The sequence below is a fragment of the Fundulus heteroclitus genome, unplaced genomic scaffold (assembly GCF_011125445.2).
Source record: "Fundulus heteroclitus isolate FHET01 unplaced genomic scaffold, MU-UCD_Fhet_4.1 scaffold_122, whole genome shotgun sequence".
NCBI lineage: Eukaryota > Metazoa > Chordata > Actinopteri > Cyprinodontiformes > Fundulidae > Fundulus > Fundulus heteroclitus.
The window spans coordinates 21-144,199 of NW_023396534.1; the positions used below are offsets into that span (position 1 = coordinate 21).

The 144,179-nt window shown below is 42.6% G+C and overlaps 3 protein-coding genes and 4 long non-coding RNA genes across 20 annotated transcripts; 2 read left to right on the top strand and 5 right to left on the bottom strand.

Annotated features, from left to right (window-relative positions):
• Positions 1–913: 913 nt before the first annotated feature.
• On the bottom strand, positions 914–18,073 carry LOC118558312. 2 transcript variants are annotated; one of them, XR_004928290.1, is made up of 4 exons: positions 18,033–18,072; positions 14,422–14,550; positions 1,113–1,191; positions 914–953 (listed from the first exon to the last, which is right to left on the bottom strand). It is a non-coding gene; the product is annotated as an uncharacterized LOC118558312 (long non-coding RNA). The 2 variants fall into 2 exon arrangements; XR_004928291.1 differs by lacking the exon at positions 14,422–14,550 and having other exon boundaries at positions 18,033–18,073.
• Positions 18,074–18,118: 45 nt separating this feature from the next.
• On the bottom strand, positions 18,119–21,394 carry LOC118558317. Its single transcript, XR_004928305.1, has 4 exons — positions 21,370–21,394; positions 21,060–21,269; positions 19,054–19,117; positions 18,119–18,170 (listed from the first exon to the last, which is right to left on the bottom strand). It is a non-coding gene; the product is annotated as an uncharacterized LOC118558317 (long non-coding RNA).
• A 2,871-nt stretch (positions 21,395–24,265) lies between these two features.
• LOC118558322 (kinesin-like protein KIF20B) lies at positions 24,266–43,480 on the top strand. Its single transcript, XM_036128837.1, has 6 exons — positions 24,266–24,854; positions 41,030–41,217; positions 41,292–41,447; positions 41,526–41,755; positions 41,853–41,937; positions 42,789–43,480. Exons 1-5 carry the CDS (start codon positions 24,266–24,268, stop codon positions 41,908–41,910), a joined length of 1,221 nt encoding a protein of 406 aa, XP_035984730.1. The 3' UTR covers positions 41,911–41,937; positions 42,789–43,480.
• A 129-nt stretch (positions 43,481–43,609) lies between these two features.
• LOC118558313 lies at positions 43,610–45,270 on the top strand. Of its 10 annotated transcripts, none has more exons than XR_004928296.1 (5): positions 43,612–43,786; positions 43,869–43,931; positions 44,000–44,092; positions 44,181–44,244; positions 44,640–44,676. It is a non-coding gene; the product is annotated as an uncharacterized LOC118558313 (long non-coding RNA). The 10 variants fall into 10 exon arrangements; XR_004928297.1 differs by having other exon boundaries at positions 44,181–44,234; positions 44,640–44,658; XR_004928298.1 differs by lacking the exon at positions 44,640–44,676 and adding an exon at positions 44,340–44,627 and having other exon boundaries at positions 44,181–44,234.
• Positions 45,271–75,052: 29,782 nt separating this feature from the next.
• On the bottom strand, positions 75,053–96,394 carry LOC118558321. Its single transcript, XR_004928309.1, has 3 exons — positions 96,355–96,394; positions 95,198–95,326; positions 75,053–75,093 (listed from the first exon to the last, which is right to left on the bottom strand). It is a non-coding gene; the product is annotated as an uncharacterized LOC118558321 (long non-coding RNA).
• A 16,436-nt stretch (positions 96,395–112,830) lies between these two features.
• LOC118558323 (stonustoxin subunit alpha-like) lies at positions 112,831–120,611 on the bottom strand (the record flags this gene model as incomplete). Its single annotated transcript, XM_036128838.1, has 3 exons — positions 112,831–112,948; positions 114,441–114,565; positions 120,144–120,611. Coding segments are annotated over 3 exons (711 nt in total), but the record flags the coding sequence as incomplete, so codon positions are not given.
• Positions 120,612–134,112: 13,501 nt separating this feature from the next.
• LOC118558301 lies at positions 134,113–140,875 on the bottom strand. Of its 4 annotated transcripts, XM_036128819.1 has the most exons (14): positions 140,480–140,875; positions 140,009–140,112; positions 139,865–139,912; positions 139,253–139,469; positions 138,658–138,733; positions 137,791–138,096; positions 137,621–137,702; positions 137,463–137,542; positions 136,832–137,197; positions 136,322–136,575; positions 136,091–136,219; positions 135,422–135,559; positions 135,178–135,295; positions 134,113–134,881 (listed from the first exon to the last, which is right to left on the bottom strand). In XM_036128819.1, the coding sequence occupies exons 1-14, from the start codon at positions 140,501–140,503 to the stop codon at positions 134,664–134,666; spliced, it is 2,160 nt and encodes a 719-aa protein (XP_035984712.1). In that variant the 5' UTR covers positions 140,504–140,875; the 3' UTR covers positions 134,113–134,663. The 4 variants fall into 4 exon arrangements, with proteins under 4 accessions (XP_035984712.1, XP_035984711.1, XP_035984714.1 ...); XM_036128818.1 differs by having other exon boundaries at positions 136,091–136,575; positions 139,865–139,906; XM_036128821.1 differs by lacking the exon at positions 140,009–140,112 and having other exon boundaries at positions 136,091–136,575; positions 139,865–139,906.
• Between the last annotated feature and the right edge of the window lie 3,304 nt (positions 140,876–144,179).

Below are 144,179 nucleotides of genomic sequence, written 5' to 3' on the forward strand. Positions count from 1 at the left end.
ACTTGTAGCAATAGTCAGGATCTCCTGGTTCTGGAAGTCCAGAGGAAGTCGACTCTCATCCAGACCATCAAAGATGAACAGAACCTGAAAGTGTTCAAAGCTGCAGATTCCTTTGGTTTCAGTAAAGAAGTGATGAACTAGGTCCACCAAGCTGAACTTTTTCTCTTTCATCACATTCAGCTCTCTGAAGGTGAATGGAAATATGAAGTGGATGTTCTGGTGGGCATTGTCTTCAGCCCAGTCCAGAGTGAACTTCTGGGTAAAGACTGTTTTCCCAATGCCAGCCACTCCCTTTGTCATCACTGTTCTGATTGGTTGATCTCTTCCAGGTGGGACTTTAAAGATGTCTTCTTGTCTGATGGTTGTTTCTGGTCTGTGTGGTTTCCTGGATGCTGTTTCAATCTGTCTGACCTCATGTTCATCATTGACCTCTCCAGTCCCTCCCTCTGTGATGTAGAGCTCTGTGTAGATCTGGTTCAGAAGGGTTGGACTTCCTGCTTTAGCGATCCCCTCAAACACACACTGGAACTTCTCCTTCAGACCAGATTTAAGTTGATGTTGACAAACTGCAGCAAGATGTTCTAAATTAACACAAAAAGGTAATTTAGGAAGGAAACCAAATGATCTTCTGAAGATGATGTGAATAAATGTGATTCCATCTCTTCAGACATCAGTAAATGTGTGATTTATCCATCAGGTTAAATCTTTGTAGAAATCCTCTTACTGCTCTGCAGACAGTCAGCCAGCTCCTTCTGCTTCATTCTCCTCAGGAAGATTAGGGTAATCTTCATCAGTGCCTCTCTGCTGCTCCTCCTCTGCTCTTCATCCTCACCTTCCAACACCTCCTCATCATCTCTCTGACTCTCTGAGCAGTCTGGGTCATCTGGATTCAGAACCTTCTGGATCTTCTTCAGCTCCTTCTTCACAAAAGTGACAATGTTGTCCTCCAGCAGCTGGAACAGAATAATAAATGAAGGACAAATCAGACTGAGATCATGGATCCAAACATCAGAACCATGTTGGACAGACTGACGGTCCACTGGTCCACTAAGTCCAGCATGGAGACGACTGAACAGAACCGATGGAAAAGTAGTTGTTGTACATGTACAGACCATAAATATGGAGTCCAGGTGGATTTGATGCTGCCGGGCAGACGGACCTCTGGGAACCTCTGAGTTCTGCTGGTCCACTCTGTGGAGGAACCAGAACAATTAGGAAGGAAGGAAATATTCATCCAGCAGTTTTCAAAGATGAAATCACCAAGAGCTTCACAGTAAAAGTCCGTAAAACAGAAAAACTGAGCATCAAATGAACATGATACAAATAAGTTAAAAAGAGGAAGATGTTTGCGGTATGTGGCAAGGCGTATTGTGTCACTTCCTATTGTCACAGTGTGAATTGCGGACTGTTGCTCCAGACTCTCTCACTTTTATCTTTAATGTCTTTGCTGTAACATCTGTTTTTAACACATAAGCACTTTTAAAACATTTTCTGTTGCTGCACATCACGCTTGGGAACTCCTCGTGTTTCACACGGTTTGCTTTTTTGGCGTGTTAAGAGTGCACTAGCCTAACTTTAGCCTAGCCTAGCTTTAGCTCAACAATGGCTCCTTCTCTATTATAGCTGAAGTAATATTACTATTACTTCAGCTTCTCCGTCTCTGTCTATCCACCTATCTCCTACTCTCTGTGTCAGATGCTTAGTTATTCCTCTGCCTCCTTTAGTAATAATGGTACTTGTAATAAATGTAGTGTTTTTGTAGCTTTGGAGGCGAGGGTGTCAGAATTGGAGACCCGGCTTTGTGCTGTTGAAAAACCAGCTGATAGCCGCCCCTTTGCTAGTGCGGAGCCACATAGAGTAACTTCACGTAGCGGTCCTCCAGTGACGATTCGTAGGAAGCATAGCTCTAGATTTCAGCCCCAAGGTCACCACCAACCCGTCTGCGTTTCTAACAAATTTTCCCCACCCAGCGACACACTCGCTGAGAAGCCGACCCTGGTTATTGGCAGCTCAATAGTCAGAAACGTGGCACTAGAGACACCAGGGACCATAGTCAAATGCCTGCCAGGGGCCAGAACGGGCGACATAGAATCTTACCTGAAACTGCTGGCTAAGGATAAGCGTAAATACACGCTGGCGGTGATGATGGTCACGCCGATCGGAGGTCACTAAAGTTGGTGTTGCTTCGGTGTGTAAGTTTGCTAAAACAATGTCGGACTCTGTAATTTTCTCTGGTCCCCTGCCTGATCTGACCAGTGATGACATGTTTAGCCGCATGTTTCAGTCTGATTTATTAATTAGTCCCAGGCCAATAAATAACTACAGTTCTTTTGAACATTTAACCCTCAGTTTCCCTCATCCAAATTGCAATGCAATAAAACCTCTTCTGTTTGTTGTTATGTATCGTCCACCAGGTCCTTACACTCAGTTTCTTAGATCAGTTGTCAGACTTCTTATCTGATTTGGTGTTAAACACTGACATGGTTATTATAGTGGGTGATTTTAACATTCATGTTGACACAGAACATGATAACCTTAGCGTAGCCTTTAAAACTATCCTAGATTCAATTGGTTTTGCTCAAAATGTGCATAAACCGACACACTCTTGGCTCCATACTTTAGACCTTGTGCTGACATATGGCATTAATTGTGAAGAAGTAACAGTATTTCCTCACAACCCTGTCCTATCTGATAATTTTTTATTAACATTTGAGTTTAATCTAACTGAGTTCTCCACCCCCAAAAGAGGGTTCCATTATAGTAGATCTTTATCGGACAATGCTGCATCAAACTTTAAAGAGTCTGTCCCCCTTTTAATATCCTCAGTATCACAGAAATGCCCTGCAGATGGCAGTAATAGTTTTCTTCCCATTCACAAATAGATGTCTTTGTTAATGGTGTGACTTCCTCATTGCGTTCTGCATTAGACGATATAGTTCCCTTGAAAAAGAAGGTGATTATTCACAGGAAGCTGGCTCCCTGGTTTAATTCAGAGCTGCGTTCCTTGAAGCACAATGTTAGGAAATTGGAGAGAAAATGGCGCTCTACACACCAAGAAAATGGCGCTCTACACACCAAGATGAATCCTACTTAATCTGGAGGGACAGTCTAATGTTGTATAGAAAGACCCTTCGCAGAGTTAGAGCAGCATATCTTTCATCATTAATTGAGGAGAATAAAAATAATCCTAGATTTCTCTTCAGTACAGTTGCCAAACTTACACAGAGTCATAGCTCTGTTGATCCATCCATTCCCTTAGCTCTTAGCAGTACTGACTTTATGGGATTCTTCATAAATAAAACTGATTCCATAAAAACTAAATTAATTGGCATCCTCCCAAACATGATTGCCTTGTCCTCAGTAAGTGAGGCAGTGTTGGAGAAATCTTTAGAACCTGCACAGTGTCTGAACTGTTTAAAAGCAGTAGAGCTTTCTGAGCTATCTAAAATTTTAGCTTTATCTAAACCTTCTACCTGTATGTTAGACCCAATCCCAACCAAGTTGTTTAAAGAGATATTCCCTTTGATCAGTGGCGCTATTTTAGACATGATTAATCTATCCTTAGTAAATGGATATGTACCACAGGTTTTTAAAGTAGCTGTTATTAAACCTTTACTTAAGAAACCATCTCTTGATCAAGATGAGTTAATAAATTACAGACCTATATCTAATCTTCTTTTCTTATCTAAAATTCTTGAGAAAGTAGTTGCTAATCAACTATGTGAACATTTACAAAGTAATGACCTACTTGAGGAGTTTCAGTCAGGCTTCAGAGCTCATCATAGCACTGAAACAGCTCTGGTGAAGGTCACTAATGATATTCTCATGGCCTCAGATAATGGACTTGTGTCTGTACATGTCCTGTTAGATCTCAGTGCTGCATTTGATACAGTTGATCACAATATTCTCCTACAAAGACTTGAGCATACTGTAGGGATTAAGGGGAAAGCATTAGGCTGGTTTAAATCTTATCTGTCGGACAGATTCCAGTTTGTTCATGTTAATTCAATTCAATTTTATTTATATAGCGCTAATTCATGAAACATGTTATATCGAGGCACTTTACAAAGTCAAAATCAATCGTATTATACAGATTGGTCAAAAATGTCCTATATAAGGGAACCAGTTGATTGCTTCAAAGTCCTGACACGCAGCATTCACTCCTGGAGAAGCATAGAGCTACAGGGAGAGTCGTCTGCGTTGTCCATGGCTTTGCAGCAATCCCTCATACTGAGCAAGCATGAAGCCTCAGTGGAAAGAAAAACTCCCCATTAACGGGAAGGAAAAACCTCCAGCAGAACCGGGCTCAGTATGAACGGTCATCTGCCTCGACCGACTGGGGGTTACAGAAGACAGAGCAGAGACACAACAAGAGAGACAAAAAAGCACAGAAGCTCACATTGATCCAGTAATCTGTTCTACATTAGATGGTAATAGCGGGTGATCTGTCTTCCCTGGATGATGTCACAGTTAAGAAAACGTCAGACCAGGTGTACCTACTATGAAGAAAAAAGAGAGAGAGCAAAAAGTTAAAAGCTGAAATGACAACAGTCATTTCAATGTAATGCAATGCAAAACTGGAGAACAGTAGACTGGAGAACAGTAGAACTCAGTAGAGCGAGAAAAATAGGCCCTGATGTCCTCCAGTAGCCTAAGCCTATAGCAACATAACTATAAAGGTAGCTCAGGGTAACATGAGCCACTCTAACTATAAGCTTTGTCAAAAAGGAAAGTTTTAAGATTAGTCTTAAAAGTAGACGGGGTGTCTGCCTCACGGACCAAAACTGGGAGTTGGTGAGGAGCCTGATAGCTAAAGGATCTGCCTCCCATTCTACTTTTAGAGACTCTAGGAACCACCAGCAGACCTGCAGTCTGAGAGCGAAGTGCTCTGTTAGGAACATACGGGGTAATCAGAGCTGTGATATATGATGGAGCTTGATTATTAAGGGCTTTATACGTTAGAAGAAGAATTTTAAATTCTATTCTTGATTTAACAGGAAGCCAATGAAGGGAAGCTAAAATTGCACAGAATGTTTCTAATTTTGCCGATATTCCTGAGATGAAAAAATGAAACTCTGGAAACTCAGACTCAGTCATACTTTAATGATCCCAGGGGGAAATTACTTTTGTTACATGCTCCAGAATACACACATTGTTATATATATATTTACAACATTCCATACAAGGTAATACCATATCACAATACTTGTATCACTTCCCTTGGGAATCCCAGTGAAGTGATGGTGACTTGTGCAAGAACAGTTTAGAGAATGCATAAATGACAGTTACAGAGGGGGGGGGGGGGTTAGGATAGCTGAGGGAGGCGTTATAGAGATTGATAGCCACAGGCAGGAATGATTTCCTGTGGCGCTCTGTGGTGCATCTGGGTAAGAGGAGCCTTCTGCTAAAAGAGCTCATCTGCTGGGTCAGTGTGTCATGGAGAGGGTGTGAGACATTGTCTAAGATGGACTGAAGCCTGGACAGCATCCTCCTCTCTGCCACTGCCGTCAGATTGTCCAGCTCCTCCCCCACAACATCCCCCGGCCTCCTGATCAGTTTGTTCAGTCTGTTGTTGTCGGCAGCCCACAGCCCACTGCCCCAGCATGTGACAGCGAAGAAGAGCGTGCCAGCAACAACAGACTCATAAAACATCCTCAACAGAGCCCCACAGATGTTAAAGGACCTCAGCCTCCTCAGGAAGAAGAGTCGGCTTTGACCCTTTTTGTAGACCACCTCGGTGTTCCTGGTAAGGCAAGGCAAGGCAAGGCAAGGCAAGGCAAATTTATTTATATAGCACAATTCAGTACAGAGACAATGCAAAGTGCTTTACATGATTAAAATATAGGAATAAAGGAAGTAGGGATAGAATGTAGAAGCAAAAAAGAACATTAAAAACAGTAAAACAGTTTAACTAGAACATCCAAAGGCAAATTTAAACAAATGTGTTTTTAATCTTGATTTAAAAGAACTCAGGCTTTCAGCACTTTTACAGTTTTCTGGAAGTTTGTTCCAGATCAGTGGAGCATAGGAACTAAATGCTGCTTCTCCGTGTTTGGTTTGTGTTCTGCAGAGTAGACTGGAGCCAGAAGACCTTAGTGGTCTGGAGGGTTGATACACTGATAACAAGTCTCTGATGTATTTAGGTGCTAAGCTATTTAGGGATTTATAGACTAACAGAAGTATTTTAAAGTCTATTCTCTGAGATACAGGGAGCCAGTCAAGCTTATTGTTAAAGTACACTCCCAGGTACTTATACTCCTCCACAGTGTCTACAGGGACCCCCTGGATGGAAACAGGGGTCACGGGTGTTTTTGTCCTCCTCAGATCCACTATTAGCTCCTTAGTCTTTGTCACGTTGAGCTGCAGATGGTTCAGCTCACTCCAAGTGACAAAGTTGCCCACCAATGACCTATATTCACTCTCATCACCCCCTTCAATGCAGCCAACTATTGCTGAGTCATCAGAAAACTTCTGAAGGTGACAGGACTCAGTGCAGTAGTGGAAGTCTGAGGTGAAGAGGGTGAAGAGGAAGGGAGAGAGGACAGTCCCCTGAGGGGCCCCAGTGTTGCTGACCACCCTGCTGACCACACAGTTCTGTAGGTGTACATACTGTGGTCTGCCCGTCAGGTAATCAACAATCCAGGACACGATGGGTGCCTCCACCTGCATCGCCGTCATCTTCTCACCCAGTAGAGCCGGACGGATGGTGTTGAAGGCACTGGAGAAATCAAAGAACATGATTCTCACAGTGCTCGCCGGCTTGTCCAGATGAGTGTAGACTCTGTTCAGCAGGAAGATGATGCTGTCCTCAACTCCTAGGTGGGGCTGGTAGGTGAACTGTAGTGGATCAGTGAAGGGTCTGACCATGGGCCCTAGCTTCTCCAGGACTAGCCTCTCAAAGGTCTTCGTGACATGGGACAGCTTTTCCGGAATGCAGTCTGGTAAGCTGTCTTCTCACCATGTCAGGTGTGAAGGATATTGTAGTAGCAGCAGCAGGGGGAGGGGTGAGGACCTCAGATCATGGGGGACGTGAGCAGGGGGGCGGGGTGGAGTCGGTGGATGTGGATTGATGTGGTGAGGAGCGGACAGGGGGTCTGTCAGGAGGAGGAGGAGTGGGGGGTGGATCTGGCCTTGTAGGCAAAACAGCAGCGGGGTGACGTGGGGGGTGGGCCGCAGTATCAAACCTATTAAAAAATAAGTTCAGTTCATTGGCCCGGTCCACGCTACTTTTCCAACCCCATCTCTGCTCTGTCTTCTGTAACCCCCAGTCGGTCGAGGCAGATGACCGTTCACTGCTGAAGCCACTAAATGGACTATGAACTGCTGAAACCCAAAATGGACACTGCACCATACTCGCATAACTGCACATTTACACATTTGCACATATGCTTCATGCTGCTGAACTGATGAAGCTACAAAATGGACTCTGAAATGCTGAAGCCACAAATAGACTCTGTACCACATTCGTATATTAAACGGTTCTAATAATACTCTCCTGAATACCGTGAATAGCACACTGTCTATTTCCCATGCATTGTTTACATTGTTACATTGTTTTACATTTCAATTGTTTACATAAATCACTGCTGCACCTTATCCTGAAATTTACTGCAATTTACTGTGATTTTTCAAGCTGTATGCAAACGAAATTTCGTTCTGTACGCACTTTGTGCATACAAAATGACAAATAAAGTTGTCTATCTCTAATCTATCTCTATACTGAGCCCGGTTCTGCTGAAGGTTTTCCTTCCCGTTAATGGGGAGTTTTTCTTTCCACTGTCGCTTCATGCTTGCTCAGTATGAGGGATTGCTGCAAAGCCATGGACAATGCAGACGACTCTCCCTGTGGCTCTACGCTTCTCCAGGAGTGAATGCTGCTTGTCGGGACATTGAAGCAATCAACTGGTTCCCTTATATAGGAATTTTTTTTTTTGACCAATCTGTATAATATGATTGATTTTGACTTTGTAAAGTGCCTCAAGATGACATGTTTCATGAATTAGCGCTATATAAATAAAATTGAATTGAATTGAATGAACTAAAAGGATGAAGACCAGGACCACCCAGTAGACATTTTAAAAAGTGGGCCTTGAACTGGGACTTCAAACTGTCCACACTGTCAGCAGATCTGATGCTGGTGGGGACAGTGACCCAGAGCTTGGAGACAGTGGAGGTGAAGGTTCTGTCCACACAGGTCTTCAGGACAGTGTGTGGGACATCCAGCAGGTTCTGATGACTAGATCTGAGGTGGTGTGGACCTGGAGGAGGTCTGAGATATGTGGCTGTGTGTCCATGTAAGGTTCTGTCCTGGATGTGATGGTGAGTATTTTAAAATGGATCCTGTAGGTCCCTGGAAGCCAGTGAGCTCACATTATATCTGTCCACACAGAGACAATCAGAAGGTAAAGGTCCATGAAGGACATCTGGATGTGAGCAGAGAACCAGAGGATCCAGGTAGTTGGAGATGTTTAATGTTCCTGCTGATCCACTAAGAACCAGCAGAACCTCTGATGGTCCACTTCAGCTCAGCTTGGTTCCACCAACCACATGATGAAGCTTTCCTTCCCTGCTGAACTGCTCTCACAACGCACACAGGAACCAAGTCTTGATGGGTCAGACTGGCTCTACCAGCTATTTCCCAGCGGGTCGTGGAAATGTGATCCACTGTTAGTCTGACATGGAGCCAGGAAGCAGCAGAACCTCCTGATCAGCATCAACACTCCACACATGAAGACATGAAGGTGTTTTCATCAGAACAGGGCAGCTGATTTCTGGAGATAACGGATCAAACCTCTGTCTGCAAATAGAACTGGAACATCTGAGAGCTCACTGGGAGGAACTGGGTTTCTGTTCTTGGCTCTTAAAGAAATGTAACGGGTCATTTCCAGAACCTCAGACCCCGACTGAGGAGACCGGTCCATACTAGGGCTGGTGATTGGCTAAAATATCACAACATGATTCCTTGCAGTGAAATCATGGATTTTATTAGTTTCCCAAAGTAACAATAAAGCTGTTGAAGAAAAATCTAGAGAAGCATTTAGACCAGAGCATTTCTGGACCCATTTTAATGAGTTGCTGCAGTTCTGCTAACTTGTCTGAAGCTCAACTGAAATGTAATAAATCCATTGAGATATTTAAGAGCTGAAGAACAGCTGCAGCTCTAAACTCCTGTGAGGGAACAACACCAAGTCTCTGGTTCTGATCCCAGTGATTGTTCCAGCTCCAGCTGAGAAGAACTGAAACTCTTCAGTCACTATAACTGAGGAAGACTTCCAGATACGATGACAAAATGGTTCAGGAACAAAGAAAGAAAGTCCAGTTGGTTCCATGTTGGATTTGATTCAATCACTATGAATATGGGAGAGGGACTAAAGAGTCCAGTTAGCTCATTAACATGGAACAGAACCAATCAGAGTGAGCTCCAGTCCAAACTAAATCTTTGACTTTAAGCAGAGAAAAGTGTTTAATGATGGCGACTAATCAATGAGGCCCAAAAGCAAACAGATCAGAGCTGTTAAACATGATGTAGCAGCATCCAGGACGCCTCCAACAACATCCATTCTTTCCACTTTCACTGCTGTGGTTCTGGAGAACATCCAACACACACCGCTTCACATATGAACATAGAAATGTGGGAAAAAGAGCTGAGCTCACGTTAAACACATGTTGGAATAAAAACATTTCAGACTGACTCAGTTTCCACAGTTACAGCAGTTAGATACAGCTCACCTCTCTGAGGATGAAGGTCCTGAAGATTTGAAGTTAACAGGTTTACCCATTGACCAGTCGCTCTTAAAGGACACACAGCTGGGTTCTGGTTCTGGTGGATGTTTACGTGGCCATCTCTTAGGAATCCTGTCAGAAAAAACTTATTACAACACATTTAGTAGAATTTTACTTAAATACATTTTAAATATGACTGATTATTAAACAACGAGCTGTGAGAAACAATAGAACCAGATCCTAACTTGATATTCTAAATGGTTCCCATCAGAACCGATCCAATCCCCCATCATGTTCCTGATCATTGATCCTCCATTTTGATGACACCTCTAGGGAAAAGTATGCATGATAATTATAATCTTCATTCAGCGAAGGTACACAATCTTTATTCTGTCGAAGGTTTCAGTGTCACATGTTCTACTGTGTGTCGGCTGCTCAAAGCAGTCAAATAAGTCTGATTAGCTCCACCCCAGAAATCAACTCCAGTTTCCCATCCATCCGTCCGTCCGTCCATCCATCCATCCATCCATCCATCCATCCATCCATCCATCCTCTTATCCGGGGTCGGGTCGCGGGGTAGCAGCTTCAGTAGGGAGGCCCAGCAGAGAGACATAGTCCCTCCAGCGTGTCCTGGGTCTCACACAGCAGGATTTTAAAATAGTCTGCTGATTAGAAACCACACGTAACGATAAAAATCCTACATAAAACATGTTTGGTCACACAGTGTGAGGTGTCCGGTCAGACGACAAGCTGTTATAGTTATTTTTATTATTCGCTACATGTTTTACGTTTATTGCATTTATCATGTATTTACTCATTACTACTGAGGTTTTAAGGTCTGGGTTTATTCAGACATCAGAGTGTTTTTCAGAGGACTGATATCTCTCCTATGTTACAGAGGGAGGTCTGGGGCAAGAAACAGCCTCACCATAAATTTGTGAGCACCGTCTTACCTGTGGCTTACACCCAGCCATCTGTGGTTACTCCTTTTCCTGAGGACTGAATGATTAACTGTTAAGGTGGTTCTGCATACCTGAAACTGCTAGTTTACAATGTCAAAGGTCACACTAAAGTATGTTTCCCCCTTCCTTAAGTTCTGCAATGAAACTAGGGCCCCTCGCTTTTTGAGATGATAAAAAGTACAGCAGCAGCAGCAGCAGAGTGGATCTCAGAACAGGAAAGAGATGTAAAGGAATTCATCTCTCTGCTGGTCTCCTTCCAAGATTTAACCCTGTTTTCTCTCTTCTATGTATTATTTAATGAATGTTTTAAAGGTTTAGCTGAAGATCATTCAGATGTCAGACGGGAAATCTTGAGGTCTGAGCGGTCCTGATGTCCTGCTGAGCGGACTGATCGCTCTGAACACACCACACATGGCAGGATATTCTCTTAAGATTATTTTAAGAGACACGTTGATAATCAGCGTCTCTCTGAAGGGACTAGCAGGTCATAAATCAGGCTAAAATTCCTGCAGTGTGAACCGGCCTTTATCCCCAACAGAATCTCTGTCCCCCGTGTCGGGAGCATGCAGCAGGGAGAGCCAACCCAGTCCACTCCGTCTCATTTCCAAATATTTACACGTGAAAATAGAGATGTTTTATTTTTGTTAGCTGAGAAAAGAAGAGGGTCGTTACATTATCATTAAGTTAGTGGTTAAAACTGAAGATTTAACACATCAGTACAGGGTTGTTTGAACAGACCGAGGATGTTTGGCTAATGGATAATCTCCTCTTTTTAAACTTGATGATCTCACAATAACCTCTTCTCAGAAAGTAAACGGCTCTGTGGTCATTTGCAGATGTTTCACAAAAACAATATTTGCTTTGTGTTATTAGATTGTTGCGTGTCTCTCTGCTGAAACCATGAATCCTCCTTCCTGTGTCCATCACAGCTTTCTGGTTGTTCCTGTATTTTTATTGCTAGATAAACCAACATGAATGGATCATATAAACAGTGACGTGCGGTAGGGTTTATAGCTGGTGAAGCACTGACGTCATCAGTCAGATTTACTAATATATAAACTCTACAGAGTAGACTCGTTGCAAAGTGCTGAAGGAGACTAATTGAGCCAAATCAATTCACCAAGAAACATGGAAAAATATTGATTCTTTGATGAAAAAATAAATAAAACTAAATTATTTGCGACAGACTGGCGACCTGTCAAGGGTGTACCCTGCCTCTCGCCCAGTGAACGCTGGAGATAGGCACCAGCACCCCCCGCGACCCCATGAGGGATAAAGCGGTTCGGAAAATGGATGGATGGATGGATATTTGTCTTTTGATTGAAAACAGTTTATGAGTTATGATGGATTTCTGCATTTGTAACACATTTAAAAACTATAACACACATTACGCACATTTCATTACAAAGACAAAACATGAATAATTATCGCTGCCTTACTTCTACTTATAAATTAAGTCCATGCGCCGCTCTTTCTGAACAAAAATATCTTCATTTTCCGGTAAAAGTTCTCTTTATCTTCTTCAGTTTTAAAAGTCTCTCAGTCTCAGTGGAGCTCACTGCCAGGGAGGAAAGCCTTCCTTCATCAGTCCTGTTCCAGCTGTATGTTTGGAGTCTTTTTAGTGCTTTACTTGTTTAACAAAACTCGCTAATAATACATCCATAACTTGCTGTCACTCTACAGTTTTGGGATCAGGAGCGGTGCTCCTTGAGCGCCCCCTGCCTAGTGGCCAAGGAACTGCCGGCCTCACCTACAACCAGCTATTTGCTGTTTATGATCGCCCAGCAGCACGAAAACATGTTATCTGCACACAGTTTGATGACCAAAACAAAATTCGTAATCCGCATACATTAAATTGTGGAAAATCAGTTCATAACTGTTTGAACAATTAAATTTATGATCTAGAGACAGGAAGATGCATTCACAGAATGGAAGCCAGCGCAGATAACATGGGATGGAGGGATTACCGGCTTCACTATCAAGCGCCACCAAGGATTTACATGAAAATAGCGAAAAGTCTGCGATTTTAAAGAGAATATGATAAAAAATAAGGAAATTAGATAAAAAAAGAACTTTTATTACAAATGACTGAGTGAATCACAATATATATTATGTTATCATTATTATATATTTTTTTTCTTTCCATGATGACAGGTGAGGCCTGGCCTCACTTGCCTCCCCTGACTGCACATCACCGCATATAAAACATCCTTTGTGATCAAATAAACACTGAACAAAGTTACAGCTGAACTGTAAAGCCCCCCCAGTTTACATATTATTATCCAACAATACCATTTCTCTGCGTTCTTTCAGGGTTTAGTAAAGGGAATGAAACAAACTCCTGTCATATGGTCACCATGGTAACATGGAGAGTCACTCCAGCAGACAGCAAAGCAGCAGAGTTTCATTGTTACATTTATATTTGCTGATGCAATATTCAGGACAGAGCTGTCTGCTTCACCTCTACACAGCTTGTCTGACCACAACATGGCCGTGAATCAGACACACTGCCTGTTCTACATTTAGTAAGTTGACGTCATTTGAGGAATGCCCCATCAACCCATCCTCCGTACTTATAAAGGGAAATGCAACATTTAAAGACACTTCATTACACTTTGATGACATTTGTAGCAGAACAATACTTCATATTTTCATATTATCCTTTCAGAAAGTGTATATAATATTTCTTTACTGGTTTTCCTAACCCATTTACTGCTTCAATGGAGGCTGCCATATTTTTTGTCTTTAAAACTTTTACTGAAAATCATAAGAAGAAGCTTGTAGAAACAGTCTGCATACCTGATGTTTGAATTTATACACCTGTGGTCATGAATATGGTTAGAACATCTGATTTCTATTTAGATGGGTGGAGAAGCCTTTGTCTAGTGGAGAGTGTGTCTAGTTTTTCAATCTGGCCAAATTACATGAGAGACACCTAGACTTTGCCCCTTTGACTTCTAATGTGGTTTTAAACAGTTTTTAGTAATGTGCAGGCAGATATATCCTAAAATCATCCTTTATCCATACTAGGTCTGGATCTATTTAGTTACGTCTAATTTAACATTCATTTATAAATATAGTGGTAGTGGCTCTCATTGGTGTTTGTGTGAAGGCTTCCCAGCTACCACTGGGAGTCTGGAGGAGAATCTGTGCTTTTGTCTTAGGCTGATGAATGTCTGAGAATAATAACCAGCTTTACATGCTAAATGTGTAAAGTTAGATTCTAATGTGTAAAATAGCTGGAGGTATAACTTTATTATCAGGATTATGCTTTAATGTTAACTTCAAACCAGCAAACAGCAGAAACTGTAACATGTAGAATTACTGTCAGCTTCACAGCTTCTACAAATAAATCTGTGCTTGACACGTTTAATGGGACATTTCAGATTAAGGATTAATTTTTAATCACTTATTGTGTGAAAATAACAATCACTGTAATGTATGTTTACTGCTTACATTTATTTATAACTTTTAATGAAAATACATTCTTAATTCCAAAGGAAATATAAATGCTGGTATAACTGGAGCTTCTTCCATGAGGTGATTGGCTGCATGCAGGAAGGATCTCATGTGAATCTGAGCTCCAACAAGGCCTCACCAGCAGGTCTATAAAACATGGAACTCAACACTAGTCCAGACTTTTAGATAAAGTTTAAATAAACTGTTAAAGCTTCCTGGATGGGAACATCTACAGATTCAGAAGAAGCAGCAGTTACAGCAGTTAGATACAGCTCACCTCTCTGAGGACGCAGGTCCAGAAGATCTGAAGTCAATATAACGATTATTTGACCTGTCGCTCTTAAAGGACACACAGCTGGGTTCTGGTTCTGGGTGTTGTTGAAATTTACGTATCAGTGTCTTAACACTGCAGTGAGAAAAAAAAGTATGTTAACACATTTGGAGATTTAAATGTTTTTTTTTTTCAAATACGACTGATCATTAAATAAAGAGCTGTGAGACACAACAGAACCAGATCATAAACTTGATGTTCTAAATGGTTCCCATCAGAACCAATCCAATCCTCCATCATGTTCCTGATCATTGATCCTCCTGAATAAAGTCCAGCCTTGTTTCTAGAGCAGAAAGAGCTGTTTCTGAGACAAACATGTTGGTTAGAAATGACTGAGAGGACAGTTTGGTGATATTAGTGTTGAGCTCTGACATGGAGAAGAATCCTGAGTCCTTTTCACTGGGACCATCAAGGAGGTTCTGATGGAGCTTCATTAAGTCTTGGTGTTGTGTTTGTAACGTACTGAGGTGGAACCAAAGCTGATCCACTGCTGAGTCCAGAATAGAGGTTGTTCTAGACGCCTGATCAATAATGAAGTGAAGCAGCTGATGCCCACTAGTCAGAACTGACAGTTTTCTCCATTTTAACCAGAATCACTGATTAAAATCATGATGTGATGAGTTGTCAGCTTCATATATTCATATAATAGAAATTCATCCTGATTTGAGTGAAAAACTGGACTGTTGAAAGAGAGTCAATCAGTAGATGGACCATCAGGTTCTGTTGATCTGGGTCGTGTTTAGAAAATAAATGTAAAGATTCTTCCATAAATGTCTGATCAGCCGTCCTTCTTTCTAGGATAAATAATGTTGAACACATGTTGGTCATCAAGATCCAGGAAATGTTCTGGAAGTTGGTGAGTTTTTCCAGATGTGTCCTGCTGGAACCCAGAGCTCTAAGCAACAGGCTGGTGTCACTCAGCTGGTTGTGCAACACTGACTTGCTGTTTGTCAGAACCCACTGGTACCATGCTGAGCTGCTCTGTTCAGTCTGGATGAAGCAGCAAAGAGGAACAGCAGCAGCTTCAGGACCACTTGGTCTCTTCTGGCCTGATATAGTGAGAACAGTGTCCGAAATTAACTTTGTTATTCACCGGCCAAGTTGGCCGGTAGATGTAAAAATCAACCGGCCAGGCATATTTTTTACCGGCCAAAATATTAATCCTGACCAGACCTCAACTTTTATAAAAATTAAGAGTGAGATTATGTTAATTATGGGGGGTGTGGTTGGGGTCGTGGCTGACTGGACCCTGGAAGAGAAACCTTTGTTTCCTGACTTAAAAAAAAGAAAATATTGTAGTTGATTATAAAAGACACAATATGAATTATCAGATTCACATCCAGGCGATTAAAAAACACTACAGATTATCATTATTCTATCCATGTTGGTCTTATTAGTGAATGAGGCAGAGTTTCATCAAGCCTGTACGGTCAGTGGGGGTTCTAGGCCAAATTTAGCAGGGGGGGGGGGGGGGGGGGGGGGCAGGGGGGGGCCAGTATTTTTCACAGGGGCACAGAACAAAAGATTGGGGGGGGGGGGGGGGAACTTAACAGGTCAACATTTCATTGTTTAAAATAATAAGTAAGCCAAAGAGCCAATTGTGGCTCTGGAACTGCAGGTTGCAGACCCCTGATCTTTTCTCAATACAGCGGGATCTTAACGTGAAACAGCTTAATTTTAATTGTTATTTTTTTTATATTTTTTTAATTATTTTGTTATTTTATTATTGGGTAAAAACATAAACAAAAAAAAAAAAATACAACTGATCCAAATGACCAGTCAGTCACGTTATCTTTGTCAGCATTTTATCATCCTAAGAAATTTAACATCATGTTTTTAGTACAGGGGCCATAACAGGGGCCAGGAACAGTTCTACATGGGCATAGGCCCCTGTTGGCCCCTGTTCAGAACCGCCCCTGTGTATGGTTCAAAATTTTCCCCTCAGCTGCAACACTTAAAGCACTCAGGGTTCACGCTGCGTCTTTACGCTGATCTCGCTGCTGGATTTTACCATAGACATCATATACGTAGACGCGTCATAGGGCGCAGGTTCGCACGTCAACGTCACCGCCATATTGTATGTGGCAGAAAAAAGTTGAGTTCTGTTATTGTGAACGTGGATCAGAGAAGATGCCTCATTCCTGTGCTGCAATAAATATATATACACACACACACACACACACACACATATATATATATATATATATATATATATATATATATATATATATATATATATATATATATATATATATATATATATATATATATATATATGTGTGTGTGTGTGTGCGCGTGTGTGTGAATGTGTTATGAATATGATCAATTTGTTAAATCTAAACATTGTGGTCTTAATTATTTCATAAAACCGTGTCACACGTGAACCTTTAGGAACAGACTTTTTGGGTGGGTATTAAAGAGGTAAAAATAATAATATGAGGAAAAAAAAGTCCTAGGTCAAGAAAGTAAAAATAAACAAACAAACACAAAAGTGATAATGTTATGATAAAAACATCATATTGTGAGAATTAAGGGGGAACATTTCCAGAATAATCACAGTTTGCAGAATTATTTCACTCCTGGAGTAATAGGGCCAGGTTAGATTATTTTAAATATTTTTATTCTTTAGGAGAATAAATTCAGGAGAATGAAGCTAAAGGGATACGAAAATAAACTTGTAATATTACAAAAAAAATACTACGAATACAAAGTATATTCAGAGATTAAAGTCCCTCTGATACTGTTTAAGTGACTGAGTAACTGCAGATTTGCCACATTTAAGATGGCGGACGCTCTGACGCATCGCAGCACAGGCAGAACCCGCCCAATGACGCGTCTACTCTTATATTATGTCTATGGATTTTACCCTCGTGCGCTGCGCCCCCGATGTTACAGGTTACATGTAACGTAATTTTGCGCACCTGAATTCAAGCGCAACGCACCACGCCCACTGAAGCACCGCTGGTTCTGTGTCGTTAAAAACAAAAGAGCATGAAAAACAGTTATCGACTCTGACTTTAATTGGGACATTTTGGTACGAGTGGAAGGACATTAAACGTAGCGATTCACGTTTTGAAGGCTGGCTGCTGATAAAAGCACCTTGCTCCGAGAGGGGGCGGGGGAGGCGCAGTAAGAGCGGTGAAGAGCCGCAGCGCAGGTAGTTAAAAAAAAAACAGAATAAATAAGAACGAAATTTATAAACAGACTAATTGACGTTTTAGACTGTATCTGGTTAGCAGATCTGTTTTCTGATCCAGCGTTCAGCCATGACTGGTTCTGAATGTGAAAGAAGCTGAACCAGCACCGCAGAAGGCGGGTCTAGACTGAGCTCTGGATGGACAGAGCTGTGAACGGATCATATGGGTTTCGTTATTTTTATGTTATTTTTATTTTATTTGGTACAAACATTTACTCGCCATGTGGCAGCTAGCCCTCTGAAATTCACTCGCCAAACGGGAAATTTACTCGCATTTGGCGACTGGCGAGTGTTAATTTCGGACCCTGGTTGAGAACGCTGTGTGAAAAGGGCTCTGGACACTTAGAGATGCTGATCTCACCTCTGAGCGTGGCTCTGGCTCTCAGCTTCCCCACACAGAGTGGTTTTAGAGGGAGGGACTCCCTCCTCTCTGTCCTCACACTGATCCATGCTGCTGAATTCACATCCACATCAGCTCACACACACTTTCTACCTTCACCTGCAGAGGAAACACAAATCATTCATCTGCACATCAACTCTGATCATCCTTTACATCATTAGTGCTGGAAAAAGATCAGCTGCTCCTCCTCTGATTGGCTCTTCTTCTCTGCTTCATATCAGTGTCAGTTGAATGCAGTCAGACAGCAGTGAGAGGCAGAGGAAGCTGCCATCAGCTGCTGTACTTCTACTATCAGTCCACTAGATGGAGCCATGGAGCAACATTTCATCCACTGACACTGATTCACTCTGACTGAACATCAGCAACTATTTTATTTCACAATCATCAAACTCTACAAGTGGATTATCTGCTGCATCAAAGCTGAACTATTTAATAATCTGACTGAATCAAACACATTTTAACACTGATGTCATTTTATTTTGAAAGGACTCACAGGAAGCAGCAGGAAGCTGTTGTGTCTGACTTTAATGGGAGACCAGAGTTTGATTCCTGCTCCAAATCTCTAGAAAAGCTTAGATCTCCATATCTGCTCCACTCAGACGTAGAAACATTCAGATCTCTGATAAACATTTAAGTTTTTTCTTGATCAGATTATGTTGACACATCTGACATGTTCATGTGTTTTTATTTATAAATTTATTCCTATTTATTTTAATTTATTCAGTGGAATATTTGGTTCCCTTGCTTGGTTAAACTCTAGAGGACTCAGACCCACTTTTACTGGTTTTAATGTGACTATTAATAAACCGGACCTTTGACTGTTGGACCTCCTGAGTGATCTAAGGAGCTGTAATCTGTCGAGTCAGCAGCAAACTGATTGGTTGTTAGAACCAGATGGACTCTGACCCGGCACACCCCCCATATAAAATACATTCACAGTGTAAACATCAGCTGCTGGTGCTGAAGAAGAAGATTTGCTCACATTTACCAAAATGGAGCCAGAGCCAGAGAAGTGGAGCCACAGTGAAGTCCGGGCTTTATTGGACCTGTGAGCAGCAGGAGAAAAACAACATGAGGTTGAAACAATGGAGGCAAAAAGTGAGACACCTGAAGCAGGATCATAAAGGTCAAAGGTCACAATAACCAGAGTGGATCAGATAGGAAGAGCAGTAAATGGTTTATTTCACTGAACTCGGTTCTGAGGCGTCAGCAGCTTTTAATCCCAAAGTCCAACAGAGATAAAGTGGAACCAGATGATTGGACCTGGATCCGTCTCTGATGTTCAGACTAGAAACTAGCTGCACATGAGGATGAAAACAGACTAAATCAGGGTTTACCACAGATGGTAGATGGACTTCTGTCAGCCTTTGTTAAAGGTCCAAACATCCAGAACCACAGCAGGTTCTAGTAGCTATGATCCAGTACAGTGAACTAACTGGTTCTGATGCTCTGCTGCTGTTCACTCATTTCTACATTCAGCCATTCATCACTGGTCAACATTCACTTCTAGATGAACTGCTTCATTTCTTGGGTTCTGGTCCAAACTTTAGTCATTTAATCAGGATGTTTTATCCAGATAGTTCTAGAGCAGCATCCCGGACTCCTGGAAGGACTTCTGGGTTTAAAATAAGCTGCAACATTCAGCCAGGAGACCCGGTTCCTCCAGAATCATTGATTTTAGCCACAGTTTCTCTCTCTGCTCATTAAAATGATCAGAACTCAGTAATATCACAGTTTTTCTAACAGCAGATTAAACTCAGTCCCAAAGCTGATGATGCTTCTGTGTTAATAAACAGCAGCTCCATGGTCCACATGACTGGTACCGTTGGGTCCAAAGCATCAGGAAGATCTCTCAGCACCAAGAAAAGGGAACTACTTCCTGTTGACACCAGCTCAGACTCCTCTGCTTCATCAGCTGGAGCTGAAGTTCAGAACTTTGGATCAACAGGTTCTCAGAGTTCTGCTAGAAGGAGGACCAGAACATGTTGAGCTGTAGAGCAGATATGAGACCATGCCTCAGCCTCTGCTTCAGAACCGACCCACTAGATCTGGTCGGGTAGTTCAGTGTGAAGCAGCAGGCCTCTCCAGGTCCATTTCTCCATGCTGATCCCTTCCTGTGTCACTAACAGCATTAAAAAGCAAACTCACTTCTTTTAGTTTTTATGCAGAAATCAAAGCATCAGAAGATCCCAGCTGGTGACAGAGTTTAAGAAGGTGGACATCAGAGCCTTGGACCTGAAACTGGACCAGAACCATTAATATTAACTGGATCAGAACCAGTTTGAGCTCCAGATTCTCTGTGGTTTCATGAACAAAGATCTTTGTTTAATGAAACTTTAGTTTGAAACATGAATTTAAGGAAAACAATGTTCCCAACAAGTTCTTAAACTCCTCAGACTCTTCATTTAGGAAATAAAATACTAACTAATAATTGTCCCTCATGGGTCAAACACTGTGGAACAACAGACTGATCACTTTTAGCAGCAAATCAACCTTTAAGTCTGATTACTGCAAATATTATTGTTTTATTGATAGATTTATTAGATCAATGTTAAACTTTTGGATCATCTGACTTTTAATGAATTCAAATCTAAAATATTGATGATGAAAACTTTAAAGCTGTTAACATTTCCTGGTCTGATTGGACCCACCTTCAGGTCTTCAGCTGTTCTTCAATCTGCTCTCTGAACAGCAGATATTTTACAGCTGCCATAAACAACAGGCTGGAGAAATATCAGAACCAGAACCTCAGAAGTTCTGCTTCAGTCACTCTGAATTTATCAAACCAACCATCGTTCTTAAAGGGACAGAAACACATTTTAAGACGATCCACAAAGTTTAACGAGCTGCAGAACCTCTAAAGAGACGGTTCAGGTTTCAAGTGGACCTTTGTAACTTTAGCAGAACAGCAGCAGAACCTTTAGATCACATGTTTTTCTCAGAGTCCAGAGTTTCTGGTTGGAGGTTAAAAGGTGGTTTTAACTCAACATGAAGGACGTTCCTGTCTTTAAGCTCCCAGATATTTAGATTTTAGACGGATCATCTGGAGCCGTGAAGCTCTGATTGGGTCGACAGAGTTCTGCTCATCTAAACATCACATCTGAACATCAGCTGTTCATCATGTTGTTTGGTTCCAGTTCATCAATAATCTAATAATCCTGTAGATTAGTCTTCAGACAGCAGAGATGAAACTTTGTGCTGAAATCAGAAGTGAACATGTTCTCCAGACATCAGAGAGCAGAAACAAAGAGGAAAGTTCCTCAAGACAAAGTTCTGGTAGGAAACAAAGCAAACTTACAGTTTGTTCAGACGGTCCAAAGTGCTGAAGAACAAGATGTGAACCACTGAGACACAGGTGAGCTGCTACCTGGAAGGAGGCGGAGCTTCAGCTGTGATGGAGGTGGGACAGGTAGGAGGGCGGGGCAGCAGCAGGAGCAGCAGTGGAGTTCCTGGAAGCTTCAAGGTTCAAAGTTTCTTTCTTCTCTTCAAGGAGCAGTTTGGTTTGCAGCTGCCAGGAAGACATCAGGACAGAAAACAACAGTCACTAAACACCAGCTTCATCTGCTGGTTCTCCTGCAGAACGCTGAGAGCTGCTGGAAGCGGCTGCTTCTCCATGGTGGCAGTGTGTAGCTGCGTCCTGAATGATCCAGTAGTTTAGCTGCACATCTTCAGCCTGCAGCTGGTTCTGGTGTTTAACAGGAAGTGAGCCGTGCCGGCAGCTCAGAGAAAACCTTCCAGCAGATTCATTCAGATCAGGTCCACATTAAAACAAGGCAGCTCCCAGTCAGAGTGCTGCAGCTTCTGCTTGATGCTTTGTGTGCACGCTGCTTTCTGCACACAGCACCAATGTGGGCTTCAGAGGTTCTGTCCGTCTGGGTCCAGAGGTGTTTCTCCAGCTTCACTCCTTCAACAGACGCATTCTTCCTGAAAACAGAGGAGGACAGTCGGCTTCTTCCTCACATCACTCACAGCTCTTTAGTTTTCACCACATTGATGTTTAAAAAGGAGGAACTGCTCCATCTGACACCTTCCTCCACCAGGAGACCCGGTTCTGATGGATCACTGCTGGGAACGGACACAAGGACAGAACCTCCTGCAGGTCCAATAATGTAGCAGCCTCTGCCATGGCTTTGACCATCATTAGTGTAGAAAACAAAGAACAGAGGAGAAACCACTGTTAAAAAGTCTCAGAGTTAAAAAGTCCATCAGCCACCAGATCAGAACAGAGTCCAAGTTCTAGAGGTTCTGGAAGCTGTCTGCTAAAATGTGGAGCTGGATGGGATTAAAAGCAGAAGAGAAGTCCATAAAAAGGGAACCAACAAGGTCCTCTGCTTCCTCCAGATGTTTCAGAGCAGCTTTCAAAGTGTCCCTGTCTCACCATCCAGTCCTCGACCCGTCCTGGAAGCAAACTGCAGGAGGTCCAAACTGTCCTGACCCGGTTCCATCAGGTCCTCCTTCAGCAGCTTTTCTAATGCCTTCAGAACCAGAGAGGTGAGAGGTTCTGGACTGAAGACAGCGAGTGTCTCTGAGCTTTAGATCTTAGCTCAGGGAACAATTACTGAGGGGGAGTGGTGGCCCAGTAGTTAGAGCAGAACTCTTGGTTCTGATAAGGCTGCTAGAACCTGGAGCAAACCTGAGCAATACCCTTAACCCCCGATTGTTCCCTGGGTTCTGGAGAAGCTGCCCGCTGCTCCCTAAGGGATGGTTAAATGCAGAAGACAGATTTCATTGTGATGTAAAATTGTAACTTCAAATAAAGATTTCTTCTTCTTCTGAACTGGACCAGGTTCTGCTGCAAAGCCGACTGAAAGGTCCAACTAAAAATGTCTGCTAGCTACAAAGAACCATTTTCCACACATTTCCTCGGGTCCCATCTGGACCAGGACTTTTCCTTTCTTTGACTCCTTGGAAAGGTTCCAACTCTATACACTTATTAATGGACCGGTTCTGTTCAGGGTCCAAATCAAAGTTTAGGAAAACAAACATCTCCTCATCAGAATAATGAACATTAAAATGATTCATTGAACATTGAAGACGTTAGAAAGGTCCAGATTGATTCTCCCATTCAAGGAGTGGTTCTGGTTCTTTGGCTGCATCTCCATCATGTTCTTCACACCATCCCATCCAGAACCGGACCTGTTGGTGTTCAGCAAACACTCAGCTTTGTCCTCATATCTGGACTTTGGAAGGTGAAGCTCCTTTTGGCCCATTTCCACAGTTCCCTGTAGAGCGTCATGTCCTCCTGGATGAAACAGAGATTTCTCTGGTCATTGTGGTTCTGACCCGTTTGGTGAGCCAAACTTCATTATCTGGAGAAGTGAGGATGGATTCCTGGAGGAAGACCATCTCCTCACAGAACCAGACGTCTGCAGATCCGGTTTCTGTCCCTTCACCAAGATCCACAGTGAGATGTTTAAAACCATCCCAGTCAGTGGAAGAGAAGCGGTTCTGGAGACACGGAGTGGACTCCTCCATGAGGTCCAGAACTGTTCTTCAGGTCAGCAAGAACCCAAAAAGATTAGAGAGGCAGTCTGTGCTCCCAGAACAAGTTTAGAACCAAAGGTGTCTCCAACTAGAACTGGTTTTGACTAAATGTCCCAATTCTGCCAAAAAAAACCACAAAAGCTGAGAAGAAATTGTGAAAGAAAGAAGAAATAATTGATGTCTTGATATAATCAATCAAAAATGAACTATTTAAAGATCCAGATTTAAAGAATCTATATAAACTGAGCCGTTGACATCTGGCCAAACTGTCTCAGTTGTTCCTGCAGCAGCGTCCAGACACTCCCGTCTCCTCCCTGCAGCTGAACACCTGACCCAGATAATGAGCTGCTGGAAGTCTGAAAGTCTGCTAACAGAGACAGAGACAAGATGGCCGCCTGGACAGAAGGGTTTGTTAGAGCTGCTGTGGAATGTGCCTCTAGTTAATGTCGTCTGACTTTCTTCACCTCTGCTAAACCTAAGTTTTACTAACCTGATCATGACTTAGGTACAAAGAAAGCAAGAAAAGAGCCAAAGCCCAGAAGAAGACACAAAGAAAGAGAAAAGCTCAGCTACAAGGACCATGACTATGCATCAGACATGGAGACTGGAAGAGGCGGAGGAGGGAATCGTGTTCTCCACCATACGGCACAATTGATTCAAACTCCTTCCAAGGAGCTCATGCTCACAAAATAACGAGACAAAACACAACAATGGAGAATCTACTGGAAGCCATTCAAGCTTTCCACCTGAGATTTGACCCTCAGGATGAAAAGATGGCCGACATGAAGACAAAGCTGAGCCAAAACACGGTCATGATCAGTAGTCTGGCCAAGGCTCTAGAGTTTAATGCTGCTGAAGTGAAAGATTGTAAGGAGAAGATGGCTGTTATGGAGTCGGAGGTGTCAGTTCTACCAAAGGAAGTCAATGAGCTCCAAGTTAACTGGAGAGAACTGGATGGTTCTGAACCAAGATGGAAGCTGAGGATCAGAGGGATGAAGGAGACGATGGGGGAAAACATTCAGCAGGACGTGGTTCACCTCCTGGGGAAGATTGTTGCAGAATGGGCTGAGAGGATGGATGAATACGTTGATACGGTTCATGGGCTGGGGAAGAAGGAGGAGAAGCCAACCCGCCAGATTATTCTACAGTTTACCAAACGGCAGCATAGAGACGGCAAAAGGAAAATGACTAAAACGTCTCCGCTTTGGGAGTCCACTGGTGTCCGTTTTCCAGAAGATCTGATGAAGGAGGAGCGGCTGGAGAGAGAAACTGTGGCCCCAGATTCTTCAGGCGAGGAAGGCAGGGGACCGGGCCTTCTACCACGGCCCGTTAGGATCCATAAACGGGCGACCCATTTATGCCAAGGACTAAAAGATTTAAAGGTGTTTTCTAAACATGCTGCTGAAGATAGTTTTACAATAAGGCTGTCATTTGTTTTTGTTTAGAAACTAGAGGGATATACACCCTATTCCTTTTCTACCTAAAATAGGAAAAAAGTTATTAGCTTTACTTTTTCCAAACAGCTGTTTTTTGGTGTGTTCTGATATTTTCTTAAGCTGTTATTGTTCAAACAGCGTTGCTGATGCTTAAAACAAATCTGTCTTTTATTTCTCTGAATGCAAGAGGACTCAGGGACAATGTGAAAAGGAAAGCATTATTTTTATTTTGTAAAGGACAAGGAGCAAACTGCACTTTTCTGCAGGAAACTCACTGATGTGACACAGACGCCACCTAGTGGTCAAAGCAGAGGGAGAAAGGATGTTGTTGAGCCTCGGTTCTAAAGGTTCTAAAGGTTCTGAAGGTTCTGGAGGTGGAGCGTCTGTTTAATAGATGTCCTGGAAAGGTTGTTGCCTCCAGAGTTGATGAGCTCAGTCACTGGATGGTAGTTCTGTTAAATGTTGAAGGATATTTTGTTATATTGGGGGAGTGGTGGCCTAGTGGTTAGAGCATTGTGTTCCAGAGGTTCTGGGTTCAACTCCCACAGACTGCCACTCTGGGTCCATGAGCAAGACCCTTAACCCCAGATTTCTCCCTGGATGCTGTGATAGCTGCTCACTGCTCCCTAAGGGATGGATTAAATGCAGAGAACTAAATTCACTGGAATGTATGTTACAATAAAAATAACTATTATTATTAAATATTTATGGATATGCCAACACTAATCAGAATAAGTTGCTAATGTTAAAGCTAACTGATGTTATTTCTGAATATAAGGAAATTTACTCTTCAGATTTAATTGTGGTAGGTGGTGATTATAACCTGACAGCAGATGACTGGATAGACAGATGTCCTTCTAGATGCTCTAAGAAAAGGTTGAATCCTACTTTATGTGAAATTAGCAACTCCAATAATCTCATAGATTTATGGAGAGACAAAAATCCTGGTGCTCTGGTAACATAAATGATTTATTCAGGAAATCTGAAATGACTGAAGACGACAGATGTAAAATCAATGAGATGTTCTATATGGTAAAAAGGCACAAGGTGCTGACATCAGATCTGGAGCTAAATGGAAAGAGGAAGGTGAAAAAAATTCATCTTATTTTAGTGACCTAGAAAAAAATAGGCCAGAAAGAAAGAACATAAATTCATTAATTATAGACAACAAAGAATTCACAGATCATAAAGTTATTGTAGAGGAAATTCACAGTTTTTACTCAACTTTATATTAATCTTACTAATAATAATCTAATATTACTAGTAAGATCAGAAGCTGCAAGGAGCTGCTGATCACATGACAATCTGCACTTTAACCATTTTTAGCCCTTTAACACTAAACAACAATTAGTTGATGCTTTGGTGGAATTATGGCATCAGAACAGAAACAGAAAAACAAGATAAAAACCAAGAATCCACTAAAAATACAAACTAACACCAAATAATGATAAAAATCCATCAAAGTAACAAAGTAAACTGTAGTCCTTAATATCAGCACACTGCTGCTGCTAAAATGAGCCGTTGTTCTAATGCAGATTATTACTAGAGCTCCTAGAGAATTATTTCTCCTTATTTTAGTGCTGCTGAGCAGACTGTCGACAGTCTCTGGTTAAAATCAGCATCAGCTGAGGATGTTCTGAAGATCCAGGTTGAAACCCTGATTTCATTTCAAACCATCAAAGTGAATTTAAAGTCAGAGTCAGAGAAAAGAGCAGAGAGGAGGCAGCTTGGTCCAAACTCCTTCTTTCCACCTGCAGCTGTTTTCCAGCTGTTCTCCACAGGTGGAGGCTGGATGTTTGGGAGGAGAGAAGCGGCACATTAAAGCTCCAGATGTTCACAGCTGGATTCTTCCCACAGCAGCTGGAACAACTGCACAGATGAAATGATTGAGTCCTGAAAAATGGGATGTTTGGATGTGATCAGGTCTGCAGATGCCACTGACTGGGATTTGTGAAGAAAATGTCTCTCAGAGCTGTGAAGAGCTGTGCTTCTTTAGAGGGAAAGCTCTGAAATCTTCACTCCTCCCATCCAGTGGTGTTCAGGTGGGCTCAATGGAGCGCACCCAGCAGGACTTGATCTGAATCAACTCCATTTGATTTCTAAGCACAAAGAAAAAGCCTCTAACAGTTCTGTGTGTATTGATGGAAAATGGCTTTTAGTAAAAAGCTCCAAGTGTGGATCAGATTTCTGAGCTTCAGCAGCAACCAGAACTGTTGCTTAAAGCTGAAGTTAGAAGTCAGAGAAAAGCTGCAAAAGAAAATCAAAGCAGCGACTCAGACGTTCTTTCCTTCCATGAAGCTCATTGATTGTTGGCAACACATCACACACAGCACAGTAGAAACATGAAGCTTCTGCTTTTAAAAGCAACTCATGGCTTTCATCTTTTCAGCTTTTAGTGCAACACAAACATCTGGACTAAAACTGATGTGAGAGCAGCTTCTGGTTCCTGAACAACGGCTCTGGAACGTTGATTTCTGCACTTTTCCAGCATCTGGAACATTCCAGCTCCACAGTTCACATGTTAGCTTGCTGTCAATGTTGCTAGTAAACCTTTAGTACGTGTTCAGTGGACAATTTGGATTCAGCTTGACAGGAGAACACCTCCAGATGTTACTCAACACATTTCATTAAGATATGATGTGGAATTTCACATTTAAAGCTCATCAACATGTGACTTTACAATTCTATTGATCTAAACTGCTGAGGTTTACATCGCCACACTATGTACATACTAATTACACAGAAAATAAAACAAGGTCCAGAAAAAGCTGAACTAGAAACAGGTAAGTATAAAATGTTGAAATGATGAAGAACATTTCCATAGTTTGCTGCCACAGAACTTTGGTTCCAACAACACAATAGACGGTTCCAGCTGGATTCCCTCAGAGCTTTCAGGACATCTTCTTGTCAGCCTAGGCACGGCTCATGGAACCATCTGCCACACGTGTCCCTGGATCTGCACAACAACTTACACAATATACACATTAGGGGACAAGGAGGTGGCTTTTGCTGGCTTCATACTATCTTTTCATCGTCACATTTGGTTATTGAACAACTACAGAACGGGTCAAGCTATGTTCCAGAAAATGAGTTTTTTTCAAATCAATAAATGATTAAAATCTGGGAGTCAGCCCCAGGTAAGATGGCCGCCACATCAGCTCAACTACTGGGAAGCTTAATGAAATGAACTCAAAGAATTTCACATGTATTGTTTTCTAGATTTCTGTGGAGGTAAATGTTCTTCATCCAAACACTGACTTCTACAGCCAATCACTTTACTACCTTTGGAACACAGAGAAATGACTTTTAAAAGTCACAGCTGCTTCTTTGATGAAGTTATCTCAGTAATATGTTCATAGGAAACTCTCCTGAAGTAATCCCTGGGGATTTTCCCTCACCACATCATCATTATCATCATTATCTTTTTTACAGTGTATTCTAAATACTGATATATATATAACAATGGCACATAAAACATGTGAACACAAATCGCTTCATTTCACATATTCCACTAAAACAGTACATCCAATAACATCCAATTAAAGGTAATATTATTATTTTTTCATGTTAAACCCCTTGATGATCTGCTTTCCCTCAATGACTGTTAGACCTGTATTTTTACTTTATGCTCTAAAACTAAGTCAGTTCACAGATTCACAACGTTCTGAATAAGCATTGTTACTGAGGTACAGGTATACAAATGACTAAATAATTACAAATGCTAATGCGAGTGAGCAATCAGGCCTTCATCTGACTTAGTAGCTGACTAAGCTGGCATTTAGTTACCTGCAGACAATCTGAAAGCCGTCTACTGTTTTCATGTTGCAGATCCTGCTGAGGATTAGCTGAATATAGCATGATCACACGTCCATTATGACACCATGAAATGCTCCACATGCTGAGGATTCAGTTACTAAACGGCAGAAAATCAGCAGCAAACAATACATTTACTCAGCCAGTTTGTAACTGGAGGCTCTGGCTGCTTTTACCATAGAACACAAGGAGCAGTTGTTCCATGAATCAAAGTCTACAATGGCAGAAAATAGGTAACATCACCTTTATGGTTCCATGTGTTCCATCCACTAAGATCAGCTCCATGTTCAGAGGTCACACTACCACATCTTCATAGAAAACAAGCTTCCATCCTTTTCTGTTGCTGCTATGTGTTAAACTACAGGATCATTGTTATCTGTCAACATCCAGATCATATTTATAATGAAGCAATGCAGTTTGCAGACAATCCCAATGAAGTGTGACAGACTTTGTGAAAACCAAATGATCTGCTGAAGCTAGATGTGGCCAGCAAGGCAACAGGGATGCAGCTACGCTGTTTTTCTCTGCCCACATCATCCAACCTATTGCTGGGACATTTACAGTAAAGCTTAACACTTCAGGGCCAACCTAAAAACCTGCCTTTGTTACACATGCAGAGAATCTTTATTACTACATATAGACCAACATTTTAAGCTCTGCTCATTTTGAAGAAGATTCTTGACATTCTTTGGAAGAGTTAAATGTGACAGTGATGTGTGTTTGAAATGTGAAATAAATGCAGTTTATGTAAATAGTAAATGGTTTCATATTTATGAAGGTGTGCTGTGAATCCTTGAATAAATAGCTTTTTACCTCTTGGTGCACCTTTTTTTTTTTTTTTTTTTTTTTTTTTTTTTTTTTTTACCAGTGTCCTGTCTAGCATTATGGCAATAGGAATTGATATCTCAATGCCAGATGGAGCTCGACAGATTTTGCTTTTACAAGTGGAGCAAACAGCTTTCGCCATAGTGCTCCACTTGATTTATGCTTGTAAATAGCTTTATTATGATTCCTGCAAGGAGAATTTCAAATTATATGGACATGACAATGGGAGAGTAAAGGAAGAACAAAAAGTGAAAGAAAAGAAAAAAAAAAGAGTAGAGGTGAAAGAAAGAGGAGATAAAAGGAAGAGAATGATAAAAAGTCCTCTGTCTGCTCCACCACCTGGAAAGAGACACAAAAAGAACAGCACAACCAACAGACATTAAGCAACAGATACACTCTTATTACACCTAGATGCCATTGCTTAATCATATATATTAATATGTAAGCTGACATGTGTAATGTGATATTTGAAAAAATAAAGTGACACAACATAAATAAATAAATAAATAAATTATAAGATTACTGTATATAAGTGAACACTTAATACCTGGGACCCAGCACCAGTGGGAGATGTGAAAGTGCACTAGTTTAGGTGAAGATTATCCAGAAATAGCTTGATAGTGATTGTGGAGAACCAAAGACCCACCTTCCCCGAGCACAGAGGCAGGCGTCAGGGGACCCGTAACCCCAGACTCCCAAAGGGGTCCCTAAAGCAGGTCGCCCAGGAGGGGCCGACACAGGATATCTGCAACCCCCCCCCCAAGGAAGGAGCAGAGACGACCCCGAGGAAATCCCCCAGCCACCGCAATGTCGACGCCCTCAAGAGCCGCGGAGACGAGCCCGTGGGCTCCGCCGGCAGCCAGCCCCGCTGAAGTGGTCCCGGCCATGGGCCCTGAGGGCCAGAGGCCCCAGGGGCGCCCCGCACCCGCGACGAGGGCCCCGGCCGCCCCCCGGGGGGCCAGGCCCCGCGAAGAGGCCGCCAGGAGCGGGCCGGCGCACGCCCGGGAACCCGCCCCAAACCCGAAGCCAACTAATGCGCCAGGGGGCCAAGGCGCCCGCCAACGAAGTGGAGGAGGGCAGGACGTGGGGGGATGGGCTCCGCACCTAGCGGAGACTGGAGATGTTCTTGGGAGAGGGAGCGGACCACACCCATACCTGAAAAAAAAAAAAAAAAAAAAAAAAAAAAAAAAAAAAAAAAAAACTCATTCACCCCATCCCTCCCTTGTGCCCCACTCGCCACACACAGAAAAAAAAAAAAAAAAAAAAAAAAAGACGCTGTACACACATTCCCACATAACACTCACATCCAACACTGACCAAAGGGGGGGGGGGGGACCCCAAATCGACTATACGACTGCTTGTGCCCGACCCCCGGCCCCGGCCCCCGACCAGACGTCCCCCGGACCGGGCCCCCCCAAGAGGGCGGGCCAACACGACCCGCACGAGCCACCCGGCCAGAGCCCCCCCCCTCCCCCTAAATACCTAATAAACCCACTCCCTCCCCCCACCTTACCCTTGCCATCCCTGCCCCCCGCCCCCTGGGGGGAGCGGAGGCATCAGCCCCAGACCTGGTAGGCCGCTGACTGCACACCGCAGCCCCCCGCCAAGACCCCGGACACAGTGGCCCGCACCTCCTCCAGGCCCCAGACTCCTTGCCTCCATCGGAGAACGGGGGTGTGCAGAAGACCCCGACCCTCCCTACGCCTGCTCAAATGTTGTGTTGTTGCATGTTGTTCTCAAGTGCGTTTAAAAACTGGGAGCGCCGAAGGGGATGCACGGCACAGCCCACCCCCCTTTCGGAAGGTAGCTGTTGCCAGCGCACCCCCTCCGTGTGACTGCCCAGAACCCTCAATGTCTAAGTGGGAGAGGAGGTGAAGGGAGCCGTCCGAGGTGAGGCCCACACAACATAAGCCCCCTCCCAGACGTCTTCCCCCCACCCCCCCCCCTACCATGGCCTATATAAGTGTGTGATGTGAAAAATGTTTGAAGTGAAAGTGTCTAAGATGCAAAATAAAATTGGGGAGAGGGGCGTCACCAGAAAGTGGCAACCTCCAGTAACGCCCCCTCCCTCATGACCTGCATGTGTGGCGGCGTGATGGAGCAGGCAGAGGGAGGAGTCCGGGGATGGGGAGCAAATGGCTGGGAAGCCAACCCAGGGAGCCAGCTCCCCTACTGACTCCAATAGGCACCCCCGCTCCCCGAAAGCCCCACCTAGAGAAGGGGGCCTCGCCAGCGGCACCACCGTAGCCCGGGGGCCAGGGAGAGGCCGCAGGGCCCGCCAGCCAACCACCCACCAGGACCAACACCTAAGCCCCCCCAGCCCACCCACCAAGCCTACTTAAACTAAATAAATAAATAAATAAATAAATAAATAAATAGATAATAATAATAATAATAATAATAATAATAATAATAATAATAATAATAGGGGGGGACCCTGGCCAGCCGGCCCGCACGAGCCACCCCAACCCCCCCCCCCAGGTGAAACCCGCACCGGAAGACGACACAGACCAGGACCGGGACAGGGGGCCGGACACAAGCCCACCAGAATGTCAACCCCCCCCAATCCCCCCCCCCCACCCGTGGATTTAATCCCTCCCCAACACTAACGTTCAAACAACTCACCATACATTCGACAGTAGACATCCAGGCTGGGCAGATCCCTACTCCCCCTCCTTTCCCCCTCCCCCCACTGGCAGAGTGCCTTTCCAATAAAGGAGAAGAGCATCTGCCCAGAGGTGTTAATGACCATGCCCCCCTACCAGCTCAACGGGCCCCGAGACCCCCCAGCGCACCAGAGGCCCCGTGCAGGGGCGGACACCCGGGCGCGCGCCGGCCCACACCAAAAGCGGCACACCCCCCGGAACCGGAACCCCCGAGGCCCCGCCGGGGCCCGCGCCCGAGGGCGGCGCGCCCCAGGGACCCCAGACCCCCAGACCCACCCCGGCCCCACCCAGCGGCAGCACAGCTACCAGGTCAGTAACCCACGTCCGTCAACACGCAGCTCCCAAAGAGCGCCGCAAGCGGCTGCTGTAGGCCACCCGTAGGCCTCCCAAACTCCTCCCAGATGGGGGCAACAGACCCCGGAGCCGGATCCACCAGGCGCCCTACTCCAAGTGCCCCCAGGGCCCCAGGAACCCCTTCATCCAGCCACTGCGCCCTGCAGGAAGCAACCCACCGCCCCCTATTCCACTAAGTGATGGTGTTGATCAGAGGAGCCCAAAAAGACCAATCAGATGTGGAAGCAAATGCTGTCTCTAGATTAATATGATCCAACAAAAGATCTCTATACTGATTGATACTGAGATTTTGTTTACTTTTCCAATTCATGAGGATAGTTTTCTTTGCGATGCATAAAGCAGTAAAAACCATGTAAACTATTTCTTTTTTCAGAGGACTTTCCTCAAAATTACCGAGCAGGCAAACTGATGGGGATGGTGTAATCTTACAGCTCAAGCACCTTGATAAGTCCTTACATATCTGTGTCCAGAACCTCTGGACTGGTGTGCATAACCATAACGCATGAAAATAATTATCAGGATGATTGCCTATGCAGTGTGGGCAGATATTAGATTGTGCCAGACCCATCTTGAATAATCTTTGTCCTGTATAATGTACTCTGTGAAGGATTTTGTATTGTATTAGTTGTAAGTTGGTGTTTCTAGTCAATTTGAAAGTTCTTAGACATGTCTGAGCCCAGAAATTTTGTTCATAGGTGCCTGATAAATCTTTTTCCCACTTCATTATAGGAAGAGATATCGAATCATCTATTTTAGTCAGTGTCCTGTATGATTTAGACAGTAGTTTGGGGGGGGTTAAATCTAAGAACTCTATTATATTAGTTGGGACTTGTAAACCACCATTAATATGCTTATATTTATTTTTAATTATAGATTTAAGTTGTTCATATTCCAAGAATTTATTTTTACTAATGCCATATTGCATATTTAGTTTAGCAAAATTGATGAACTCGGTTCCGTCAAGTAGATGTTCCAGATATTTAATACCTTTATTCTTCCAGTATGTAAAGTTTATCATTTTATTATTTTGTAGGATATCAGGGTTATTCCAGATAGGTGTACGACTGCATGGGATAAGGGATGACTTTGTCATTTTGAGGAACTCCCACCATGCTGTCAGAGTAGAACTAATGTTGATATATTTGAAGCATGTATGCCGTTTTATATTTGAGCTTATAAACGGCAGATCTGAAATCATGATATTATTGCACATTTCCTGTTCTATATCTAACCAAGGCTCATCTAAAAGACTATTTTTTATCCATTTAGAGATGTATTGTAGCCTATTTGCTAAGTAATAGTTATGGAAGTTAGGCAGATCTAATCCTCCCCTGTCTTTAGTCTTCTGTATTGTCTTTAAGCTAATACGTGGGGGTTTATCTTTCCAAAGAAATCTAGAAATGGCAGAGTCTAGAGATTTAAACCAGTCAGATGATGGTTTATTGGGGACCATTGAAAATAAATAATTAATTCTAGGTAGGACCATCATTTTTATTGAAGCTACCCTACCCATAAGTGTGATTGGAAGCGATTTCCATCTTTCAAGGTCCTCTTCTATCCTGTTTAAAAGTGGGGCATGGTTAAGTTTAAGTAAATCTGTTAATTTATTCGACACAGTAATACCTAAATATTTAATATTTCCTGATTGCATTTGTAAATTTAGGGAGTTTTCGAGAGAGCAATTAATTGACAGTACCGTAGATTTAGACCAGTTTAACGAGTAATCTGATACTTTGGAGAAAGATTCTAGTATTCTAATTACTTGTAAAAGAGAATTATTTGAATGCTGGAGATAAAGTAATACATCATCCGCGTACAGACTAATCTTGTGCTCTATTTTCATGCATTTTATACCTTTTACAGCTTTTGTTTGTCTGATAGTTGCTGCTAGAGGTTCTATAAAGATGGCAAAAAGTGATGGAGAAAGAGGGCATCCTTGCCTGGTGCCCCTCTGTAGACAAAAACTGGAAGATATTTGATTATTTGTCCTGACACAGGCTGTTGGAGAATTGTATAGAATTTTTAACCAGTTTATGAATAAATCGCCAAAACCGAATTTATGAAGAGTAGCGAATAAAAATTTCCAATTTACTCTATCAAATGCTTTTTCTGCGTCTAAAGACAATATATTGGTTTTAATGTTTTTACTGTAGGAATAATCAATTAAATTAAGTAATCGGCGTGTATTTGTGGATGACTGCCTTCCTCTGATGAAACCAGTTTGATCTGGATGTATTATGAGGGGAGTTACTTTGTCTAATCTTTTTGCTAAAGCTTTACAGATTATCTTAATATCCACATTAATTAAGGATATGGGACGATAACTAGTGGGCAACACAGGATCTTTGTCTGGCTTGAGCAGAAGGCTGATGGTGGCAGAGTTCATATTAGCTGGAAATCTACCTTTTTCCTGTATTTCCTGCAACATTCTGTGGAACGTTGGGGCTAGAATATTCCAGAACTCTTTATAAAACTCAGTGGGGAATCCATCTGGACCTGGAGCCTTTTTATTAGGCATGCTTTTAAGAGCTTCCTGGGTTTCAGCTGTTGTCAGCGGGGAATCCAGTGTCATTCTTTGGTTATCTGATAATTTAGGAAGTGTAATTTTATCCAGAAATTGCTTAATATCCTTCTCTGATGGATTTTTCTGTGGTGTGTATAAAGATTTGTAGAAATCGCGGAAGGTATTATTTATACACTCTGGTTCACTTACTGTATTACCAGTTGAATCTGTAACTGCAAATATAGTAGTTTTCTCCTTATTTATTTTAAGCTGATTAGCTAGAAAGCTTCCTGACTTATTGCCATGTTCAAAATTTTCTATTCGGAGCCTTTGTATTAGAAATCTATTTTGCTTTTCAATATAGTGGTTTAATTCTAATTTTACTTCACGGATTTTACCTAACTTCCCTTCTTCTTGAGATAAATCTAGTAACTTAAGTTTTTCTTCTAATTCCTGAATCTTTTTGTTTTCTTTATTCTTTTTATGAGATGAGAAAGAAATTATTTTACCTCTCATCACTGCTTTTCCAGCTTCCCACAATATCGATGCAGATGTACCTGGTTGATCATTGTATTCTAAGTATGAAGCCCACTGTTCTTTAATGAATTTTATAAATTCTTCATCTTTAAGCAGTGATGTATTAAATCTCCAGCTTTTGTTTTGTGTGGTTATTTTTTTATTAATTAAGGTGAGAGTAACAGGAGCGTGATCACTGATAGCAATAGGATGAATTACCGTCTCTGAAACGACCGACAGCAGTGAGCTACTTATAAGAAAGTAGTCCAGACGAGAGTACGAATGGTGAACATTTGAGAAAAAAGTGTATTCTTTACTAATAGGATGAAGAGAACGCCATGCATCGCAAAGACCAAAATCACTCATGTATTGTTTGACTACATTTACTGACTGCCAACTACGCTGAATCCCTGTTTTATTCAACCTGTCTATATCGTTATTTAAACCAAAGTTGAAGTCACCTCCTATAATTAGTGAACAATCCCCGTGTTTTGAAAGTGCAAGGAAGAATTGGTGGAAAAAAGAGGGGTCATCAACATTTGGACCATATATACTGACAATACATAGCTTCTGGTTATGGATAGCTATTTTAATTATTATGTATCTACCTTCAGGATCTATAGTTTTATCTAATATTTTAAAACTAACGCTTTTGTGGATTAAGATTGCTACACCTCTCTGTCTAGAGTTATAGCAGGCCGCAAACACATCAGGGAACTCAGGTGAATTAAGCTCACTTGCATTTGTAGCTGATTTGTGGGTTTCTTGCAATAATACAACATCTGCCTTTAATCTAGTAAGCTGGTTAATGATCTTCATTTTTTTCTCTCTGGTGCCAGCCCCATGCACATTCCATGTCACAAACTTTACATTCGCCATAGATGTGAGTGAGAAGTTAGAAGGTGCATGCCCTTGAGAAAATAGTCATACATAGACCCAGGTAGCATCATATGATGTGCTTGTGATTGACTGATGTTCAGGAAAGAAGCAGACAGATAAGATAGAAATACACAAAAAAATAAAAAAGTGCAAAGAGTAAGAGAGTGTGTAAAGGGATAAACCATAGCCCGTGCCTTCTGTACCCAACCGTGAACACCAACCATACCAACGTGCTCTTTAGCTGTGCGTGTATTTAATTTATCACCGTGTACCGATCTGTGCGTCTTATTTATTTATTTATTTTATTTATTTATTTTAAATCATTGAAACATGCTTTTAAGTCCACCTGTGGTGTAACTAATAAAGCCAAGGGGTGATCTTCTGATCCCTGAACAACTGTCCATTAATATAAAGTCTGTCAACCGATATGGTGGCTTTAACGCCGTCCATCATGTATTTCTTCCTGATTGGGAACAGCACTCGCCTGCGATCTAGGATTTCCTTAGGAAACTGATCATTAACACTAAAGTCTGTCCCTCTCAGTTCCCTGCCGCAACTTCTAACGAATTCTTTTTGTTTATAATGCTCAAATTTAGCTATGATCGGGCGAGGACGGGTTTTGTCGGGTTTCTTACCTCCGAGCCGGTGGACTCGATGAAAAGTGATGTTTTTTACCTGATCCGCCGGGATTTTTAGCTTCTGCTGGAGAAAGTTCCGGACCGTTCCTTCGGCTATCTCTCCCTGCTGCTCCTGAATGCCTGCAAAGACGAGATTATCTCTCATACTTCGCGACTGTATGTCCAGAATGGATTCCTTCATTTTCTTATTTTCGCCGGAAAGCTGGATAATCCCTTCGGTCAGCTCCGTAAGATTCTTGACATTCTTTGGAAGAGTTAAATGTGACAGTGATGTGTGTTTGAAATGTGAAATAAATGCAGTTTATGTAAATAGTAAATGGTTTCATATTTATGAAGGTGTGCTGTGAATCCTTGAATAAATAGCTTTTTACCTCTTGGTGCACCTTTTAAATTCTTTTTTGTCTGGGCCATCTTTTCAACTACCTTAGTGATTTCAACCAGATGTTGACAGTGAACACCTCATGCGTATACGGAGCTCTAGAATGATTCCAGTTGCTTTATGTCGTTGCCGTTGCTCTCTCTAGCCGCCCTTTTGTCTTCTAATGCTCCAGTTTAGTTCAACTCTGGCTAGATTTCACCGTGTTAACTCCAAACTTGTTGCAGTCCGCCCTCATCATTCTTCCTTCAGCCAAGATGCGGCTGACACTCATGTTTGTGTGGAAGCAGAATAATAATCAAATAATAAGAAGAAGCTGCTGCATATGTCTCTATGCTTGCATCCAAAGCCTTGAGTGAAGGCGTATCATGAAGGGGAGAAGTTGCCAGGTTCCATATTTCATAAACTGTTTCTGTTGGGACTCAACTGGATGGCGTAATGCCCAAAGCTTCTGACCACAGATGTGCTTAATGCCACAATTTCTGCCATGCAGTGAGAGGCGTTTTAGTACCAAATGTTTCCCTCCTACATGCACTCTGGACTGGAAACACTGAGAGCTACTTTTTAGGATCTGATTGAATGTGACTTTGTAAAGAGCCTTGAGATGACGTGTTGTGAACTGGCGCTATAGAAATAAAATCTAATGGAAGTGAAAACATTTTAGTGTGGTTATTGTGGAGCATTACCTGATCACTGCTTGTTCCACAGGCTAAAAAACATTCTTTGGGGATTTAACAGGACATGAAGTTTCTTTTTCTTTGTCTCTATGTAACTATAAATGTCATCAAATAGTCGGCTTTTATAACTTCCATGGGTTTCATATTCCACATGACATAAATGTCTTAATGTGGGCGTGGCCAGCAGATTTTGTAGCATCTCCCTAAACAGAGCTTAGACACTGAAACAAGGTTTACCACTTTGCAATATACTCTAGTTGCATATTCTATATATTAGCTCTACATGGTAATATTTAGCCCTAAAATCCCTGCCTGGTCCTACCTGATGCCGTCAGTATTTGTTCACCCAGAGCAACTCTTTCCTTTTCCATGTTCTTTTTGATGTAGAAAAGCTGATGGCTGGAATATTTGGAAAAGCTTTCCTCTCTTCCCTTGTGATCTAAAAAAAAGGCAGAATATTAAATTTGTATTATTTGTAATATTAAATAGTTTGTTTCTGTTGTAGTTGCATATTTCTGCCAGCAGGGAGCGTATTCACAACTACAAGCTCTACGCGCTTCTTCTTTTGTCTTTTTTCTCTTTGCGCTGATGCCGTTACTGCAGTTTAGAGAGAGTTAGAACAGGAGGCGTCAATATAACTAGTTACTAAGTAAATACTGATTAAAACTGTGTTATATCTTGAGTTATTGATCCTAGGAGATTATCTGCACCTGCCAGGAGGGTTTCTGGTTGCGGGACATCACCGTGTTGTTGTGTTTTGTCGAGTGAAAACTGCAGTGAGTAATGATGATTAGCGCTTAGCATAGCATGCTAACTACTGCTGATTCTGGCTGATTGCTCACTGATTTCATGGAGAAAGTATCTTTGTTATATTGTTATGCTTGGAGACAATGTTTAAAACCAGCTGGAGACAGATGAAGGTATATGAGTGAATTGAGGATGTAAAAAATTGTGTTTTGTGTAAATTATCTGTGTTAATTGAGCTATTGCTGCATGTGGTTTGTACTGTTACTATATGCCAACTAATGCTATATAGTTAAGCGAGCTGGTTTTATGAGCTAAAACAAGCAACAGTGTGCTTTTGAGTTATTGAGAGACAGTAATTTAATGAATGATTAACAAATGTGATTTAAAATAATTCATATACACCATTTTGTGTGTGTGGGCTGTTTAAAAATTAATTTTATAGCTCTATGTGATACTTTGTCAATTTGAATGGTTCATGTTCATTGATTTAAGATTAAAAAGAGGATAAATACTGAACAGTTGATTTGGGTAAATGTATAAAAATAGAAAGAGATTAATGTAAAAGCTGCTGCTCTATGCAGGTTGTTTTTTCTGTATGAGTCGGTTTTGATCACTGATCTCTATTATACACTGGAGTGCTAATAGCCGCTGTTAGAACGAGTCGCTGTGAAGCCACCAGCCGCCATATTGGTACTCCCTATTTTCCTCCAGTAACTAGGGAATATGTGCGATACAGTATCGAATGAGGATTTTCTCATGTTCAGGGGGGCTTAAAACTTTTAAAATGTCAAATGCCATATACTTTTATGTTATGTTCTAAAACTATCAAGTACTGAGAAAGTCGTGTGCTGAAATACTTTGAATTTTATTGATTTAAATATATATATAACATTTATAAATCTATAAATAACAATACACAAAAACATATTTACATATATGTATACATATATACATATATATATTAAATATGAGTAACATGTAAAATGATTGTACGCTAAAGTTATGAAAATGTTTTTATTTTAGCTTGCAGCAAGAGTGACTGATTTGTAATGTTTGTTGCTAATCCAAAGCCTGGTATGTTACAGTTTACGATGGCTAAAGCGATGGCAGAGGTCAGAGGTCACTCTTCAATAAACTAAAGAGAGAAAGAAGTTTGGTTATTGGAGCGTCGTTATCTGGCTGTCTAGCTGCTGAATAAATAAATAAATTAATTAATAATAATTAAGTTCTTGCAGGAAGTTCTAATTATGGTTGAAACGTTACTGAGTAAAGCAACGTTTTTTAGCTCTTTTATTGTGTCGAACAGGAAGGTTGCATCGAAACCTCACCATCGCAGAAATACGTCACTTTTACGTCGGGTCCACTCTGGTCAGTCTGCCTCATCCAGACTAACTTGATCCTGACAAGTTTATGTGAACGTTGATCGGATTATCAGTCTGAATAAACCACCAGATTACAATTTCATTCTGATTGAGGCAAATCCGATCATAATATTACGATTGGCTGTTTGTTCTGTTTGTTCTGATTACTTTTGTCCATTTAAACGTAGCTACTGTCAACAAGGAGGTCTGATCCTTTTCTGCAATGAGGGACTCAGACCTTCATCTTCATCAGCTTCATCGGCTGTTCAGCCAAACATGACAGTCATAAAAATACACATAAAAGCTTACTCTGACTATAAATACTCATAAATCTTCTTTATTTTTGTAATGCTGAATTTTTTAGCATCATTTAAAGATGCTAACCTAAATGCTGCTCTGGTCCGATTTAAAGTTCAGTTTAACTAGTTTAACCAGATTTTTGAGACACGTCGTAAAACCACGACTAAAATGTTTTTCTGCATCCATCCCCGTTTCTGCTGCCAAGCAGCGCATCAGGAGTCACGCCTGTAGACGTTGTCTGCTTCAGATTCAAGACGTTTCCTTTTGAACCAGAGGAAACCTCTGCTCCATAAATTCCAACAATTTACAGTTTGTCAGCAAACACACCCGACCTCGAGATTTTACCGCGGTCAGAGCTGAAAAGTCGATAAGATAGTTTAAAGGTGTGGAAAACTGGAGAACAGTCAGTGAGAGCGGCAGGAGGTCTGAGGAGTTAAAGCGGTTCTGTGTCGTTCCAGAGGTAAACAGGCTGAAGGAGAAGGTGCTGCAGCAGAACCAGGGAGCCGGCGGGCCCTCAGAGGACCTGGACCTGGCCAAGGATGAAGCTTCACCAGCTCAGGAGAGCTTAAAGGTAGAACCAGATGTTTTCTGATGTGGACCAGATCAGTTCAGTCAAATCATGAAACTGAAGATGTTTTCCTGCAGATCCTGACAGAGAGGAGCCAGGCTGAACGCAGGAGGTGGCAGGAGGAGAAGCTGTCTCTGATTGGTCAAGCCAAAGAGGCAGAAGACAAGAGGAACCAGGAAATGAGGAAGTTTGCAGAAGACCGAGAGCGCTACTGCCGCCAGCAGAGCCTCTTAGTAAGAGGAGCAGGAGACCAGGAGCTGGCCCAACAGCCGAGGGGCCCAACAGTAACCCGTTTGCTCCTGCCTCCTCAGGAGTCCAAGCTGCTGGAGAAGGAGGCGGCCATGGAGAGCTGGAGGAAGGAGAGGGACGCCCTGGTTGCTGCCCTGGAGGTGCAGCTGCAGAAGCTGCTGTCCAGCCAAGCAGAGAAAGACAAAGTCATCAAGGAGCTGAGTGAGCAGAGCTCAAAGCAGCCAGCAGAGGTCAGTGTGGCGCCACCGCTTCCTTCCTCCTACGTCCTGCTGTCTCCCGATCTACGAGCAAAGTAAGCCCACTCCAGCCAATCGCTGCGCGCCCTCTGCCGGCGCTCGGCCAATCACCTGCCCCGCTGGTGGGCTTACATTTGACCAATCGCCTTCCAGCACCCGGATCCCTCATAAGCGCTCGGAGGAAGACGCTCCGCAGTCATCTTTACGTTGACAACTGTCTGGACTACTTTGGCGAGCGGTAAGTTTAAAATATATATGAATATTCTCTCTTTGTTTATTACAAATACCGAGCATGCTGCAAAGACGGCAGATTGATACGAACTCTTTCTGTTACCGTCTCGGTTTTAGCCGTTGTGTCTGTCGCTAGCTTGTACAGCGACCGTCACGCTTTTTTCATACAGTAATAATGATATTTTACATGAATGTGATCAAGTTTGCATCTTGATCACACTTGATCGCGCTGTGCTGCTGCTGTAATAATGCGCGCTTCACGGAGGTTGTGCGCGCCGGCCGCCCCGCTTTAGCGCTATTCAGATTACAGTTATGATCATCACTTTATGAATGATCATAAATGCGGGCTCCTTTGATTTTTGTCTACCTCCCGCCAAGAAAATAAATAGAAATTACACTTGGTATTATAGCAACAACATTATACGAACAAGTAACACGATTATATTAACAAGTGTTGATTCATTTTTGATGGAATTATTATTAATATATCCCAATTTAATTAATTTTACTTAATTCTCGCCTAAAATAGCGCGGTTTTAAATATAATATTGTTACTACAACACCAACAAGTCTTATTTTTGTCTTTAATACATTTATTGCAAAAAAGTTTATTATAAAATATTTTTTTTTTAATTCCCGCCTAAAACAATGCACTTTATTTGCAGTATAGTACAATATTTGATACCTGGTGATGCTTTATAGCATCAGTAAATGGTAAATAAATGCTGCTGCTCATTTGTAAGTTCTTTAAATGCTGATTGTAAAAATTGACATAAAAATCCAGAGTAATGATGATCGTGCAATATTTCAAATGATATTTCTACCAGTCACATTGTGCTTATGCTGCTCTCCTTTTAGATCATGTATGCGTATCCCGTGTTGCGTAAAACTCCTCAGGGTCGACTCCTGATGGGGCCGACTGAGGAGGCAAATAGGAGTACGGTGGTGGTGGCCGGGAGGGCCCGGCGTAAGGAGGAGGTTCTGGCCGAGGCCGCTGCCTTTGTGAGGCAGAACGGAGGGGATCCTGGTGACCAGTTCCTGGTTCTGGCTCATTGTAAGATCCAGTTTGGAAAACACCAGAACCAGAGGTTCCGCTGGCTGCTGGAGAACTCCCTGGGTTACGCGGTGTAGCTGGTCAGCAGCATCACGGGGGAGGAGGAGAGGGAGGAGCCGCTGTCGGCCAGCAAACACCTGTTCCTCAGGTACACCTCCCAGATCAGGGAGATAGGGGAGGCTGTGGAGGTGTATGGGAAGAAACAGGCCTTGCTCCAGGAGGCCCAGAGGAGCGGTGACTCTGGGTGTTTGATGGTGGAGTTTGGCGACTTCAAGGGCAGGTCCATGAAGGAGGTCCATGAAGGAGGTGTATGAGGAGCCAGGCAAGGAGGCCCAGGCTCTGGTCACCTACCTGAAGACAGCAAAGGCCAGGCCAAACACCAACATGGCCCTTTTCAAGGACTATGTGCTGAAGAGGCAGGCTTCAGCTGTAGCCCACCTGCCCACTGTGACCGCTCCTTCCTCCTCCTCCTCCTCCGCTGCCACTCCACCTGCTGCCACTCCACCTGCTGCCTCTCCACCTGCTGCCGCTCCACCTGCTGCCACTCCTCCTGCTGCCACTCCACCTGCTGCCACTCCACCTGCTGCCACTCCACCTGCTGCCACTCCACCTGCTGCCACTCCACCTGCTGCCACTCCACCCGCTGCCACTCCACCCGCTGCCACTCCACCCGCTGCCACTCCACCTGCTGCCACTCAGAGCAGGCCCCTGACGGCTGCCGGCGTTAACGCTCTGCTGGCACGTGGGAAGCATTTGTCTCCCTCACAGTTGGCACGAAAAATTGTTTCTCCAGCCAAACCCTGTAAGTACTGTGGTGATTTTCATGTTGTATACGTCATATTAAAAAAATATATAAAAAAAAAAAATTAAAATACTTGTGACAGCTCCAGTGCCACGTGTCCCCTCTCCGTCTACATCCGCTGCCCGCAGACAGCTCTTTAACTGTGGTGAGCATCATTATCACACATGCAGATACTGGATGTTGGCGACGTGTGCTCACTTTATTATTTTACAGACGCTGTTGCTGCTGCTGGGGATTTTTTTAAGGAGCAAGACGACCAGGAGACGGTGACTGTGGCCTCGCAAGCTGAGGAAAAACTTCCTCAAGGTATGTGAATCACAAACGTTTCACAAAGTAATGTGTGTTTATAAGTATTTTTAAATGACCCAACATGTTCTTTTATTTTATTGCACAGAGAATTAGCTCTGATCCCAGTGTCAGTCTACACTCACTCTTCAAAGCAAAAAGGGTATTTAAAGGTGTATGTTTATTTCATTTTATCCCGATCAGCGACTAAAGCTCCTTGTTGTCGTCTCACATGTCCCCTGCCCCCCCCCCCCCCCCCCCCCCCCAGTGGCTGCACAATGTTGGAGTTAGAGGAGCTCCTAGTGTTGCTGTTGCTTTGTTTCACACTTGGCTCATCCCAGCTCACTTTTCTTCTTGTATCTGACCTAATGGTGCATGGGTGAAAATCAGAATGCTTTTCACTGACTCCTTCCATAACTTCACCCTCTCCTCATCATGTTGTCTCTCTCCTACCCATCATGCTTTGCACTAAACGTTGTAGCTTTGTAGCTGTCTGGTAGTGCTGAAAAAGAAAGGCTGCGACAGTCTGTGCTTAACAACAAACTAATTGGAACTTTTTCCACTCCAGCCTCAAGAGGCCCTCCTCCTCCTCCTCCTCCTCCTGCTCCTGCTCCTCCTCCTGCTCCTCCTCCTCCTGCTGCTCCTCCTCCTCCTGCTGCTCCTCCTCCTCCTCCTCCTGCTCCTCCTCCTCCTGCTCCTCCTGCTGCTCCTCCAGCGCTGTGGACTCCTGGCCCCGTGTTCCAGCCCCCTGCAGAGCTTCCTGGACACTGGAAGGAGCATCTTCCATCTTTCCAGCAGGACTGGATCCTGAAGGCTTTATTCAGGGCTAACCCTAAAACAGGGAAGCCAGAGCTGGTGCCACAGCTCACCTCCTGGTGGTCTCCTCCCCAGCCTCCGACCACCTTCACCCAGCCTCCTGCCTCTCCTGATCTCTTCTTCTGCCGCCCTTTGTTTCTCTGGATGCCTCTGAAGATGTTGTCCATCATCTGTGTCCAGCCAGCTTGCAATAGTCACAGGCTGACAGCAGCTGGCCTGTACAGCACTGTGGTCAAGGTGCTGGACATAGATGGTGGTATGATATGACCTCAGAGTATCTAGAATGCAAAGGGTGCAAGAAGAAGTATCCGGCCTGGTCAGAGGACATCCTGGGTCAGAGGACATCCTGGGACAGAGGACATCCTGGGTCAGAGGACATCCTGGGTCAGAGGACATCCTGGGACAGCTGGACATCCTGGGTCAGAGGACATCCTGGGACAGCTGGACATCCTGGGTCAGAGGACATCCTGGGACAGCTGGACATCCTGGGTCAGAGGACATCCTGGGACAGCTGGACATCCTGGGTCAGAGGACATCCTGGGTCAGAGACATCCTGGGACAGCTGGACATCCTGGGACAGCTGGACATCCTGGGTCAGAGGACATCCTGGGTCAGCTGGACATCCTGGGTCAGCTGGACATCCTGGGACAGCTGGACATCCTGGGTCAGAGGACATCCTGGGTCAGAGGACATCCTGGGACAGCTGGACATCCTGGGTCAGAGGACATCCTGGGACAGAGGACATCCTGGGTCAGAGGACATCCTGGTCAGAGGACATCCTGGGTCAGAGGACATCCTGGTCAGAGGACATCCTGGGACAGCTGGACATCCTGGGACAGCTGGACATCCTGGGTCAGAGGACATCCTGGGACAGCTGGACATCCTGGGACAGCTGGACATCCTGGGTCAGAGGACATCCTGGGACAGCTGGACATCCTGGGTCAGAGGACATCCTGGGACAGCTGGACATCCTGGGTCAGAGGACATCCTGGGACAGCTGGACATCCTGGGTCAGAGGACATCCTGGGACAGCTGGACATCCTGGGACAGCTGGACATCTGGGACAGCTGGACATCCTGGGTCAGAGGACATCCTGGGACAGCTGGACATCCTGGGACAGCTGGACATCCTGGGTCAGAGGACATCCTGGGACAGCTGGACATCCTGGGTCAGAGGACATCCTGGGACAGCTGGACATCCTGGGACAGCTGGACATCCTGGGACAGCTGGACATCCTGGGTCAGAGGACATCCTGGGACAGCTGGACATCCTGGGTCAGCTGGACATCCTGAGACAGCTGGACATCCTGGGACAGAGGACATCCTGGGTCAGAGGACATCCTGGTCAGAGGACATCCTGGGTCAGAGGACATCCTGGTCAGAGGACATCCTGGGAACAGCTGGACATCCTGGGACAGTCTGGACAATCCTGGGTCAGAGGACATCCTGGGACAGCTGGACATCCTGGGAACAGCTGGACATCCTGGGTCAGAGGACATCCTGGGACAGCTGGACATCCTGGGTCAGAGGACATCCTGGGACAGCTGGACATCCTGGGACAGCTGGACATCCTGGGTCAGAGGACATCCTGGGACAGCTGGACATCCTGGGTCAGAGGACATCCTGGGACAGCTGGACATCCTGGGACAGCTGGACATCCTGGGTCAGAGGACATCCTGGGTCAGAGGACATCCTGGGACAGCTGGAACATCCTGGGACAGCTGGACATCCTGGGTCAGAGGAACATCCTGGGACAGCTGGACATCCTGGGACAGCTGGACATCCTGGGTCAGAGGACATCCTGGGACAGCTGGACATCCTGGGTCAGAGGACATCCTGGGACAGCTGGACATCCTGGGACAGCTGGACATCCTGGGTCAGAGGACATCCTGGGACAGCTGGACATCCTGGGACAGCTGGACATCCTGGGACAGCTGGACATCCTGGGTCAGAGGACATCCTGGGACAGCTGGACATCCTGGGTCAGAGGACATCCTGGGACAGCTGGACATCCTGGGTCAGAGGACATCCTGGGACAGCTGGACATCCTGGGTCAGAGGACATCCTGGGACAGAGGACATCCTGGGTCAGAGGACATCCTGGTCAGAGGACATCCTGGGTCAGAGGACATCCTGGTCAGAGGACATCCTGGGACAGCTGGACATCCTGGGACAGCTGGACATCCTGGGTCAGAGGACATCCTGGGACAGCTGGACATCCTGGGACAGCTGGACATCCTGGGTCAGAGGACATCCTGGGACAGCTGGACATCCTGGGTCAGAGGACATCCTGGGACAGCTGGACATCCTGGGTCAGAGGACATCCTGGGACAGCTGGACATCCTGGGTCAGAGGACATCCTGGGACAGCTGGACATCCTGGGACAGCTGGACATCCTGGGACAGCTGGACATCCTGGGTCAGAGGACATCCTGGGACAGCTGGACATCCTGGGACAGCTGGACATCCTGGGTCAGAGGACATCCTGGGACAGCTGGACATCCTGGGTCAGAGGACATCCTGGGACAGCTGGACATCCTGGGACAGCTGGACATCCTGGGTCAGAGGACATCCTGGGTCAGAGGACATCCTGGGACAGCTGGACATCCTGGGTCAGCTGGACATCCTGAGACAGCTGGACATCCTGGGACAGAGGACATCCTGGGTCAGAGGACATCCTGGTCAGAGGACATCCTGGGTCAGAGGACATCCTGGTCAGAGGACATCCTGGGACAGCTGGACATCCTGGGACAGCTGGACATCCTGGGTCAGAGGACATCCTGGGACAGCTGGACATCCTGGGACAGCTGGACATCCTGGGTCAGAGGACATCCTGGGACAGCTGGACATCCTGGGTCAGAGGACATCCTGGGACAGCTGGACATCCTGGGACAGCTGGACATCCTGGGTCAGAGGACATCCTGGGTCAGAGGACATCCTGGGACAGCTGGACATCCTGGGTCAGAGGACATCCTGGGACAGCTGGACATCCTGGGTCAGAGGACATCCTGGGACAGCTGGACATCCTGGGACAGCTGGACATCCTGGGTCAGAGGACATCCTGGGACAGCTGGACATCCTGGGACAGCTGGACATCCTGGGACAGCTGGACATCCTGGGTCAGAGGACATCCTGGGACAGCTGGACATCCTGGGTCAGAGGACATCCTGGGACAGCTGGACATCCTGGGTCAGAGGACATCCTGGGACAGCTGGACATCCTGGGTCAGAGGACATCCTGGGACAGAGGACATCCTGGGTCAGAGGACTCCTGGGACAGCTGGACATCCTGGGTCAGCTGGACATCCTGAGACAGCTGGACATCCTGGGACAGAGGACATCCTGGGTCAGAGGACATCCTGGTCAGAGGACATCCTGGGACAGCTGGACATCCTGGGACAGCTGGACATCCTGGGTCAGAGGACATCCTGGGACGCTGGACATCCTGGGACAGCTGGACATCCTGGTCAGAGGACATCTGGGACAGCTGGACAATCCTGGGTCAGAGGACAATCCTGGGACAGCTGGACATCCTGGGACAGCTGGACATCCTGGGTCAGAGGACATCCTGGGTCAGAGGACATCCTGGGACAGCTGGACATCCTGGGACAGCTGGACATCCTGGGTCAGAGGGAACTCCTGGGACAGCTGGACATCCTGGACAGCTGGACATCCTGGGTCAGAGGACAGCCTGGGACAGCTGGACATCCTGGGTCAGAGGACATCCTGGGACAGCTGGACATCCTGGGTCAGAGGACATCCTGGGACAGCTGGACATCCTGGGACAGCTGGACATCCTGGGTCAGAGGACATCCTGGGACAGCTGGACATCCTGGGACAGCTGGACATCCTGGGACAGCTGGACATCCTGGGTCAGAGGACATCCTGGGACAGCTGGACATCCTGGGACAGCTGGACATCCTGGGACAGCTGGACATCCTGGGTCAGAGGACATCCTGGGTCAGAGGACATCCTGGGACAGCTGGACATCCTGGGACAGCTGGACATCCTGGGACAGCTGGACATCCTGGGTCAGAGGACATCCTGGGTCAGAGGACATCCTGGGACAGCTGGACATCCTGGGACAGCTGGACATCCTGGGTCAGAGGACATCCTGGGTCAGAGGACATCCTGGGTCAGAGGACATCCTGGGACAGCTGGACATCCTGGGACAGCTGGACATCCTGGGTCAGAGGACATCCTGGGACAGTTGGACATGGGACACAGCAGGAAATTCCCCGCCCTTCTGACATACAGGCATGACACATTAATGATAACAGCAATGTTCTATAATATGCTTGTGCTGCACTAAACTAAATGGTGGAAAATGTCCTGCATCGCTTTAATAAACACTGAGCAGAGCTCTTTTCCTGTCTGTAGCGTAGCGACTCATGTGACTACAGAGTGGTCATCCTGATGCGGGAGAGAACTCAGGGCAACAGCGTCACGCAGCTTCACAAGAAGCTGCAAGAGGAGCACAGCGCAGCGTGGACCCGCCGCACGCTGGACTACTTTGCTGCCTGTGAGCCCTTCACTGACTCCTGTCTGGTCGAGCCGCCAGTGTTCTCTGCCCCCCCGCCCCTCCCGGCCCTCCCTAAACCCAAGTGGCTTCTGGCTGTGTACGCCAGGGACGTCCTGTCACGGCTGCCTGAGGTAAAGGCCAGAATAACCTCTGTGTTTGGCTCCGTGCTCAAGATGGACTCCACCAAAAAGGTAAAAACAATCAAATGTGAATGATTGTAATTGCTTTTATTCATTCATACATACATACATATATATATATATATATATATATATATATATATATATATATATATATATATGACCTGGTATTCATGGAGGCTGATGTCCGTTCAAGCTAAAACTAGTCCGACGTTCACGCTGCTGGATTCTGACTGCATCAATCGGCTCTACGAGACCTCAGAGCGCTCTGATGCTGCGGCTCCAGGGAAAGCCTTCAGTCATGCAGCGGCGACTTATGGAAGGTAGGCTGATGAATTATCTGATTCAGAAACATACTGGCCGTTGGCTCGTTGTGATTAGATTGCTGGTCAGTTAATTTTGTAATGTTTGGGATTTAACTGATGTTATGAGAGGATATCAAAACATTAGCTTACCTGTCTCCTCTCCTCTTGACGTCTCCTGGTTTTGTTTTTTTATGGAACTTCGCAGCCCAGACACTTTTCTGGCGTCATGTGGTCTTATGTTGGTCTTTTGTCCACAAAATGAAAAAAACATACGGTCGCTTCTGTGGTTTCTTCAGATTTTAAGCTTTTAACCACAGGCGAAGGGATTCCTCATTCTTCGGCTGAGGGTGAATGAAGTAGGGCGCCTCGTATCCATAGCTTTTGTACACGGTCGATGATTAAAACACTCCTGCCCCACGTAAACCTTTCTTTTACACCCGTTACTATGACAACCTCTAACCACACAAACGATCCCGGTCTTCCTCGAAGTCATAATGACGAGTAATTTGAGACGAAGTAGCCGCATGAGCCGCTTCTCAGATAGCTAAACACTGACAGGAAGTGAGCGGGCGGAAGTCTCGCCCAAACAAACGTCAACTCGCTGCCTCCATGTTTCCGTCAAAAATAAGGTGGATATGCACGCGAGAAAGCAACAACAAAAAAACGCGTGTCAACGTCAAATAAACGCAAGCAACGCAAGCATATCGAGTTAGCAAGCATTTCAGTTTAAAGTTCTTCCAGCATCGAATATGACAGAAACAAGTTAGTTGTAACCACTGCCAAGTTAAACTTTGGTATTGAACATAAAATGGTAATGCTGCTCCCTGCTGTTACCTCAGAAATTTCCTGTTTTTGGTAGATTTTTTCCCCATAAAGAGAATTCCCTGTCAGTGGCAATAAGCTTTAATTTATTATTATTGCTATTTTTTGTTTTACATGTTTAAGTTGAGCTTTACACTAAATATGTGTTACTGATAAGTGCTACAAATGTTACAACACTTTTGTTCATATGGCAGCAGAACATTAAAATAAAAGTGCTCTTTACACTACTTTTGAATTCATTCTTGGAGTTTGTAAATACAATGTAATTAATCGTGATTAATCAGGGCGATTAATCACGATTAATCAGGGCGATTAATCGCGATTAAATATTTTAATCGTTGCCCAGCCCTAAAAATAAATGAAGGTTACTACTTCATATAACCAGTTCTTTTAGGAACGTAACCCCCGTGAGAAACCAGGGTTCACTGTAACCGTATAAGTCTAATAAAAGCTTCCTGAAGGGTCCCGGCCCAGACGGGCTCTGAAAGACAACAAGAGTCTCAGTTTCCAGTCATTCTGCAGAATAAAAACTGTTTTAATGGTCTGAAGGAAAATGCAGCTGAAAGCAACAAAGTCCATTAATGGAGGAAATGAGGAGCTTTTCTGTGCAGTGAGGTTTGATGTGCTGAAGGCAGCAGTGATGGAGCTCCCAGTGAGGACCGTCCTCCAGGAGGAAACCTCAGAGATGTGAGGAACCTGGAGATGAGCTGAGTCCACCATGAAGACATCAGCAGCTTACATCTTTAAGTTGCAGTGTGAGAGTTAAATTTCACCTTTTAAAACAAATCTGAATAAACAGTACACCCAGGTTAAAACCTTGTTGCCAGTCCTTGCCTGTCCTGTATCTTGTCTGACTTCATGCAACCACTTCCCTCCCTTCAGCCAGGCTGAGGAAAAGACTCCACCGTCAAAGCTTCAGTGCAGTTCAGCTGTCCTCGTTTCAGCTGGTTGGGCCTCAATGGATAAATAGCTGTCATTTCTTATTTCATGCTAATCTTTGATGTGAAACCAACATCTTTTTTGTCATTAAGAAAAGTTCTTTTGGAGTTTCATCAGTTTTTAGGAAAACGGTTTATAATTAAAGGACTTTGTGCTGAAAGCTTGAAAAAAAGCATGACTTTAACGTCCTGAAGACTCACTGCTGCAGAGAGCAAAGGTGAAGAGAAGACGAAGAGTTTGATTTAATATGAGGTCAATGTTGCAAAGGTGTCTTTTTAAAAATAAAATCTGAGATCTCTTTTAACTAGGCGGTTACCTATGCTTCCTAAATGTCTTCAGAGTCCAGACCAAATGTGAAATAAAGAAATGAGACCTTGATATCCCAGAGCAACGATGGCACAGTGCCCGCTTGAAAGCATTTTTTACCTCCGTCAGTCAACAGAACATTGAAATAGTTGATTTTTAGTTTCACTTTGCAGGACTGTAACATAAATTGCAACCTGAATTGTTGAGAAATGTTCCTAACCGGGCACTGAAGTGTCAAAGCAACTGGAAATAAAAATCTGCCAAATGTCAAAAAGCCTTTAAAAGCATTTTCAGCAGAGTTGGTCAGAAAATTTTTGCTAAAAAAAAAGAAGCTTAAATTTAGAAAAGATCTCTGTAATCCAGTCCAGATAAAATGTTTAAGGTGATTTTTACATTAAAGAATGAAAACTTGATACAACAAAAATATTTTTAGCCTATGTCCAGTTTCTCCACCTGGGGGTTAAAGGTCATCAAAGTATTTATTCCTGCTGTCAGAGCTCAACAGTAAAAACCTCATCAGCATAAAGATGCAAATTAGCATCAACATGTTCAGACCCACATAGACAATAAAAGGAACCAAGGACTGAACCCTGTGGCGCCCCCTGGTGGACGAGAAATCGATCAGAAGCGCCGTGAAAACCCGCCTGTCTGGCTGCAATGCGCGCTCCCGACACAGGGGAACAGAATTTAGCACAACACCGGTGTCCTGCAACTTTTCGATGTGTCCCTGGTCCGACACGCCTGAGTCAAATAATCCGGTAATTATCAGGACTCTGGAGAACCTGACTGCAGACTGAGGAGCTGATTGTTCCATTTGATTCAGGCGTGATGGACCAGAGAACCTCTAAAAGTTTCAGGACACCGGCCCTCCAGGACTGGAGCTGGACACCGTTGGAACAGGAACCTGAAGCTGAAAATGTGGGACTGTCCCTTTAAGAGGAGCAGCAGGACGCCGTGCACGCTGCGGCTCTGTGTGCGCGTTCACACGTTTCCTGTGTAAAACTAAAAGTCCAGAATAGGAAGAAGTTGTGATGTGGAAATGTTCCATGTGGTTCTGTTGTTGGTGTTGGTTCAGCTTCTGGTTTGGTGCCGCAGGAGTTTAGCTAGAAAAGTAAAAACTGGTCTTCAGTCTGTCCAAGTCAGCAGTTTGGAAGTAAAGAAGCTGATTTTAGTCCCAGACTGTCAGCGTCGGCTCTTCTTTCATTCTCAACGTGTTTTCAAGGTTTGGAAAGATGGAGCAGAAATATCATTTCATCATTGCTTTGAGTTTCTGCTGCTGATTTATTCAACTAAAGAACAAAATCTGTCATTTAAAAACATTTCAGAAAGAAGATGGAAACGTTTTACTGTAAATTTGGACTTTTTGAAAGTCAGTGTTGATAGAAAAAATCTGTTTTATTGAAACAAGCATCAGAGTTTTATTGAAATATTGAAAATTGATCAGAACAGAAGAGAATGAGCAGCAAATGAATCAAACACAGAAGAAGAAAATCAGTTTATTTCTCAATAAAACACATGAAGTAGAACTGCAGCAAATATACAAAAGGAAGATTTAACATGTGAATGTAAAAAGTGTTTAGAAAAATAGGAGCCGACAGAAACAGATAAATGTCCAGAGATTGAGAAAAACTGGCCAACATTTCAATGAAATCTGACTGATGAATGAAAGTAAAAAACCAAGAGAGAAAGTCAACATGCTGATATTCAGAGTGAAGCTTTGACTGGAAACAGGCAGGAAAAACAACATGTGGATCCTGGAATAATCCCAGCTTCCATCTTTAAAGGACTGGAAGAGGAAGAAGTTTCCAAGGAATCATTTAGAAGAGTTTCACAAAGAAACAGATTGAATCCATGAATGTGAAAACGTGTTTCTGAGTGAAAGAGACAGACATGAACAGACTGAACTATCTGTTCAACAGGGAGAGGCTTTCTCTGACAGGAGGAGACTCTTTAGACTCAATCAGCACAGAAACACTGAGGAACCAGAACTGGACCCAAAGCCAGGAAGCAGAGGTTCAGTGAATGTGGTGTTGAAGGTGTGGAGGTGGATCAGTGAGTCAGAGGAGACGCTGTAGAAGGACAGAATACCAGCAGGACAGTCCACATACACTGCTGCTCTGTGGGAGACGGAGGAGGAGGAGATAGATGTTCCTCTTTTATTGTGACGGACAGAGTAACCACGATCAGAGCAGCTCAGACTCCAGGACTGATCATTCCATCCAAACCAACAGTCTCTACTGTTTCCTTTCCTCCTGATTCTTCTGTAACTCACTGATATCTCAACTCTTCCTCTCCACTCGACCTCCCAGTAACAGCGACCAGTCAGACCAGTTCTACACAGCAGCTGATGATGATCAAATCTCTCTGGATGATCATGATATGACTGAAGCTTCTTCACAAATGTCCCCTTCCTGTTGTCTTCAGACAGTTTGAGTTTTCTGTTCACTGTGTTTGTGTCGATTGTGAGTTGACAGGAATCTGATGGAGAGAACAAAGACAATCCAGCTGCAGTTATTGATTATTTATTGACACTTTGATGATGACTCCTGAATGAGTGATGGACAGTTTGAAGATGGTTGAATGTGAGCTGCTTTGTTGTCATGAATCAAATGAAAAACACACTTACACTTCCTCAGACCTGGTGTCAACCATCGGACTCCAGCAGGCTCCACCCTGAAAGGAGGAGGGGGGTCAGACCATCAGTCTCTTTCAGCAGCAAACATGGACATTACATGTCTCTCAGACACACATTGTCCTCCACTGAGAAAGGACCAGTCCAACATTTGGACACGTTCACTTGTTGTAAAAATCCAGAGAAAGAAAGAAGAGCTGAGAGCAGACATACACCTGGGCTCTGATGATGATGATGATGAAACATTCCAACCTGCAGTTTATGTAGTGAGGACAGTTGGTGGCGCTGTAGCACAACTCATTTGTCCAAACACAGGAAAAGCTCCAACAGAGAGGAGAAAGGAAATCCCTCAGTAACAACCTGAAGAAACAGCCTGAAGCCTAAAAGGACATCAGGAAACTAAGTCAACATTTCTGGAAGCTCCACCTGATTTAATAATCAGCATTAAAATACAATCAATCTAAACACTGACACCAACTCTGGATCCCTCTTCCATCCACACTCCCACACACAGATGGAGGAATGAAAGACTAAAGAGCCCTGTGGAAATCTGCTGTGGCCACACTGGAAGATCCAAAAATACAAACATTAAAAAGGAGAAGCTGCATCACATTCAACAAAGAGTTCAACAAGAATCAAAGATCTGATCTCTGAGCTCAGACTCACAAACCAGGGAGAGGCTTCCATCATCACAGACCTCTGACAAACACCTCCAACCTTTCAGCTCTTCCTCTACCAATCAGCACCACCAGGTGGCGCTGCACACATTTACAATGAGACCAAGAACAACATGCAGCTTCCTGGTGATTTCATAAAGCAGAGCCTCATCAAAGTCACAGAAATAATGTGGCCAGAAAAAGTGGCGGATTTCAACAATGTGAGCGTATCCAGAAATACAGGTGTGTGGAGAATCCAGGACTTATCCGCTAACTCCAAACTTCAGCTGAGAGACGAGGCTTGTGTTTCTGATTTTTACTCCAGAGCAGTGATGAGAGCACAGATGACACAGACACCGAGCTACTGTTCATTTATTTGAGGGGAGTAGATGATAATTTTAGCTGTAGGGAGGAGCTGCTTGATATGAGCCTAAAAGGCAGAGCGACAGGAAAAGCTATTTTTGAAGCTGTGTCAGAGGCAGCTGAAAAGATGGAGCTTAAATGGGACAAGCTCTGTGGAGCAACAACGGATGGAGCTCCGGCCATGATGGGCGAGCCCAAAGGAACGGCATGGTTGGTGTGGGCCAAGGTAAAAGAGAGCGGAGGTGAGGCTGTTAGGATGTATAATCCACCAAGAAGCACTGTGTGCCAAGACTGTCCAGCTGGACCATGTGATGAACACTGATGGAAAAACTGTCACCATAACTGGAGCTAGAGGACTGTAGCACGGAGAATTTCAGGATTTCCTGTCTGATGTGGATGCTGAATACGGGGATGTACTCTACCGCTCTGAGTAGATGCTGAATACGGGAATGTACTCTACCGCTCTGATGTGGATGCTGAATACGGGATGTACTCTACCACTCTGATGTGGATGCTGAATACGGGGATGTACTCTACCACTCTGATGTGGATGCTAAATACGGGGATGTACTCTACCACTCTGATGTGGATGCTAAATACGGGGATGTACTCTACCGCTCTGATGTGGATGCTGAATACAGTGATGTACTCTACCACTCTGATGTGGGTGCTGAATACGGGGATGTACTCTACCACTCTGATGTGGATGCTAAATACGGGGATGTACTCTACCGCTCTGATGTGGATGCTGAATACAGTGATGTACTCTACCACTCTGATGTGGATGCTGAATACGGGGATGTACTCTACCACTCTGATGTGGATGCTGAATACGGGGATGTACTCTACCACTCTGATGTGGATGCTGAATACAGGGATGTACTCTACCACTCTGATGTGCGCTGGCTCAGCCGCGGCTCTGTGCTGCAGCGTTTTGATTGGCTGAGATCAGAAATGGAGCAGGTTTTAAAAGAGAAGGGCCGACCTCTTCATGAACTAAGTGACCCTCTCTGGCTGGCAGACCTGGCATTTTTAGATGATCTCACGCATTGTCTGAATACACTGAACAAGAAGCTACAAGGCAAAGAACAGCTGCTTCCACACCTGTATGCACACCTGAAAGCCTTCTGGGTAAAGCTCCGCCTCTTTGAGACACAACTACGAGGCTTTAATGCTGCACACTTCCCTGCTCTGTCTGAAATCACGTCTGCTTTTCCAAAGGCCGAACTTTCTGCTAAAAAGGAGAAATATGTGTCTGTGATTGCATCTGTGGTGACAGAATTCAATCAGCATCTCCAAGACTTTTCTGTCATTGAAAAACAAATCCAGCTGTTCTCCACCTCCTTCCTGGTGGATGCAGAAGAAGTGGAAGAGAGTCTGTAGTTAGAACTGATAGAAATGCAATGTGATGATTCTCTGCAGGGTCAACATCAGCTTCTCTCCCTCCCTGAATTCTTTCAGAGTTTGGATAATGCCAAGTTTCCTCTGATGAGACGCCACGCAGAAACAATGATGAGCCTGTTGGGCTCAACATCCAGATGTGAACAAAGATTTTCTCTGTTAAATCAGAACAAAAGCAGACTGAGAAGCAGAATGACTGACAGCATCTCTGTGAAGTCCTTCGTGTCTCAACCACCAAACTTTCTGCTGACACGTCAGCCATCCTTCAATCAAAGGACAGCATCACTGCTCCCACTGACTGCAATGTTCTTCACATTATAGCTGACTCAGAAATACACACAGTATTCATGTGGCAATATGGCACCTCTAGTGTTGCCCTTTATTTAGTTTGAACAACTTCAAACTGAGCCTTCAGCTTGGTAATTACGAACCAGAGCGCCCCGAGGAGAGCAATAGAGGAGATTTGTCTGGTCAGTGCAGAGACTGAGATGAGAAACTGTGAAAGGTGATGATGGTTATAAACTGTAACAAGCTAGAAGTTCATGGAGCTGAAAAGAGGGAAACATCAGCAGCTGGATCAGCATAAAGACGCAGCGTGAACCCCTGAGTGCTTTAAGTGTTCCTGCTGAGGGGAAAATGTCAGACCATACAGGCTTGATGAAACTCAGCCTGATTCACCAATGAGATCTACACTGATAAACAAACCCATAGATTAATGTAGTACAGTGTAATAATACGGTCAAAAAATTTAAACTGCTTTATTTTATTCAGTATTATTTGAACAGTTGTGGGTTTTTTCTGTTTTAACCCACTAACTGGACAATAACATGTTAACACTTCTCCTTCACTTTTTAACAAAAGTAATACATGTTTACTTCCATGTCTGGTAGGATAAAAATGAGACGGATTTGACTGGACCGGCTCTTCCAGGTTTCAGTAACGATACTCTACAACAGTGGTCCTCAATCCCGGTCCTCAAGGGCCAGTGTCCCTGCAGCTTTTACATGTGTCCCTGATCCAACACACCTGACTTACCTCCCCAGTGTGCAGTCAAGTCCCCCTAATTACCTCTTTATTTGGCTTAGGTGTGTTGAAGCAGAGTAAGAAATAAAAGTTGCAGAACACCGGCCCTCAAGGACCAGGATTGGGGACCACTGCTCTACAAGCTCCTAGGTCCAGCTGAGTTAGCCTAGAGACCATTAGCTAGCTTGTTAGCATTGGCTAGTTGTTAAGCTAAGCTAGCGGCTAAAAACAGTCCAAAAAGCTTTGAGTAGAAACTTCAGTGTCTTCTACCTTGGACTTAAGCACATTAACTCACTGTGGATCATTGTGGGGACAAACCATGGCACAAATTACTGTTTATAGTCCAAAGACAAGCATCTTAACATGGAGATGTTCACTTATGGCCGCCGAACCGGATCTCTCGGCTTCTCTGCTGCGCTCTCTCACCCAAACTTACGATGCATTCACTGACTGCCTCAGCGTAGGAAAATACACTTGTAACATTGAGCACCTTTAAGGACAACAGCTGCGTTCAACAGCTGCGTTCTGGTTTACGGAACGCCCAGGTTCCGTAAACCAGATGTTTTTTCATAGTGGACAATTTAGATTCTTATACATAAACAAGTCATCCTTGTTTTAATTATTGATGATCACATTAGAGTTATTCATTTATCCTTCATAAAAATTTTTTTAATGTTAAATCACCATGACAACGTTACACACTTCTTACATGTACCTTTATTAAAATGTACTACAACTATGCAAATAGATATTTAAACACATTGTAAACACATTGTAAAGATGAACACTTTTAATAAAGCAAGAATAAATTAATTAACCATGTTTAAATTATTTCTTGCTTATTAGTGTTTACTTCATAGACTTTTTACTACATCTCTTATTTAACTAGGCCAGGGGTTTTCCAATTCATTGAACGTGAACCTCCCCTTGGAATAGGTAAAGATAACTTGCAAATTCATAAACAATTGTTTGCAACAGCAGACAAACTGATTTAAACAGACGCCAATATCAAACTAAACTCAGGTCATCAGCAGACGTCAAATGAAATAATTATAATAAAAAGGATAACCTGAATCTAACAGACGTCAGCATATTCCATATTCTGATTTAGTTTTAGGCTAATTATACACAATTTAAACTTATTGCTATTTTAACAACCTGTCATGATGTGAGTTATTTTTAGTTTGTGTTTCTATCTTAGGTTTGGTCTTTGTGGTTATTTATGTTCTGATTGGTTTAGTTTCTGTCTCCTTCCGCTTATTTTCTGTCTGCTTGTTTTCCTCCTTGAGCCACTTACCTTCCCCTGATGATCTCCACCTGTTCTGTCTAATTAGCTACCTCTGCTCACCTTTGTTCTCCTGTCTATTTAAACCTGCCTTAGTTCTCTGTTCCCTGTCGGTTCATCACACTTACATGCCCATGCGTCTGTTCCTCCTGGTCTGTTTTGGTAAGAGCCCCAGCACCTTGATCCTGTTTTGGTTAACCTGTTTCTGTTTATTCTGCCCAGTTCTGTTCCTGTCAAGTGTTTTGGATGTCTGCCTTACCCCCTTTTGGATTGGGTTTTCGTTCATGGTCCTTAATAAAGTCCAGCAAAAGGAAAACATTGTTTTGGCTGAATTCCGGGTTCTGCTCCACACCATTCATTACACAACCATGTTCTCAAGCATTCTCAATGCGAACAATGACGACGTGCCTTTGATGTGCAAAGCTGTTCTATGTTGGGTTGTAGAGAAGAAAGAAACAGCAGCAAGTCATCTTGCACTTATAGCCTTGATCGGTATTCGCTTTTGATCAGGGTGAGAGTGGAAAACCCACATTCACACAGGTAAATGGAGGTGAAGGGCATCAGGACTCATGGCTTTGGCGGACACATGGGGAAACTCACTCTTGACACTCAACCAGAATTGCGTAATCAGCATTTCTACCAGTCTCTGTTTTAAGTCCACATTTGAGCTGAGCTCAACAAGAGCCTCCTCCTCTTGGATGCTCAGTTCATCACGGACTGTGTGTGGGAAAGAGAAGGAGTTCCTGACCCACTGGTTTCCCAGTGGCTCCTCTCCAAAATACTCTCAGAACTGATCATGCAGCCCGTTCAGATGCTGATGACCGGTTTCACAGAGTTGAGCGGCAGCGCTGTCTTATATTTCTTCTCGCCTCACTGCGACTCTTTGGCGCCCCCAGGGGAGGCACGCCTCACCTATTGAAAACCACTGATCTAGGCTACATGGTCCTGATCCAAGCTGGATGAGTTCTGAATGGATGGATCTGAGGCTTCAAAGCAGCTTTTAAAGCCAACATGTCACCAGAACCCAGTTCTGCATTGTTGGGTCTCACCTCAGACGGTCAGAGGGATCAACAAAGTTCTACCTCTTCAATCTGCTGCTCACTGCAGCCTTGAAATGCAGAACAACTGATTGATTGAAAGCAGAACCTCCATCCTACAACTGATGGTGCTGAAAGTTTGGGCCAGGTACCAAATGGAGAGAAGAACCAACTTGGCCAGACTTTAAATGAATGTGTTCGATAGGCGTTGGGAACCTGCAGTAATGTTACTGATGCAATAAAACTAAAGGTAGTAATTAGTAATTGGATCATTGTTAGATGGAGGATCTGAGACTTTGTGACAACACAGCTCTGACCCAAGACTCCTTGAGATCTGGCTGATCTTTTTCTCTTTTTGTTGTTTATAAAAGGAAAAACTCCATAAAATAAAGTTTAAAGTGTGTTTAAAGTGTTTCATCATGTGAATCTAACTGGTACACTTCTCTTTCACAAATATATTCAGAGTTCCTATAGGGTAGTTCACGCGTGACGTCAGCGCTACATCCGGGTCCCGCGGGTAGGCAAAAAACAGTACTGTTATTGTCTACTACATGACTAAACGGGTGATTTAGAGCGTACTTTTGGGTCGTTCGACTTGTTGTGCTTCCGGTTGCACAGAGAGGCATTCCAAATCGTTGGATGTACGTTTCTGTCGTTTACCGAAGGAGGAAGGACGAAGAAATGGATATTTTCAATGAAAAGAGTGCAGGCAGACACTCCCAATGGACTGGGGGAGCCATCATACTACGACAGAATTTGAAGTCTACACTTCATCTCCTATAAATACAACTTAATTCTGCTCTAGTCATTGTTCTACTTAAATAGCGGCGGAGGGGAGGTGGCGATCGCTACACGGGCCAGCCGCTTCTCCGGCCCGCTTCTCCGGGCCGCTTCTCCAGAGAAGCGGCTGCTCCAGACAGCGGCTCCATTACGCCCCCGTTCACGGGCGCTAGTACTTCTGTGTCGGCGACGCTGCAATGTCGCCGACACCCCCACCCATTTTAACAAGACAAAAACACCAAAATAATCCGTAGGTTTTTTTTAACCTACCGGGCGGGTCTTCCTCTCTGCTGAGACGCGGTCTGTGTTCGATGCCGCTTTGTGCTGTTGCACAAACATGTCTGAACATCCATCCATCCATTTTCTGACCCGCTTAAACCCTCATGGCGCCGCGGGCGTTGCTGAAGCCTTTTTCCCGATATAAAATAATTGTAGCCGTCCAGTGGTTTCATGCTTCCATGCTCTCTCGTCTGTACTGGCCTGCCGTGTTTATAAGGCAGCTGTTTATGTCGCCGTACGGAACACTTGGCCAGGATTTCACAGACTCGCTCTGTCCCTTCAGGCTTTTGCTGTGTGGATCTGGCAACCTGATACCATCAACCATCAACTTACTCTTAAAAAGATCTTGTGATACGTTATCTAAAGAAGAAAAATACGTCAAGAACTCGTCAGTTTCTCTGTTTGCGTCCGCCTTTGTGTTCGCCTTTTGCCTACCAGTCCGGCACGCATGCGCGAAAAACCCGCATCATACAATAACAATGAACTACCCTATTCAGCGCCATTAAAGACCCTCTGCCCTTTAATTTTCTCTGTGAGACGTTCTTAGTGAGGAGAATGTTACACAAAACTGGGTAATGATCTGCAGACGAGTCGTCTATTAAATCCCATTTCACAACCAGCTGAAATATTCCTGGACACTAGTGTTAAATCAAGGACGGATCCATTTCCTGGATGAACATTTGTTCTGGTCCATCTTCCATCATTGAACAGAATAAATGATTACCCTCTAATTTCTCCATTTCCATCTGTTCTGTTTACTCCCTATAATATTCCATGTGCATTAAAGTCACCACATATTACTGATTATCTCCACCTTTAATCTGCATTAACTGATTCAGATCTAACTTTTTACAAGGATTATAATAGTTAACTATAATGAATTAGACTGATTTATTATTCTCTCTATTACTACATATTCTAGATCAGTTCCTCTACTTATTTCTCTGCTTGTTAGATGTTTTTTTTTCTAAATGTTGAACATCCTCCTCCTGTTTCTTCCTTCCTGTCACTGAAACATCTCCACTTATTCAGAAAACTAGTTACACTTTTATTTTGGCTTTTACACATTTTATCCATCTGTGCTTTTTTCAACACATTTAACATGTTTTCACCTTTCATCACAACAACCTCCTGCCATCTTGGAGGAAAAGTCACCATGAATGATGTGACATTTTCTCCATAATCACACATAAACTCTGAGCTGCTGGTTTCAGCTCCGTACCTGGATCATCTAGTCTGTAGTCAAAGGGAAAGAAGGGAACCAAATCTCAGCCACTCCAGATTTTGCTCCACAATGTGATAAAATAAAAACTGAATAAAGTTACGACCAACATGATTCTTAACTCTGGCAGATCTAGATTTAAAGAGATTTTCATTCAACCAAGAAGTAGGAAGTAAATGACGCAGGTAGCTTTCAAAGTATAACGATGTAAAAGGAGTTAAGGATCTATTTATTTACATTTTATCAGAATGGGATCTTGAAAATTATTTGTAGACTTTTTAATAATGAATGTTAAAAGTTTTACTGGATTTAAAGCACTGGAACCCATTTAATTAGTGTTGAGCAGCTTTTTACATCTTTCTAATGTTATTTTGACTTTTGTCTTTGGAGCTCAGAGCCCTGCAGGCTGGAAGTCTTCTTACCATCACCATCATTTCCACCTCAGTGTCTGTTCTAACATCAGGTTTCTTAGTTCATTTTTACACTGTCAGAATCTGGATCATCTACTCCACTTGTAATGATGATTTCTAAAATCAATGTCCAACTCACTATGGTGGTGATCGCAGGGAGGGCTCTGGTTAAATGCCTGGATGACCCCAGATCCAATGACCAAGCCAAGTGATGCTTCTGGTTTCTTTAATAAGCAGATTTAGGTCTGTCTAACCGTTTGGTTCTACAAACTATAATAAACTAATGAAAACAAATTATAATCTGATGCAATCACAACCTCTCATATTAGCAGATCACACAAATCATTACAGCCACATGCTGTCTAGTAAACTTAACAGGCCTTTATTTGGAGCCCAAACCAGATCAGCTAAATGAGCTGACAGAAAAGATCCAGAACAGTAAACCTGCTTAACAAATTATTCTGATTGGACAATAAACAAAAATCCAAAACTTAGCTTGTAAAGATCTTCACTGTTTCCAGAAACACCATTTTTAAATCTCCTCTGACATGACTCATGAACATGGAAACTGCACCACAGTCCTGCCTTCAGCATCTATAGCAGCTATTTTAATTTACAGATCCTCCAGATTACGAGTAGTGATCTTTGTATTTTTAAGTCTTTTTGCTCCAGTCTTGCAAAAAGTCAGCCCACAGCTTTGCACTTTCTCTGGGGGAACAGAGTGTTGTGGAAAATGTTATTGATGTATGTAATTCTGATCATATCTGGTCAGGATGCACCTGCATAACTTTCCTGTGATAAAGAAGCTCACATGCTTACAGATTTACTGTGTTTCCACATCCAAGGACACAGAGAGGAGTTCAGTTAGATAGGAACTGGATCGTACCAGTGGCTGCTCTCCTGTGAAGATTACTCTCACTTTCTTTGTTAACCCAGAATGTATAAAAGTTTAGTGTGTTCTTTTTCTCTTGGCTGTTTCCTGACTGTGTTAATCAAATTCAATCCAACTTTATTTATATAGCGCCAATTCATGAAACATGTCATCTCAACGCACTTTCCAAAGTCAAATTCAATCAGATTAAACAGACTCTTTAAAGTTTGATACAGCATTATCTGATAAATATTTACTATATTGGAACCCTCTTTTGGGGGTGGATAACTCAGTTAAATTGAACTCAAAGGTTATTAAAAATGGTCAGATAGAACAGGGTTGTGTGGAAATACTGTTAATTCTTCACAATCAATGCCATATATCAGCACAAGGTCTAAAGTATGAAGCCAAGAGTGCGTCGGTTTATGCACATTTTGAGCAAAACCAATTGAATCTAGGATAGTTTTAAAGGCTACACTAAGGTTATCACATTCAGTGTCAACATGAATGTTAGAATCCCCCACTATAATAACCTTGTCAGTGTTTACCCCAAATCAGATAACAAGTCTGACAACTGATCCAAAAACTGAGAGTAAGGGCCTAGTGGACGATACAAAACAACAAACAGAAGAGGTTTCATTGCTTTGCAGTTTGGATGAGGGAAACTGAGGGTTAAATGTTCAAAAGAACTGTAGTTATTAATTGGCCTGGGACTAATTAATAAATCAGACTGAAAGATGGTTGCCACTCCTCCTCCTCTTCCCACAGATCTGGGAATGTGGAAATTTGAATAATTGGAGGGAGTTGACTCATTTATACTAACGTAGTCCTCTTGTAGCTAGTTTTCTGTGAGACAAAATAAATCTGATTATCAGAAATAAATTCATTAACTAACAAAGTATTTTGAGGGAGAGACCTTATATTTAACAGACCACATTTAATTGTTTTGTTTTTTGGTCATATTGATGTTCATTAGATTCTTATGATTTGCTCCTTTTAGATCCGCCTTTGATCTGTTCAGTTTTGGCCGTGGGAAAGACACTGTCTCAATAGGGTAATGGGTGGGTAACAGTACAGAAGCTGCATAGAGGTGTGGTAAACTACAGCTCAGCTTCCTGGTCTGGACCCTGGGTTGTCAGCATTTAGGAGACATTAGGGGACAGAGACATTCCAACTCTTCTCACCTTTGAATTAAAAACCTTACAAAGACAAATATGCATCTTTTCTTTTCTCTTGATTAAAAATTAGTGGTGTGCTTACTTAATTGATAATTATTAATATCCACGAGAGCATCATGCTGAGCCTGCCAGGATTTGCATCATCATGTTGAATCTTCCCACTGTGGGACGCTGCATTAAACTATTCCTAATTAACCTTTAGACTTATTTAAATAAACTGCAATTATTCTAACTGCAAGTGATAAGAGGAGTAGGAGAGGGATAGGTGGGATTTAATTGAAGAGGTTTGATTTATGATCTGTAAAATCAGTTCAAACTTTGTCATAAAGTACCTCTATACCGTTATTCCTCCATACCTGAGAGTTTCCAGTCTCCATTGTCGATCCTTCAGTCGAGCCGACAGCTGCCTCACTCCTGAGTCTCCTGGATGATTGTAGCTCAGGTCCAACTCTTTCAGATGGGAGGGGTCGGAGCTCAGAGCAGAGATCATTGAAGCACAGCCTTCCTCTGAGACCAGACAGCCTGACAAGCTGCAGACACACAATTCAACACATGACGTTAACATGAGAAAGTAGTTCTCAAGAAGGTGCTGCTTATCTGGTTTTAATAAAAAATAAACTAGAAATCAAACTGTATTTTGTTCTGTAGGTAATAAAGAGTAACGTCTGACACATTTAAACAGATGAATCCTGACTAGTGCTCCACTGGGATGGAAACTGCAAAATGACACAAACTCTGCAGAAGGTTCTGGCTTTAAGCGAACTTTAAACTGTACCTAAAATACCAACGATAAACTGATGGTCCCAGTAGAACCATTGTTCTGGTGTCTAGATTGCCTAAATATCATTGATGGAGTCAAGAATTGAAGCTGAGCTAAAGAATAAAGCAGTGGTTTGGATCAGTGGCATTAGCAGCGTATGGTGAGCACATATTTCACACTTGCAGAATCAGCAGAATGTCTTTGATAAATCTCCCATCTGAGGTCAGATCCAGTCTTTCTGTGCGCTCTCTTTCTTTAACTGTTTATTAAACTTTTCCCCATATTTTTCCCACTTACTGCATCTCATTCTCTTGCTGTCTCATCACTAGTTTCCCTGTCACTCTGGGCTTTGGCATGCATGTTTTTGGGATGTCATGAGTCAACTCCGGAGTGCGTGATGACCAGGAAATTGGAACATTGAAAGGACAAACTATCTACCACTCATGTTCTGCTTTATGGTGGGAAACTGGGAGATAATTAAATGATTTCTCTCAGAAATAAAGTCAAGCCCAAATAATTAACTTCACCTTCAAAAACACTGGGTCCCGGTTGTGGGAGTGGTTGAGCAGTAGTGGTGTTGCCTGTGCACAAATAATCTTTTCTGTCTTCTTTTTCTTTTGACTCTTTGTCAGGTTATAGTGGAGCAGGTAATGTAACTATCTGTGATACAATAAAAACTAATCTGTGTTTAAATTAAATACTTAATTTTGTCATTTTGGGGCTTAATGCATATTTTTAACACACAACAATGTCTTCCTTAACGTATAACGTATATACTTCTGGCGGCGCCCTGTCGGCTGTGGTTGCTACGGCTTCCGACAACCTGCGAGCATTTCTACAAAAATATGCCGCCTAGAAGGCTACAAACTATACAACTACTCTCGATTGTTTACGTGGCTTCGGAGTGCTTCAGGCACAAGTCCCACAATGAAGCAGACTCGCCGAGCAGGACACGCCGGAGGAGGAGCGAGCGAAGGCGGTGTGACCGGTGGTGGAAGCGTGGCTGTCGAGGTGGGCTAACAGCTAAGCTAAAAGCTAACCCCTACAAACCGCCACTTCCATTCATCTTGCTCTCCAACGTCCGCTCACTGAACAACAAAATAGATCATTTACAACTTGAACTCTCTGCAAAGAGGTAGTATAATAACTGCTGCACTTTCATCCTGACGAAGACATGGCTTACTTCATCGATACCGGAACGTGGCGTTAGCATGGAGGGGCTAGCTACATTTCGCTCCGACAGAAACAGTAAACTCAGCAGTAAGACCCGAAGGGGCGGACTGTGTGTTTACATCAACAACAACTGGTGTAAAAATGCCAGATCTGTCACTAGCATTTGCTCTCCGGAGCTTTTGACTGTTAACTGCAGACCTTTCTACCTGCCCAGGGAGTTTACTGTTGTTAGCATCACTGTTATTTATGTGCCTCCCAGCGCTAATACTAAAGAGGCTATGATTGTTCTTTATCAGACTATGACTGAGCTGCAATATGCACACATGGAGGGTGCTTTCATCATTGCTGGGGATTTTAACAAGGCCAATATGAACACTGTTCTCCCCAGTGTTGTATAAAGTACTGAAATCTCGGAGTCAAGTAAAAGTACCTCTCCAAAATATGACTTTGGTAAAAGTCCAAGTCACTGACTGAAATGTTACTTGAGTAAAAGTCTTAAAGTATCTGAAATGTCTTGTACTTAAGTATGAAATATACTGTAAAAATAGATTTACTTAAGTAATATAATGAAAAGTATAAGTAATAAGTTAAACAAAGCAAATGCAGTTTGAATTACATTTTTTTTTTGATTTTGGTAAACTTTGAAAGTCAAATTCACTTAAAATAATATAAACAACCAAGTGCAGGAGAAATTTAGACCAAGTTTAGACAGAAAATACAACCTTTTTGTAAGCTTTCAGTTTTCCTCTGTCAAGTAAGGTCAGTGTTCTACACTTTAAAAATTATGTTGGGGTGGGGGGAGTTCATTTTACTGATCAATTTATTTTTTAAATAAGTCGAATCTGACATCATCAATGAATAATAGTTATAATGAATAATATTGATTGTTATAATAAAACAAGAAAAGAATAATGGTTAATCAAGTGTTTGGTCAATGTAAACGCCCAAGAGGGGTTGAGTTCTACCAATCAACTTAAAAATCAAAGAAATGTTTGATTGAGCTATATTCTGTAAGATAAATTAATTTTATATTAAGGTAGATTTACAACTCATGTTGGGAAGCTATTGATAAAAGTTTTCTTTTTTTCCGGCTGATATATCATGATTGTTAAAGTGATCTTGTGTGTTATTTGGTTGTCTGATTGTACATTTTGTGCGGAGCCCGTATGCGTGAAGTTTTTTTTTTTTTTTTGCTTCAGCACAGTAAGAACATGCTAATGACATGTTCTTATGTGTTTAATAGTTATGTGCTTTTAACATGAGAGAGTTTGAGATTTGGGCTGTTTTTTTCTCTAAAGTTGGGCAGGTTTTATGCTGGTTTGGGCTGGAAACAATCAGTGAGATACGGCAACCTGTAGCGCTGTGTCTGCAAAAAGTCCAGCGTAAGCATACAGGCTGATAAACATGAGCGCTGGTGTCAGGCTGAACACTGAAGTAAAAATTCATACTAGCAGAGGTTCTTCAATTACAGCAGCTAGGAGAACAAGGATCAGAACAAAGCAGAGATCCCTTCTGCCTGCAAGGAACCCAAGTTTCTTCAGTTTGGCAGTTTAACTGCCTAGTTCTGCTCCTGGTGCTCCCAGCTGTCCTAGCTAACCCTCCTAGCGTCAATGTTTACTCCAGTGTTGACTTCAATGCTCACGTTTCAAACAGAAATTAATAGTGTTGCTTCCAGCTCTCTCTCGTTTGCTTCGTTGTCATTTCTTGTAATTGTTTGGTAATCAGACCAAAATATCCATCCCGCTCTACCGACACCGACGGTGACCTCAGCAAGCCACGGTGTCTCTCTGAAGGCTGAACGTCTGAACCAGCGACCGCCCCTCTCCAGCTGTGATTGGCTAGCATGTTGCCTTCAGTCGTTGATTTGATTGGTTGAATTGTATGATTGACAGATCAAAGATAGAACGACGGCCACTCCGAGGTAAAAAAAAAAAAAATCTGCATCCAGTCCAGGGCGGGCACTGCTGGCTCAGCGGGCGGGCACGCCCCCCCAATGCCCGCCCATGCCTGGCTTTTTTTGTAACGAGTAAGTAAACCAAACATTGAAAATGTATCGGAGAAAAAGTATGCAATTAAGTTCTGAAATATAGTGAAGTAAAAGTAAAAGTTATCAAAAAATGGTGTACTCGAGAAAAGTATAAAGTACTCCAAAATATACTTAACTACAGTAGTGAAGTATTTTTACTTCGTTACTATACAACACTGGTTCTCCCTCATTTCAACCAACACATGGATTTTGCTACTCAGGGATAGAACACTCTAGACTTGGTTTACACAAATATAAAAGGCGCATTCAGAGCAGCTCCCTTGACGCTCTGTCCGAAGAATCACCTCCAGAATCATCAGGCTCAGATTTTGCTCTGGCGCTCCCCCTCTTGCTCCCTGGAAATTACCCAGCTGGGCTTGAGGTTCCCCTCCCGGATTCTGGTGGTCCCGCTTCAACTCTGGTTAATCCATCTGTCACTCGACCCAGCGGAGGCTTGCTACGGATCCCTCGTCAGCCGCTGCTGCTGCCCTCCAGCCACTAGCCACCTACTCCATCTAGAGCAGGCTCACTGGGTTCCCTTGGCACTCACTCCTCCCCGGTTAGGTCCGCCCGGCTAATGGTAAGCAGAGCACGTTCTGATAAGTACTGGATTCTAGCCGTTGATCTAACAACTCCGTTCTCTTGCAGTCTCCTCCGCTTCGACGTTCAGACCTTGCTGCTGCAGTCATTATTTCGTCCTTGTTAGTCGCACATTTTCCAATAAACTATTTAAAACTATCTGCTGTCACCTGTTCATATCTGCATGTGGGCAAAACATCTAAAAACCATGACACAAAGTATTAACAGAAAGGTGGACCTGGTGAGCCGATCAAAAGAACAGAATGCTATAGCAGAAGGCCAACCCTATACAGGGCCGTCGAAGCCTCTACTATAAGCAGACTAAAGCAAAAAAAAAAAAAAACTATTGCAAAGTAAAAACCGAAAACAGGACAACCGGTCCCACCAGGCCAAAATCATCAAAACAGCAAACAAACAAAAAGGTAACAAAAATACCGCATGGCCGGCTGACAAGCGGAAGGGCGGGCTCTGTAATATGTTGAGACCCAGCCTATTTATAGGCGGACCAATAACACCACAACTAATGTAATCAAATCACCAAACAAAATAAAAATTATTCAATGCTAAAATCTCTCAACAAAACCACTAAACTAAAGTCCATACAAAACAATCTAAAAAAAACAAACAAAATTGTGTGCCCAAAGCACATAACACTGGGACATGTTCAAAGCTGCAGCAACTTATGAAAACAAGATAAACATTGAGTATTCCATGACTGTGTCAGCCTACATCAACAAATGCATTGTGGACGTCAGCACCACAAAGACCATCATCACCCGAGCCAACCAACGACCCTGGATGACTGAGGAGATTCGACAAGCGCTAAAAGCACGGAACTCAGCCTTCAAGTCTGGTGACAAGGAGGCACTGAGGACAGCGAGAGCCAACTTGAACTGTGCTATCAGGCTAGCGAAGCGGAACCACACTAAGAAAATCCACAACGGCAGCAATACCAGGAGCATGTGGCAAGGCATACGGGCAATTACAGACTACAACACGCCCTCCCCCCGGTGGGTGAAGTTGATGCTGACTTCCTCAATGGACTAAATAACTTCTTTAGGAGGTTTGAGGCACTAAACAGCACTCCAGCAGTGAAGGCTGTTCCCCATCAGGAAGAGGGGGTCCTCCGCCTTGACACAGGCGACGTGTGGAAGACTCTGAGGAGAGTCAACCCGCGGAAGCCCCCAGGTCCCGACAACATACCTGGGCAGGTGTTCACGGAATGTGCAGGTCAGCTGGATGGTGTCCTCACAGACATTTTCAACATCTCGCTGGACAAAGCCTCAGTGCCAGCATGCTTTAAGTCTGCCTCCATCATTCCGGTGCCGAAGAAACCTCGTTACCTGTTTTAACGACTAACGGCCTGTTGCACTGACTCCTATCATGATGAAGTGCTTTGAAAGGCTGGTAAAGGAACACATCGTCTCCAGTCTTCCCCAACACTCGACCCGTTCCAGTTTGCCTACCGACAGAACCGCTCCACTGAGGACGCCATCTCCTCCGCTCTTCACCTGAGCCTGACACACCCGGAGGAGAAGAACACACATGTGCGGATGCTGTTCCTGGACTTCAGTTCAGCATTTAAAACCATCATCCCACAGCATCTGGTAGAAAAACTAGAACATCTGGGCTTCAGCACTCCTTCGCAACTGGCTGCTAGACTTCCTCACCAACAGACCTCAGTCAGTCCGGGTCGGACAGAACACCTCTGATGTCATCACCCTCAGCACAGGCTCCCCTCAGGGCTGCGTGCTGAGCCCCCTACTGTTCACTCTGATGACACATGACTGCGTCCTCAGGTTCACCACCAATCACATCGTGAAGTTTGCAGACGACACGATGGTGGTGGGCCTGATCAGAGACGACAACGACCAGGACTACAGAGAGGAAGTGGAACAGCTGGTGGGCCGGTGCAGAGAAAACAGCCTGATCCTGAATGTTGAGAAGATGAAGATCATTGTCGAGTTCAGGAAGAACCGGCCTCACCACGCTCCACTGCTCATCAACAGCTCAGCTGTGGAGGTGGTCAGCAGCACCAAATTCCTGGGGGTGCACATCACAGACAACCTCACCTGGTCTGTGAACACCATGTCACTGGTGAAGAGGGCACAGAAGCGCTTGTACTTTCTGCGGAGGATGAGGAGAGCCCACCCACCCCGCCCATCCCCACGACCTTCTACAGAAGCAACATGAAGAGCATTCTGACCAGCTGTCTTTGTGGTGTGGAGACTGCAACGCCTCAGACTGGAAGAGCGTGAGGAGAGGGGTGAGGACAGCAGAGAGGATCATCGGGGCTCCTCTTCCCTCCATTAAGGACGTTTCATCCCAGCACTGCGTGTCCTGAGCCCGTAACATTATCAGAGACTCCTCACACCACCACCATGGACTGTTCTCCCTGCTGCCCTCTCGGAAGAGGTTCCCCAGCATCCACTGCAGGTCCACCAGGTTCTGCAACAGCTTTTTCCCTGTTGCCATCAGACTGTTGAACTGCTGACCTCTAAACTGGACTCCGCATCACATTTACATCATTAATTTGCACTACCAACGTTGCCAAACTTTTATAATCCATTTAAATAGTACACAACTGAACGTTTACTACATTTTTGCACCATATTATTTTGCACTGCACTGAACTTTTCATATTAATGGACAGAAATCTGGTTTCAACAGGATGGAGAACTTTGTACCTGAGAGTTTGCAGTTTGCAGTTTGGACTCTCCAGTCCAGCAGAGAGAAGCTTCACTCCTGAATCCTGCAGGTTGTTGTTACTCAGGTCCAGTTCTCTGAGACTGGAGGACTGGGAGCTAAGAACTGAGGACAGAGCTTCACAGCTTCTCTCTGAGAGGTTACAGCCACTCAGTCTGAGGAGACAGGGAGAAAAATCTGCTATTAAACAATTAATCAGAAATATTGTTGATTTCTTTACAGTCACCAATGTTCTCCTTGGAAAGATTGATGGATCTGTCTGATTTTACACATCTTTATGTTGCTTTTTATTGTGAACTGGTTCATTATAAATAAACTGAAGCAACATGAATCAATATTTACCCCATTAGCAGATTTCTCACTATCAGAAATAAAAGAAGCAACAATGTGTGTCCTTACAGAGCTTTGTTGGAGGCTTTAACCACTGGCAACAGCCTCAGTAGAACCTCCTCTGAAGCAGAGTATTTCTTCAGGTCAAACACATCCAGATCTTCTGCTGATGACACTAAGATGAAGATCAGAGCTGACCACTGAGCAGGAGACAGTTTATCTGTGGACAGACTTCCTGAACTCAGAGACTGTTGGATCTCCTCCACTAGAGAACGATCATTCAGTTCATTCAGACAGTGGAACAGATTGATGCTTTTCTCTGCAGACACATTCTTATTGATCTGCTCCTTGATGTACTGAACTGTTTCCTGATTGGTCTGTGAGCTACTTCCTGTCTGTGTCAGCAGACCTTGTAGGAGTCTCTGATTGGTCTGCAGTGAAAGTCCCAGGAGGAACCGGAGGAACAAGTCCAGGTGTCCATTAGGACTCTGTAAGGCGTGATTAACAGCTCTCTGGTGAAGAGACTTTAGTTTAGGTTTCTTAGAAAATACAGACTTCTTAGATGTTTGTGTTTCTTCCATCAGGTTGACACCAGAGTTGATCAAGGTCAGATGAACATGAAGAGCAGCCAGAAACTCCTGAACACTCAGATGGATGAAGCAGAATACCTTGTACTGGTACAGCCCTCTCTCCTCTCTAAAGATCTGTGTGAACACTCCTGAGTACACTGAGGCTGCTCTGATATCGATGCCACATTCTGTCAGGTCTGATTCATAGAAGATCAGGTTTCCTTTCTGCAGCTGATTAAAAGCCAGTTTTCCCAGAGACTCAATCATCTTCCTGCTCTCTGGACTCCAGTGTGGATCTGTTTCAGCTCCTCCATCATACTTGACCTTCTTCACTTTGGTCTGAACCACCAGGAAGTGGATGTACATCTCAGTCAGGGTGCTGGGCAGCTCTCCTCCCTCTCTGGTCTCCAACACGTCCTCCAGAACCGTAGCAGTGATCCAGCAGAAGACTGGGATGTGGCACATGATGTGGAGGCTTCTTGATGTCTTCATGTGGGAGATGATCCTCCTGGCCTGCTCCTCGTCTCTGAATCTCTTCCTGAAGTACTCCTCCTTCTGTGGGTCAGTGAACCCTCTGACCTCTGTCACCATGCCAACACACTCAGGAGGGATCTGATTGGCTGCTGCAGGTCGTGTGGTTATCCAGAGGCGAGCAGAGGGAAGCAGTTTCCCCCTGATGAGGTTTGTCAGCAGAACATCCACTGAGGTGGACTCTGTAGCATCAGTCAGGATCTCCTGGTTCTGGAAGTCCAGAGGAAGTCGACTCTCATCCAGACCATCAAAGATGAACAGAACCTGGAAGTGTTCAAAGCTGTAGATTACTTTAGTTTCAGTAAAGAAGTGATGAACAAGGTCCACCAAGCTGAACTTTTTCTCTTTCAGCACATTCAGCTCCCTGAAGGTGAATGGAAATATGAAGTGGAATTTCTGGTGGGCTTTGTCTTCAGCCCAGTCCAGAGTGAACTTCTGGGTTAAGACTGTTTTCCCAATGCCAGCCACTCCCTTTGTCATCACTGTTCTGATTGGTCGATCTCTTCCAGGTGGGACTTTAAAGATGTCTTCTTGTCTGATGGTTGTTTCTGGTCTGTGTGGTTTCCTGGATGCTGTTTCAATCTGTCTGACCTCATGTTCATCATTGACCTCTCCAGTCCCTCCCTCTGTGATGTAGAGCTCTGTGTAGATCTGGTTCAGAAGGGTTGGACTTCCTGCTTTAGCGGTCCCCTCAAACACACACTGGAACTTCTTCTTCAGACCAGATTTAAGTTTTTGCTGAATTGGAGCAATATGTTCTAAATGAACAGAAAAAGTGAAATCAGGAAGAAAACCAAATGATCTTCTGAAGATGATGTGAATAAATGTGATTTCATGTCTTCAGACATCCGTAAATGTGTGATTTATCCATTAGGTTAAATCTTTGTCGAAATCCTCTTACCGCTCTGCAGACGGTTAGCCAGCTCCTCCTGCTTCATCCTCCTCAGGAAGTTCAGAGTGATCTTCATCAGTGCCTCTCTGCTGCTCCTCCTCTGCTCTTCATCCTCACCTTCCAGCACCTCCTCATCATCTCTCTGACTCTCTGAGCAGTCTGGCTCATCTGAACTCAGAACCTTCTGAAACTTCTTCAGCTCCTTCTTCACAAAAGTGACAATGTTGTCCTCCAGCAGCTTGAACAGAGTAATATATGAAGGACACATAAGACTGAGATCATGGATCCAAACATCAGAACCATGTTGGACAGACTGACGGTCCACTGGTCCACAAAGTCCAGCATGGAGACGACTGAACAGAACCGATGGAAAAGTAGTTGTTCATGTACAGACCATAAATATGGAGTCCAGCTGGGTTTGATGCTGCCGGGCAGACGGACCTCTGGGAACCTCTGAGTTCTGCTGGTCCACTCTGTGGAGGAACCAGAACTATTAGGAAGGAAGTCAATATTCATCCAGCAGTTTTCACAGATGAAATCACCAAGAGCTTCATAGTAAAAGTCCTTAAAACAGAAAAACTGAGCATCAAATGAACACGATACAAATAAGTTAAAAAGAGGAAGATGAGATAAAAGGATGAAGACCAGAATCACCCAGTAGACATTTTAAAAAGTGGGTCTTGACCTGGGACTTCAAACTGTCCACACTGTCAGCAGATCTGATGCTGGTGGGGACAGTGACCCAGAGCTTGGAGACAGTGGAGGTGAAGGTTCTGTCCACACAGGTCTTCAGGACAGTGTGTGGGACATCCAGCAGGTTCTGATGACTAGATCTGAGGTGGTGTGGACCTGGAGGAGGTCTGAGATATGTGGGTGTGTGTCCATGTAAGGTTCTGTCCTGGATGTGATGGTGAGTATTTTAAAATGGATCCTGTAGGTCCCTGGAAGCCAGTGAGCTCACATTATATCTGTCCACACAGAGACAATCAGAAGGTAAAGGTCCATGAAGGACATCTGGATGTGAGCAGAGAACCAGAGGATCCAGGTAGTTGGAGATGTTTAATGTTCCTGCTGATCCACTAAGAACCAGCAGAACCTCTGATGGTCCACTTCAGCTCAGCTTGGTTCCACCAACCACATGATGAAGCTTTCCTTCCCTGCTGAACTGCTCTCACAACGCACACAGGAACCAAGTCTTGATGGGTCAGACTGGCTCTACCAGCTATTTCCCAGCGGGTCGTGGAAATGTGATCCACTGTTAGTCTGACATGGAGCCAGGAAGCAGCAGAACCTCCTGATCAGCATCAACACTCCAGACATGAAGACATGAAGGTGTTTTCATCAGAACAGGGCAGCTGATTTCTGGATATAACGGATCAAACCTCTGTCTGCAAATAGAACTGGAACATCTGAGAACTCACTGGGAGGAACTGGGTTTCTGTTCTTGGCTCTTAAAGAAATGGAACGGGTCATTTCCAGTTGCCTGACTCCGCCAGATAGATTTGCTCCGCATATCCATCTGGAAACCTTCCGTTGAAGTAATTTTGGGAAGGGGCGAAAATACTGGTTAGCTGATAGGCCTATGTTGGTGATAGACGGGCCAAATAAACCAATCAGATTCGTCGTCGCACGTAACAGAGCGACGACGAAAACACAACCACAAGCCAAGCTACTCTTGCTGCTGCAGGTAAAAGCTCGTTAACTCAGCAAAAAAATACTCTGTAATTCCGATAAAACTTGCTCCATAGCCACGCTAACGCTAGTTTCATCGGCTGAAGCCGCCATGTTCTTTAGGCTGAACTGTCGCTCCTCGTTGCGTCACACCTCAACCCGCTTTAAAGCCAACGCTGATTGGACGTTCGTTTGGTGAACGGCTCCAAATTTTCTTTAACGGAGAGTAGCCAGACTGATCTGCGAGTGAAACCTTGAAAGCTCGCGAGATCAGGATGGTCTCACGAGGCTACATTTCCAGAACCTCAGACCCCGATTTAGGAGACCGGTCCATACTAGGGGTGGTGATTGGCTAAAATATCACAACATGATTCCTTGCAATGAAATCAGGGGTCCGTTCTTCGTACGTCGCTAACTCAGTTAGCAGGATTTCATTGTTGACGATTTGGCATGATCTTGGATCGTTTGGTTCTTCGAAAGACATCCTGCACTTGTTGTCATAGCAACATGTGCGCCAGCTTGAACCTGCTCGAGAGCAGGCTTATTTCATGTAAACAAGATTAGATCGCAGCATTATAAGCGGAGGAGATAGGGAAGTCTGCCGTAGCTATGTCCATTTTTTACGACAGCAACCTGTTGCGGAAGGTGCTAGAATAATTTGCAGAGTTTTTCGCATTAATCGCGTATTGCGCAATACACAGGATCCTTTAGCGCAGAGCGACAGTGTAATTGTAGAGAGATTTTTCTTGGTGGCTGTTTTAAACAGACAAACACATCATTTAACAGTGGCTTTTAAAGAGGAAAAAGTGGTGTTAGAGCCATAAATCTAAAATATTTAAGTTATTTGTATGATTGTTTGCTTTTTATTTTTTATCATATTCAGTAAGAAGATTTGTTCGGGCCATTTTATTGTGAAGTTTAGTTTACTTTGAAAGGCTTGCTTCCTGTCGAGCCGTATATTGTATTAGAAAAAAACTATGGATGGATTATCTAGCCACGGAGCAACACAGTTTTACCGTGTAAACTGTGTATGACTTGGAAAAGGAAGAACTTAATTTTTTTATAGATAAGTAATTTTTTGTTAAAATTCCCAGTTTGCATATGTCCTTTACTTCCCGTCTCTAAGGAATGACACTGGATCTCTTGACATAACAAGTGCCTTTTTAAAATAAAGTGTAATAATTAAAGGCTACCATTTTGTAGAATATTCTTGTATTTCACTTTTACTTGTCCCCATGTTCTAGTGGGTCCCGTGGAGGCTCTGATATAAAAGAACAAAGTAAATATGAAATTATTAAAATGCAAAGATTCATACTGTAGAAAGTGATAGAAACATCTACCATGGACAGTATTTACGCATTAATTTGTCTGCTGCTTTTTGCCAGCCCTCTCTCCTGGCTTTAACAGATTTTGAGGTGTTTTAATTAATAACTCAAATTCGGCATAACCTTCCAAGCTCTTGTTCTGCTTGGGAGAAAAACTGTGGGCGTTCTTTGTCCATGCTGAACAGCCAATAGCAGCTGCTGATCATTGTTTCTACTATCGATACATTTCCCCTTTTAAACAAACGCATGAACGTGCAGTTGTCTCAGATAACTCAATCCAGCCATACTAATCGTAAACAACAGGCGTGTTCGAAGAACCCAATTAGCCGGTTCATGATTAGCCGGATGAAATCATCTTGGATGTGTCATTTGATCTCGGATGTTTTAAGCAACGTACGAAGAACAGACCCCAGGATTTTATTTTTTTTCCCAAAGTAACAATAAAGCTGTTAAAGAATGTAAAAAATCTAGAGAAGCATTTAGACCAGAGCATTTCTGGACCCATTTTAATGAGTTGCTGCAGTTCTGCTAACTTGTCTGAAGCTCAACTGAAATGTAATAAATCCATTGAGATATTTAAGAGCTGAAGAACAGCTGCAGCTCTAAACTCCTGTGAGGGAACAACACCAAGTCTCTGGTTCTGATCCCAGTGATTGTTCCAGCTCCAGCTGAGAAGAACTGAAACTCTTCAGTCACTAAAACTGAGGAAGACTTTCAGATACGATGACAAAACGGTTCAGGAACAAAGAAAGAAAGTCCAGTTGGTTCCATGTTGGATTTGATTCAATCACTATGAATATGGGAGAGGGACTAAACAGTCCAGTTAGCTCATTAACATGGAACAGAACCAATCAGAGTGAGCTCCAGTCCAAACTAAATCTTTGACTTTAAGCAGAGAAAAGTGTTTAATGATGGCGACTAATCAATGAGGCCCAAAAGCAAACAGATCAGAGCTGTTAAACATGATGTAGCAGCATCCAGGACGCCTCCAACAACATCCATTCTTTCCACTTTCACTGCTGTGGTTCTGGAGAACATCCAACACACACCGCTTCACATATGAACATAGAAATGTGGGAAAAAGAGCTGAGCTCATGTTAAACACATGTTGGAATAAAAACATTTCAGACTGACTCAGTTTCCACAGTTACAGCAGTTAGATACAGTTCACCTCTCTGAGGATGCAGGTCCAGAAGATTTGAAGTCAATAAAAAAATCCTTTGACCAGTCGCTCTTTAAGGACACACAGCTGGGTTCTGGTTCTGGTTGATGTTTACGTGTCAGTCTCCTAGGAATTCTGTCAAAACAAAAACTTAACACTGTTATAGAGTTTTGCTTATTTTTTTTAAATATGACTGATTCTAAAACAAAGAGATGTGAGAAACAACAGAACCAGACAGAGCATAAACTTGATGTTCTAAATGGTTCCCATCAGAACCGATCCACTCCTCCATCATGTTCCTGATTCCTACTGTTAAGAAAAATAACCCAGGTTTAAGGTATGTCCCCCCCCCCCTCCCACCATTGCTGGGTAAAATAACACATGACGTTTTATTGCCGGGGAGGGGGGGTTGGTCAGAACCAGAAGGGTTTCTTTGTTCCAAACAGAGGGGCTCAACCACCCCCCCCCCCCCCCTGAGCTTAGCGGGAGGAGCACTAAGTTGATGAAAAGGATGTCTTTCCAAAACTTACTTCAGACAGAATCCTACATCGCGCTGTGAAATCATCTTATAATGGTAATGCAATACTCTGTCTCCATATTTAATTTCTAATAAATTAAATATGCATATTAGTGTTATTTTACCAGCCATTTTTAAATTTAGTTTCAGTTTTAGTCCAGTTTCAGCATCGCTTGTTAGTTTTTATCACATTTAGTCGACATCATCCCATTTTTATTTAGTCTAGTTTTAGTCGACTATAAGTCGAGCATTTTAGTCTTTATTTTAGTCCAAGAAAACATAATTTTATTCGTTTAGTTTTAGTCAACAAAAACTGTCAACATTTTAGTCTAGTTTTAGTCAGGACATCATTTTAACCTTTTACTTTTTTGTCAGCAGATAATATTTAACATTTCCTAAAATTATTTCTCATTTCAACATTTTCTCTCATCTTTTTGATAAAAAACACAATTTTAAGGAACTCATGCAGACATGGAAGATGTTCTGACAATATTTGCATATTTATTTTGAACATTGTTACGGTTCAAAGATACAAACACAAATGCTTGCATTAAAACAAATAAAATACACCTGACAAAGGAAACAAATAAATAAAATAAAGTGTCTTATAAACTTAACACAAGTGCTGGCTGTTTAAAGCTAGTTCACATAGAATAATAAAATAAATAGATTTGAGGTCAATGTTTTGGGGAAAAAAACTCCAACTGATAAAACTAAAGTGCTTTCCTGCCAGCTAGTTCACATGGTATATAAAGGTACAGTATTTAAGGTGAAACAAGGCATAGCTTGCTAGAACGTATGAAATCTTTTTAATTTGCAAATAAACTGAACAGGAATTAATTTTTAATCACAGTTGTACACGTTTTAACATTTAAACTACAAAAATTCAACAGTCATGCCAACAAACGGCAAGACCTATATGTGTTCAATCCAATTCAAACATTAAAATGAATTCAAGCACCCAACTCAAATTTGAGCCAGAGCCCAACACTCACTCTCTGTGTTTGTCTCTCTGTCTCTCTGTTTGTCTGCCTCTCTGTTTGTCTGTCTGTCTCTCTGTATGTCTGTCTCACATTCATTGTCTCTCCACATGTAGTATTTGGTGTGGGCGATTAAGGAAGCTTGTATAGCTGGCCTGTCATTGTTTCTGGGTGGCTGGTAGGTTGTTGGTGGTGGTGTATCTTCAATCTGGAACAGAAATTAATACAATGTCAGAATAGATGCACAGCACAACAGGATTTCCAAGTGTATAAGTAGCATATAGGTCTGTTTTTTTCCTTAACAAAAACTAAGTCTTTGTAAAAACTACATTTGACAATCCATTTGAAACTCATACAAACAACCTAACTATCATTTTATGCAGGAATAAATTGCAGACATTTTTATGTGTGCATGCATTTGGTTGTATTAACATTGATGCCAATTCAAATCAAATGTCCTTGTATTAGTAATGTGCAGATAAACAGAGCAGCATTTTATGTCAACAAATAAAGATATTGGGAGTTTGCAACCCAATCCCTGCAGTGGTTCCCCTAGCAATGGCTGTTTTGTGTATGAAAATCTAGGTTAAAGTTGTTCTGAATTATGTGTGGCGTATTGTTTTTATTTTGTCTTATCCTGATAAATTGTTACAGTTCGTTTTAGCATTTAGCATACATGTGTAGCTGCCGAGGTGTTTTGTGTTAACTATAGTTCACTTGCAGCTCCTAGGTTACCTAAAGCGTCTGTCTGTTTTAATCAAACTTGCAATTTAACTGAAACTATAGTTGCCCGGCCAGTAACATATCTAAGTTAGCATAAATTTAACTTCACATACAATTCTATCAACAAGTGGCTACGGTCGCTACGTGCTAAGAAGCTAGCGTAATGTAGCCAGCTTGGATACTAAATGTTATAAAAGTTAGCCAACATCAGTTAGTTTATCATTGGAACATTATAGCCGTTGATATAATGTTACATTATAAACAACCACCACCAATCTTTCTGTTAACTTACCTCAATGTCTTTGTGTTGAACTGCGACGTGTCTCTTCAGGTTTGTTGTGTTTTTTCCAGCTACCATGTGGCCACATTCCTTCCCTTCGACTAAAATCAAGCATTTGGTTTTGTTCTCCACTTCAATGAAGCGAAAATGTGTCCATATATCACATCTCCTCTTTCTCCCGAACCCCGTGCAAAGCATGTTTTACTTTTAACCTGTCGCCGCCTCGCCGTGAATCCAGCTCCTGTCTGCTCCGTGTTGTGTAGGCTACTCTGTGCCCGTCCACTCCAGGTTTGAAAGTGGGTGTGTGGCGGAAGAGCTGACGAGGAGGAGGCGGAGGAGGAGACAGGATTTGACAAAACCATATCACATAATAATATGTAATTTTCGTCTCGTCTTTATTAGTCTACGAAAATTATTTCTGATTTACTCCCAGTTATTGTTTATTAGTGGGGATTTTAGTCTCGTCTTGTCTAGTTTTCGTTCGGTGAAAAATGTGCGTTGACGAAAATATTTTCGTTTAGTTTTCGTTAACGAAATTAACACTAATGCATATTGCAATGTTTTACCTCTGATGAACGTATTCCTTATTTAAGGCCAAATCTGGAACAGGGGTAAGATGGGCCTTCAGAGTTATGCTGCAACAAGCCGGCTCCTAAAACTTAAAAACATGGTGCCATGACCTCGGATTTGGCTGTGGGTAAAGAGACATTTTGACTTTGGGCACGAAGAAGTAATCATTTGCAGTACCACAGGGTTGACCCGAACAGGTAAAGAGATTTTTGATTCTCCTTTGGCAAAATGTTAGATGCTTAGGCAAATTTTTCATGTGGTGCTGTGGATGAGACGCATTCTTCTCAAAATATGAGAGGTTGAACAGAGCTATTAATATGAGAGGATTGAATGGAATTTATGTTGAAACCGAGAAAAGACTGAATGGGATTTATGTGTATGTCCACATCAGAAAAACGTAAAATAAGATAGAAATGATAAAATATAAATTACAGCCGAGAAACTTAGATGGTGAGACTGTCGAAAAATAAAATAAAACAAAATAAAAATTATAAAATACATAGAAAAGTAGAAAGAATAGTCTCGGAGTCTGGTCACTCCCCTCCATGGCTGACGAGTCTGGTGATTTTTAAGACTGAGATGAAACTTTACCTCGGAGAAAGGAGACTCTCCAAAGAAACGTAGCGATAGAGAACGGCCAAGAATACGTAACAGCTTTAAAAGTTGAGGCTAAGGACAGCAAGACCCTGAAATGGTGAACTGTTATAGAAGAATAGAGATGAAATACGGGGCTCCAGAGAAACAATTTGGGTTGTTTCTTAGCTTCCAAAAACCGGGTTTTTCTGGAGCACGGCAGTTAGACAAAGGCGATTTTAAACAAAGTGTTCCGTCGAACGGACAGGGCAAAGAGGTCCTTCTGTGTGCGCAAGCTGTCTGTCTTAAATGTTATGTTTGTCTGTTTAACAATTTTGTCTTGGTAAAATGGGATCCATGATATAAGAAAAAGAGAGATCGGTTGGGCTCTGCGGCTCTGCAAAGTGTGGGTGTCCCTGTGTGTATTTCTGCTTGGGTGTGTGCGTGGCGTGGGGGTCTGTGGGTGTGTGTGTGTGTCTTCATCATGATAGTGTGAATTTCCCCACATGCGTGGGCCTCACAATAAGATAAGTGATTGTGGAGCAGATTTCATTTGGTTAAGTTACAAGTGTTCATTATGGAGCAAGAATCTGGCTAAGATATGGGTAAAAACCTAAGGGGAATTTGGAAATCATTGGAAAAAAGGTTGATGCATTAATGATGTTTGTTGAAGTGCAGGAGAAGTTTGAACGGACAAAGGCGATTTGAGGTATTGGCTGCAGCTGATAGGTGAGTTGCATTGGAAAGCGCATGGCTGGCTGAATCTTAGTGAGTTTTGGAGAACATTTTTATTTTAAACTGTAGCCTAAAAGTTAGAAAGAGGTTAGAAGTTTGGAAAAGTTGAGAGAACATTAAACATCTGTTTGAGGCATTACAAATTGGGGAAAAAAACAAAAAAGAGGAAGATACCTTTTGTAAGAGCATAATTTTCATTAGTGTCATCTATTGCAAAATAGCATATTAAAATGCCCAAATGAGCTTTTACACTTTTATAAATAAAATATAATTTGCAATTAAATAGTGATTAAAATGTTTTTATTGTTTGATAGCTCTAGTTATAATACATATATATATGAATATAATACACCAGCCTTAAATTTAGCTGATTAACAGAGAGCAGGAAATAGCACATTATCAGCATCTGCTCATTGCAGGTCTGGGTGAAAACACGAGTGAGCAAAACTAAAAGTTAAGGTTAAAATGTACCTTAATTGTGCTGGCAGAAAGACATTGCTGCTGATTTGATAGATTTTGTTAACCCTGCATTTAGTCATGTGCCAGTTTTGAAGTTATCCTTAAATGAAGCAGCTAATATTGAGAAATCTATGACAAATGTTAATGGCTTGCATAATTTTATTATAGATACTTATACTGCAGAGCGGCAGAAACTAGTAGAAACGTAAAATATTACGGGATAATCACAGGACGGTCCCCAAATTATTCAGTATATGTAACCACATTTTCAAAGTCCTACCAAAATGCAGATGCCCTTGTCACACAGTAATTTAGGAGCCGAGGAATCTTTTCTATTTCTTCATTTGGTGATATGCAATTTCTGGTGAATAAACTTTTCAACATCGTTGCTGGTGATCGATCGTGGCTGGCTGAATTTAAACAAATTCTAAACAAAGGCATGAAACTGATTTTAGAGCCATTTTAGGATGTAATTTAAGTGTTTTTTCTACTTCCTTCCTTGGAAGAAAACTGTGTAACCTCCGCGTGCAGTTACACACAATTTCTTTTATTTATTTTAGCAGAGCTTCCTAAGTTTGACTGGGATTTACAACATCTACTGAAAAAAAACACACGGGTGTGGATCCTAAAACTATTAGTCCAATTTGGGTGAATTATTTAGAGTGTTTAAAAGCGTGTCCTCTTCAGTATCTCAGCTGATGAACTTAAATCCTGATACACTCGTTGGAAAAAACATTGGATACACGATTTGACTGTGGCTCAAAAGGAGGGGAGAAAGACTAAGCTTGAGTTTGTTGATTATTAAAAGTTACTAAAATTACAATTATTGGAAACAAAGCAGGAAGGGAGTAACAGTAAGCAGCAGATTGCACCAAGCAATGTCTCTGATTTAATTCCAGGAGGAGGGGCTACCTCCTCCTGTCCTTTTTTGTCATTTTTTTTGGTCCTTCAGTTCATTACAGGTCTGTGGGTTCTGCAGCATGGAACTGGATGGCATTGTGACAATCAGCGCAGACATGGGGGAAGGTGCAGAGGACCGAAAAGACGAGGTGAACATGTTGGAACTTTTCGAACACCTACAGGCATCTGCTACAGATGTGGTCACACTAGGCACTGGGCCAGGGGCTGTTTCACACCACCAGCAAGTCAGCCTGGCATGAAGTCCCAATATGACCTCACCTCCAGAAGGTCAGTACACCAGCAAGGGGATAACGCTCCCATGAACAATGTTTACGCACCCTGGAAAAGTGGCCAACGCCCATGAACAGTGCTGATCCCAAGCTGTCAAGGGAAATGACTGTATGAACTTTCTGCACATATTGGAGCCACTTGATTCATCAGATTCTGAGTTGTGAAAAGGGGACTTTGTCACTGAAGTGCGTCGCAGAGACATTACAGCGGATTGCCGTTCCAGCACATGGGGGAACGGATGTTCACATCCATCCATTTAGTGTACTTTCAGAGTTCCACACATGGGAGCCTTGAATGTGAAGTCTGAAGTCCGATCTCCTGTTTGCCTGATCTGTTGCATGTCAATCTGAGTCCATGTCAGGAGCCACACAGACTGATAACAAACATCTTTAAGGTAAAACACAGACAGTTATTTCTAGCCATATACTACTGAACAAATTTAATGGGATGTGATCTGGATGGCCTGTGTTCTAATTTTTTTCTTTCTCTCCATCTTTTGAGCTCCTAGGCAAATGGATCAGGAGATGGTTAAACATTTCTTAAGGCAGCCGATTGAGCGTATCCCAGCGCACAGGTTTGCGGTTTTGAAAATATACTCATGTCTATTCACTTTTTTTGTTATGTACATACTTAAACAGCAGAAGGTGTACTTTACCATTGCAATGATAAGCAGAAGACCCACTGGGGTGGGTATGTTTTTACGTGATTCATTCACATTTTAGGTTTCTGTGACTTGTCTCTCTGGTTAACAACTGCATGCCAAAAATGTTCAACATGGGAGTTGTTATCACTTTCAACTTCCTAGGGTGACAGGTTTTACGACGAGGCGTCTCTCTGGTATGCACAGATGTGCTCTGAGTTGGACATTCTGTTTTTAAACAACTTAAGCCCCATTTACACTACCCTTGTTAAACCGAGCCGAGACCAGTCCGAGCTTGGATCAGTTAACCAAGCCGAGACGACCGTTTACACACCACGCTATCCCGGTTCCTAGGTTTCTCGTCACCTCCTAGTGACAATCTGCGGTACTGCTGCTCTCTGGGATTGAAGGCGGGACCAAGAAAATCAAAATGGCGGTGACCGTAACATGGATGGATGTTATGGTTAGACAGAGTTGGCTTTTGGGACGTGGATAAGACAAACAAACTTCTAATAAGGATTTACAGACGCAGGAAACAACGACAGACACTGAGGTTCATCACACGGCTAAGCAGAATCATCTCTGGAAATCGTGTGGCACGGTAGGGAAGCTAGTATTATTATGAATGCAGACCTCTCAACTTTTATCAAAAGTTAGGAGTGAGATTATGCTATTTTGGGGGCGGGGCTTGTTTGGGGGCGGGGCTAACCGGACCCTGGAAGAGCCGGTGGAGTCAACTCCATCTCATTTTTATCCCACCAGACAATGAAGTAGACATGTATTACTTGTGTTAAAAAGAGAAAGGGACGTATTAATACTTTATTGTTCAGTTAATGGATTAAAACATAAATAATACACAATTGTTCAAATAATACTGATTAAAATAAGTAGTTTTAAGTTATTGACCGAATTATTACACTGTTACACATTCATCTATGGGTTGTTTATCATTGTAAATCTATATGTAGCCCCTGGTTAAAAACCATGCACTTAAGGCCTTTAATATTTACAAAATATTTACAAGGTTGGTTATGCAAGAAAGAAAAAAGGGATAAGTGAGCAATGTGTATGATTGTTTTTATATATTTTTAATCCAAGGGATTATCTACATAAGGGAAGATGTTACTGTAGTAACATGAGAAATGATAAGAAAAAACAGAAAGCCAAAACTTTTCTGTAGATAACTTGTGTATTTACATGAGTGTATTGTTGTTTGATTAAGAATCTAATTTGTGTAAAGACTGTATTGAGTATCCTATCTATGAAAGTAGCTTAGGTTAACGAGGGACAAGTGAACTCAACAGAGAAAAAAAAACGGGACAAGGGGATGATGGGGAGAGGAAGAACGAAGGACGCGGGAGAGAGAAGAAGAGAGAGGTTAATGGAGATCGCTGATAAAGTTTGCAGAAGTTGAGGTGGGAGACGGAACTGGATTTTTTCGGACGTGTTGTGAACAAGTATTCCTGCACACGGTGTATGGGATATCTGCTCAAGTATTAAGCAGAGAGAAAAAAAAAACCCTCGGAGGGAAACTGCGGCTGATCGACGGAGAACTGCGGCTGATTTGAAGTGGCGAGAGGACCGTGGCGGCCAGGATTTCAGTGCGACGGGGGAGTAATCCTGCGAATAGGGTGGCGGAGTTCTGAAAGAAAATTGGACTCGCGAAGCATCCTTGACGAGGAGGACATCGGCTGAGCGAGCAGGTTTGATTCGGTTTGTTGTTTAACCGGGGAGAAGAGGATTGTCTGAGCTACGTCACATCCTAGCTTCATCAGGCCTGCAACGAAAAACTTGAACCGGTAATGGACAGAGTGTGTGTGTGAGAGTATGGGCCCATGTGTGATATTGTGTTTTAGAACTGTAAATGTTGGATAAATGTATGGAGTTCTATTGGTAAAAAAAAAAAAAAAAAAAACCCGGAATTCTGGTTAAAGTAACACAACTGTTAAAAAGTAAGTTTTTTTTTTAAAACACAAAGGGGAAGTGAGTGGAACATAAGGTATTGAAAAGAAAAAGTGCCTTATCGGCTTTATTTTATTCAGGGAAACAGTAATGACCTTGCTCTATGTTTAAGTTTTGATTCTTTTGGGGAGTTGAGGAGCTAAGGTTTTATTTTTCCAAAGTTCCTATTAAAAGAAACTGTTCCGGTAGCTGGTTGTCTGGAGTTATTTATATTACATAAAAGGAGTGTAGGGTAATTGAACCAGTAAGGAATTACTCAAAATTGGTAAACCTGCGTGGTAACTACCAGAACTTAACGAACCCAAATAGCCACCCCACCAGTGAGTTTAAGTTCTTGTCCCAGTTACTAGCGGACAGAGCAGTGGGGTGCTACATATAACCTGATTGGTGATTCAGGCTGAGTTTCATCAAGCCTTTATGATCCCCTCAGCAGCAACACTGAAGCACACAGAGGTTCCCGCTGCGTCTTTACGCACGATCCAGCTGCTGATGTCTCCCTCTTTTCAGCTCAATGCACTTCTAGACTGTTACAGTTTATAACCATTATCACCTTTCACAGCGACAGGTTTCTCAGTCAGTCGCCGCTCTGACCAGGCAAATCTCTATTGCTCTCGTCAGTGCGCTCTGGGCGCACTGACTGACGCCCAGAGCGCACCGCTCCGAGGGAAAGGAGGGGAGGGAGAGGAGCAAGCGCGGAGGCACAGAAATACGGTGCATGTAGTTTACAAAACTTATAAACTGACCAAGTGGCGTTTTAAACTGCATCTGGTTAGCAGAACTGTTTTATTATCCAGCGTGCAGCCATGACCGGTTCTGAATGAACCGGTCATCTCGCAGCAGCTCCCCCCTCCCCCCTCCGCCCCCTCCCCTCCTGTGTACGCGGTACAGGACCTTACCGGCTCACTTTCACCACTGTTAAGACTAAAATTATTCATAACTCTGATCGCTCCTCCTGCTGCTCTGTTAACATGAACTGCAGCAGGAATTACTGATGGCCACAAGCTGTGAAAGAAGCCGAAACAGCTCAGCAGAAGGCGGAGTTTTGTCGTCCGCTCCCCAGATGGGCTTTGTGATTTTTATGCATGAGAAATTCCATGTTTGCGTGTGAAATGTCATGTGTTGCGTGTGAGCGTGTGAAGTCAGTGAAATGCGTGTGTCACACGGTCAATGCGTGAGAGTTGAGAGCTATGATGAATGTCTGATATTTGTCTAAATGAAGTGTGAATTGGGACGTGCAGCCAGACATGCCGGAAAAAACGCGGACAGTCAGCTGACTGTAAGCGGATGACGTGGTCTGCTCATGCGCTCTTCGTTATCAGATAACAGGGATAAAAAAAAAAACAGTCCGAGACCTGCTCAGGAACTGGTCTGCTGACCATTTACACACAAGAGTTATCTCAGTTACCGAGCTCTGACTGGTCTCGGCTCGGTTAAAAAAGTGTGGTATAAACGGGCCTATAGGTTTGACGAATTTGTTAAGTTATTTCCTATCAGCTCACAAGTATTGAGATTTTTCTATTTTACATCTAACAGTTGCCAGCTATGATACACCTGATGTTCACCAGGATTTGTTATATTACCAGGTCTTTTATTCAGGTTAAAAACAATGTTTTATATGTCCTTTGCCCAGCAACACCATCCTGATGTAGTATGTTTTTATTGATCTTACGCAATCTTTGAAGGACCCCTTGCAGATACATTGAAGCGTACACTCAAATAATGTTTTGATTTGAATTTAGGATATAAGGCAGTGGTTTTCCTACTTCAACACAAATGAGCATTTGCAGTTGATTGACTCCCTGTCATGATTAAATACTGTTCCTTGTTAATGTTTTGTAACAAAATTAATTTTGTTTTCAAACAGGGGGAAATGGAATAGCGTGTTGCGAAAATTTATAAGCATTTATATGATAATAGTGTATCTTAAAGTTACACAGATCTTAACCTTTATATCAACCCTTGGCACAGTTACTTGTTTGCAGGACCCCACGGGAGGTATGTGACAGCGTTGTAGATTAGATAACGGTTGTTTAAAAAAAAACCAAAAGAACTTTCCCATGGCTCTGAATGTTTGTTCAGTTGACTCCTAAGAAACATGCCGGGGCTATAAATTACATTTAATGGGTGAAGTGTCAGAAAGCACGTATCTGCTGGAGGAAGACTCTAGAAGGGGGGTTAGCTCAGCCCCCTCGGGGGTCCTGGAAGGCTTAAACAGGTTTAGCAGTACAATAAGTGAATGTTAAATAAAATAGAACAACTACATAAACTAGAAAAACTACATAACATAGAAAAAACTGGATTAAATAGAAAAACAGAGGGTAACTTAATGCATATCTAAGATAGTTCTATTAAAGGCCCTGCTTAAGTAATTTGTTTAAAATCATTGGTGTGTCAGGCAGGGGAGTTAGGGATTGAAAGCCACATATCTCGTGTTAGAGTTAACTGGATCAGGATTTGTAACAACTTGATAGAATGATAGGTGAACAGTGCATGTCAAATGATGCGAAAGGGTGGATGCAGGACTTTTTAATATGAGGATGGTATCTCTTCAAGGTAAACAAAGTGAGGAATTCATTGCAAGAGGACTTAAAAGTACTGTAAAATAACCTGATGGAGGTTTGCGTTTTATCTAGGATTAAAAATAGGAACTTTTTCGCAGCACACAGAGTAGGACATCTGGGATGGGAGTAGAGGTTACAGAAAAATGTTTTCTGTGAAGTGGTGTGATGTGTGGTCGCCTTAATCCAAAGAGCATGCTGACATTCTTACAGGAAAATGTACTTTGATTTCAGAACCGAATTAACTAATTTTTTATTCTACAGACACGGGGGTCCCCACCAGTGGTCTAAAGTATTTGTGTGTGCGTGCATGCATTTTTTGCAGGACGATCAGAGGCCCGTGCAAGCAGAGGACAGAGAAATTGTGATGAAGTGTCTCATTAAATATTAATTTCTAAAATAGGTTTCCTGTCAGGACGAAGATGGACAATGGAAAGTAATAAGGATTAATGGGACTCTGACCAAAACAATTGGCTAAAATCTGTGCACAGACTAAATTGGTATGGGGTATGTTTGTTTCTTGTCGGAGTGTTCAGTTAATTTCATTTCAGAATACATTCCATATGACTGAACGGAGATTTTCGGGTGCAACGTCAGCTTCTGGAATTACAGGTAGCACACAACATTTGATATCTAAAAGATTGTCGTGTAAGTTTCAGATTGTATTGGAGATATGAAACCAGGAGAGTCCAGGCATGTGAAGGAGGGTCCACCGACCCCCCTACCTCGAATGAGTGCACGCTAAGGTCATTGACAGACAGATGTGGTCGGCCAAAGGTCCAGGGGCCCATCACATTCCAGAGCCATGTGTACCAGCTGCCAGAGGGTTCCTAGAAAACATCACTGGAGCCACTTGAAGCGCTGAGCCACTCACGGATGAGGCTGCTGGATGTTTATTTTGTTTTCTTTTTTTATTTTTAATAAAGATTAACATACAGATGTGTGGGGATCGGCTGTTGGAACAATGATTCTATAATCCATTGTCTTCATGGGCAAGACGAAGACATCTCTGAGACGCAAGACATCATGACAACAATTGAATGCATTGTGTAAAAAATGAAAAGGAATTTTGTAATCACTGTATTTGTCTTTTAAGTTCCATATTCATAAGGTGTTAACTATTAGTACTGTTAGGATCTTGGTTTTGCATTGCATGATAATTTGGTCTTTATTCTGTGGTTTGATCAGAGTGTAGTGCTTTCACAGGTTAAAAATAATTTCTAAAAAGACATCTTGTAAATCTAGGTTAGGACTCCTAGAGTCGTATTTAGCTCATCACAGTTTCTTGGTAGTTGCAAAGTTATCTTGGGCTTACACCTACTGAATAAAGGTGCTTACTTTTATTGGCTCTAGTATGCATAAGATTCAGTTAGGTGTTGTAGTTTATTAGTTTATACTTGGGTTATCTTACTTTTAATGGGTGAACTTAAACTTAATTTGATTTCACTAGTCGCCAACAGAGGGGACAGTGGGTTACAATATTGCATCTTATTATTTACATTTTGTCTAAAGGTTTCAAGACATAACATTAGTTTAGCCTAGTTATTGGTTTGAACTGTAGGATCATAACAGAGGGAATTGTTAAGAAGAATAACCCAAGCTTAAAGGTATACTATGCAACCGGGGTTGATTTTCCAGCGAGGCTCCCCCCAGAGGGCGAAAGTAAAAGTGCACTGTCATAAAGATGCTCAGCTGTTCTGGTTTCTCCGTCAAGCCAGGCGCGGTTGTTTTGAGCTTAGCAGACAGGCGAACGCAACGAAAAGTGGAAAAAACAGCAGTACAAACAATGACTAACACAGTGAAGGTATGAACATCAAGCTTCCCGCAGCGCTATCTTGGCGAGGCCGCGGCCGCCTCGCCAAGCTGCGGCGGCGGCGGCGGCCGCCTCGCCAGTTTTATTATTATTATTATTATTATTATTATTTATTTTTATGTTGGCGAGACGCTACCGCCACCGCCTCGCCAAGCCGCAGCCGCCGCCTCTCCGCGGCCGCCGCGGTAGCGTCTCGCCAACATAAAAAAAAAATAAATAAATAATAAAACTCGATATGCTTGCATGTTTATTTGACGTTAACACGCGGTTCTTTGTTGTTGCTTTCGTGCGTGCATATAGTGAATGGCAGGGCAAAAACACATGGAGTTCTCGCCGTAAAGCGAGACTTCTGAGCCTGTGTGTGCGGGCCGTGAGCTCTTGCAATTGCAAGTGCGGTATTTCCCCCACAGACCCCCAGGGCGGCCGAGAAAACCTTTGTTCGACCTGAAATGACTCATTTAATCATCCAAAACGGTATGGAACACATTAATTAACTGAAAAATGTTGCATAGTATGCCTCTAAGGTATGTCCACCCCCCCCCCCCCGTCACTAGGTAGAATAACAGATGATGTTTTATTGGTTGGTCAGAACCAGAAGGGTTTCTTTGTTCCAAACAGAGGGGCTGAACCACCCTCCCCCTGAGCTTAGTGGGAGGAGCACTAAATTGATGAAAAGGATATCTTTCCAAAACTTACTTCAGACAGAATCCTACATCGTGCTGTGAAATCATCTTATAATGGTAATGTAACACTCTGTCTCCATATTTAATTTCTAATAAATTAAATATGCATATTGCCGCCTACCGCCTCTCGGCTGCTAAAAGCAGGCTTTGTTCCATTAGGGCATTTCTCAAATAAGTCTGATTAGCTCCACCCCCAGAAATCAACTGTTCCCCAGACGGTTGGATAAGCAAATTACAAACTGAGAAATGGCAACGTTTGAGACACTAATAAATTTGGAAGATAAGGCCGTCATAGTTTACCTGACTCCGCCAGATAGATTTGCTCCGCATATCCATCTGGAAACCTTCCGTTGAAGTAATTTTGGGAAGGGGCGAAAATACTGGTTAGCTGATTGGCCTATGTTGGTGATAGACGGGCCAAATAAACCAATCAGATTCGTCGTCGCTCGTAACAGAGCGACGACGAAAACACAACCACAAGCCAAGCTACTCTTGCTGCTGCAAGTAAAGGCTCGTTAGCTCAGCAGAGAAATACTCTGTAATTCCGATAAAACTTGCTCGATAGCCACGCTAACGCTAGTTTCATCGGCTGAAGCCGCCATGTTGTTTAGACTGAACTGTCGCGCTTCCCGTTGCGTCACACCGCAACCTGCCTCAAAGCCAACGCTGATTGGACGTTCGTTTGGTGAACGGCTCCAAATTTTCTTTAACGGAGAGTATCCAGACTGATCTGCGAGTGAAACCTTGAAACCTCGCGAGATCAGGATGGTCTCACGAGGCTACGTCATAGTAGCTTCGTTTCAACATGCTTCAATCTAGAAGCCCAGCGTCGAACAACTGAGACGTTGGTTGAAATGTAGAGGCGTGTAAGTTGGCAGAAAGAAAGCTGTATTAGTGGAAAGGTAAAGTTTTGTTTTGCTAGCAGTATGGTTGGGCTGTGTGGTAACACGTTGCAGCTATTATGTCAGCTAGGCCTAGCCAAGCCATTAGCAGTGTTCTCCTGAACAAAAATATAAACCTAAACATTCCACCTAGCATTAATCAGCTCCATGGATTCACTATGCTGCTGCTCCAGTTTCTGTATCTATGACACCTGTGGTGCCAAACGAGTTAAGGCTGGTTCACAAGGCAGGATTTTAAAACAGTCTGCTGATTTTTAATGCCTGAGAGACACCACACGTAACGATAAAAATCCTATATAAAACAGGTTTGGTCACATCAAGCATCGTCCGGTCAGACGACAAACAGAACACACTTTGCATTGTCTCTGTACTGAATTGTGCTATACAAATAAATTTGCTTTGCCTTCTCTAACCCCCAGTGGGTCGAGGCAGATGATCGCTCATACTGAGCTTGGTTCTGGTTCTGCTGGAGGTTTTCCTTCCTGTTAATGGATGTTTTTTCTTTCCACTGTCGCCTTATGCTTGCTCAGTATGAGGGATTGCTGCAAAGCCACGGGCAATGCAGACAACTCTCCCTGTAGCTCTACGCTTCTCCAGGAGTGAATGCTGCTTGTCAAGACTTTGATGCAATCAACTGGTTCCCTTATATAGGACATTTTTGACAAATCTGTATAATCTGACCCAATCTGTGCCTTGAGAGGACATGTTTCATGAATTGGCGCTATATAAATAAAATTTTATCGAATTGAAAAGGATAAATTTTAATCACATAATGTGGAGAAATAACATTATCATTGTAATGTATATTTATTTCTTAAATGTATTTATTACATTTAATAAAAATACATTCTTAATTCCAAAGGGAAATTAAAATATGGTATAACAGGAGCTTCTTCAATGAGCTGCATGGCTGCATGCAGGAAGGATCTCATGTGAATCTGAGCTATAATGAGGTCTCACCAGCAGGTCTATACAACTTTGGAACTCAACACTACTTCAGACGTTTAGATAAAGTTTAAATAAACTGAGAAAGCTTCCTGGATGGGAACATCTACAGAATCAGAATAGAAGCTCAGTTGTTTGTTTTTTTAACATTTTTCTGGATTAATCTTGACCTGGATGACTCAGAATCATCACCAGCACACGCCTCCTTCCTTTATGTCCAATTTAGATATGTTGACACAGAATGTTAAAAGGAGAATAAGTGGATTATATCATTTGTGTGTATTTATTTCTGTATGCGTCAATAAAAGCTTTATTAATTATTTTAAAGGAAGGTTTAACAATAAAGGTTTCAGGGAAAGGTTCATCTTTAAGACAATTCTCTGATATCTAAGTGGAATAAATGGTTTGTTTTTCCAAACTCAATAAAAATATAATTTAAATACTAGTTACTTCATTGTAGAGAAAATTATAATGACTGTTTTGTATCATAATGAAAAAGCTTTAGGTTTAGGGAATGTTACTGGTGTACAGCAATAGAACCGGGTTTTACAGAACCAAACAGAACCAATCAGAGTGAGCTCCAGTCCAAACTAAATCTTTGACTTTAAGCAGAGAAAAGTGTTTAATGATGGCGACTAATCAATGAGGCCCAAAAGCAAACAGATCAGAGCTGTTAAACATGATGTAGCAGCATCCAGGACGCCTCCAACAACATCCATTCTTTCCACTTTCACTGCTGTGGTTCTGGAGAACAGCCAACACACACCGCTTCACATATGAACATAGAAATGTGGGAAAAAGAGCTGAGCTCACGTTAAACACATGTTGGAATAAAAACATTTCAGACTGACTCAGTTTCCACAGTTACAGCAGTTAGATACAGCTCACCTCTCTGAGGATGCAGGTCCTGAAGATTTGAAGTCAAGGAAAAAATCCTTTGAATCATTGCTCTTAAAGGACACACAGCTGGGTTCTGGTTCTGGGTGTTGTTGAAATTTACGTATCAGTGTCTTAACACTGCAGTGAGAAAAAAAAGTATGTTAACACATTTGGAGATGTTTTAAAAAATATTTTTCAAATACGACTGATTCTAAAATGAAGAGCTGTGAGACTCAGCAGAACCAGACAGATCATAACTTGATGTTCTGCCCATCTGATGGAACCATTTAGAATCTAAATGGTTCCATCAGAATCGATCCAATCCTCCATCATGTTCCTGATCATTGATCCTCCTGAATAAAGTCCAGCCTTATTTCTAGAGCAGAAAGAGCTGTTTCTGAGACAAACATGTTGGTTAGAAATGACTGAGAGGACAGTTTGGTGATATTAGTGTTGAGCTCTGACATGGAGAAGAATCCTGAGTCCTTTTCACTCGGACCATCAAGGAGGTTCTGATGGAGCTTCTTTAAGTCTTGGTGTTGTGTTTGTAACGTACTGAGGTGGAACCAAAGCTGATCCACTGCTGTGTCCAGAATAGAGGTTGTTCTAGACGCCTGATCAATAATGAAGTGAAGCAGCTGATGCCCACTAGTCAGAACTGACAGTTTTCTCCATTTTAACCAGAATCACTGATTAAAATCATGATGTGATGAGTTGTCAGAATCATTTATTCACACAATAGAAATTCATGTTAATTTGAGTGAAACACTGGACTGTTGATCTAGTTCGTATTTAGAGAGAATATAAATGTAAAGGTTCTTCCATAAATGTCTGATCAGCCGTCCTTCTTTCTAGGATAAATAATGTTGAACACATGTTGGTCATCAAGATCCAGGAAATGTTCTGGAAGTTGGTGAGTTTTTCCAGATGTGTCCTGCTGGAACCCAGAGCTCTAAGCAACAGGCTGGTGTCACTCAGCTGGTTGTGCAACACTGACTTGCTGTTTGTCAGAACCCACTGGTACCATGCTGAGCTGCTCTGTTCAGTCTGGATGAAGCAGCAAAGAGGAACAGCAGCAGCTTCAGGACCACTTGGTCTCTTCTGGCCTGATATAGTGAGAACGCTGTGTGAAAAGGGCTCTGGACACTTAGAGATGCTGATCTCACCTCTGAGCGTGGCTCTGGCTCTCAGCTTCCCCACACAGAGTGGTTTTAGAGGGAGGGACTCCCTCCTCTCTGTCCTCACACTGATCCATGCTGCTGAATTCACATCCACATCAGCTCACACACACTTTCTACCTTCACCTGCAGAGGAAACACAAATCATTCATCTGCACATCAACTCTGATCATCCTTTACATCATTAGTGCTGGAAAAAGATCAGCTGCTCCTCCTCTGATTGGCTCTTCTTCTCTGCTTCATATCAGTGTCAGTTGAATGCAGTCAGACAGCAGTGAGAGGCAGAGGAAGCTGCCATCAGCTGCTGTACTTCTACTATCAGTCCACTAGATGGAGCCATGGAGCAACATTTCATCCACTCACACTGATTCACTCTGACTGAACATCAGCAACTATTTTATTTCACAATCATCAAACTCTACAAGTGGATTATCTGCTGCATCAAAGCTGAACTATTTAATAATCTGACTGAATCAAACACATTTTAACATTGATGTCATTTTATTTTGAAAGGACTCACAGGAAGCAGCAGGAAGCTGTTGTGTCTGACTTTAATGGGAGACCAGAGTTTGATTCCTGCTCCAAATCTCTAGAAAAGCTTAGATCTCCATATCTGCTTCACTCAGAAGTAGAAACATTCAGATCTCTGATAAAAATTTACGTTTTTTCTTGATCAGATTATGTTGACGCATCTGACATATTCATACGTTTTTATTTATTGATTTATTCTCATTTATTTTAATTTATTCAGTGGAATATTTGGTTCCCTTGCTTGGCTAAACTCTAGAGGACTCAGACCCACTTTTACTGGTTTTATTGTGACTATTAATAAATCAGACCTTTGACTGTTGGACCTCCTGAGTGATCTAAGGAGCTGTAATCTGTCGAGTCAGCAGCAAACTGATTGGTTGTTAGAACCAGATGGACTCTGACCCGGCACACCCCCCATATAAAATACATTCACAGTGTAAACATCAGCTGCTGGTGCTGAAAAAGAAGATTTGCTCACATTTACCAAAATGGAGCCAGAGCCAGAGAAGTGGAGCCACAGTGAAGTCCGGGCTTTATTGGACCTGTGAGCAGCAGGAGAAAAACAACATGAGGTTGAAACAGTGAAGGCAAAAAGTGAGACACCTGAAGCAGGATCATAAAGGTCAAAGGTCACAATAACCAGAGTGGATCAGATAGGAAGAGCAGTAAATGGTTTATTTCACTGAACTCGGTTCTGAGGCGGCAGCAGCTTTTAATCCCAAAGTCCAACAGAGATAAAGTGGAACCAGATGATTGGACCTGGATCCGTCTCTGATGTTCAGACTAGAAACTAGCTGCACATGAGGATGAAAACAGACTAAATCAGGGTTTACCACAGATGGTAGATGGACTTCTGTCAGCCTTTGTTAAAGGTCCAAACATCCAGAACCACAGCAGGTTCTAGTAGCTATGATCCAGTACAGTGAACTAACTGGTTCTGATGCTCTGCTGCTGTTCACTCATTTCTACATTCAGCCATTCATCACTGGTCAACATTCACTTCTAGATGAACTGCTTCATTTCTTGGGTTCTGGTCCAAACTTTAGTCATTTAATCAGGATGTTTTATCCAGATAATTCTAGAGCAGCATCCCGGACTCCTGGAAGGACTTCTGGGTTTAAAATAAGCTGCAACATTCAGCCAGGAGACCCGGTTCCTCCAGAATCATTGATTTTAGCCACAGTTTCTCTCTCTGCTCATTAAAATGATCAGAACTCAGTAATATCACAGTTTTTCTAACAGCAGATTAAACTCAGCCCCAAAGCTGATGATGCTTCTGTGTTAATAAACAGCAGCTCCATGGTCCACATGACTGGTACCGTTGGGTCCAAAGCATCAGGAAGATCTCTCAGCACCAAGAAAAGGGAACTACTTCCTGTTGACACCAGCTCAGACTCCTCTGCTTCATCAGCTGGAGCTGAAGTTCAGAACTTTGGATCAACAGGTTCTCAGAGTTCTGCTAGAAGGAGGACCAGAACATGTTGAGCTGTAGAGCAGATATGAGACCATGCCTCAGCCTCTGCTTCAGAACCGACCCACTAGATCTGGTCGGGTAGTTCAGTGTGAAGCAGCAGGCCTCTCCAGGTCCATTTCTCCATGCTGATCCCTTCCTGTGTCACTAACAGCATTAAAAAGCAAACTCACTTCTTTTAGTTTTTATGCAGAAATCAAACCATCAGAAGATCCCAGCTGGTGACAGAGTTTAAGAAGGTGGACATCAGAGCCTTGGACCTGAAACTGGACCAGAACCATTAATATTAACTGGATCAGAACCAGTTTGAGCTCCAGATTCTCTGTGGTTTCATGAACAAAGATCTTTGTTTAATGAAACTTTAGTTTGAAACATGAATTGAAGGAAAACAATGTTCCCAACAAGTTCTTAAACTCCTCAGACTCTTCATTTAGGAAATAAAATACTAACTAATAATTGTCCCTCATGGGTCAAACACTGTGGAACAACAGACTGATCACTTTTAGCAGCAAATCAACCTTTAAGTCGGATTACTGCAAATATTATTGTTTTATTGATAGATTTATTAGATCAATGTTAAACTTTTGGATTATCTGACTTTTAATGGATTTAAATCTAAAATATTGATGATGAAAACTTTAAAGCTGTTAACATTTCCTGGTCTGATTGGAACCACCTTCAGGTCTTCAGTTGTTCTTCAATCTGCTCTCTGAACAGCAGATATTTTACAGCTGCCATAAACAACAGGCTGGAGAAATATCAGAACCAGAACCTCAGAAGTTCTGCTTCAGTCGCTCTGAATTTATCAAACCAACCATCGTTCTTAAAGGGACAGAAACACATTTTAAGACGATCCACAAAGTTTAAGGAGCAGCAGAACCTCTAAAGAGACGGTTCAGGTTTCAAGTGGACCTTTGTAACTTTAGCAGAACAGCAGCAGAACCTTTAGATCACATGTTTTTCTCAGAGTCCAGAGTTTCTGGTTGGAGGTTAAAAGGTGGTTTTAACTCAACATGAAGGACGTTCCTGTCTTTAAGCTCCCAGATGTTTAGATTTTAGACGGATCATCTGGAGCCGTGAAGCTCTGATTGGGTCGACAGAGTTCTGCTCATCTAAACATCACATCTGAACATCAGCTGTTCATCATGTTGTTTGGTTCCAGTTCATCAATAATCTAATAATCCTGTAGATTAGTCTTCAGACAGCAGAGATGAAACTTTGTGCTGAAATCAGAAGTGAACATGTTCTCCAGACATCAGAGAGCAGAAACAAAGAGGAAAGTTCCTCAAGACAAAGTTCTGGTAGGAAACAAAGCAAACTTACAGTTTGTTCAGACGGTCCAAAGTGCTGAAGAACAAGATGTGAACCACTGAGACACAGGTGAGCTGCTACCTGGAAGGAGGCGGAGCTTCATCTGTGATGGAGGTGGGACAGGTAGGAGGGCGGGGCAGCAGCAGGAGCAGCAGTGGAGTTCCTGGAAGCTTCAAGGTTCAAAGTTTCTTTCTTCTCTTCAAGGAGCAGTTTGGTTTGCAGCTGCCAGGAAGACATCAGGACAGAAAACAACAGTCACTAAACACCAGCTTCATCTGCTGCTTCTCCTGCAGAACGCTGAGAGCTGCTGGAAGCGGCTGTTTCTCCATGGTGGCAGTGTGTAGCTGCGTCCTGAATGATCCAGTAGTTTAGCTGCACATCTTCAGCCTGCAGCTGGTTCTGGTGTTTAACAGGAAGTGAGCCGTGCCGGCAGCTCAGAGAAAACCTTCCAGCAGATTCATTCAGATCAGGTCCACATTAAAACAAGGCAGCTCCCAGTCAGAGTGCTGCAGCTTCTGCTTGATGCTTTGTGTGCACGCTGCTTTCTGCACACAGCACCAATGTGGGCTTCAGAGGTTCTGTCCGTCTGGGTCCAGACGTGTTTCTCCAGCTTCACTCCTTCAACAGACGCATTCTTCCTGAAAACAGAGGAGGACAGTCGGCTTCTTCCTCACATCACTCACAGCTCTTTAGTTTTCACCACATTGATGTTTAAAAAGGAGGAACTGCTCCATCTGATACCTTCCTCCACCAGGAGACCCGGTTCTGATGAATCACTGCTGGGAACGGACACAAGGACAGAACCTCCTGCAGGTCCAATAATGTAGCAGCCTCTGCCATGGCTTTGACCATCATTAGTGTAGAAAACAAAGAACAGAGGAGAAACCACTGTTAAAAAGTCTCAGAGTTAAAAAGTCCATCAGCCACCAGATCAGAACAGAGTCCAAGTTCTAGAGGTTCTGGAAGCGTTCTGCTAAAATGTGGAGCTGGATGGGATTAAAAGCAGAAGAGAAGTCCATAAAAAGGGAACCAACAAGGTCCTCTGCTTCCTCCAGATGTTTCAGAGCAGCTTTCAAAGTGTCCCTGTCTCACCATCCAGTCCTCGACCCGTCCTGGAAGCAAACTGCAGGAGGTCCAAACTGTCCTGACCCGGTTCCATCAGGTCCTCCTTCAGCAGCTTTTCTAATGCCTTCAGAACCAGAGAGCTGAGAGGTTCTGGACTGAAGACAGCGAGTGTCTCTGAGCTTTAGATCTTAGCTCAGGGAACAATTACTGAGGGGGAGTGGTGGCCCAGTAGTTAGAGCAGAACTCTTGGTTCTGATAAGGCTGCTAGAACCTGGAGCAAACCTGAGCAATACCCTTAACCCCCGATTGTTCCCTGGGTTCTGGAGAAGCTGCCCGCTGCTCCCTAAGGGATGGTTAAATGCAGAAGACAGATTTCATTGTAATGTAAAATTGTAACTTCAAATAAAGATTTCTTCTTCTTCAGAACTGGACCAGGTTCTGCTGCAAAGCCGACTGAAAGGTCCAACTAAAAATGTCTGCTAGCTACAAAAAAACGTTTTTCACACATTTCCTGGGGTCCCATCTGGACCAGGACTTTTCCTTTCTTTGACTCCTTGGAAAGGTTCCAACTCTATACACTTATTAATGGACCGGTTCTGTTCAGGGTCCAAATCAAAGTTCAGGAAAACAAACATCTGATTAGAATAATGAACATTAAAATGATTCATTGAACATTGAAGACGTTAGAAAGGTCCAGATTGATTCTCCCATTCAAGGAGTGGTTCTGGTTCTTATCTCCATCATGTTCTTCTCACCATCCCATCCAGAACCGGACCTGTTGGTGTTCAGCAAACACTCAGCTTTGTCCTCATATCTGGACTTTGGAAGGTGAAGCTCCTTTTGGCCCATTTCCACAGTTCCCTGTAGAGCGTCATGTCCTCCTGGATGAAACAGAGATTTCTCTGGTCATTGTGGTTCTGACCCGTTTGGTGAGCCAAACTTCATTATTTGGAGAAGTGAGGATGGATTCCTGGAGGAAGACCATCTCCTCACAGAACCAGACGTCTGCAGATCCGGTTTCTGTCCCTTCACCAAGATCCACAGTGAGATGTTTAAAACCATCCCAGTCAGTGGAAGAGAAGCGGTTCTGGAGACACGGAGTGGACTCCTCCATGAGGTCCAGAACTGTTCTTCAGGTCAGCAAGAACCCAAAAAGATTAGAGAGGCAGTCTGTGCTCCCACAACAAGTTTAGAACCAAAGGTGTCTCCAACTAGAACTGTTTTTGACTAAATGTCCCAATTCTGCCAAAAAACACAAAAGCTGAGAAGAAATTGTGAAAGAAAGAAGAAATAATTGATGTATTGATATAATCAATCAAAAATGAACTATTTAAAGATCCAGATTTAAAGAATCTATATAAACTGAGCCGTTGACATCTGGCCAAACTGTCTCAGTTGTTCCTGCAGCAGCGTCCAGACACTCCCGTCTCCTCCCTGCAGCTGAACACCTGACCCAGATAATGAGCTGCTGGAAGTCTGAAAGTCTGCTAACAGAGACAGAGACAAGATGGCCGCCTGGACAGAAGGCTTTGTTAGAGCTGCTGTGGAATGTGCCTCTAGTTAATGTCGTCTGACTTTCTTCACCCCTGCAAAACCTAAGTTTTACTAACCTGATCATGACTTAGGTACAAAGAAAGCAAGAAAAGAGCCAAAGCCCAGAAGAAGACACAAAGAAAGAGAAAAGCTCAGCTACAAGGACCATGACTATGCATCAGACATGGAGACTGGAAGAGGCGGAGGAGAGAATCGTGTTCTCCACCATACGGCACAATTGATTCAAACTCCTTCCAAGGAGCTCATGCTCACAAAATAACGACACAAAACACAACAATGGAGAATCTACTGGAAGCCATTCAAGCTTTACACCTGAGATTTGACCCTCAGGATGAAAAGATGGCCGACATGAAGACAAAGCTGAGCCAAAACACGGTCATGATCAGTAGTCTGGCCAAGGCTCTAGAGTTTAATGCTGCTGAAGTGAAAGATTGTAAGGAGAAGATGGCTGTTATGGAGTCGGAGGAGTCAGTTCTACCAAAGGAAGTCAATGAGCTCCAAGTTAACTGGAGAGAACTGGATGGTTCTGAACCAAGATGGAAGCTGAGGATCAGAGGGATGAAGGAGACGATGGGGGAAAACATTCAGCAGGACGTGGTTCACCTCCTGGGGAAGATTGTTGCAGAATGGGCTGAGAGGATGGATGAATACGTTGATACGGTTCATGGGCTGGGGAAGAAGGAGGAGAAGCCAACCCGCCAGATTATTCTACAGTTTACCAAACGGCAGCATAGAGACGGCAAAAGGAAAATGACTAAAACGTCTCCGCTTTGGGAGTCCACTGGTGTCCGTTTTCCAGAAGATCTGATGAAGGAGGAGCGGCTGGAGAGAGAAACTGTGGCCCCAGATTCTTCAGGCGAGGAAGGCAGGGGACCGGGCCTTCTACCACGGCCCGTTAGGATCCATAAACGGGCGACCCATTTATGCCAAGGACTAAAAGATTTAAAGGTGTTTTCTAAACATGCTGCTGAAGATAGTTTTACAATAAGGCTGTCATTTGTTTTTGTTTAGAAACTAGAGGGATATACACCCTATTCCTTTTCTACCTGAAATAGGAAAAAGTTATTAGCTTTACTTTTTCCAAACAGCTGTTTTTTGGTGTGTTCTGATATTTTCTTAAGCTGTTATTGTTCAAACAGCGTTGCTGATGCTTAAAACAAATCTGTCTTTTATTTCTCTGAATGCAAGAGGACTCAGGGACAATGTGAAAAGGAAAGCATTATTTTTATTTTGTAAAGGACAAGGAGCAAACTGCACTTTTCTGCAGGAAACTCTCTGATGTGACACAGACGCCACCTAGTGGTCAAAGCAGTGGGAGAAAGGATGTTGTTGAGCCTCGGTTCTAAAGGTTCTAAAGGTTCTGGAGGTGGAGCGTCTGTTTAATAGATGTCCTGGAAAGGTTGTTGTCTCCAGAGTTGATGAGCTCAGTCACTGGATGGTAGTTCTGTTAAATGTTGAAGGATATTTTGTTATAATGGGGGAGTGGTGGCCTAGTGGTTAGAGCATTGTGTTCCAGAGGTTCTGGGTTCAACTCCCACAGACTGCCACTCTGGGTCCCTGAGCAAGACCCTTAACCCCAGATTTCTCCCTGGATGCTGTGATAGCTGCTCACTGCTCCCTAAGGGAATGTATGTTACAATAAAGATTATTATTATTGAATATTATTGATATACCAACACTAGTCAGAAAATGTTGCTAATGTTAAAGCTAACTGATGTTATTTCTGAATATAAGGAAATTTACTCTTCAGATTTAATTGTGGTAGGTGGTGATTATAACCTGACAGCAGATGACTGGATAGACAGATGTCCTTCTAGATGCTCTAAGAAAAGGTTGAATCCTACTTTATGTGAAATTAGCAACTCCAATAATCTCATAGATTTATGGAGAGACAAAAATCCTGGTGCTCTGGTAACATAAATGATTTATTCAGGAAATCTGAAATGACTGAAGACGACAGATGTAAAATCAATGAGATGTTCTATATGGTAAAAAGACACAAGGTGCTGACATCAGAACTGGAGCTAAATGGAAAGAGGAAGGTGAAAAAAATTCATCTTATTTTAGTGACCTAGAAAAAAATAGGCCAGAAGGAAAGAACATAAATTCATTAATTATAGACGACAAAGAATTCACAGTTCATAACGTTATTTTAGAGGAAACTCACATATTTTACTCAACTTTATATTCATATTACTAGTAATAATCTAATATTACTAGTCAGATCAGTAGCTGCAAGGAGCTGCTGATCACATGACAATCTGCACTTTAACCATTTTTAGCCCTTTAACACTAAACAACAATAAGTTGATGCTTTGCGGGAATTATGGCATCAAAACAGAAACAGAAAAACAAGATAAAAACCAAGAATCCACTAAAAACACAAATTAACACCAAATAATGATAAAAATCCATCAAAGTAACAAAGTAAACTGTAGTCCTTAATATCAGCACACTGCTGAAGAGAAATTACTTTTAAAAGTCACAGCTGCTTCTTTGATGAAGTTATCTCAGTAATATGTTCATAGGAAACTCTCCTGAAGTAATCCCTGGGGATTTTCCCTCACCACATTATCATTATCATCATTATCTTTTTTACAGTGTATTCTAAATACTGATATATCTATAACAATGGCACATAAAACATGTGAACACAAATCGCTTCATTTCACATATTCCACTAAAACAGTACATCCAATAACATCCAATTAAAGGTAATATTATTATTTTTTCATTTTAAAACCCTTGATGATCTGCTTTCCCTCAATGACTGTTAGACCTGTATTTTTACTTTATGCTTTAAAACTAAGTCAGTTCACAGATTCACAACGTTCTGAATAAGCATTGTTACTGAGGTACAGGTATACAAATGACTAAATAATTACAAATGCTAATGCGAGTGAGCAATCAGGCCTTCATCTGACTTAGTAGCTGACTAAGCTGGCATTTAGTTACCTGCAGACAATCTGAAAGCCGTCTACTGTTTTCATGCTGCAGATCCTGCTGAGGATTAGCTGAATATAGCATGATCACACGTCCATTATGACACCATGAAATGCTCCACATGCTGAGGATTCAGTTACTAAACGGCAGAAAATCAGCACCAAACAATACATTTACTCAGCCAGTTTGTAACTGGAGGCTCTGGCTGCTTTTACCATAGAACACAAGGAGCAGTTGTTCCATGAATCAAAGTCTACAATGGCAGAAAATAGGTAACATCACCTTTATGGTTCCATGTGTTCCATCCACTAAGATCAGCTCCATGTTCAGAGGTCACACTACCACATCTTCATAGAAAACAAGCTTCCATCCTTTTCTTTTGCTGCTATGTGTTAAACTACAGGATCATTGTTATCTGTCAACATCCAGATCATATTTATAATGAAGCAATGCAGTTTGCAGACAATCCCAATGAAGTGTGACAGACTTTGTGAAAACCAAATGATCTGCTGAAGCTAGATGTGGCCAGCAAGGCAACAGGGATGCAGCTACGCTGTTTTTCTCTGCCCACATCATCCAACCTATTGCTGGGACATTTACAGTAAAGCTTAACACTTCAGGGCCGACCTAAAAACCTGCCTTTGTTACACATGCAGAGAATCTTTATTACTGCATATAGACCAACATTTTAAGCTCTGCTCATTTTGAAGAAGATTCTTGACATTCTTTGGAAGAGTTAAATGTGACAGTGATGTGTGTTTGAAATGTGAAATAAATGCAGTTTATGTAAATAGTAAATGGTTTCATATTTATGAAGGTGTGCTGTGAATCCTTGAATAAATAGCTTTTTACCTCTTGGTGCACCTTTTAAATTCTTTTTTGTCTGGGCCATCTTTTCAACTACCTTAGTGATTTCAACCACATGTTGACAGTGAACACCTCATGCGTATACGGAGCTCTAGAATGATTCCAGTTGCTTTATGTCGTTGCCGTTGCTCTCTCTAGCTGCCCTTTTGTCTTCTAATGCTCCAGTTTAGTTCAACTCTGGCTAGATTTCACCGTGTTAACTCCAAACTTGTTGCAGTCCGCCCTCATCATTCTTCCTTCAGCCAAGATGCGGCTGACACTCATGTTTGTGTGGAAGCAGAATAATAATCAAATAATAATAAGAAGCTGCTGCATATGTCTCTATGCTTGCATCCAAAGCCTTGAGTGAAGGCGTATCATGAAGGGGAGAAGTTGCCAGGTTCCATATTTCATAAACTGTTTCTGTTGGGACTCAACTGGATGGCGTAATGCCCAAAGCTTCTGACCACAGATGTGCTTAATGCCACAATTTCTGCCATGCAGTGAGAGGCGTTTTAGTACCAAATGTTCCCCTCCTACATGCACTCTGGACTGGAAACACTGAGAGCTACTTTTTAGGATCTGATTGAATGTGACTTTGTAAAGAGCCTTGAGATGACGTGTTGTGAACTGGCGCTATAGAAATAAAATCTAATTGAAGTGAAAACATTTTAGTGTGGTTATTGTGGAGCATTACCTGATCACTGCTTGTTCCACAGGCTAAAAAACATTCTTTGGGGATTTAACAGGACATGAAGTTTCTTTTTCTTTGTCTCTATTTAACTATAAATGTCATCAAATAGTCGGCTTTTATCACTTCCATGCGTTTCATATTCCACATGACATAAATGTCTTAATGTGGGCGTGGCCAGCAGATTTTGTAGCATCTCCCTAAACAGAGCTTAGACACTGAAACAAAGTTTACCACTTTGCAATATACTCTAGTTGCATATTCTATATATTAGCTCTACATGGCAATATTTAGCCCTAAAATCCCTGCCTGGTCGTACCTGATGCCGTCAGTATTTGTTCACCCAGAGCAACTCTTTCCTTTTCCAGGTTCTTTTTGATGTAGAAAAGCTGATGGCTGGAATATTTGGAAAAGCTTTCCTCACTTCCCTTGTGATCTAAAAAAAAAGGCAGAATATTCATTTTGTATTATTTGTAATATTCAATAGTTTGTTTCTGTTGTAGTTCCATATTTCTGCCAGCAGGGAGCGTATTCACAACTACAAGCTCTACGCGCTTCTTCTTTTGTCTTTTTTCTCTTTGCGCTGATGCCGTTACTGCAGTTTAGAGAGAGTTAGAACAGGAGGCGTCAATATAACTAGTTACTAAGTAAATACTGATTAAAACTGTGTTATATCTTGAGTTATTGATCCTAGGAGATTATCTGCACCTGCCAGGAGGGTTTTTGGTTGCGGGACATCACCGTGTTGTTGTGTTTTGTCGAGTGAAAACTGCGGTGAGTAATGATGATTAGCGCTTAGCATAGCATGCTAACTACTGCTGATTCTGGCTGATTGCTCACTGATTTCATGGAGAAAGTATCTTTGTTATATTGTTATGCTTGGAGACGATGTTTAAAACCAGCTGGAGACAGATGAAGGTATATGAGTGAATTGAGGATGTAAAAAAATTGTGTTTTGTGTAAATTATCTGTGTTAATTGAGCTATTGCTGCATGTGATTTGTACTATTACTATATGCCAACTAATGCTATATAGTTAAGCGAGCTGGTTTTATGAGCTAAAACAAGCAACAGTGTGCTTTTGAGTTATTGAGAGACAGTAATTTAATGAATGATTAACAAACATGATTGAAATGTGATTTAAAATAATTCATATATACCATTTTGTGTGTGTGGGCTGTTTAAAAATTTATTTTATAGCTGTATGTGACACTTTGTCAATTTGAAAGGTTCACGTTTATTGATTTAAGATTATAAAGAGGATAAATACTGTACAGTTGATTTGGGTAAATGTATAAAAAGAGAGATTAATGTAAAAGCTGCTGCTCTATGCAGGTTGTTTTTTTTGTATGAGTCGGTTTTGATCACTGAGCTCTATAATACACTGGAGTGCTAATAGCCGCTGTTAGAACGAGTCGCTGTGAAGCCACCAGCCGCCATATTGGTACTCCCTATTTTCCTCCAGTAACTAGGGAATATGTGCGCTACAGCATCGAATAACGAGGATTTTCTCATGTTCAGGGGGGCTTAAAACTTTTAAAATGTCAAATGCCATATACTTTTATGTTATGTTCTAAAACTATCAAGTACTGAGAAAGTCATGTGCTGAAATATTTTGCATTTTATTTATTTAAATATATAAATAAATATATATATATTAGGGCTGTCAAAATAACGCGTAAATTTCGATTAATTAATTTAAAGAAAAATAACGAATTAAAAAAATTAACGCAAATTAATCGTATAAGGTAGTTCACTGCTATTGTTTTCATCTGGGTTTTTCGCGCCTGCGCGCCAGACTGGAGGACAGAAGGCGAGCACAGCGGCAGATGCAAACAGAGCAAACAACGAGTTCTGGACGTATTTTTCTTCTTTAGGTAATGTATCACAAGATCGTTTTAAGAGTAAGTGGTTGATGGTATCAGATTGCCAGATACCGTCCAGATAGCGAGTCTGTGAATGCTGGCCAAACGATTTAGTCCAGCCCGGTGGCCAAATGCATTATCATAATTCAACGGATGTATCTCCTCGCTGCATCGACAGATCTGCACTAGATTTTTTTGTGAGTCGTGGGCGAGCGCTGGCCAACGCGTTCGTGTGTATCGGCTGGTGGACGGGATCGGAAAATGCGTGACAGCTTCTGCGGTGGCTGGCGGCCGGTGTTCTGTGGTGCGCAAAGCCGCTTGGCTGCAGGGCCGATCGACGCCGCATGCGGCTTTAATTATTTAAGCAGAACAACGACCAGTGCAAAATTAAGTTGTATTTACCGGAGATGCAGTGACGTGCGGTAGGGTTCATAGCTGGTGAGGCACTGACATCACCAGAGTCAGATTTACAAATATATACATTCTACAGAGTAAACTCATTGCAAAGTGCTGAAGGAGACTGATTGAGCCAAATCAATTTCCCAAAATGCATGGAAAAATATTGATTCTTTGATGAAAAAATAATAAATTATTTGTCATCTGATTGGTAACAGTTTATGAGTTATAATGGATTTCTGCATTTTGTAACACATTCAAAAACTATAACCCCATTACACACATTTAATTACAAAAACAATACGTGAATAATTATCGCTGTCTTACCTCTACTTATAAATTAAGTCCATGCGGCGCTCTTTCTGAACAAAAATATCGGTCACTTTCCAGTAAAAGTTCTCTTTATCTTCTTCAGTTTTAAAAGTCTCTCAGTCTCAGTGGAGCTCACTGCCAGGGAGGAAAGCCTTCCTTCATCAGTCCTGTTCCGGCTGGATGTTTAGAGTCTTTTTAGTGCTTTACTTGTTTAGCAAAACTCGCTAATATTAAATCCATAACTTGCTGTTACTTTACAGTTTTAGGATCAGGAGCGGTGCTCCTTGAGCGCCCCCTGCCTCACCTACAGCCCGTTCTTTGCAGTTTATGATCGCCCAGCAGCACGAAAACATGTTATCTGCACACAGTATGATGACCAAAACACAATTTGTAATCCACTTACATTAAATTTTGGAAAATCAGTTTATAACTGTTTGAACAATTGAATTTATGATCTAGAGACAGGAGGATGCATTCACAGAATGGAAGCCAGCGCAGTTAACATGGGATTGCGCAATTCCAGGAGAGGCCAAGCTCGCTGCGGCCTCACCGGCTTCACTATAAAGCGCCACCAAGGATTTACATGGAAAACAGTGAAAATTCTGCGATTTTGAAGAAAATATGATCAAAATTGATGAAATTAGATGAAAATTTAACTCTTTATTACAAATTACTGAATGACTCACTGTTTATATGATGTTATCCTCATTATATATTGTCTTTCTTTCCATGATGACAGGTGAGGCCTGGCCTCACTTGCCTCCCCTGACTGCACGTCACTGCGGAGATGAAGTGTAGACTGCAAATTCTGTCGGGGTATGATGGTTCCCACAGTTGACTGGGATTTGTCTGCCTGGGTCCTTTTTCATTGAAAATATCCATTTCTTTTTTCGTCCTTCGGTAAACGAAAGAAACGTACATCCGACGATTTGGAATGCCTCTGTGTGCAACCGGCAGCACAACAAGTCGTAGGCATTGTTTAGATTTCGAAAATAAACTAAAAGCACGCTCTACGTCTGAAGGCATGAAATGTGAATAAGAGTTTTTGAACTTTAATGTATCTAATGCTGATTAATTATTGAATCATTTGAATTTAAATATTTAAAATACTTTCACAGCAAAAATTATATGCGATTAATTTAGATTAATTAATTAGAGTATGTAATTAATTAGATTAATTTTTTTAATCGATTGACAGCCCTAATATATATATATATATATATATATATATATATATATATATATATATATATATATATATATATAGAGAGAGAGAGAGAGAGAGAGAGAGAGAGAGAGAGAGAGAGAGAGAGAGAGAGAGAGAGAGAGAGAGAGATAGATAGATAGATATAATATGAATAACATGTAAAGTACTTCAGCACCTAATTTGAGAAAGTCATCAATAAATGTCACTACACTGAAAAATAAAATCAAATGTTACTGTGTTTAGTTTAGTGCTAAAAATCACGTTTCTTTAAGGAACAAGTTTAGTTTTAATAAAAGCTCCATTATTAAATGTGTTTATGGGGATTATCAGTATTTATTGGTTTGGCTGCTGGTTTAACTACTGTTTTAGGGTTTGATTCCTAGTTTAGTAAGGCAGGGAGAGTTTTTATTTAGTCCCCTGGCCCGGTTTTAACCCACAGGAGGACCTCTGCTGTCCCTGGGTCCTGTGCTGGTTTTATTTAGATTAGGTTAAGGAGACTAGTGGGAGGAGAGATTTTCTGTTGTGTTGTATTCACCAGGGTTTGTGGAGTGAGTGTTTTTGTTGGAGGCACTAAGGTGTATTCTGTTTGTTTTCTTTAGTAGTTCTCCCCCAATACAGTCTAATTAACTTAATTGGGTTTTTAATTATTCTCTCAGCTATCAGGATTCCAGACCAGCATAGGTTCCTACTTTTAAAGCAATTTCTTTTTGGTGCAATGAAATTGATCTTTGTTCCCTGGAAACAGTAAACTTAATAAATTGTATTTAATCTACATCTGTGCCTCTGTTAGTCCCTACGAAATCTTCTGTGATCTGGTACCAGATGGTTGGAGGCTTAGAAACCGTACCTGAGGTCACAAGAGTATTAATAAATGTCACTACATTGAAAAAGAAAATGTTACTGTGTGTAGTTTAGTGCTAAAAATCAAATTTCTTAATGGAACAGATTTAGTTTTAATAAAAGCTTCATTATTAAATGTGTTTATGGGGATTATCTGTATTTATGGGGCTGCAGGTTCTGGTCCTGCTGGGCTCCAAGTCTGAGCTTGTGCTGCAGCCACAGCATCTTCTCCATCCGCATCCTGAGAGTGGAGGACGGCGAGCCGCCACCAGTCCACGCCGTCAGCGCGTGAGTAGCCGGCGCCACCTCAGCGTCTCTGAGCGTCTGCTGTGCTAACGGTGTTAACGTCCCGCAGGTTGTGTCTGTGCCACCTGGCAGGCTCTGAGCGCAGCTCCAGGACCCAGAACAAAGGAGAGGACCTGAAGGAGGCTGGAAACATCAACGCCTCGCTGCTCATTCTGGGCAAATGCATCAAGGCTCTGCAGCACAACCAGCACACCAGGTGGGACCTTCATGGTTCTGGGAACCAGTTCTGGTCCTGGAGCGTCCTGAGTGACCCGCTGTCTGCTGCCTCCAGGCTCCTGCAGCACGTCCCATTAAGGGAGAGCAAGCTGACCCACTACCTGCAGGGCTTCTTCTGCAGCAGCAGCAAGGCCTGCATGGTGGTCAACGTCAGCCAGTGTGCCTCCATGTACGACGAGACCCTCAACGTCCTCAAGTTGTTGAGCCTTAAGTTCTGATATCCAATTAGAACATCAGTTCACTCCCAAACATTTAGCACTGCTGTCTTTGTAAAATGAACTGAGCAGCAATCTAATCACAACGGGGAAGCAGCCATTATGTTTTTGACTCAGACGATTCATCAGCCTACCTTCCCTAAGATCACCGCTGCATGACTGAAGAACTTCCCCTGGAGCCGCAGCACCAGAGCGCTCTGAGGTCTCGGTAGAGCCGCTTGATGTAGTCAGGATCCAGCAGAGTGAACGCTGGACTTGCTTTGGCTTGAACGGACATCAGCCTCCATGAATACCAGGTCATCCATGTTGCTGTTCATTAACACCGTGCTAACTTTTCCACTGTGGAGGCTCGCCTTGGTACATTCACATAGCAGAGCCGTCCGCACCAAGTGACGACCCAAGATGGTTTAAAATGTCCTGGTAAGTTCTAAGAGGCCACTTCTTCATGTCATCCTCTCAGTCATGAATAGTTTAAGGCTGCGGCGCTGACCTGCCACTTCCATCGCTCTGCAATTATTGGAAATATTGCTGCAACAGTTTATCATTTCAGTCAAGCTGATGTTATTTGGCCGAGGGAAGCGCTGAAACGGAAGTGGAGAACAAAAAAACAGAAGTTGGACCCAGAGTTACTTCCTTGTTCAAAAATAAGGTGGATAGAACAGAGAGAAATGTGAAAGGTAGTTTGTTGGCTTTGTTTCAGGTGGAGGTTGTGATCTCCAGGCTCCTCCCCGTCGTTCCTCCTGCTTCCTGCAGCAGGAAGACGCTGCAGAGCAGCAGCAGCTCCCTGACCGACTGGGAAGCCAGTCTGGAAGACCTTCAGGTGGGAAGGAGTCGCCTTTAGCCGTGTAGCTGCTGACGTCTCAGTCATCCCTGATATCTAAAACATCTGTCCAGCAGGGTGAAGACCAAGACTCCAGTCTGATGGAGGACAGCATGGAGGAGACGGCTGACAAGGTGAAGAAGTCGTCATTAATAAGAGGCTTCACCAGGTCAGTGGTTTTAGCTGCTCCACATTTCTCCTGACATGAATCCACCTGCTGGGTTTCCTGCTGGAGGCGGCGCCACGTTTACCTTCATTCTGACGTCAGAACCGCAGCTTCGTCCCTCCTCCTCTTCATCAGCTGCTGCTGCATATTTCTGCAGGAAACCAAGCAGCTTGTGGTCGGGTCTGCATGTCCAGGTCCCAGCCTCTGGTATCCCATTTACTTAGTTATAATGATAATAATAATGAGAACAAATTCTATTTAAACTCCATCCCATTTTCTCTGGCGATGGATTAAAGCTCCAAATGCAGCTTTGATGTTTGATTCTGTTGCTGCTCGGTTGGAGAAAACAGGAACGATCGTTTTAGTTTAAAATCAAGTTTGACTGTCAAAATAATTTATTATTTAAAGGAAGCGGTCCGATAAAAGCCCGTCTCTAGTTCCTAGGCTGGGCTTTTCCTGCTGGACCTGATGGATGGAAAGAGATTTTGGACCCGACCTTGAACCTTGACCTTTGGCCTCAGACTTCCCTGACCTGATGAGACCGTCAGAGAGCAGTTCTGATTGGCTGTCAGTGAAGCTCTGTAAACATATTGACTTGATCTACTTTAGTCCTCTTTCTATTAAATACTGACGTAAATCTATCTGCAGAGTTTCATCTTTTTCTGCCGGATTTGATCCACCAATCAAACTGTTTCTGTCTCCTGATTTATGGACTGATGACACAATGTGTTTCTTAGGTAGAACTTTTGCTTACTAACCAGAAGCTTCTAGTTACTCTGGTTGACATTGACAAATGTCACAATGCTCCTGTATTTGTCAGAATTCACCTGTAAAAAATACCAGTTAGAATGCAACAATTGTCATTCCTGACTTAAAAGGACAAAAATACCCATGAACAACATCTATTAAATTACATAAATAATTACACTTGTAAAATACATAAATGTTCAAATATACATTGAAATTAAACATATCTTAAATAATGACATCAACAGATATTTAAAAATTAAAATCCATACTTGAGTCTTTCTCTAATGTCTTGCTAATAGATGCATATTTCTTTCAATGTCCACCAAGCAGACGAATCACCATGGAATAGTTTCACCAGTGAACTTTACCCATCATCACCTGTGGGTGGAGCTAATGAGGTTCTTAAATTTATCTTTAGAACGCTGTCCACACCTAGTTTCTCTCACCAACCAGTACCTCAATAACTTCTTTGGATCAATGGTCAGTGAATTACAGAGCCGGTCCAGCTTTGTCCACCGGTCCAGAAAACCACCTTCAGAGTCCCTCAGCAGCTTTTCTCCCACAGTTTACCTGATGGGTCCCAAACGGTCCTCCAGATCCAGAACCATGTTAGCGATCCTGATGACTAACAGGACGAGGCGCTGCTGGACGTCCACCTGCTGGAGGATCTCTGCAGCAGAGCGCAGGCCGTCGTCCTGAGGCGTCGTGATCAGGAACAGAGGATGAATGCAGGAGAGACGAGCGGAACCACAGGATGAGGAAGAACAGATGTGAGGAAGATGAGGGAGAGGAAGGGTGGCGGTGACAGTGGGCCTCATCCATGTGGGAGCTCAGGAAGTCTTTGAGAACGGCGGTGAAGCAGGAAGTGCTGATGTGTGGTGTGAATGATGGAGAGGCGGCCATGATGCAGTTTTAGCATCACTTCCCTCACATCTGGGCCCTTTGTGCCGTCTGAGCTGCTCTGCCTTCCTCTTCATCATCTGCATCCATTACTAACCTCCTCCAGACTAAACGCTGAGGTCCATGAACCACCCAGACGGGTCAGCAGGGTCTCACTCGTCCAGCCGGGTCCGCTTTCAGACATTTAAAGGTTTTAGTTCAGGTTTCATGTCGTCTCTCTGGGTTTTAAAGGCCGTTACAGGATGCTGAGTTACAGAAGCGCCTAATTCCCACAAATGGAATAAACTAATTGATCTTAACCCCAGTTTAACTTTGCTGCAGCAACACGGTTCACAGATTGTCTGAAATCGTCAGTAAAGAGAAGATGAAGCTCAGCTTTGGTTCCTAAATCTGCGTCTGAAGGAAGAGTTGGGGACCAAAGTGCTTTGGACCGTTTACAGCACCGAGACGGTAGAAACCTAAAAACAGAGCCGGTGTCAGCTGCTGAGCACGGTGGAGGACGGGTCATGGTTGGGCCTGTTTAGCTGCCTCAGGACCCGGGTCACTGAGCAGAACCAGATCTGAGTCCGTCTGTCTGAAGCTCGGTCCAGAATCACGTTGGTGGAGCCAGACGTTTATTTCAGGGGTGGGTCGGTTTTATTAGAAGGTCCGTTTAGTAATGAAGGAAAATATTCTGTTCCTGTAACCTGGTACCTAAACACTGCAAAAAGGAACTAAAAGTAAAATGAGTTTTTTTCTCCTTGATCTGAGCAGCTAAATAATCTGATCTGCAGATGGAATCAGAATTTGAATATTTTAAGATATTCAGATTTACTGCAGTAAATAAGACGATGGAGATGAGTTGGATTCTAAGTTCTGCTGAACTTGGACGGGACCAGTGGTTGTCTGGGCTTCTGTTGCCTTTCTGGTACCAGTCTGCCGGTTCTCCTCTGATATCGAGACAGTTTCAGTCACAAACTCTCATCAGAAGTTTGTCTCTGGGTGCCTGAATATTCTGGGTCGGTGATGTTCTGTTGGTTCTACTGCAGCGCTGACCCGCTGTTCCTATTACAGCTTTGTGGTTCTGGCTAAAAGCAGCCTTAGAGAAACTCTCTGCTTTTCCAGATTTGAACCTGCAGCTGTTTAAGTTGGTTCTGATGGTTCACCTGGACCCAAACCTGGAACCCTGCAGCTTTAGGGACCGGTTCTGGGTCCATTAGGTCCAGTCACACCAGAAAACAGGAAACGGGTCACACACAAACACCAGCATAGATGGTAAAGCTCCATCTCCACATCTGGATCGAACCGTGTCCAGTGAAGCCGTTCATCTGGAGCGACCCTGAGAAGGAAGCGGGCCTCGCCTTTATCTGGTCCGGCAGTCAGAACCCATCTGTTCCTCAGAACCTCTGGTTCTGAAGTCCATTCTCACTTTTATGGTTTCATTTCCTTCCAGACCGTCAGAGTCAGGCCGGGTTTATCTGGACCTCTGGGTGCGTTTGGAGCGGCTCTGGTACCAGGACGGCCTCGGTGGTCTCTCAGCCTGAGGAGGAAACAAACAGTTCTGGTTCTGGTCGGAGAAAAACATGCAGCCGGTGCTGAGAGGTGCTCCACGGTGGCATTATGATCCGGTTATTCCTGACATGTTTCAACAAGCCGGGTCAGACGGGCCTGCAGAACATCAGCAACATGTCAGAGTTCCTGCCTCTCCACCGGTTCCCTGCATGAAACAGAGACTCCTCCATCCATCCAGACTGCTCAGCTCTGCAGGGAACCGGACCCAGAGGGTGAGATCCTGACCGGGTCGCACCGGGTCAGAACACGGCGTGTTTGTCTGATGGAGCCATCACAGCTAAATGCTTTATTGATCAAACACCAGTGCAGCTCCTAATGAGGCCCGGCTTCAGGAGACGATGTGTGATTGGGTTATTGATGCCGTGTCAGCTGGTAGCAAATGTTCTGATCCGCTCCAACAGGCCCGTAGGAGCTGCTTTAGATCATCAGAGGGTTGAGAATCTACTGCTGGCGGCTCGCTGCTACAGGAAACGCTGAGATGCATAAAAAGGGTCTGAATTAGGGGTGTGCAAAATAATCGTCATGACGATGCATCGCGATTCTAATATTCGCGATCCAATGCATCGATTCTTGACGCCAAGAACTGATTATTAATTAAAAAAATGAATAAATAAAATTTCATGAATGGTTGAACATCAGCCAAAAACAAGTGAAATACAACTTCCAGTCCAGTAGATGTCACTGCAGATGTGTTGACACCCGCTGCCTTGTGTCACAAGCATTTCCGGCCACGGGATACTGCGACGAGTCATTCATAAACAAAACATGGAGGAGACTGAGAACATTCGCCCGGCTCCATCACATGTCAAGTCAAATGTTTGGATGCATTTTGGCTTTAAAAACAAAGAAGGTAAAAACAAAATTGAAATGACGCACGTAATTTGCAAACACTGTTACATCGTGATGAAATACTGAGGGAACACAACAAACTTAAAGGTATACTATGCAACCGGGGTTGATTTTCCAGCGAGGCTCCCCCCAGAGGGCGAAAGTAAAAGTGCACTGTCGTAAATATGCTCAGCTGTTCTGGTTTCTCCGTCAACCCAGACGCGGTTGTTTTGAGCTTAGCAGACAGGCAAACGCAACGAAAAGTGGAAAAAACGGCAGTACAAACAATGACTAACACAGTGAAGGTATGAACATCAAGCTTCCCGCAGCGCTATCTTGGTGAGGCGGCCGCCGCCGCCGCCGCCTCGCCAAGCCGCGGCTGCCGCGGTAGCGTCTCGCCAACATAAAAAAAAAAAAAAAAAAAAAATAATAATAATAATAATAAAACTCGATATGCTTGCATGTTTATGTTGTTGCTTTCGCGCGTGCAAATAGTGAATAGCAGGGCAAAAACACATGGAGTTCTCGTCGTAAAGCGAGACTTCTGTGTGTGCGGGCCGTGAGCTCTTGCTCTTGCAAGTGCGGTATTTCCCCCACAGACCCCCAGGGCGGCCGAGAAAACCTTTGTTCGACCTGAAATGACTCATTTAATCATCCAAAATGCTATGGAACACATTAAATAACTGAAAAATGTTGCATAGTATGCCTTTAAAGACACATGCCATCCAGAAAAACAAGAGCCGCGAGTGCCGCAAACACTGATTAAACATTCGATTGCAAGCTAGCCCCAACTTCTACACACGCAAACATTTGAATGTTTTCATTTCATTGGTTTAAAGGACCACTGAGGCCATGTAAACGGCACTGATTATCCTTATTTTGTTATTTTAAGTTTTATAAATCCTAAGCACTTTTTGTCAGTGTGTCCACTCCAGTAATAGTAATATTTGTGTCCAGTTACAGTAATGTTTATTTTCACGGCAATGCCTCCAAAAGTCATTTCAATAAATACAGCTATGTATCAATTCAGTTGCTTTCAGTTACAGTATGTATCAATTGAAGACACTATCCAGATCATACACAGCCAGTCAGCCACTGGTGTACAGTGTTCAGTGAAAATTTCACAATGCGTTGCGATGCATCGCAATAATTCAAGTATCGTGATAGAATCGCATTGTGGCATGTGAATCGTGATTCGAATCGAATTGTGACTTCTTTGGCAATACCCACCACTTGTCTGGATTGATTTTAACAACACCTCAAGGACTTCCAAAGGGGTTGGATTAACAACCCTGCAGACATTCAGTCTCCAGCAGACATATGCTTTCTGACACTTCAGCCATTAGTGGTAAGTAATTGACCTGGCCAGTTTCTAGGAGTTAACTAAGATAACATTGAGAATCAGGAGATAGTTCTGAAAACCGTATTGTATTCTGCAAACCCCCCATAAATAACTGCTGTACTGGTCTGCGCCTGGAGTCTTTGTGAAGCTATTAATATAAAAATGATTATATATTTTCCACAACAATCTAAATCCTTGTGGTTTTATCTAACGAATGTCCTGGTGAGCAGCGGCTCATTAGATGGACGCTGTTGCATGTTGACAGACAGCCGCTCTGACTGCAGCTCTGCCTTCTTTGCTTCAGAAAAGAGCTGCTGGAATAATTAGTTGTTGTAGGGTTAGGGAACATTGTTTCACATTCTGAAAGGGTTAGATAAAGAAAAAAAGGGCGGAAATCCATCGCAGCGACGGAGAACTTTAAACCTGCTCTGAATGCACCTTTTTCTCAGAGACATGAATTACCTGACACAGCCGACCAATAGGAGACAAAGACACTTTACCTGAATTGCTGCTGGCGGTGGTCAGAGGGCCCGGTGGCGCCGATGTGTGGCAGCCTGGCCTCTGTCAGTCTGGCCCAGGGCTAACAGGTACCTGAAGCTGAAAATGTGGGACTGTCCCTTTAAGAGGAGCAGCAGGACGCCGTGCACGCTGCGGCTCTGTGGGCGCGTTCACACGTTTCCTGAGTAAAACTAAAAGTCCAGAATAGGAAGAAGTTGTGATGTGGGAATGTTCCACGTGGTTCTGTTGTTGGTGTTGGTTCAGCTTCTGGTTTGGTGCCGCAGGAGTTTAGCTAGAAAAGTAAAAACTGGTCTTCAGTCTGTCCAAGTCAGCAGTTTGGAAGTAAAGAAGCTGATTTTAGTCCCAGACTGTCAGCGTCGGCTCTTCTTTCATTCTCAACGTGTTTTCAAGGTTTGGAAAGATGGAGCAGAAATATCATTTCATCATTGCTTTGAGTTTATGCTGCTGATTTATTCAACTAAAGAACAAAATCTGTCATTTAAAAACATGTCAGAAAGAAGATGGAAATGTTTTACTGTAAATTAGGACTTTTTGAAAGTCAGTGTTGATATAGAAAAATCTGTTATTGAAACAAGCGTCAGAGTTTTATTGAAAATTGATCAGAGGAACAGAAGAGAATGAGCAGCAAATAAATCAAACACAGAAGAAAATCTTTTTATTTCACATTAAAACACATGAAGTAGAACTGCAGCAAATATACAAAAGAAAGATTTAACATCTGAACGTAAAAAGTGTTTAAAAAAATAGGAGCTGACAGAAACAGAAAACGTCCAGAGATTGAGAAAAACTGGCCAACAGAGAGAAAGTCAACATGCTGATATTCAGAGTGAAGCTTTGACTGGAAACAGGCAGAAAAACAACATGTGGATCCTGGAATAATCCCAGCTTCCATCTTTAAAGGACTGGAAGAGGAAGAAGTTTCCAAGGAATCATTTAGAAGAGTTTCACAAAGAAACAGATTGAATCCATGAATGTGAAAACGTGTTTCTGAGTGAAAGAGACAGACATGAACAGACTGAACTATCTGTTCAACAGGGAGAGGCTTTCTCTGACAGGAGGAGACTCTTTAGACTCAATCAGCACAAAAACACTGAGGAACCATAGAACCAGAACCCAAAGCCAGGAAGCAGAGGTTCAGTGAATGTGGTGTTGAAGGTGTGGAGGTGGATCAGTGAGTCAGAGGAGACTCTGTAGAAGGACAGAATACCAGCAGGACAGTCCACATACACTGCTACTCTGTTGGAGGTGTAGGTGGAGGAGAAGGATGCTCCTATGTCCTTGTGCCAGGCAGAGTAACCATCACTACGTTCAGAGCAGCTTAGAATCCAGGATTGATCATTCAGTCCAAACCAACAGTCTTTACTGTTTCCTTTCCTCCTGATTCTTCTGTAACTCACTGATATCTTAACATATTTTCTCCACTCAACCTCCCAGTAACAGCGACCAGTCAGACCATCTCTACACAGCACCTGAGGAAGATCAACATCAAATCTGTCTGGATGATCAGGATATGACTGAAGCTCCTTCACACGTGTCACCTTCCTGTTGTCTTCAGACAGTTTGAGTTCTCTGTTAATTGTGTTTGTGTCGATTGTGAGTTGACAGGAATCTGATGGAGAGAACAAAGACAATCCAGCTGCAGTTATTGATCATTTATTGACACTTTGATGATGACTCCTGAATGAGTGATGGACAGTTTGAAGATGGTTGAATGTGAGCTGCTTTGTTGTCATGAATCAAATGAAAAACACACTTACACTTCCTCAGACCTGGTGTCAACCACCGGACTCCAGCAGGCTCCACCCTGAAAGGAGGAGGGGGGTCAGACCATCAGTCTCTTTCAGCAGCAAACATGGACATTACATGTCTCTCAGACACACATTGTCCTCCACTGAGAAAGGACCAGTCCAACATTTGGACACGTCCACTTGTTGTAAAAATCCAGAGAAAGAAAGAAGAGCTGAGAGCAGACAGACATCTGCTCTCAGCATCTGCTCTCAGCATCATCATCATCATCTGATGATGATGATGATGACGATGGAAACATTGCAACCTGCAGTGGATGTAGTGAGGACAGTTGGTGGCGCTGTAGCACAACTCATTTGTCCAAACAGAGGAAAAGCTCCAACAGAGAGGAGAAAGGAAATCCCTCAGTAACAACCTGAAGAAACAGCCTGAAGCCTAAAAGGACATCAGGAAACTAAGTCAACATTTCTGGAAGCTCCACCTGATTTAATAATCAGCATTAAAATACAATCAATCTAAACACTGACACCAACTCTGGATCCCTGTTCCATCCACACTCCCACACACAGATGGAGGAATGAAAGACTAAAGAGCCCTGTGGAAATCTGCTGTGGCCACACTGGAAGATCCAGAAATACAAACATTAAAAAGGAGAAGCTGCATCACATTCAACAAAGAGTTCAACAAGAATAAAAGATCTGATCTCTGAGCTCAGACTCACAAACCAGGGAGAGGCTTCCATCATCACAGACCTCTGACAAACACCTCCAACCTTTCAGCTCTTCCTCTACCAATCAGCACCACCAGGTAGCCCCGCACACATTTAATGAGACCAAGAAGAAGATGCAGCTTCCTGAATCCAGCAGCTGCAGTAATGGCTTGTGAAAGTGTCCAAGAAGCCTCTGGAACAAGGCCCCCAGCAGATAAAACAGTCCAAAGAGTATTTGTTTGCATCTTTCCACACAGATTTCCAACCTGCTTTGAGAGGGAAATGAAGTCCCGTTCTACTGATGATGAGACGCTCTGATATCACAGATCAGGAGCTGCTGGACTTCTACATTTCCAGCATGGAGAACATAGAAAATCTCAGCTCTGATGAGGAGCTCGCCTGCCTTCAAACTGATTCAGGCTCAGAGAAATATTTCCAGATGAAGTCAGACTAAAATGTTGGATTGTCACGCTGCTGCAAGCAGACAGGCCAAGAAGAAAGCTTCAAGTTCTTCTCCTGTTCAGCTCTACGTTCCTGTCAGAGACTTCAGTTCCTCACGAGGAGAACAACTAAAGCCTGGAACAGACTGTCACAAACATCCTGACATCTCCCTGATCAAAGGTCTGCAGCATCAAGGTGACTCTTAGCTTTATCTATGGAAAGATCTTCTCTAAAGGGGGCGGAGCCTGGTTTGGAGGAATAAACCTTGGCAACCTCTGGAGTAGCACATGTCTCTGAGATTACTGCTTTAATCAGTGGATTCATTGATAGAAGACATGAGGACTAAAATATCTGAAAGCTGCAGCTCCATTTTCTAGAGATCTACTGTAACATCAGTTAGAAGTGAAGAATTTCATCATTTCAGATCCAGTCTGTTCATCTTTCATAGAAACAACTGAATTATTGAGCGGAATTGGTTCTGAAGGTCTGGATGGTAAAAACCTCCATTGTTTTATGTCTCAGTAGTTTTCAGAAAGAGTTTAATTGTTGCTGCATGAATGAAATCCATCATGACTTGGATCATGAATGAAGGAGATCGGCTCTGGCTTCATATTGAGCAGAGCTCAGGTACCGTACCCCTGCACATCCTGCCGGTTCTAGACTATCAGTTTAAGGAGACAACAGAAGGGACAAGCAGAACACTTCAACTATGGACCAAGATCCAGAAAACGTTGGAACATCAACCTCCATCTCTCCCTGTCATCTACTGGATACATGAAGTCCTTTGCTCCAAATAACCTGGATATTAGTTTAAAATGGGCAGAATATAAACTTCATTACATTCATCAACTATTTGCTAACGGCCAGTTTAAAACATTTAAAGGACTTTAAAGTGAAGATAAACTGCCAACACTGATCGTTTTAAATGCTCTCAGCTCAGATCCTCCCTGATGTCACATCAGGAGTAAAATCAGAGCTCCAGCTCCCATTGAGAAGCTCTAATTGATGTCCAGGTAGGAAGAGCAGCAAAGAAATATCTTGGATCTTCTATAGGATTTTTGGGTCCATGAAGCAGCAAAACTCTGGAGCAATTCTGCAGAGATGGGAGGAAGAACCGGGCCCAGTTTGTTCTGAAGAGGACTGGGAGACAATCTGCACTGAAGCTCATCTGACTACAAATTCAGACACATGGAGGGAGTTTAAGTGGAGATTAATGGTGAGGTTCTTCAGAACTCCAGGAATTACAGCAAAGATGGACCCAAATGACCCAGTTTATGTTGGAGAACCTGCAGAACTCACATAGCAGATCACAGCCATGTGTTCTGGTTCTGACCCAAGCTGGATGTGTTCTGGTTGTAGCCCTTTAACCCTCACAAATGAAGTGAGTGGGCTCTGGGTTCTATCAATCTCTTCAATGTTTCCCTCAAAGTATTATCTGGGATCTCTGCACGGTATCAGGTTTTAGCTCTAAACACTGAACACTGGAATAATGAGGCACAGACTAAATCACCACTTGACACATGGTAGAAAGCAGGGCTGTCCAACCTACGGCCCACGGGCCAACTGTGGCACTTGGTCCACTTTTTATTGGCCTGCAGCAAATTCTGAAAATATAACTGAATATGGCCACACAAGAAGCTTGGGCTCAACTCTGCTGCACTTCTCAGTTTCAACTCTAGATGGAGCCACAGAAACGAAATTAAGCAAAGAAAAACTTTTACCGTGAGTCACCAGAGATGGCAGCACTGAAGAAATACAAAATAACAAGTGAGTGAAGAAGATTTTAAAGACGGTGGTAAAATAAGTATATCTTCAGAGAAATCAACAGAAAGTGTGTCTGTCTGTTTGATTTGTAATGAAGATGTTGCTGTGATGAAAGAGTATAATGTCTGTCGGCACTAAGAGACCAAACATCAGAGCTACACATTGTACACCAGTGCCCAACCAACACAGAAAGTCAAGCAAATGGCAGCTAGCGTGCAAGCTCAAAAGCAGATTTTTTTTACCCTAACAACAAACAGGAAAACGCCAAAACAGCAAGTTATGAAGTCACTAAACTTATTGCCCAGCACGGCAAACCGTTTTCAGACGGTGATTTCATAAAGCAGAGCCTCATCAAAGTCACAGAAATAATGTGTCCAGAAAAAGTGACGGATTTCAACAATGTGAGCGTATCCAGAAATACAGGTGTGTGGAGAATCCAGGACTTATCCGCTAACTCCAACCTTCAGCTGAGAGACGAGGCTTGTGCTTCTGGTTTTTACTCCATAGCAGTGATAAGAGCACAGATGACACAGACACCGAGCTACTGTTCTATTATTTGAGGGGAGTAGATGATAATTTTAGCTGTAGGAAGGAGCTGCTTTATATGATGAGCCTAAAAGGCACAGCCACAGGAAAAGCTATTTTTGAAGCTGTGTCAGAGGCAGCTGAAAAGATGGAGCTTAAATGGGACAAGCTCTGTGGAGCAACAACGGATGGAGCTCCGGCCATGACGGGCGAGCCCAAAGGAACGGCATGGTTGGTGTGAGCCAAGGTTCATATGCTAGAATGCTATTTATAGACTACAGTTCAGCTTTTAATTCAATGGTCCCAACAAAGCTCATTCATAAATTGAAATGTCTTGGGCTTGATGATGCCATTTGTAAATGAATTTTAAATTTTTTGACTTGTCGACCACAAAGGGTCAAAATCAATGGTTGTATCTCAGATGAGCTGAATGTTAGCACTGTTTCACCGCAGGGGTGTATTCTGAGCCCCCAGCTGTTTACATTGTATACTCACGACCTTGCAGCATCTCATGATAATAATGTCATAATCAAATACGCCGATGACACAACTATCATTGGGCTGATCAGCTCTAACAATGAATCTCATCGCGAGGAGGTGGAGAATGTTGTTCAATGGAGTAATGAAAACAACTTGCTTTTGAACACTTCAAAAATGTGTGAACTTGTTATTGATTTTTGTCACAATAGGATTCAGTTGCCTACTACTATTCATGATTCTGATGTGCAGATTATTGGGAAATGTAAATTTTTGGGTGTGACTCTTTCTCATGACTTGAATTGGAGCTCTAATACGACTAATATATCTAAGAAAGCGATATGCTAACATATGGAAGTAAATATGTGCCATCAGAATTTGAATAAAAAATACCTCTGAAATTTGAATGTTGTATATTAGTGCTTACTTTTTCAGTATTAAAATAAATTCAGAATATATTTTTAACCTAAAAAAAAATTCAATGTCATTATTTTTGCAGTAAAAAAAAATTCGGTGTAATTTTTTTTACATGGTTGCAATTTTCAGTTATTAAAAAAATTCACATTCCTATTTCAAAGTGATCAAATTTTCAATATACATATTTTTCACAGTTTAAATTTTCAGTGTTAAAAAATTCAGCATATAAAAAAATTCAACTTTTCAAAATTCAAATGCAATATTTTCGTTGTCCTCCAATTCAACTTGCTCAAATTCGCCATCTCAAATTCACCGTCTAAAAATTCGCTGTCTCAAATTCAGCGTCTAAAAATTCGCTGTAAAAATGGCCAAGGTTACTTCAGGTCACAGACATTAGCAATGGATGTCCAATTCCAACATCCACCTAATCACGTGACACAACCGTCATATTGAAGAAGTACCAGTATCACCCAGGCTGGCGACCATGGAGGCGAACTCAAACCCAACGGTGAGTTTAATACTTTCATATGTAGTATATGTAGTATATTTTATTTTGCGCATGAAGTTTGATACATTATCTTAAAGCCTGATTTAAAATACTGGTTTGGGACGTTGTTAATCTTACACCGTGTAGAACCGGCATATTACTTCTCGCTACCTCCTAGCACCCTCCCCCCCTCCCCCACCCAATTTCCCCCGTTTTATTTCAAAAAGAAATACCACTTGCGCCAAGTCGAGAATCTTTAAAGAGAACTGATGGGTGGTGACTTTCTGGGTTGTTTGTATGTTGTCTTAGGTGAGACTGAGACAGGCAGTCTTAGTAAAGTCGTAATTTTTCAGGAGATGCTAACGCTAATGTAGTAAGCTAATATGGCTGCCTTGTGTGCTTCAAAGATACAGACGTGAAAAGGAAGACACACATCCCAGGCTGAACAGTGTCAGTGAGGATGAATGCTAGCAATTTTTTTTTAAAATTAAGAGGGAAACTGAAGAAATTATACTGTCTCTTTATTCTTTAAAACTTATGTTGCTGTAGTTTTAGCTTATCTAGTGAAATAGAATGACACTTTCCATCTGCTAGATCAGGGATCTGCAACCTGTAGTTCTGGACTACAGGTTCCCACGGGGGCCATGGACTACTGGCCCCCGTGGTAAATTTGATCTGGAACCAGCATTCACATACATATTTGCACATAACTTTATTTCTTGCTGTCTGAGAAATTTTGAACATTATATCAGGTGTAATGATCAGTTAATCAGTATTTGAGTAGACTTTTTACCAAATACTTTCTATCACTACACCGGCCATCCCACCATTATGAAAGAAGGGTGACATGGGCCGTAGCATGCGTCCATATTTTAATTTCTGAAAGGTGGCAACCCAACCCACAGAGTTTTCCCAAAGTAAAAGTGATCATTCTCATGAAGTGTAAATTTCTTTTTAACTAATCGTTTTTCAACTGCTACTTTGTCTTTCATATATTTTTCGTATATATTCTGCTTCTCTTATCTGACAAATGTTGATATACAATATTATTTTACATTCTTTTTACTTTGCGGTATAAAACCTCGTTCTGTTACCTAGCAACACTATAAACAAACCCCTTTGTTTATTTCAGTTGATTTTAACTTATTTTCAAGAAAATATATGCTTGTAAGTACATCTGTTAACTTATTTTAGATTAAATGTAATAATTTAATTTATATTACTGTGATTTCTCAATACTGACCAACTGATATCAAAATACTTTTTTATTTTACGGACATTTTTTTTTACATGTTTTTTTCTTTTTTCTCTATTCAAGGAACTTTTGCTGGATCATATTTTTGATAGGCTCCGTGATCGTTTGGAGCATGTTCTGGAACGGATGCCCCTGGATCTGGATTTCCTAGACTTTATCTGCACTCAAGAATTAGTTTTTTTAAATGCCATGTCTTGTCAGATAGATGTTCCTTCAATTATTTTGGATGCGCTGGCTCATTTGCAGAGACTAATTAATTTAGAAAAACAAAGTGAAGAACAACAAACAACTGTTGTGCGTATGGAGCAAGGACCAGCTGGGCGACAACGGATGGTCATATCCTCAGACTACCTTTGCAGTCTTTTAGAACTCCATCTCCCTGTCCCATGCATCTCCAAACTCTTGGGTGTATCCAGACGGACTGTATATCGACGGATGGCAGAGTCTGGTCTTTCAGTGAGGGCATTATACACCACCATGTCAGATGATGACTTAGACCAATGTGTGAGAGACATTAAATCCAGGCAGCCTCACTCTGGGTACCGAATGGTAAAGGCCCTTCTGCAAGCCAGAGGACTGAGGGTGCAGTATGATAGAGTCAGAGTGTACTGTTACAAGCTAGTTTAATGTAGATTTCTTTAAGCATGAGTAAAATGGTGCTGTCACTTTAAGAAACACTGAAGCCCAGTAACAGGAAGTTGTCACACAGGATGTAGGGCAAGGTAATTGGGAAGTAAATGTTTGTAGGCCCCCCTCCCTGGGCTGCCACCTTACCGTGGTGGAGGGGTTTGAGTGTCCCAGTGATCCTAGGAGCTATGCTGTCAGGGGCTTTAAGCCCCTAGCAGGGTCACCCAAGGCAGACAGGTCCTAGGTGAGGGACCAGACAAAGCGCAGCCCAAAACTCCCCTTATGATGAGTACGATTGTTGGACCTCGTGTTCCCTCGCCCGGACGCGGGTCACCGGGGCCCCACTCTGGAGCCAGGCCTGGAGGTGGGGCACGTTGGCGAGCATCTGGTGGCCGGGCTTTTGCCCATGGAGCCCGGCCGGGCTCAGCCCGAAGAGGCGACATGGGTCCCCCTTCCGATGGGCTCACCACCTGTCGGAGGGGCCAAAGGGGTCGGGTGCAATGTGTAACGGGTAGCAGTGGAGGGCGGGGACCTTGGCGTTCCAATCCTCGGCTGCAGAAGCTGGCTCTTGGGACGGAGCTGTGGCCGCAAGGTTGTCGGTGCATGTCGTGGCGGCAACCCTCGAACCCGCTGGTGAACACCAGCGGTGAGGGAAGCCGTCAAGCTGAAGAAGGAGTCCTACCGGGCTTTTTTGGCCTGTGGGACTCCGGAAGCAGCTGATGTGTACCGGCAGTCGAAGCGGCAGGCGGCTCGGCTGGTCGCCGAGGCAAAAACTCGGGCGTGGGAAGAGTTCGGAGAGGCCATGGAGAAAGACTTCCGTACGGCTTCGAAGCGATTCTGGTCCACCATCCGGCGTCTCAGGAGGGGGAAGCAGTGCAGTACCAACACTGTTTACAGTGGGGGTGGTGTGCTGCTGACCTCGACTCGGGACGTCGTGCGTCGGTGGGCGGAATACTTCGAAGACCTCCTTAATCCCACCAACACGTCTTCCATTGAGGAAGCAGAGCCTGAGGACTCTGGGTCGGGTTCTCCCATCTCTGGTGCTAAGGTTGCCGAGGTTGTTAAAAAGCTCCTCGGTGGCAAGGCTCCGGGGGTGGATGAGATTCGCCCTGAGTACCTTAAGGCTCTGGATGTTGTGGGGCTGTGTTGGTTAACGCGGCTCTGCAGCATTGCGTGGACATCGGGGGCAGTTCCCCTGGATTGGCAGACTGGGGTGGTGGTCCCCCTATTTAAAAAGGGGGACCGGAGGGTGTGTTCCAACTACAGAGGAATCACACTCTTAAGCCTCCCTGGTAAGGTCTATTCAGGGGTTCTGGAAAGGAGGGTCCGTCGGATAGTCGAATCTCGGATTCAGGAAGAGCAGTGTGGTTTTTGTCCTGGCCGTGGAACACTGGACCAGCTCTATACCCTCAGCAGGATTCTTGAGGGGGCATGGGAGTTTGCCCAACCAGTCTACATGTGCTTTGTGGATCTGGAGAAGGCATTCGACCGTGTCCCCCGGGGGATCCTGTGGGGGGTACTCCGGGAGTATGGAGTACCGGACCCTTTAATAAGGGCTGTCAGGTCTCTGTACGACCGGTGTCAGAGTCTGGTCCGCATTGCCGGCAGTAAGTCGGACTCGTTTCCGGTGAGAGTTGGACTCCGCCAAGGCTGCCCTTTGTCACCGATTCTGTTCATAACTTTTATGGACAGAATTTCTAGGCGCAGCCAAGGTGTTGAGGGGATCCGCTTTGGTGGCCTTAGGATTGCGTCTCTGCTATTCGCGGATGACGTGGTCCTATTGGCTTCATCAGGGCGTGATCTACAGCTCTCACTGGAGCGGTTCGCAGCCGAGTGCGAAGCGGCCGGGATGAAAATCAGTGCCTCCAAATCCGAGACCATGGTCTTGAACCGGAAAAGGGTAGAGTGCCTTCTCCGGGTTGGGGAGGATGTCCTGCCCCTAGTGGAGGAGTTCAAGTATCTTGGGGTCTTGTTCACGAATGAGGGGAAGATGGAGCGGGAGATCGACAGGCGGATTGGTGCAGCGTCTGCTGTGAAGCGGGCGCTGTACCGATCCGTTGTGGTGAAGAGAGAGCTGAGCCAAAAGGCGAGGCTCTCGATTTACCGGTCGATCTACGTTCCTACCCTCATCTATGGTAACGAGCTTTGGGTCGTGACCGAAAGAACGAGATCCCGGATACAAGCGGCTGAAATGAGTTTTCTCCGTAGTGTGTCTGGGCTCTCCCTTAGAGATAGGGTGAGGAGCTCAGTCATCCGGGGAGGACTCAGAGTAGAGCCGCTGCTCCTCCACGTCGAGAGGAGCCAGTTGAGGTGGCTCGGGCATCTGGTCAGGATGCCTCCTGGACGCCTCCCTGGAGAGGTGTTCCGGGCACGTCCCACCGGGAGGAGACCCAGGGGAAGACCCAGGACACGCTGGAGGGACTATGTCTCCCGGCTGGCCTGGGAACGCCTTGGGATTCCTCCTGAGGAGCTGGCCCAAGTGGCTGGGGAGAGGGACGTCTGGGCCTCCCTACTGAAGCTGCTACCCCCGCGACCCGACCCCGGATAAGCGGAAGACAACGGACGGACGGACGGATGTTTGTAGGCCCAATTTAAGCCTGTTTGCCATGTGTGGTAGAGACTAGGATTTGTATCAACGTTTAGCCAGCAGCATCTGCAACTTCCTATGCCTTTGGGTAGCATCGAAGGTATGTATTTGCTATTCAAGTGCTATATTTTGACCATGGTTTACTTTGTGAAAGTATATTTATTCCTGATGCATTAATACTGTTTGTGTATTTTGTGGCGGATTTGTATGTTGAACCATGTAGTTAAATGAGTGAATGGAGAAATACTTGATTCATTAGATGTGTACATGATAATGGGACTTTGAGTGGTGTTTGTGTTGGAACAGGGTGATCTGTTCTACTTTGTTTATTGCTTTAAAATATTAAAAGGGCAGCCATATATCTGATTGCATTTTGTATGTTACAGTTTCACCTTCTTGCAACATTAATAAACCTGTGGATAAAAAGTCATCAATCTTCAGAGTCTTGATGTTCAAGAGGCGTTTAACTGACTGTCAAACCATATAGATGATCCGTATGATGAGGACACCCATGCATCCATGCATCGTGTAGACACCATTGGAATGGCATCACGTATGGTCCAGCTAGGATGCATAGCTCGACGGACGTACTCAGTTCCTGGCCCTCAGTCTTTGATGCACATTGATACCAACCACAAATTAATACGGTAAATCATTTATCTTTTTCAGTGAGGGGCTTCTAACTTTGAAGTATGCTTGTTAAATAGATTCAACTAATGTAGCATTTTTGTTCTTTCATAGCATGTCATATACCTTTTGGAATTAAAAGCACAGCTTTTTTCAGCATTATATACAGTGGAGTATAAAATATGTCCACAACAGCCAGAGTTCTGTATGTTGTGCTTCAACATAGCCAAACATAAGCAGTACCTGATCTGCCTCTGCAGACCTTGCTTCAAATTAAATAAAAAAAAACTTTCCTTATTCCAAAGGGAAATTAAATGTTGTAACTCATTAATTTAGCTTATTCAAAAAGTTATTGCAGATGGTGATGGCAGGAAAGATCTCTTTTAGTGTTCTGTATCACAGTCAACCCAAAGAAGCCTTTGACTGTAAATACTATTTTTCTCAGGATACTCTCATGAGTAGATGTTGTCAGGGTCAGGGTTGTCCAGCATTTTCTATTGAAGAAGAATCCTTCTTTGCACAAGTATCTCCAGAGGTTCCACATTTGTCCCCAGAACAGAACCAGACTTTTTTATCAGGCTGTTGAGCCTTTTTAGGTCTCTGGTTCTGATGCTGCTGCCCCAACAGATGACGGCTAGAGAGATGAAGCTCTCAACACAAACTGATAGAAGATCTGCAGCATCTTCCTGCAAACTTTGAAGGAACTTAGCTTCCTCAATAAGTCTAATTTGCTCTGCCCCTTCTTACAGAAATTCATAATGCAAGAGAAGCAAGCCTTTTTAGTGACAGTATTTAATCATAATGATGATATATTTTCTGTTATTTTTAGGTACAACATTGTTATCTTTGGTGGCATTGATGGTTTTTCTCGAAAGGTGCAGTATCTTCTATCAATGCATAATTGCAGAATTTCATAAGCTATGAAATTGACTGTTACATTTTTGCTGTGTTGTGCAGATAATGTATCTTGGTACAGCTCCCAACAACCTGGCATCTACCACACTGGCTTTCTTTCAGGGCTCAGTGGAGGAGTTTGGTTTCCCCCTCAGGTAAAGGTTTACAGTCCATCTTAATCCTTTTTAGTCAAGGAAGAAAGATTAAAAGTCAGCATCAACTAACTTTTCTCCAAAATATAGGAGCTTGTTATATATCAGTAGGTTTTGAGTAATGATGGAAAAAGTGAAACCTTACAAGAACAAGACATTTTCCAATGTTATAACTTAGAATTTTGGAGTAATATATAGTTCCACTGTCAGATTATATCGCTTATAGCTATTACTTTTTCATCAATATTAAGAACTTTTAGACTTAAAAGGAGCTTGCTGAAAAGTTACTTGTAAATTAGTTTTGTCTTGTGTCAAATGTCCTAAGACATTTGTGCAAAAAACTATTCCAGATTCTCGTTAAGATTTTTCACTTTTTGCAGTGAGAGTCCCTGTAGCTGCAGTTGGTTCTCACACTTAAGATTAGTACACTGGCTTGCTTTCTGTTATAGAGCCAATTTTGAAATGTTGCTGTTCGATTATAAATCTCTAAGATGTATAGGGCAAAAATACATTTCTGAATCCACTAGGACTCTGTAATCAAGAGTTAGAACCAAAAGGGAACAGCTTTCATCCATTATGCTTGTAATCTGTGGAATATATTCCATGAATTTAAACTTTAAGTAATAATTAAAACCCTATGTACTGTTGTATTGTATTTCAGTAACTTACCACTAGGTACTGCATTGTAATGCATCTGTTTTGTCAAAGCACATTAAAATGAAATGTGCTACACAAAAAAAGATTGTCCCTGTCTAAGGAGAAATATTTTCAAAATGTACATGGAAAGTGATCAAAGTTTTTGTTTTATTATATGCAATATTGGGTTCAATGTTCATCTTCTGAAAACTCAGGTACAATGAAAATCCCCCGCTATTGTGTATATTTTTGGTTACAAAGACTGTTTGAGCTATGCCAAAATTTGTCATAAATGTTGTAATTATAAGCAACTTATAAATACGTTACACACTTATTTTAGGGTACGTGCCGATCAAGGGGTGGAAAATGTGGACATGGCACGACTTATGTTTATGATTCGTGGAACAGGAAGAAGCAGTTTCATATCTGGGAAGAGTGTGCACAATCAAAGGTTTGTACAAATGACAAGTTTCAATGTGATGCTTTGCAATGTTTATAGTAACATTAGCTTTGTGTGGTCTTCAATATGACAAGATTTGAACCGTTTATTACTCCATAATTGAAGGATTGAGCGACTGTGGAGAGATCTGTGGACGGCTGTGACGTGCATCTATTATGATGTGCTGCACTACCTAGAAGAAGAGGGATACCTGGACATTTCCAATGAAGCCCAACTCTTCTGTTGCCACTATGTCTTCCTGCCACGTCTGCAGGAAGATTTGGATACTTTCCGCAGTGGCTGGGACAATCACCCACTTCGAACTGAAAGCAACATGACACCTAACCAGCTCTGGGTTCTTGGTCATGCACATAATCCAATTCCTGAACCTCATGGTGCCTTGACAGAGGTACGTTTTAATTGGACAATTTAATGTGTAGCATGTCTACTACCATTCACCTAATTTGTAATATCTTAAGTAAATTTTGAGTTGTCTTGATCCCTTCTTTGTGTTTTCCAGGGTGTACAGATTCCCGAAATCGAATGGGAGGACAGCGGGCTTCCGCTTCACGAGGAGTCAAATGTCACAGTACCAAACTCTAATTTGCAACTGACTGACGAACAAATGGCAGCTTTAAGAAATGCAGTAAACCCAAAAGCCACATCACTGTCTTTTGGATGTGACATTTATATTGCTGCAGTTCAGTTTTGTGAGCAGTTTTTTACTGTGTGAAAGTTATCTTACGGGAAAAACACATCATGGTTATGATTAGTTACTTATATACAATCATATGTTAAATATGGTAAGCATAATTTACTTGGTTATTATTATTCACTGAATTTAACTTGTACATAATTGCAAAAAATGACATAAAAAATAAATGCAAAGCATGATTTATTTTGAAGAATACTTAACAGGATCTAGTTTTGTCTTTTTGCCACTATCTTGGCTTCTGTTGATTTTGATTGCTCGGTTCTAAACAGCCCTTTGCCGTTATTCAGCTATTGTATTGTTCAATAAAAATCTGAAAATAAAATGTTCAGCAAATACATCTGAGCCTCCGTTATAATCGCCTTTTAGCCATTTCCCGAATCAGAAGCTACAATCGTAAGCCAACTTCAGCTTCGATCCAGAGAGTTATGATCGCCGCCACAGCTACAGGATCAGACTGACGTCTTCTTCTGTGCAGTCCTGTTCAGGTTAGGATCCTGCTCAGAGTGTGCACGCTATTAATCGCTTCCGTACCAGTTTAAAAATTCACCATTTATGAAATGTAAAGCAAAATGCTGATCATGTTACCACAGAGGTGAATTTTAGTGCTCTTATGGTAAACATGTTAAAGAACTAAAATGTTCTAAATTTGTATTTTTTTTTTTTTTGTTACTCTATAGAAACCCATTAGGTACATTGTTGTAGGACTTCACATTTCTTGCATTAAAAGAATCAGAAAAAGGTTTGTCTTATATAATTTATTTTCTCATACTTGAAGCATATATGAACATTCAAGTATACATTCAAGTACTAAGTACATTCAATAAATGACATTCAATTTTGCATAAAAAACAATTTCACTTTAATATTTAAAACTGCCTGTACAAACAGTACTGACTTAGACTTAAATTAAATATCTACTCTGAACATTTGAATTTGAACTTGACATAACTACAGGAAGTGGAGTAACAGCAATGTTGTCACTCTGAGTTTAAATTATTACATTAAAACATATGTATTGAACTTGTGATCTGACAAAAATCAGAAAACTGAATTGAGTAAATATTTCAACAGAACTGTTCTGCTTAAACAAAGCTGCTTCACAAAGAACTACTACAGCTTAAGTGTAGATTTTTTTTTTTTTAACAAGTCGATCACTCAGATCAAGCCAAATCCAGATTGTGTAGAGGAAATGCATGCTAAGAAGTCCTCACTGAATGACTTGTAATTCTTGTAATGACAGGGAAGTTTTAGTGTTTCGTAGCATGTGGCAGCTGTTGGGTAGTTCCCATGAACAATCTCCACCGACAGACTTGATGGAAGATTTTCCCAACCGGTCCAGAATTTCATCAACTCTTTCAGTTCAGGTGGTGTGGCTTTGGAAGAGAGCAAAGCCACAATCACACTTTCAAATCAATTTACCATATATCTGCAACATATGGATAACTTTGTATGTTCCAAAGACAAAAGTAACTGGAGCCACATGTTGGGATAGAGCTAGACTACACAGAGAGAACACACAAACATGCATGCAATTCAACTGTTAGAATTTTGAGCTAAGATTAATACTGAATTGTGAGGTACCACTGCAAGCAACTAAGAAAAAAATTCTACAGGGATGCTTCATTGAAAAGTAATCTGAAAATCTCCAATCAGACACTGGTAACATTACCATTTGCAACGAACTGTTTCAGATATCCTGAAATGCGGCATCTGGTTTCCTTTGAGCAGTCATCATCTTCATCACTTTCAGCATCCATTTCTGGCCAAGTGATATGCTGAAGTACCACCTAAGTATAGTAGAAAAAACTAATTGTTTTGTGTTTAACAGAAGTTTGTAAAGAAAATGTGTTATATAAAAGGAATTACATTAAAATAACAGATGCAACACCATAATTCCAGTTATTTAAATATACCTCTGGACACAGGGACGCTTCCTCCCTTGGAAAAAGCAGGGGTACAGCATCAGGTCGCCGAGTTACCAGGGACCATATTGGGGTTTCTTTCAAACCTCGTCTAAGTTGCTTTATTTGTCTTGCAACGCGTCCAAGAACCTGTTTTAGAAAATGGTAATAGTTTATGTCTAAACAACTAATTTCAAAACAGTCATTATGCTGCTCTGGTAATTGAAACTAATAACAGGGATCAAAGCGGTATACAGTAAAACAAAATGTATACAAAAATTGTAATTCATGTGACACTGAAGATATGACAATCTTTACATTTAACAACTAATGTAAAAAGATTAATCTTATAAAGTGAATAACTTGAGTTTTGCAAGACATCTGAGAAAGTATGAGACTGTTCCTCAGGATAGGAGCTTAAACTTAAAAAGTTGTCATTTGTCTGTTAGGCAATCTAAAGAAATTGATATAAAACAATTTGTTTGAAAGATTCTACCTCTTACCTTTGATTATGTTTATAGAAAACACTTGGTGCCAGACTATTTAAAAATGTAAAAACAATGGTAAATCTGAACAATTCTTTATCCTTCTGTGTATCAAAATTGGATTTTAAATAAAATGTCATTTAAAACATAAGTTGAAGAAAAAAAATACATGCAGTAGAAATGAATGCTGACTCACTGCATGGAGTAACAGCTTCTCAAAAAGCCACTTCCTATTGTTCTCTGATGGGCAAGGAAGGTCCCATGAATATGCCAAGCTCTGTACTCTTTCCATTTGAGTATCAGAGAGCCTGGATTCTCCCTCGAGCTGCAAAAGACATCGCAAAGAACTCAGAGGGGAAAAAAGCAAGAAAGAACTAGAATAGTGTAATACACATAAAATTCTATTTTTGTGAATTGGGGGGCATACAGTACTGATGGTTTCCCTGATGTCTAGGTCTGGGCAGTCCTCCAGGGTGACAGTTGCTGTTTCTGGACTGCCGCCAAGTAGAACATGAATAACAGCAGGACTAAGTCCTGACAGGCGTGGTCCTCCATGAAGGAAAGAGTGGCCTATCATTCTGCCAGCCACTAAAAACATGTCACTTTCAACAAGAAAGTGAGAGGCTGATTGGACCCAGTGGCCAGGTTCTCCTTCGAAAAGTCGTGTAACAATGGAGTTTCCTGTTCAATAAATCAACAATATAAGAAAATAAGTAATACAGATGCATAAAGACCAATGTTTAACCCTATACTGCCTCACCTATATTTTGGCTACACAGTAATGATTTCATTAATTTTTAGAAATATTGTACCTTCTTCATATCAAAATTTACAACAATACATGAAACTTGAAGTTTGAGTTATCATGATTAACTAACAATGAGCTTTTACACATGACAGATGTTTGTGTAATATAAAGTGAACACAAATGACATACCAAAGTTTATAGAAAAACCTGACTTCAATTTTTCCAGTACGGTTGAAAAGAAAAAGCGGTTTACACCTAGTCCCACAGCCACATCTCCTGCAAGGTAAATGGTTTGACAGGTCAAACATAATTTGAAATGCAAACATGTGTAAAACTTGTAACTTTTAATTACTTTACCTTCAAGCCTACAATTAAGGGGGCATGCCCATTGCACATTTGGCCGCTTATAGAAAGAAATCAGAGCCATGTCTTTTTCTGCAGTGCTGTCTCTTAAGTCCATCTTCAACAGCAAGGGGTTCTCCATTGCATGTATTTGGAGGAAATGGTCTGCACAGCGAGAAATGGCCTTTGAAGCATCGCTTATGGTATACCAGTCTAAGAGGGGAAAAAAATAAATTAATATAGTTATAGGAAAAAGTTTAAATTAGACATGGGCATCAAAAACCAAAGTAAGGTCACAGTAAAAAAATAAAATCATAAAATGTAGCTTATTTTTTCAAAAGTGGTCAATACCAAGTAAGCTTTAGAACACATGCCAAATTGGAAGACAATTTCTGTTTAGCTGAAGTCAATGCTTGTGACTACCATTATTTGTGTCTTAAACAGATCTACATAAGCACTAGCTTTCAACCACACTCACCATCACTGCCTGAAGAATATGATGTAGATGGCCCAGGCATTGTTTCATTCACTTCTTCTGTGGAATGAGGTCCTGTACTACTGAGATAATATTTATTACACTTGCTTTAGACAAAGGAAACTATGTTGATAAAATTATTATATAAGGTAAATACCTACATTTCTCCACAAGAAGAAGCATGTACTTCTATGTCCTCAGTAGGAAACATTTTTGCACACACCGGACACTCTTGCATTGCTGCTGTCACAAAGTAATTGGGACATTGTTGTAGTGAAGCAGACATCTAAAATGCCACTGTATGATATGCAAACATTTAAACATTACTTACATATGTCCTTTGCAGGGTTACAAACATCAACACCAGCCACATCAGAGGGCAAATCTGTTTCCACACAAGACTTTATGTGGTCAGTCAAAAAATGCAAGGGAACATCTACTCGGCATTTCTGACACATGGCCTTTGGCATGTTTGCAAATGCCTCGTCATTCAGCTCAAGAGGATCCGTGCAAAGTTGTTCTTGAATAGGGACTATGAACAGGGTTTTTCCGCCGCGACTCGCACCCTTCAACATTGTCCCGGTATAGCCATCATCTTCAGGACTTATCAAGGTCAAATTGCGTCTTCCCCATCCACCTACAAGAAACTGTGCATTATGACTTTGCTTCAAATCAAAGCACAATATCAATTTACTTGACAACCGCATTCAGAACAACATTTGCTAATGAAAGAGGTATTACTATAATTACAAACATGTAATTTTCAATGTTCCATGTTTTGTATAGTAAATATATCATCTGCCCACTTGCTCTTTCATGGATGCCTTTCTTAATGAGCTGTTCTACTGCAGCAGAGAGTCTATAGATGGCATGTAAAAGAGTCGCCTTTTAGTCCTCCAACGTTGTGTGCATACGCGAAATTTAAGGATATATGCAATAACATACAGGGGATCCGTAGATATGGGTTAAATACAGCCATTGTTGGGACCAGGAGAGCATTTTGGATGGGGTGAGGGAGCCTCGGATTGTTGCTCTGAGACAAAAAGTGGTGTAGCTCTATTTGAACAGCAGAATTTGTCTGCCAGTTGTATTTCTTTAGAAGGAAGAAATATTTTAAAATCTCACACTAACAAAAATAATGAAAAGAACATTTATAATAATATTACCGTAACCTGATATCAGCCACTTCATCACCCACCTGCAGATTTGTAAAGCAGCCAACCCCCTGTAATAGTTCCCAGCCTTGGAAAAAGAACTTTAAGCGTTTCACCCAGCTGTAAAAGAAATATGTCAAATTAAGACTCATCAAAAATGTAAATATACAGTGATAGTTCCTAATACAATATTAATACATGTAATGACAGCCCACTTCATCAGATCAACTTGAAGTGTGCAAAAATGCAATATGACATAGCCAATTAGAGAGCAGCATTATTGGAGAATAAATATTATTGAGGTGAATGTAATATGTTTTGCATTAAAAACATATTTTAGAAATTGCAGGTCTCCAGTGATTTTCACCAACATACATCTCCAAGATTTCAGGCTGGTTGAAGACAGACCTGATATTAAATGAGTGGAATTTCTGAGAGGAAATATCTTGTTGATGCCAGAGCCCCATGCAGAATTGTTTGACAAGCATCAGACAATAGAAAGGGAACATGAACTCAAAGAAGAAGTGGTCCCAACCAATGTTCTGCTAAGACGAAGAGCAGATCTATTTTTAGGGCTGACACAGTAGATTTATCAGTCTAGTACACTGTTTAAATAATTGTGGCATTATGAGGAATTACCTCATTGTGCGTTATGCTCTCATCGATGTGAGCCGTTTTCCGGCCCAATCCCGCTTTCATGTGTATCAGTTGATCATCTTCTTTTGGTGTTTTTTCATAATGTTTTGGCAGTAAATAAAAAACCACATCTAAAGGTTTCATCTTTTTCGCTGGGACCAGGTTTGTTGGAGGAAATCGTCGTTTTCCTCTTCCCCTGTTGTAAAGTCCAGGAAAAGATCTGTTGTACAGAAATTTGAAGATAACCAAATTATACTGATTATTTCATTTCAAAGATCACTTTGAAGACATAACCTATGACAAATTAGACAGTAGATTCAAAGAACCACAGAGTGATTTAGACATATATTGTATAATACAAAATAATAAAATACAAGGATTATTCATATGACTCAGTTCAAAATTATAATAGTCAATTTTGCTAGAAAGACCCAAGTCCCAAATATGTAATATCTTTTATGAGAGATTTACATTGTGATGATTAGCTGCCGCAACAAAAGGTAATAGTATTTTAAGCCATATTAAGAAATACAAGTGGAATTTTGGAAAACAATTAAAGGTCTTTATAAAAAATGCTTCAAAATTGAATTTACAATAAATAAAGTTGTCATTTACCTGCTCATTTCCATTTGGACAGATGGTTCAGTTTGAGGTACCCTATGACTGTTGGATAACAGAATTTATTAGTATACTGCTATGATCAACATATTCAAAATATACATATTCATTAGGCATTAGGGCAACAGTTTATCATTGAACCTGGCATTCTGGTTGGTGAGCTCTCCTCTTCCTCCACTCCGTGGTCTTTCAGTTAATAAATTCAGTAAATGCCTTGCAGATTCAACTATTGCATCCCGACTACTCTGTAGTCACAAAATATATGAAAGACAAAGTAGCAGAAACTATTTAAATTACGACTTTACTAAGACTGCCTGTCTCAGTCTCACCTAAGACAACATACAAACAACCCAGAAAGTCACCACCCATCAGTTCTCTTTAAAGATTCTAGACTTGGCGCAAGTGGTATTTCTTTTTGAAATAAAACGGGGGAAATTGGGTGGGGGAGGGGGGGAGGGTGCTAGGAGGTAGCGAGAAGTAATATGCCGGTTCTACACGGTGTAAGATTAACAACGGCCCAAACCAGTATTTTAAATCAGGCTTTAAGATAATGTATCAAACTTCATGCGCAAAATAAAATATACTACAGAAATATGAAAGTATTAAACTCACCGTTGGGTTTGAGTTCGCCTCCATGGTCGCCAGCCTGGGTGATACTGGTACTTCTTCAATATGACGGTTGTGTCACGTGATTAGGTGGATGTTGGAATTGGACATCCATTGCTAATGTCTGTGACCTGAAGTAACCTTGGCCATTTTTACAGCGAATTTTTAGACGCTGAATTTGAGACAGCGAATTTTTAGACGGTGAATTTGAGACGGCGAATTTGAGCAAGTTGAATTGGAGGACAACGAAAATATTGCATTTGAATTTTGAAAAGTTGAATTTTTTTATATGCTGAATTTTTTAACACTGAAAATTTAAACTGTGAAAAATATGTATATTGAAAATTTGATCACTTTGAAATAGGAATGTGAATTTTTTTAATAACTGAAAATTGCAACCATGTAAAAAAATTACACCGAATTTATTTTTACTGCAAAAATAATGACATTGAATTTTTTTTTAGGTTAAAAATATATTCTGAATTTATTTTAATACTGAAAAAGTAAGCACTAATATACAACATTCAAATTTCAGAGGTATTTTTTATTCAAATTGTGATGGCACATATTTACTTCCATAGAGACAGCGCCTTTTCTTTTTATGTAGGCTTCGAGAGTTTACTCAGAATACTAAGATTTTATTGAATTTTTACTATTGTGTAATTGAGAGTGTCCTAACCAGTTGTATTACTGTGTGGTTTGGTAATCTTACTCAAAAACAGAAGAAGGCTTTGAATAAAGTGGTCTGCTCAGCCAGCAGAATTATTGGCTGCACTCTTCCGCTCCTGGAGTTCACATATAAAGCTAGAGTATTGAATCGAGCTTTACAGCTGGCTAATGATGCCTCAGGCCACCCAGCAAGGGCTTTCTTTGAGATGCTTCCCTCAGGGAGAAGGTATCGTTCTACAAAATGTACTACTGATCGCCATTTACACAGATTCTTCCCACAAGCTGTGATTGCTTTGAACAAAGCATCTTAAACTAGGCACTTGTATGTATGTATGGATTTAATTGTACAGCATTTTTATTTTTATATGGAGCATTTTTAATATTGAGGCCTCATGTGGCTTTGTTTGTCTGTTTTCTATGTTGTGTCCTCTGATGTGTTTACGTTGACTTTGGACTCTGAGCTACTTGCACATTTTTTACCAATGCAGGTAAAACTGCAAATGGCTAATAAAGTGAATCTGAATCTGAAGGTAAAAGAGAGCGGAGGTGAGGCTGTTAGGATGTATAATCCACCAAGAAGCACTGTGTGCCAAGACTGTCCAGCTGGACCATGTGATGAACACTGATGGAAAAACTGTCACCATAACTGGAGCTAGAGGACTGTAGCATGGATAATTTCAGGCTTTCCTGTCTGATGAGGATGCTGAATACGGGTATGTACTCTACCACTCTGATGTGGATGCTGAATACGGGGATGTACTCTACCACTCTGATGTGGATGCTGAATACGGGGATGTACTCTACCACTCTGATGTGGATGCTGAATACGGGGATGTACTCTACCACTCTGATGTGGATGCTGAATACGGGGATGTACTCTACCACTCTGATGTGGATGCTGAATACGGGGAAATACTCTACAACCCTGATGTGCGCTGGCTCAGCTGTGGCTCTGTGCTGCAGCGCTCTGATTGGCTGAGATCAGAAATGGAGTAGGTTTTAAAAGAAGGGCCGACCTCTTCATGAACTAAGTGACCCTCTGTGGCTGGCAGACCTGGCATCTTTAGTTGATCTTACCCATCGTCTGAATACACTGAACAAGAAGCTACAAGGCAAAGAACAGCTGGTGCCACACCTGTATGCACACCTGAAAGCCTTCTGGGTAAAGCTCTGCCTCTTTGAGACACAACTACGAGGCTTTAATGCTGCACACTTCCCTGCTCTGTCTGAAATCATGTCTGCTTTTCCAAAGCAAGTGATAAGAGGGGTAGGAGAGGGATGGGTGGGATTTAACTAAGGAGGTTTTGATCTCTGATCTGGGGTCATAAATCAGTCCAAACTTTGTCACAAATTACCTCTATACCTATATTCCTCCATACCTGAGAGCTTCTAGTCTCCAGCGTGGATCCTTCAGTCCAGCCGAAAGCTGCTTCACTCCTGAGTCTCCTGGATGATTGTAGCTCAGGTCCAACTCTTTCAGATGGGAGGGGTTGGAGCTCAGAGCTGATACAAGAGAAGCACACCCTTCCTCTGAGACCAGACAGCCTGACAAGCTGCAGACACACAATTCAACACATGATGTTAACATGAGAAAGTAGTGCTCAAGAAGCTGCTAATCAGCTGGTTCTAATAAATGTAAAATATAAATCAAACTGCATTTTTTCTGTAGGTTATAAAAAGTAACATCTGATACATTTAACCAGGTGAATCCTGGCTAGAGCTCCAATAGGATGGAAACTGTACAAACTGACACAAACTCTGCAGGAGGTTCTGGCTTTAAGCGACTTCAAACTGGACCTAAAATACCAAAGATGAACTGGTGGTCCCAGTAGAACCATTGTTCTGGTGTTTAGATCACTTTAATCTCAGTGATGGAGTCAATAATTGAAGCTCAGATACAGATAAAGCAGTGGTTTGGATCAGTGGCGTTAGCAGTGTATGGTGAGCACATATTTCACCCTTGCAGAATCAGGTGAAATGGGTAACCAGTGGGTCCCATTACTGGTGGGGGCCCAGGTGGTTCCCTTCAGCTTCTCTGCATTGAGGTAACGTATTGCTGTCTGTAGATGAATAATATATCAGAATGAAAATGTTTATTATTGTCATTGTACATCATGTTCCACATATGTACACCAAGATCAAAGCCAGCTCCAACCAAAGCACTAATAATAAAATGTCAGATAATCAAAAATATATACAATGTACAGTAGTATTATGTATATTGCAGATATAAGATATATTACTGTATAGATTGGTAAATATGTGTGTAAATATTTCACATTGTAGGATAGAAATCGGTCCTACAATGTGATCCTTCCTGCTCCCTCCTTTACTTATAACTGCCTCCTTCCCCTGCAATCTGCCAGATCAATTTATGCCATTATGGTGAGTCTTGTGAATATTGACTAGTGATGGGTAGATTAAGCGTCATGAAGCGTTTCGACATGTTGCCAAACTGTATTGATATTGTGTTGATACTGTGTCACTGAATACTGATTCCTGCTGGACTTTAAAAATCACTATAGGCTACCTAGTTGACAGAGTTAACTGACACTGATTTGATTACCTAGTGTACACAATAATACATTTTAAGGCATTAAATTGCTTATATTTTATATTTTCATTTAGATTTAAAATATGTTAGATTTTTTTTACATACACTAGAAATAATGTGAACCTGTATCATTACGTAATAACCTCTGAGTAAACAAGTTGGATGAGGATGATTGTGGACTGTTTTTTATTTATTTATTTTATACATTTTTATTCAAAAAAATAAGTTGTTCCAATGTTTTGATATTGAGTCTGTTACACTTTTTTGATATCACATCTCCAGCTGTAGAAAACACCTGCTCAAACGATGAGGCTGGAGTGCAGAGAAATTGTAATGAAAGATGGAAGAGGTTTGGACAGACTGTCTTTTGGTTTTTCCAGTATATCATAGGATCCTGGGACCCATCAGTTGTGGCACTTTGGCTCTGCCTGTCCACTTTGATGTCAAGATGTTGCCAAAAATTCTCTAAAAAGAATTATCTGC

What these genes read in the sequence shown, in the direction of transcription:
- LOC118558322 (XM_036128837.1), top strand. Translation starts at nt 24,266, where the DNA reads ATGGAGAATCTACTGGAAGCCATTCAAGCTTTCCACCTGAGATTTGAC. An exon ending in AGATTCTTCAGGCGAGGAAG is followed by an intron (nt 24,855 to 41,029) that starts GCAGGGGACCGG and finishes GATAGTTTAAAG; the next exon opens with GTGTGGAAAACTGGAGAACA. An exon ending in GCCGCCAGCAGAGCCTCTTA is followed by an intron (nt 41,448 to 41,525) that starts GTAAGAGGAGCA and finishes CTGCCTCCTCAG; the next exon opens with GAGTCCAAGCTGCTGGAGAA.
- LOC118558301 (XM_036128818.1), bottom strand. Translation starts at nt 140,503, where the DNA reads ATGGAGGCGAACTCAAACCCAACG. An exon ending in CTCACCAACCAGAATGCCAG is followed by an intron (nt 139,907 to 140,008) that starts GTTCAATGATAA and finishes CAACAGTCATAG; the next exon opens with GGTACCTCAAACTGAACCAT. An exon ending in AGAAGCTGTTACTCCATGCA is followed by an intron (nt 135,560 to 136,090) that starts GTGAGTCAGCAT and finishes TTTCTAAAACAG; the next exon opens with GTTCTTGGACGCGTTGCAAG.